The sequence below is a fragment of the Acartia tonsa genome, chromosome 13, assembly GCF_053477335.1.
Source record: "Acartia tonsa isolate MP-2025a chromosome 13, ASM5347733v1, whole genome shotgun sequence".
NCBI lineage: Eukaryota > Metazoa > Arthropoda > Copepoda > Calanoida > Acartiidae > Acartia > Acartia tonsa.
Window position 1 is genome coordinate 26,087,004 of NC_137272.1, and position 130,365 is coordinate 26,217,368.

Consider the following 130,365-nt stretch of genomic DNA (forward strand, 5'->3'; position numbering starts at 1 on the left):
TCATGGATTTAAAAACAAGAGTATTTGTTAAAATCAAGAATAGAAATGAATTAGAGAAAAAAAACACGAAACCTTTCTAAAATATTTTTATATTTTCGATATTTGAATTTTGTAGCATGACTGACATACCGACGTACAAAGTGAATTACATACTAGATGCTCATTAGAATAGGGAAACTTAACAAAACATCAGGCATCTATCGTGAAGAGCAGCTAAGAAAATCACATTTCCCATAGCGTTACGAACTTGTTGACTAAAGGACTGACATACATAGTGAATTATAGATTAGTGCAAAAAAATGATGTTGCAAAATAAAGCTGAAGTTAACTTTGTATTTGTTGTAATTTTGTGGCAAGAAGTTGACCAAAATTCAGGGATCTAAAGGGATAAGACAATGCCTGATAAATTTATGTTCATCCCCAATTATGATAAACAAAATTACCCCTTCTTTATATTAAAATTATTGGCTAAAACTATTAAACACTCGACTTAATGAACCAACCAGTCAAAATTGTTAAGCCAACGCATAAGAAAACTTTATCATAAAACTTTGGAGACTAGTGCATTTAACAACCCAATGTCCCCTCCCTCCCTGTCAAAATAAGATCTGTAAAGAAAAATAAACAAAATGTCAATATTTTCTCTTGTGTTTGTAAAAAAAGATTATTTTAACAAAACAAACAAAAAATTTAAGTTTAAATTAAGTATAAAGCTTCTACTAAAAGTACTTTAAACATTTTCCAGTTTGTCTTTAAAGCCAATTAATATCCGAAGAATTAGAACCACTTCTCATCGATACTGAAAAATAATATATATTACAGACAATTTTACACGATTACTAAAATACCAATCTTTACATTGATACCATGTTTGTCAGTCCATGCCTTTGGCCCCTCGAATCTAACAAAACTGGTTTTAATCTTTTAGTTTTATATTTTTAATATCTGCAGAAAGCTTATTTATAATACGATGCGATAAATAACGATTCAGTCAGTGGTTAGACCAATTGTTTTAAGGGGAGGGGGTGAGTGAAAAGGGGTGATCCCCCCCTCAAATATTAATGTTTAATATCTATTCCCCACTAAAAAATCTTGCACGTACTTGTTGTGCAGTATTTTCATACAGTAAAACTTGCAGTTTTGAATGAAATCTGCCAAAAACACAAAACATGCGAGCAAAATAAGTTGCACAATTTTCACTTATTTTTATAATGGGCAAATTTAATACAATCAGATCTTTAGAAAATTATATCTATTATGTCTGCATATTTGGTTAAATAAAAGTAACTTTTTGAGAGTTGGCTACTAGTTTTAACTTTTGCACCTGTTTTGACGTCATATTCTACTTCTCTTTTTGAGGGGTCTTCTTTCCCACTTATCCTCTCATCTTCCTCATTATATGACGTCACAGGAATAAAAAATGACACAAAAGTAAAAGTTATGTATTTTGGTCTTCGTCGATTTGTTTATAATCTAAACATCATTCTGCGCCCAAATAATTCTTTAGGGTCGTTCAAACTTCCATTTTTCATTTTGAGTCTATAAATTTTTAATATTCATTTTTAGATTTAATTAAATACTTTCATTTACGTGTCTTTGCCTCTATTTCGCACAAAAATAGACCATCAACTTGTATTGTAAGCTTTGTAATGTTTAAACATTTTATGAAATAATATTCATAATTATATAAATAACAAGGATGACAACATCCATACAAGCGAAGCTCTGAAACTGTATGAGAGAGGAACATTAATTCTTGTAAAAAGTCAGAACTGTACATACAAAATATAAATAAATATGTTTTGATAAAATCATACGTAAATTTGTTGCGAAACTTCTTAAATACAGAATTCTGTTTAAGGACATACTGACATTTTTAGGACTTAATTATAGAGATGCTTCGCTTATAATATTGTACCTTATTGTAATAGGAATCAGTACTCCAAAAATCAGATCAATCGGATGATTAATATCCCATAAAAAATTGTTGAAAAAAAAGTTAAAAATCAAAATGTTTAAAATGTACTTACGGACATTTTAGTAACGATTATAGAGTTGCTACTCTTTCTAAATCTTACCTAACTAACACAGGAATCATCATACAAAGTTTGAAATCGATAGGACAATTTTAACATGCCTAAATTAACCAAAAAAGCTATCCGTTACGGACGGACGTACGGAAGGACCGACCCTAATTATAGAAAAGCTTCGCTTTTAAAAGGTATCTTTAGCCTAAGATCTCACAAACCACTGAACCGATGTGTTTCTCCTTCACATTGAAGCTTCCTGTAGGTCGAGTAAAAGTTTCTAATAATTTTGGGGGAGAATACTGCTAAATGCTTTTAAAGTTCCAATGGCATTTTTGGATTTTGGATTTATCGACGTCGTCATAAAGTCGTGCAGAATTAAATTGCAACATAAAATTTAAAGGCATACCCAAAATAAAGCTTACGTGATCGCTATATTTGTTTTGAGATTCTAAATTATGTACTAATTATTATACTACTTCTATTTTGACTTTTTGTAAGCTTTATTAGTATTTACAATGTACATAGATGTCCTTGTTAAATTGACAATGTTTTGGCAACGAATATTTACTGAATATGCAATAAGATTATCTTTGATAATATGGTATTAGAGTATTGATTTCAAGCCTAATATATTGTAATCGTTATTATTAGCGCATCGTATTATAAACATCTTTCCATGGATATTAAAAGGCAAAGTTATAAGAATTATTGACGTTTATTTGATATTTGTAGAAAACTGGCTATAATACGATACAATTAATGATTTTTCAGTATGGCTTAGAACCGGTTCTAATCCAGTGGATATTGATCGGTTTCAAAGCTACACTGGAGATAACATTTTTGTCGCAGATCATATAATTTGCAACAGATAGTTAGCTTGCAAATTTCAAAAATCTGGGAAACAAAATATAATATAGTTGCCTGAGCCTGAAATGTATCGCGCTCGTTTTTATGGACATGAAGGTTATATACCCTGAAATAAAATCGTGGCATACTTAAGATATTAAAAAAGTATATAAGAGTATATAAGACTTTAAAACTCAAAGCTACCCTAAAATTTTTTTTATGATTTTGACGAATAAAATAGCCTACATAAGAGTATGTTTAGTAGTATACATATATGTGTTAATGAACTAGTCTATAGAGTTGTGTAAGCATACGTGGGCATAATTTATGTGTCATAAATTGCATTTAGAGCAATTTAAACAAGGAACTTTAAGTAATTATCCTTATATAAAAAGGTCTCTAGGGGCGTAGCTGATAATAATTATTAAATAGCTATGCTACAGTGTTCAATAAATTATTGTGAATGGTTTGGCCAATTTATATAAAAATAAACTTTTTCAGACGTAAAAATGGAAGAAAAAACACCAGAAGGCAAAGGTAAGAATTTTTTCAGTATGTCTTAGAAATGGTTTTAATCCATCGTATAATAATCGGTTTCGAAAAATCAAGTATAGCATCGTAGTACAGTACAGACAATATCCCACAATACCTTCCCTTTTCTTTAAAAACATCAATTAATATATCTTTCATTTTCTTTAATTAAAACCATATTGGCTATGACATTCTTTAAAAAAAGATGCCTTGTGAAGCATCTGATAATGCATATTAAAATGACATCATACTGGCCTATCATTGGTTAATTAAAATGTATATTGCCTACCATTGGTCTATTAAAATGTAATTTACCTATAATAGGTCATTTGTATTGTACGACGTCATTTTTTATAGGCCCTTTAAACTGCTTCTGCCTTGTGAGTAAATATTTTGACTGGCATGCATAAATTTGGAGCTTATATCTGAAAAGTTGAATTGTAATAGTTTACATGACGCTTCGCGCACACCACTGAATAAAATTGCAGAGGATGTCCTGCGCGCAGCAATAACCTAGTACTTTTCGCTAGAATTCAAACATGAGTTGAAATTTTGCAGAAAAAATGCTTCCAGGGTTTGGAACACTTTTCATACAATATTAACACATAAAAGTTTGTTTGCTTGGCTTATTAATTGCATCAATAATAATGGTTTATCCAAAGATTCTTTATTGAGAACTATAGGCTACGCACACTTTGAGAAAAAAAAACACCACAATACCAATAACTTATAAATAGGTCTTGCAACTTCTAGGGCACTCCCCTCTACCTAACCTATCCTAACATAAAAGAATCATATACTTTTTAATTATCAATGTAATTAAGATTAGGGATATTTTCTTTATTTTTTATATTTTAGTAAACAACTTTTCTATTTATGTGTGTCTACTGCAAAATCTCAAATATTTTTTTCCTTTATTTGGGAACGAAGCTGCTTTTCAGATTATTGTTGTCAGTATCAGATACTCTCTTGTCTAATGAACATTCATTTCACTGTCTTTATATCCGTACGTAATGCTCTAGGACATTTAATTTCAATTCTTTAGCGGATTTTTTAATCTCAAAATTACAAGTCTGAAATTTTGAATTAAGATTCCTATTACCAATGTGTATCTTCTCTAAAATTCATATGTTCATTTGTTTGGCTATTCTTTGTATTTGATTAAAATTTTGTATTTTTAATTTTGGAATTCTAAACTGTAGATTTACATTCAAAATAATCTATTTGGAAAATATATATACATTTTTAGAGATTTCATATTATATAAAATGAAAGTTGCATGAAGAAATCGTTTAATTTAATTAAAACATCGTATGATTGTTCAAGAATTAATAGAAAAATTACAATAGTAATTAAAAAAGAAATAGTTTTATTCGAATAAATGATACACCTTTCTAACTAAAAGCAAAAAAAATACAAAAAAAAATTGTAAAAAGAAAAAAAGTATTCTAAAAATGCTTGAGATAAAAAATGTTTGTATTGCAACATATAAATTTCCGGGAATCGAATAAAAACAAGGACGATAATATACATTTCTAGCTCAATATTTTAACAGGCATACTCAATAAATCAATGATGTAGAAATGTTCTATGTATTGCCAGACGAAAGTAGTTTTATGATACCTTACTTAATAACTTAACCTTGATATCATAGTACCTTATAAAAGCTCATCTGAATTAGAGGCGTGCAGAAGTGGGGCGTATCCAACCCCCCTGGCATAATTAAGAGGGTAGATACACCAATAGATGTCAACCCCCCTACTCCCACTTTGACAAGAGTCTAAACCCGAAGCACCAAATGGTGCATAATAAAAAATGACGTCATACCGTAAAAATTACCATAATAGGCCAGTATACATTGTTATTGACCAATTGTAAAATATATACTGGCCTATCATTTGGTCATATGGCGTCATTTTTTATTAGGCACTGCTTCTATGATTCCCCCTAAAAAAGCTAATGGGGCTGTCAGGGTAAAAAAAGTCACACACCTCATAAATTTAAGTTGGTGTTATAAAAAAAAATTGTGGCCAAGCCCTCTGCACGCCACTGACTGAAATTATTCAGACCCTTAAACTTTACCAAAATATCATTATCCATGGAAATATTAAAGAGGTCAGTTCAAAACATGTAAAGAGAAAAATAAGAAAATACAGAAAGAAAAAGAAGATAGTTATACATACATAGATTAAAATAAAAAGACAGCAAAATGAAATTTAAGGTAAAAAGAAAAGAAAAAAACAACATGGGGTTTATAACAAAAAGTTAGTAAACCATAGACAGACAGATAGACCAAACTAAATGTCTTAAAAAGTAGCTTCGCTAACAGAAAAAGTACTTAATTAATCAATTAGAATGATGTAACTATACTTTTCATTTTTTCCTTTGGATGTGCATTCATTTCCGCATATTTTCATATCGGCATACAAATAGTGTTTCATATTTCCCTAAAAAGCAGGGTGGCAAATCATGGATCTAAAGGGATAAGACAATGGCCGATAAATTAATGTCCATCCTCAATGATAATACAATGAATTACCAATTCTATACATTACAATTAGTTGTTGAAACGTTTGGACACACAACTAAATGAACAAGCCAAGTTCCCAAAGTTGTTAAGCCAACGAATAAAAAAAAACTTTATTAAAGACTTTAGGGACTATTGTAAGAAACAGCCCAATGTCTCCTACCTCTTGGTAGCAAATAAAGCAATTAAGTATTAATACTAGAGATTCAGAAGCTTGGCAATAAAACGGTTTCTTATTATTGATAGGAATAATAATTCTTGAATTGTTTTTAGCAGACTTCAACTTCATCACAAGCCTGGTAGCCCATTGTGTGACAGCTGCCGTGGCTGCTAACGCAGCTGATAAACCAGCTGCTGCAGCAGCATCTGATGAACCTACCGAGGAAAAAGTTGCTGAAAAGAAAGAGGAACCTAAGGTTGAAACCAAACAGGCAAAGTAGTTTAAATCTAGATGATAGGGTCACATTGTAAAGTGAAGCCTTTCTAATACTAGGGTCGGTTCTTACGTTGCAGCAACGTAAAGAACGTAAAGGCTAGCTCATAACGTTAATGTTAAAGTGTCAAACTTGGCATGATAATTATTGTAACAGTGAGGTACGATTAACATTTTAAAATCTATATAGTCCTATCGGTTTTAAACTTGGCATGCAGTCTGAATTCGGAGCTTTGCTTTACAGATATTGTCATTCTTGTTTTTACCCTGAACTACTTTGCAGGAGGCTAAACCTGCACCAGCCGAGCAGCCAAAAGTTGACGCAAATGAAGCCAAAAATGATCCAAATTTCATCACATCAATGGTAGCACATCGTGTAGTCTCCCATGATTCAGGAAAGAAAAAGTCTATTGTTTTGGGGAAGATTGAATTATTGTTCAAAGTTTTAGTAAAAAATAAATTTAATACAATAAGTAAAAAAGTACGTTCTTTTCCAAAGGAGAATAGTAGTAGATGTAAATTTTGGATTTTTAATTTTTACCCCCCCCCCTCAAATAAAAAAGCTTGGACATCCTTGCCTCTATGATAAAAAGATGACAACCCCCCCCCAAAAAAAAAAAATCACATACAAATTATGTTGTTTTGGCGCCTAAAAAAAAATAAAAAATAAAGTTAGACTAAACTAGAAAAATCTCCTATTGACTTTTTACTATTAAAGAATCTAAAGATACTTCCAAAACATCTCCCCCTGCCAAGAAAGAAGAAGTAAAGAAAGATGAGGGCGAGGCTAAAAAAGAGGAAGTTAAAAAGGTTGAAAAGAAGCAGGAAGAGCCTAAAGGTAATAAGGACAAGACGACAGAAAGACAGAAAAAATTAAAAAATTTAAGGTACATTACAGGTAAGTATTTTATACATGTATCTATAGGAATAAGACAATGGCCAATAAATTGTTGTACATTCCCAATGATTATACACAAAATTATTACAATTATTGGCTGAAAGTTGTTAAGCCAACGAATAAAAAAACGTTATTAGTAGTGTAATATTCAGCCCAATGTCCCATCCCTCCCTGGTTATAGAATAGGTTTTGGAATATGTAATAGCACTTATTGATTTGATTTTAGATTATAATCCTGACAAAAATATATGCAAGGAAAGAATATTTATAAAACTCTAGAAAAAAATGTATGAACTGTACTTTTCAAAATCAGGTCCTTAATTTGCCTGTCGTCCATATACTCTGCTAATTCTTAAACTATGATCCTATTAGTTGATGTAAAGCTTCTAAATGAAGCCTTATGATTTTTTAGCACTGTGTAATGGGAGTGGATACAAAACCGCGACAAACAAAACCGCGACAGTTACAAAACCGCCATATTACAAAACCGCGACAATAACAAAACCACGACAATAACAAAAATATAACTATGTAGGAATTTTTGTAGAAATACATGGCCGCAGCGCTCGGCCTCCTTGCCCATAACCTAACCTAACCTAAATATTGTAAAAAAAATATTAATATTTTGAAAAAAATCTACCAACCACTTTTTGTAAAATCCACGAAATTCTAAACTATAATTAAGTTAATGTACATTAAACATTCAAACATATAGGTTAGGTTAGGTTAGGTTATAGGCAAGGGGGTCGAGCGCCTGCGGCTAGGCAGGCCAGGGGGCCGAGCTCTGCGGCCATGACCTTCTTTTTTTATTATAGATTTTTAGTATTATAGATTTTTTTGTAATGTTGCGGTTTTGTTATTGTCGCGGTTTTGTAATGTGGCGGTTTTGTAACTGTCGCGGTTTTGTATCCACTCTGTGAAATGTGCAAATTTTTTTCAGTTGTGAAATCTGTTCCCTACGAGGAGAGCAATAAATTTGCCTTCATCCCATCCATGGTGTCTCACTTTGTTACTTCTTTTGCGCCAAAAGACACACCCCTACCCGCCGTGGGCCAAGCTGCCAAACAAGACAGCAAAAAATCTGTTGATTCTACAGGTAAATGACTTTAATTTAAAGGATTTATTTAAGATTAAGTCGGTGATGTTAATCAGTCTCATTTTAAAAGTGATTTAGTTTGTATATTTTGATTTTCTGAAAATATTTCACTGCTTAATAAGATACTTGTATAAATATCATCACTCGGCTGCTATTTGTTTCATGATCGGCTTATAAAATTTTCTTTTTGTAAAGATTTCTCTCGGCAATGTTATCTAACTAACAAACACTTTTTCTCGTATTCATTCGAATCCGGTGGATAGGAACCGGTTCTCATGAATACGAAAAAACTATGTCTAGCATCGTGTTATATCCAGTTTTCTACGAATATAGAAATGTACAATCATAAGATTAAAACTAGTTTTTTTAGCCGGTCCTTCGGCACCACGGGGCCGGGCTAAAAAAACTAGTTTTAATTTTATAATTGTACATTCTATATCCGCGGAAAGCCGTTTATAATACGATACGAGAAATAACTATTATTGGTTTATTTTTAATAAAAAATAACCTTTTAAAATTTTGTTTCTTAACTCTAATTAAATGTTATTTCTTTCTTGTTTTAAATATTATTAATGTATTAATACATGTAAATATTTAGACTCAGCTAAAGATACAAAGCAAACACAGGGTGAAGTCAAAGAAAACGAGGTAATGGTAAAGATAGTAATTTTTTCTATCTTTTCCTTTTATGTTTGTCTGTCCATTTGGCAGTTTTTCTGCCTTTTGATTTTAGATAATGATAAAGATAATAGTTTAGTTATTTTTATAAAATAATGTTTATAATTGTAACCAAAAATTGTATTTGATTCATCAGTATCTCTTTTGTTTGTCTGTCTGACTGCTTGACTGTTTGTTTGTCGTGTGTAAGTTGTTGTCATTCAATTTTTATTCTGGTTGACTGTCCATTTTTGTCCCATTCTGTCTGTTTTATTGTCTGTCTTTCTGTTTGTCATTCTCTTTGTCTGTCTGTCTGCGTGAAATTTAGATTTTCTTTTACATGTGCCGATGTCTGTCTGTTTTTCTATATGTTTATCTATCTATCTATCTCATTATATCCTATCTACTTATTTATCTATCTATCTCATTATATCCTATCTACTTATTTATATATCTATCTGTAAATATCCTATCTACTTATTAATCTATCTATCTATCTGTACATATCCTATCTACTTATTTATCTAACTATCTGTATATATCCTATTCTCAGGACAATGCAGACAAGAATGTGAGAAATGTGACATCTGGAGAAAAGCCCGCAAAAAAGGGTAAATCAAAACAAGCTAAAGAGGTAAATCACAAAATAACAAGGACAATTAGGTCCAAAAGTATTGAAACAAATCATATAATAGTAAGCATTACAAGGGAAAACATTGAAAGCAGATCGTTCGGAAGATGGGTTGGTAAGGTTGAGGGAATGGATATTCTCCTTTATGGATTTACCCCTCCCCCTCCCCCTTAAAGTGGTCTACACCCCACTCGATTTTGGTTTAAGGCGATGTCAAAAGTTTGGACACTCCGTGGCAAAACCCTGCTCACGCCACTCATTTAAAGAAAAGATTTATTTTTTTTTATAATAATCGTAATACTTTCATGGTGATTATTTATTTTCTAAGCTTTTTTGCTTGTGTTTAGTATCATTCATGTTTGTAGCGCAACTATTCTATTATCATTTAATTGTAGATTAGTGCTGAAACACTGGCTGCCCTGGAGAAGAGTTGGGATGTTTCTAAAGACTTAGATTTGGCAAAGGTAAGGTTTTTTTCCTTTTTTAATAATACAAAATTTTCAATAATAACTGAAAATGATATAAATATTGATAAATAGCCTTTTAGTAATGTTTTACTTTCCTTTATTAACATTGCTTAATTATGTAATAATTCAGTTTCATTCACAAAGTAATAATTGTTATTTGTATTTTATAGCACTCTTTACATAGCCCATGCAGTTATTAAAAAACACTAATATAAAACAGACCATTTTTAAAACTAAAACTAATATGCTTTCTAAATATACGCAAATTATTTACTATTACAATGAGATACAATTTGAAAAAAAAGAGTATTTTATAGGTTCATTATTTACTTTTACAAGTAACATTTTTAAATTCTTGACATTTTGCACTGTTTCTCATCAAACAGAAATAGTACAGAAAGTATATTTATATTTTTAGAAATCAGTTGTTTTTAGATTTTACCTCTATTACACACAAAAAAAGTGTATTTCTAAATATTTTTTTTCTTGCCTAGATACATACTTTTTTTAGGTGTTAAACAAGGCCAGATTACTTGGGGCAGCTAAACCAGCCCCCCTGCCCCAACAGAAACCCCCGCCAAAATTTGCCATCAGTGTGGATAAACTTGCCAGGTAATAGATCTATTACCATAGATGGGCTATCAAATACAAAATCCGTCAAACTTAAAAAGAAATTTCTAGCAGACAAAGACACCTGTTTTTATTTTGTTGCAATTATTTTGGTAAAATGATGATATCGGCATTATTCGTACTTTGCACCAAAAATAAACCTTTCATGGGTGGCTGAATGATGAATTGCTACGCGCAGGCTTAAATTTCTCGTAGTTTTTAAAGTTTACCTCCTAACCTTACACTGTACCACAATATACAATCATCTTATCTAAAATCAACAGATCTTGGCCTTAGGTTGACACCTTAGGTTGATTCTCAAAGACCCAATTGAGAGTCGGCACAAGGCAATTCCCAGGTTCTACGAAATACCAGAAAAAAAAATTGTTTTACCAGAAAAGTGGTAAAGCTGGTCAACCTGGTAAAATATACCAGTTTCGTGGTAAATTTTACCAGCAAAAATTTTAGCCAAAAAATTAGTCAAATTTTACCATTTTTTTTGTAAAATTTGACGAAACAAAAAACCCCGTTTTTTGTGTTTTAAATTAAAAACAGCTCTTCATAATCAGTTGTATTACTTTAAAATAATGACTTCTATACAATGAAGCCTAAATTTAAAATTTTTTTTTTTTTTTTAATTTTACCACTTTTGGAAGTTTTACCAAAAATGTGGTCAATTTTACAACTCTATTTTTCAGGTTAAGTCCGAATTTTCGGACTTAGACAAAAAAACGCAACTTGGTCAATTTTTACCAAAAAGTTGGTAAAATTTGACAAGGTATTTTTTTAGGCTAAGTCCAGATTTTTGGACTCTGACAAAAAAAATGAACTTGGTAAAATTTGACCAACTTTTTGGTAAAAATTGACAAGGTAAATTTTTAGGCTAAGTCCAGATTTTTGGACTTTGCCAAAAAAAAAAACTTGGTAAAATTTGACCAACTTTTTGGTAAAAATTGACAAGGTAAATTTTTAGGCTAAGTCCAGATTTTTGGACTTTGCCAAAAAAAAAAACTTGGTAAAATTTGACCAACTTTTTGGTAAAAATTGACAAGGTAAATTTTTAGGCTAAGTCCAGATTTTTGGACTTTGCCAAAAAAAAAAACTTGGTAAAATTTGACCAACTTTTTGGTAAAAATTGACAAGGTAAATTTTTAGGCTAAGTCCAGATTTTTGGACTTTGCCAAAAAAAAAAACTTGGTAAAATTTGACCAACTTTTTGGTAAAAATTGACAAGGTAAATTTTTAGGCTAAGTCCAGATTTTTGGACTTTGCCAAAAAAAAAAACTTGGTAAAATTTGACCAACTTTTTGGTAAAAATTGACAAGGTAAATTTTTAGGCTAAGTCCAGATTTTTGGACTTTGCCAAAAAAAAAAACTTGGTAAAATTTGACCAACTTTTTGGTAAAAATTGACAAGGTAAATTTTTAGGCTAAGTCCAGATTTTTCAGACCTAATACTTTCCAAACAAACATCCTTCTACTTAATGATAAAAATCGCAAATAAAATATAATGAGGAAATATTCAGACCTAATACTTTCCAAACAAACATCCTTTTACTCAGCACTATTTGCTTTCGTTATATGGAATATGAAATTAATAAAATATGATGATAATAATTTTAATTAGAATTTATTTCATATTATAACATAACAGGTCATTAAATATAGATATTATCCAGGTCAATACTGAAACTACAAAACTTACTAGTATCGTTTCTGTAAATAACATACCATACACCTGTCAAATGTGTAATAAAGTCAATATTTTTTAGAATTTTAGCTTGTGGAATGTTTGGAGCTCTCGAGTAGAACTTAATTAACTGACACAAATTTTCTCGGTTCTACATGTTGTCATAATAAACACTGATTGGGCGGATTGTAATCAATACGCTTTATTTCTTAATAAAGTCAATATTTTTTAGAATTTTAGCTTGTGGAATGTTTGGAGCTCTCGAGTAGAACTTAATTAACTGACACAAATTTTCTCGGTTCTACATTGTCGTCATAATAAACACTGATTGTAATCAATACGCTTTATTTAAGTTAATTTTAACTGACTAACAAAATATTCTCGGTTCAACATTGTCGTCATAATAAAACTTATTAGTATCGTTCTGTAAATTATTTGTTAATTTTAACTGACTAACAAATTTTCTCGGTTCAACATTGTCGTCATAATAAATAATGAAATTTTTTGTATAATCTGTGACTGTTACATGTTGAGATGGAACTCAAGTTGTTCTCCATGGAACTGCAAAGCTCCACACTTCAAAACTGGTTCAACTCCAAAATCCTGAAAAAGAATATTCATTTTTAAATTAAGCAAAGGATTAACAAATCAAAAAGGCCTTACAAAAAGGAAAGTTAACTGTTTTGGGAAAATTTCATGGAGAAAGTAGATACAGCTTGTGTACGTGCCTGCTTATTAGAGAAAGTTTAATTCAGTTATCAATACATAACCAGACTGAGAGAAACTAAGAATGTCTTATAACAGGAATTTGGAGTTATGGTATGAATTAAATAGTCGTATGTTAGTTTTAAGAGAGAGTCTAGAGATTAGAGCCAGAACTGACAATGTCGAGATCCAGAGGGAGGTTTGTAAGAGGTTATATCAGCATGGATGGATTACTACACATCTTAATCGCTGCCGTCCTTCCCCTCTGCTGCCCGCCGCTGCCCAGGCTGCCGAACTGGCAGCTGTTCTTCACGAAGTAAACATGCACGAGGATGAATGTAATGCTGTTTAGATTTTAATAATATCCTGAATGTACTGTTTCAATAATATAAAGTAGTAAAATCTAATTTTAAATAGCTACCTATCTAGTACGTTATTTTTATGTATTAACTTTTGTCTAACCAGTTTAATATCTATCTAATAAATTTAATAATAGCTTAATTGTTAATATAATTTAGTATACAGTTTCATGAAGGTAGTTCGATGTGTGTCTGTGTATATTAACTTCATATTTGTTACGCTTGTATACATGGAAAATACCTTTTGGGGGCGAGGTGTTGCCGTAGTTGCGTGTAGGATTATTCCAACTATCTTTTATTACAAATAATTAAACACTTACTTTTAACGGATGAATTTCTGATGGCAACAGCTTCATGTTGGTGCAAGAAATGTTCCACGATCGAATTGCGGTCAGCTTATAATCAGAGAATACACCCAGTTGTGTGCGAAGCTAAACCTGAAAAAGAATATTAATTGAAATATAATTTATACATATTTTCAATATTATTTTACATAAAACACATCTTATAATATCTTTCTATTAAGGGTATAAATTCGTTACGCTTAAAACAATCATAAACCTTAAAGGGCGAATATAGGTTGGATATAATATGAGCTTATTTCAAAGGTGCTATTATATAGATTATAATAAATAATTTAAAGATAATGACATATCTAATTGTATTAGTCTGTTTACAGCTTATAAAACCTGTCTAACTCAAGATAATATTATGTAATTAGTGTGGTTCCCTAAGAACTCAAACACTCTACCATCACACAAGGCTTCGTAGCAAGGTTGAATTAAAAAGCTTTCGTTAAAGGATAGTCTTAATAACATGGCCTAAAATATCCATGTTCTTATTAAAATTATTTTAACACTTACTTCTATGTAAACCATTCACTAATTGCAGCGCCCATATATTTTCTCACGAATCTGATTCCTGGCTAAGTCTGAAAAACAATATTAATTGAAATATAATTTGTTAATATTTCTATTATTATTTATATATATTAATAGTAGAATACTTTAAATATTAAGAATAGGATAAAAAGTCGTTCTTATATCATATATCAAAAAGGTTTAAAAAATTATAAAACAAACAGTTTATCGAAGCAGCTTAAAACCATGCGTAAGGTCCTATATTATATTGATTTTTTTATTACATTATTTAAACACTTACTTCTATGTGAGCCAATCTTTAATTGCAGCGCCCAAATAGTTATTTCTGATGAATCAGTGTTGCTGAACCTGAAAAACAATATTCAATTTAAATATAATTTATTAATATTTCTTTTACATTTATATATATTAAACCCCTTAAAGAATTATTTAATATTAAGAATAGGATAAAAAGTGTTTCTTAGATCAAATCAAAAAGGCTTAAAAAAGGCTTAAAACAATTATCCTATTATATAAATATATTAATATTGTTCTCTTTTACAACGAAGCTTTTTATTTATTTTAATCTATAGCTGAAACTCAAATTAAAAATAGGATGAGGCCTCGACTTTTCTCTTCCTACTTTAAGTGCCCCTAGAGGCTTCTAAGGGGCATAGCCGCTAGTAAAACTTAAACCGTTAATCGAAGGCAGCCTAAAACCGTACGCTCAAGGTCCTATATTATTAATGTTTTTATATTAAAATTATTTAAACACTTACTTTTACGCAAACCACTCTTTGATTGCAGGGTCCATATACTAACAGCCAAGACTGGTAGACACGTACTTTTTTAAACTTCTGAATATCAGCTCTCTAGAATTCTTAAATGACATTCATATAAATCTTGTGAGATGGACCATCTCCTGTCAATCATACTTGGATATAACACGTATTTTCTCTAAGAGACTTGAAATAACACTCATTGTTTTCAATAGTTTTCAATCGGTATAGCGGCATTCATGCACATGCTCTGTACAGGTATACAACTTTATATTGAAAAATATTTCTTTTATATCCATTGCAATATATTTTTTTATATTTTATCGATGATATTTCATTTAAGTCATTGCAAAAATATATTACATTCACATTAAAAAAAATTTACATTAATTTAAACTTTCGTAACCCTGTTTTCAGAAGATCAAATCAGCGTGCTCGACAAAGTTGCCAAACTTTAAAAAACACCTTATGTATATAATATCATTTTAATATTTTACCGGTTAATTAATTAAAACTGCATAACTTATATAATTCATGAAATGTTATTATTCGTTGCATTTTTACGATTAAAAATATAACCTGTCTTGCAAAGTGTTTTGCCACCTATTCAATCTGTATGTTGGCAACCGTAACTTTCCATCGGCGCAATATTCAACTGCACTATATGACTACGGTGCATTTTTGTATTTTAGTAATCATTTTTAGTGAAATTACAGTGAATTTTTAAGTTAATATGTAACATTCTGTTTTATAATTCAAATTTTATCATTAATTATTGAGAATTCTTTGTAAAATATTCTTCGTATTCGTTTTTTCTCCCATTTTTGGGACTCTTTTTAGCTTGCGTAATATACAGGACTTTTTTAAATGTAAAATTAATAAATATATTTCTTGCATCGTAGTATAAACGGATTTTCGCAAATATAGGAGTACAATTATAAGAATGAAACTACTTTTTTTGCCCAGAGGTGCCGGAGGCACTGGCTAATAATAACTGTTTTTAATCTTATGCTTTTAGATTTTTATATTCGTAGAAAACCATGGATATAATACGATATGCTAGTTACCTAGTTTTTTTGCATATGAATGAGAACACCTGTTCCTATCCACCGGATTCGAATGAATACGAGCTATTTTTATTTTGTAATTTTTTATTTCTTAAATATTCTACCTTTTCAGATAGTTCTGAATAACAGGCTATTCAAGTCAATCACCTGGGTACGCGTACATCATAATAACAGGTATGGGTGTATATTAGCTGTATAAGATTTATTTTTTTTCTCCTGCTACAAAATTTGTTTTAAATAAATAAGGGGGGGGGGAAGTTTTGACACATTTGCGTAAACAGGGAGTATAGGCTTTATCTTTGGACTGAGAGTATAGGTTATTAGGGATAAAATCATTCTTATATGATGAATTTTCCCAAGTTTTAAGATTTTTTGGATAGGCCTCCAGGTTCCGGAGCTCCAGGCCTTCCCCCCCCCCCCTTGTTTAAGGACAAATAAAATACCGGAAAGTTAAAAAACATTAATCACACCCCTCCCAAAAATAAACAAGACAAACAAAATAATCATTCCTCAAATTAGGATGAATCCATACGAATACCACGAGCTGCATGACAGATGGGACGCCCTCATGGTTAGGATGTTGAGACTCTTCTCCAAGCTAAATATTCGAGTTCAAGAAGAATCATGTGGCATTGATGACGCTGTTGAAATAGTAAAACTGTTATACCATCACGGTTGGGTAGAGACACACTTAAAGAAGAATGAACCTATGCCCGAGAATCTCTACGAGAACGAGAGACCCCGCCTGGATGATACCGAGAGATATGTCATTGACCATGAAGCCGACTGTGCACCTTTCCTCACCAACGTCAGCCCTTTTTTCTAAATAAAACCCATAGTAACACATCTCTTTTCTTAATTTAGATTAACCTGCCCGGCCCTGATAATATTCAAGACCATGAGTTCTTCACATTCTGACGAGCAGGAAAGAATAAGGAAAGGTAAAAACTACGAAATTATTGCAGGGGTGTATATTCTGCTCCGGGGGGGGGGGGGGGGGGAGGGGGAAAAAAGAAATAAGTGGATCAATGATGGAAGTTGCTTCAAATCACCTGCTCTTGTTCATGGCTAGTTGTCTTTTGTAGCAGGGGAAAAAATTGTTTTTAACCAAAAAATGTTTCAGAATTCTTTGAGTTTCTTCATTAAAAAACGCTTTAGTTTTCTCATTTTTAATTCAATGTTCTTTCCTTTCAGGGAAGAGAAAGGAGAAGCTAGGAGAAGCCGAGCTCGCCGCCGGCGATTTCATCCAGCCTCCGGATATCCATGCTGAAAGCGAATTTTAATTGTAATTTGTGGCGTTATCCTCTTAGAAAATTTTGTTTGTATTATTTAACTCCCCATCCCCCCCCCCCCCAAACTAAATTGCTGGGTTAGGTTAGGCTAGGTTAAGTTATACGGCTAGGTAGAGGCCAGGGGTCGTTTTTCTAGGGGGGGGGGGGTATTTCCTAAGAGGATAACATCAATTTGTTCTTTCAGAACATTTACGTTAACCTCTCTTTGATTGCAGCGCCCATATATTTTATAATTAAGTACCCATGGTGACAGTGATCGAGCCCCACTGGTCGTGCAGATATATAATTTCCTGCATATAAACATTAATAAACATTATTTACCCCTAAAGCCGACGATTACGTATGCACGTGTACAGTTTTTTAAGCTTCTGGCTATAGCTCTCTAGGAGATCTTAATTGATATGTTTTATTTTTTGTTTTTTTTTTATAATATTTTTGTTATGTTGTTTTCGTTGTTTTACATTATTTATTTTATAGCAAATTAACAAATTTTCTGGGTTCAACACTGTTGTTATAATAAAACTCCATGCAACTGCAGAATTCTGCAAAAGTCACGACCAGTGGGGCTCGATTATATATGCGTTCGTCGGCTTTTCAGGGAAGGCAGGAAATTTATATAGGTATTATCCAGGTCAGGACTGGAACAAACAAAATTTTATGTATATTGTATATAGTTATTTTTTTCAAAGTAAAAAAATGTCAGACCAACGCTGGATGACGTATGTATAATTGGATCACAATTTTGATAGGTAAGTTTAATTAATTTTATAGACAATCAAAGAATAAATAAGGGTATTTTCTTATGTTTGTAACTCTAACTCTTTATTTTGTGAGTTCCTTTGACATTTAATTTTGGTTTCAAAAAGTGTCACTCCCCCCCCCCCTTTTTTACTTTCTCCTTCTTTCGTTATATGTAAACAAGTAATAACCTTATTATTATAACCAGGGGTGTATATTCTGCACAAGATTTATTTTTTTTCCCCTGCTACAAAATTTTTTATTTTTTTTCCCCCCTAGATTTTTCTGAAAAAGTAGGGGGGGAAATAGAAAAATATTTAAAGAACTCTATATTTCATTTATTTTATCCCTCCTACCACACATTTTTTTAGTTTTTTTAACCAAGGAGGGGGGCAAAATGGAAAAAATGTTTTCAGTTTTCTTAATTTTTACATTTTTTTTCCCTCCAACCACTTATTTTTTATTTCCCCCCCCCCCTGAGCAGGGGATCCCATGCAGAATATACATCCCTGATTATAACATATACTTCTTATTTCAGGAGTTACCTATACACCCCTGTTAGACGTTATTGAAATGGGAGACAATTTGATTGGTACACTCTCTAAAGCTCTACTGAAGCGTATAAGAAGTGGAGATAAGAGGAAAAATGTACAGGTGACTTTTTACAACTAATTATTTCTACATATTTAAGATGACACCTTACTTTTCATTACTGTACTTAAAGTATAATCTATGCTCGACTTTAATTTCTATTTTTCACTTGCAGTCAGCGCACTATAAACATGCTTGCTCTTACACCAGTATAGTCATATGTACTGTAATCAATTGACACGTGTAGCTTGCCCAAATAACGATCCATAACAACTTCCCTATATTATTTTAAATAAGTAATTCACTAATTATGTAATCTTTTTCCAGTTGCAGCATAAACTGAGGACCATAAGAAAACTCTTCTGTAATGCAACGAGAGCCAGAAGTAAATACTGGCGCAAGAAACATCAACAAAGTGAAGACAGTCAGCCATTACTAGAAGAAGAACAGCAGGAGGATTTGATGGATGTGGAATATGAGAACGAAACTGCATCGTCAAAAGGTAACCTACAATATCTGTAATATAAAGTAGAACGATGTCGGTCTGTCTGTTTGTTGTTTGTTTGTCCAAATTCCCACAAACATTGTCTCCCAATTTTTGTTTTTTATTTTCCTTTCAATCTAAATTTCAAACAATTGGTTTGATCAAACGTTAGTTAAGTTTGTCTCAAGATATCCTTGTTCCAGGGGTGTATATTCTACATGGGATCCCTTAACCTAACCCACCTTCACCCACTCTCTACATTTATCTACTTTTTCTGGAATTTTTAATTTTTTAACTTTCTAATTTGACTAGTTTTTCCTTACAGCATTATCCTTATACTAAAGTAACAGGATGTCTGTGTGTCTGTTCAAAAGGATCTTGCTAACCGCTGAACCGATTGGGTTCTCCTTTACAGGGTACCTTCACATAGGTCCCGGGAAGGTTTATAACTATAAAACATCATGTTTAACATCGTATTTTTTTAGGTAAAGTTTGTACAGGCTGCAATACCAACTTCACAAAGGAAACCGAAAGTATATGTTATCAATGCTACGCAAACCAAGTTTTGGAGCGATTAAATAACAATCCTGAAGAAACGGACTACATTAATATTGTTGTAGACAATATTAACAACAATAATACCAACGATAAAAATGATGCAGACAATGACAGCATTCAAGATGCCGAGGACTGGGAACACGTCGAATTGTTTGATATACCTGTAGATGATTTTGACCCCGATGATGACGATGACCCTGATGACGAACCTGATGGCGATCATGACGGGGATCCCTTCAAACATCTTACAGAACTTGAGAAAGAAATTGTTAATGATTTCAGAAGCGTTTGTGTTCTAGACAACCCCATCTCTCACCACAAAGTTAGAATCATCCTGGCGATTCTGAAACGCTTGTGTATTTTCAAATTTCCGTCATATAATACATTATTCAAACCCAAATACAAAGTTGAAATCAAAGAAAACAAATATAATCCTACAAATGCTCCTGGTTCACTGATTGAGTGCAGGTATGTTTATATACGATTTAGAAAGCGTAGCATTTCTATAATCATTACCAGAATTTCCGTACGTCCATTTTAAACATGTCGATTTTTCTCCTTTTTTAACAACAAACTTTCAAGTGTTCTAATTATCAGTTTGATCATTCTTTGGTATATTGCTTCCTGCGACAACTTCAGAACAATATTATAAGCGAAGCCACTCTATAATTAATTCCTTAAAATTTAAGTATGTGCATAAACCTTATCCTTCTTCAAGCATTTTTTTTTAACAAATTTACTTACATACAATTTTGGTTCGACTTTAATATTTTTAAATTCAGTTCAGATACTTCACAATTGTTAATGTCCGTTTGTCGTACCGTTTCAGTGCTTTGGTTTTTATGGATGTTGTCATCCTTGTTCCATTACTTTTCATCGTAATATTATTTGGAGCCCGATGGTGCAAAATTTCTTTGAATTATGCAAGTTTTAGTTAAAAATATATTTCTTTTTCCAGATTCCCTACCTATGAGATCCTCCAAGACGCCATCACAGACTTTAAACGGTTGAATGGACAACAGGCCGTTGATGATCATATAACTTTTGACATCTCGGGCGACGGAGTGAAAGCAGCTCAGGGATCTCATATCTCCTATTATACTGTCTGGATTAGGTAAGTAATTAATATATTGTGGATTTGAAAGGGTTGGGTTGGGATAAAGTTCTTTTCATATACAGCATGACCCTTGAAAAGGTATTTTTTAGGATTGGCAGCCTATATTTCAAAGGATATCAAAATATTTGTTTTACATCAATTGACAGCCCAGATTTTTAAAGCAAAAGTTTAGGAAACCATTCAATAAACAAATAAGAAAGAAAACTAAGTTTACAATTGATACTTTTTTCTATTGCATTCATATATAAAAATCTGTCTTACTGTATACCAGGACTTAATTAATACCATAAGTAAACCTAGTTTTTACCACTTTTACGGTAAAATTTTACCAGCCTTTACGTTTTATAAATCAGTGACTACAATAAAATTTTAAGTCTAAGGTATTAAATGCTATTATTATTAATTCTTCTTTATTATTTCAGGTTATTCTTCAACAAAGATTTCAGTGTTATATTGCCAGTCAGCATATTTGAGAAGACGAGGAAGCGTCCCTACAGTTACAACTTTCTGGATAATGTTACCCGATTCATCAACAAACTAATTCAAGAAGGATTACCTGGACATACCTTTCAATGTAGAACCATCATCCACGATGCCGTTGCCAGAGCCGATGTATTCGGCCTTCTTGGCCATGGATCAAAAAATGGATGCCCACACTGTGACCTTCCAGGGATGGCTTTTTCACAGACTTATCTCCGTCAAAAGAACTTGGTATTGTTCGAATCAATGAATGTATTTTACCCCAGTGACAGTCAAAATATGGGAACGCCGAGGTCTGACGAGAAATTCCGCAAGTATGAGGAAAATAATCAGAACATGAAAACCAGTTTTTCTGAACTTGACCCGAGCTTGGATTTAATACAAGATTGCCCCAGTGATCCGATGCACGCGTTGCACCTGGGCTATGTAAAGAAAGTGATGACGTACCTGAAGAAAGGACGTAATAGTTATCCAGAATTGGAAGAAGAAGACTTAGTTCAAATGGAGAGAATTACAGGGATGTACTGCATTTGACTAAAGAAATAACACGTAAAATAGGTGTTTTCTTCGCGCATTTCTCGGCACTGCGATAAAATTCTGCAGTTTTGGATTTATGTCTATTACACATTATATGTACGCCTTGTTATGCCGCTTAAAAGAGTGTTAGTTTGAAAAGTTTAAAGAACTTAAATTTTGAAAATTTTCTCCTTATCACCCATATTTTACCATGAACTGCAGTAACTCCAATTATAGATGAAATCAACGATCAATTGAAACTTGTTGGCGATTTTGATCGCGTTCCCCGTACGTCCATCATGCGCCTGACAGAGAAGAAGCTAGCCCTCAATTTGAAAAGTTCTGAATTCAAAGTACTGGGCTTCTACCATATGATATTTTATGCAGAGGTAGGTTTTTACCATATTATAATCTTTTTAGAATTTAAAGCTTATTTCAGTTTCATTATATTGTATAGCAATAACATTTTTTTTAAATTTGCGCATGTGTGCTATATTATATATATATATATATTTCTATTGAGGAGGGTGGACTTCCAATAAGTATATAGGGCGAAGCCCCTAGAGGCTAGGGGCGAAACAGCTAGTTTTACCTTAAATTATTACAATGTTTTTTTTTTCCAGTTGGCAAATCTTAAAGATGAACAACGTCTGATATGCAAGTTTTTATTTCACATATTGCGCAGTCTCGAAGAGCATATAACAACTGAACGTGTGGCTGAGCTCAAGACCATGATAATGGTCCTGAACTCAAAATTGGCGGAGATGTACGGCGAATCGTGCTTGAGTTACAATACTCACATGCTTTACCATATGCCGGAACATGTCCGCCGATTTGGACCATCCATGGCGTTCAGTTGTTATAGTTTCGAAAGTGCCAATCATGTAATATCAACTTACATCCGCGGATATAATTTTGGCCTTAAAGAGGTTTCAAACAGGTAATACTATTTTTTTTTAGTTGAGTTCCTTTGACTTTTAGTTTTGGTTTCAAGAAGTGTCACTTCTCCCCCCCCCCCCACTCTTTACAAATTTTAATTTAATTTTTAAAAATGTAACATAACTTTCTTTCCGTGTATTGCTTCAAACACTTAAGCTATAACGATTTCACCAGCAACATACCTTTCCGTTTAACAGCCATTAATGACATAAATGACATATTTAGATTGTTGATGTATCACACAGTGAAACCGTACATAAATCCGAAGCATGCTGTCAGGGGAATTAGGACTGTCAACAAACGAAAGTTCGAGAGTAATCAATTCTATACAGACTGCCAAGACCTCTACTTTGTCCCAGACTGCCGTCGTGATAAAACAGTATGGTTGGTCCACAAAGTGAGGACATTTTTTCCGGCATACACCTTTCCTGAAGATTCCAGAATAATAGGTAGGGGTGTATATTTTGCACATGATTAATTGTTGTATAGAAATATTTCATGAACTATATATTTCATCTAATTCCTTTTTAACCTACCACAATTTATTTGTAATTCTCTTATCATGACAGGAGGAGAGTGTGGTAAAGGGGGGGTCTAGGAAATATGAATTAAGTTTTATGGTTTTGAACACTGAAAATATACACCCCTGGTATTAGGAGTAGGCAAGACTGACGATCCCGAAGACTATAGCCATCCTCCAACACAACTAGCCTCCAACCTACTGAAGTACAGAGTAGCATGTATCTCCGTACACCTGTTGCATCAAGATGTCTCCATCGTAATTCCTATCGGAATTTAATTTTGTACATTGAAAGCAGAGAAAGGGGGGGGGGGAAGTGACACTTTTTAAAACCAAAATTAAAAGTTCCATATTGTACCCCTATAAAACAACTGCCATGCAAAATGTCAGATCTGTAACTGTTTCTTTAGTTCAGTTCCTTTGACTTTTAGTTTTGGTTTCAAAAAGTGTCACTTCCCCCCCCCCCCCCCTTTTGTTATAATATGTATGTAAAATGTTGTAAAATTCAACTGAAGGCCCTTCCCTCTTTATTTGGAATTTATGTGAAATGTACTTTAAAATATTTTTTTCATTAAAATTATTTTTTATAGCTAATTTTAAAAAAGGCATTTCAACTTAATTTAGTAAAACCCTACCTTTTTGGCCATCGATGGGTATGAAGTTAAAGTGTTATAAGTCTAGTCTGTAATTTGAAAGAGTACATGTTTGCAATTTAATTTAATTTTACATAAAATTTTAATTTCTGTCTACACATTTCAGATTTAAAACTATGCAAATTGCCCATGCCAACGACCTGGATAGAAGAGCGTAATTTCGACTGGCAATTGACCAAGCTAGATCCCAAAATGACGAGGACTGGAAAGAGTGCTAGTTCTGGAAAGGTAAAAATTATATTTAAGGCCTAATTTACTATTGTACAAATTGCTGCTACCCTTCGCCCTTAAAACTTATAAATTCGCATGTTACCGGATCGAAAGGAAAACCTTATCGGTTCATGCTTAACAGACCACAAAAGATTATTGACCAAGTATAATTATTTATTAATTTTCCACAGTGTGTTTAACATTTGATATTAGTAATTAAAATTCTAGGGGCGTAGCCACTGCTATCTAATATCTTATTATGCATTGTAAATACAACAATTATTTCTTGTTTTAGAACAACAAGCCTACTGGAGGTGGCAAACCTAATGGAAGTGCCAGAGGTGGAAGTGCCAAAGCTGGAAGTGCCAAACCTGGAAGTGCCAAACCTGGAAGTGCCAAACCTGGAAGTACCAAATCTACTGGAGGTGGCAAAGGTACAACAGCAAAGGTAGGATTTTAAGTTTTATTGTTATCGGTTTTTGGTTTGTTGGTGTTTTGTTGTTATACTAAACTTACTAACATGATGTCTGTTTGTGGGTTTGTACCAACAAATCTCGTTAACCGTTGAACAAATTGGGTCCCTCTAACCATATAACTTAACCTAGCCTAACCTAACACAGTCATTTTGTCGGGAGAGGGGGGGGGGAGGGTAAAGTTTTAAAAAATAGAAGAAAAAAATTCCTAACAGGATAATGCCGGTGTTGTTTAAAACTATAATCCTCGGTAAGTAATGCTTTACAATAATTATCTATATTAATTTTAGAACACAACTAGAACCACAACATCTCCAATAAGGATTACCCCATCTCCACGGCCACGGCCCCACTCCGCGAGTCAACGGACCGAGAGAGCTGTAGTTCCTCCTGCAACATCATCACGACCCCAGTCATCACAACCCCAGGGATCATCTGCCCCTTCTGGTAGAACCGTAGAGATGGTAGAAAGCGAGGTATTATTTTTATTTCATTTTGTCATCCAGAGGATACAAATTACAATTATTTAGGATATATATCGACTTAGCCTGGAAAAAATAACTTGTAAGATTTGACTAAATTTTTGGTAAACATTGACCAATAAAAATTTACCTTGTAAATTTTTACAAAGAAGTTGGTCAAATTTTACCAAATTGATTTTTTTGTCAAAGTCCAAAAATCTGGACTTAGCCTAAAAATTTACCTTGTCAATTTTTACCAAAAAGTTGGTCAAATTTTACCAAGTTTTTTTGTTTGTCAAAGTCCAAAAATGCTGGAAGATGCTTAGGATCACTTGCTCTTGTTTGTGGATAGTCCTCTTTTCTACCACGTAGTTTTTAAAATACCAAGACTTGAAAATATGTGGTTTAATATGTTTAATTTTAAGGATTTGTTGACCGGGGCCGTTATGAACCAAATTCAGAACCAATTTCAGCAGCTACGTACTTACTTCGCCTCACACCTAAGAAATCAAATAGAGCCCATTAATGCGTCCATCAGAAACTTGGCAAACAAAACGTCGACAAACCATGAATTACTAAAGAATGACATCAAAGACCTGCAAGACAGTGTATCAAGAGATATGGCTGAAAATACTGTAACGCTGACAACAGAAATGAAGAAAACCGGAAAAATAGTGGAAACCTTGGTGACTGATCTAAGAAGACTGACCAATGTGGATGAGCAACTTGAGGAGGAGGCGAATAAAGGGCCTAGTGAGAATCAGGATGTTGTCGTGGACCGTATTTTCTCACCAGAATTTTACAAAGAAAGAATACAGAACCATGACCCCTTGAAAAAAGATGGTTATATGCGAAGAGAAGAAATTGTCTTTTTCATCCAAAATTTCGATGACCCACTGAAAGTGCATAAAGACTGGCAAACCTTACTGAAAGTATGCAGAGACACAATCACCTTTCTATATGTCATGTTCGAGCAGTTCACCTTTGACGCCCGCATCACCGCTGCCTTTTGGACTGCTCCGGAACTTATTGATGACGAAACTGGTAAGTAAATATTATTTTGTAAATTTGACATGATGAGAAAACGTGTAAAACAGGGAGAAGGGAGGTGGGGGCAAGGGAAATAAACCGAATAAAAGGGGCATTCCTATTCTTGCTAGCAGGTGACCATGTACAATAATCTTTTTATATATATATTTTATTTGTGAAAATAAATCTTGTGCAGAATATACACCCCTGGTACAATAATAAACATGTACCTATGCATAGTTAATTCAAAATTTCATTATTATTTCAGTGGAACGTTTCTTGGATCATTGTAAGTTAGTGCTTAACACCACGTACCTACATGAAGCTATCCCACCAAATTTGTGGAGAACAGGAACCTATGTGTCTTCAAGCGACATCTTTCGAGTGAGGAACCACGTACAAGCTTGTAGGTAATTCAATTATTTATCGCTTCTATTCCGCGTCTATTAAATGTGAAAGTGGTAGTTTCACAAAATGCATTTCAATGTTCTTTAGTTAAAAAAGTAGTTTCACGAAATGTTAACTGCATATTGTATTCTTGTTAAATTGTTGAACTACATTTCTATGGCATATGTTTCAAAGAATTTCAATTTTGTACCATGTATTTTTTTATGTGGCAAGACTTTTAGTTCATCTTTTCTTGATATATGTTATATATTGAGACTGTTTTGATATAAACCCTTTTTTTATCTAGGTTCAAGCGCAATTTCGAACACACTTTTACCAAGGACGGGAATGGTTGTTGTGAAAATATGAAGAGAGCCCAAGATTATATGATTGACAATAATGATCCTGTCATCTGGAGGTTATTTAGAGCGCTGGTAACGCGAAAACAAGAACGCGTATTGTCATCCCCCATCTACAATTTCGAAGAGGTTTTTGAACTCAAGCCAAGCAAGGAGACAAGCAAGAAGAAAGGCAAGAAAGGCAAGAAGGAAAAGCCACAGAAACGAACAGCCTTAGAGATGTGTGGATTGTATCTGGCCCCTGCAGAGATACAAAGAATTAAGCGGCGTATTAAACCGAAGACAATCACAACTTCAACACCAGGTGTTACAGCCGAAGACAAGAAATTTTACTACATGTTAGGTGGCTACTCAATGGGTTGCTTACCCCACGAAGTTCAAGGAAAGAACCAGATTTACTTGAAAAGAAACAATGACAGGTCGAGTACTTCATATCAGATCAAAAATTATGCTGACATTGAGAAAGCAAAGAACCCCAAGCAATTTTTCAAGACAGTCCATAGTAATTCGAAGGTTATAGCAAGAGCTGTAATGTATTATACGTACGCCACACAAAATTTGAAACCAGAAATGAGTGAAGAACAGACAAAGATTCACAATGCCAGTGAGAAAGCAGCAGTAATTTCCAGAAATAGAAAGTTGGGAAGAATGAACACCACTGCTGATGAATCCACTGCTGATGAATCCACTGCTGATGATTCCACTCCTGATGATTCCACTGCTGATGAATCCACTGATGGTGAAGACAATGATGGTGAAGGCAATCATGGTGGAGGCAATGCTGTTGAAGACAATGATGCTGAAGGCAATGCTGTTGAAGATAATGGTATGGAAAACATTGCTGATGAAGAAAGCAACAATGGTGATGGTGAGCTTGTAATTGATGAAAGAGGCAATGACGACGACGTTGAAATGAATTCAAATGATGATCAGATTGGGAATGAGTTTGGCATACCACCCGCGGAGAATCCAGCAGTAACTCCAGAACCAGTAAAGCAACCAGTAAAGCCACGTAGATTATATGATGATCCAATGGTCAACAGCCAGTCCAATAATAAATCCTTTGTAAATTTATTTGAAAACCTCACAAGCTCCAAAAGGAAGAAGCATGGAAAAGGAAAGTGCTCGAAAAAGTCGAAGAAGATAATTATTTGTGAAACAGACGATGAGGCCCAAAATCTGGAAAATCTTGATGATACCGTGCCAATGGAAGATGATGAACCACCACCAAACTTGCCACCACTGCAAAGACAGAAAGAATTTTCTGGACGAAATAATTCAATCACAGGTACATATTTGTTGAACATTAATTATTATTTATAAGTTTTATCTTTCCTCGTATTGTGTATATACTGCACAAGATTTTTTTTCCTCTGCTACTAATTTTTTTTAAATTTTTCTTCCCCCCCCCCCTAGTTTTTTTTCACCAAGTAGGGGGAAAATGGAAAAATATTTAAAGAACTCTATGATTTATTTATTCTATCCCTCCTACAACACATTTCCTTTTAAAATTTCTTTTTCACCAAGTAGGGGGGGGGGGGGGATGGAAAAAATGTTTTCAGTTTGCTTTTTGTTTGGAAACGTATAAAATTAATGTATAAATTAATTATTTACAGGCAACAGTAACGAGAGACAGGTGACTGGAAAGGCAACAAGTGTCGTGGAGGAAAGCAGCAATGATGAGAATGATGAGGATGCCGAAGGTATTGTTATTTATAGTTTGAAAAACGTAGGAACTCTATCACCTAAATTTAAGTTTATTAATATTTTAGTTGAGAAGTAGTCTTAGATAAAAACCCTGTGCATTAATTTTGTTTTAAGGGAAACTTCGTACAGGCCCTGACAGGGTTTTAGGCTAAAATTTGTATGGGCGCAGCCGCTATCTATAATACTAAGTAGCTTAATGTCTGTCCGGCCGTCAGAAGCTTAAGATCTCAGTAACCACTGAATCGATCGAGGTTACGGTAAAATTTTACCACCTTTTAAATCATATAGGCTGGTAAAATTTTACCATAAAAGTGGTAAAAACTAGGTTTTTTATGGTATTAATTGTGTCCTGGGGATCGGATTCTACTCTTCTGTGTATTGGTCCTGCGGTGATTTTAAGCTATTTTCTTGGAGGGGGGGGGGGGGGGGGGGTGGGTAACATTTATACTATTTGAAATAATGACTATAATAATTATTTAGATGATGTGCCGATCATTCCACAGAAGAACCGGGAGCGAAGGCAAACCGCATTGGAAGCCGAAGCAAAAACCAAGAGAAGTTTACAGCTGGACTCAAATGAACCATCATTCGAGGTGGATAACGAAGATGACAGAAATGAGAGTGACAAAATTTTGGAGGTTGAGGAGATTGAGGGCAAGAATGACGGCAACGCAAGTAAGGAAATTCGGATACATCCATGTGGAATAATATTACCCAAACTTGCCATTATAATTGAAAACCACCTAGGGCATCATGAGGTTGTTGCAGTAGGCTCAAATGTTTCTATACACAACCAAAGGGAAATTTTAGAACTCATCAACATTGTAGGTAAGTTACAGGTCTTAATGGAATAAATGGGGGGGGGGGGGGGCGAAAGTGACACTTTTTGAAACCAAAACTAAAACCAGCCGAATTTTTTTGGGGCTTTTATTGGCGGTTCTCGGCGGTGGCGACGCTGTTTCTTCACAGTTCCATATTGTACCCCTATAAAGCAACTGCCAATGCAAAATTCCCCCTTTTATCTTTGATTGGCATATAAATATAGGGTAAAAAATATTGCTTGTTTTCATTTGAATCTGATTAATAGTAACTAATGTTCATATATGTATGGAAATAATATTGAAGCTACAATTATGTACATTTGCTTTAACATTTTTTATTTCTTTGTAGGAGAAAAAGCATCGTGGCGGAAAGATGGAGAAGAAGGTGAATTAATTTCTGACATCAAAGAAGAAGCACCAGATCCAGAAAGTGATGATACAGATCAAGGTCATCAATCAGACCCAGACACTGGAACTGGCAGTAGTAGTAGTGAAGAAGAAGAAGTTGGACGCAGGCCAAAAGCAAAAGTGGCCCAAAAGCCAAAGCCTACCAAAGAAGTTCCTAAACGTCCCAGAAAACAAACAACATTTCCATCTGGGAATCAAATTGATGCGGTGTTGTACAGAAACCAGAGCAGAGCAAGCACGAGCAGAGCACAAAATTCAAGCCGGGATTATGCTGAAAGTTGCGCAGGCACATCAAATCCTGATGAAGACGTAAACCCAGAACCAGGTTGTAGTTATAGTCAACTCAGTCCAGAGCCAGGTTGTAGTTATAGTCAACTCAGTGAGCAACCTAACCAAATTAGGATGCAGCAAATGTTGAACAGAACAAATACACATTTGCCCGATTTCGGCCAGCGTGGTGAGGCTCGGACAAGAAGAGATGCCAACAAACGAGTAAAGGCCAACATGAAGCAGCAAAGATTGTGGGAACAGGGATATAGGCCTGAAGATGCTGAGTTAGAGAAGAAGGAAAGATCAAGCTCCAGACCACCACAGAGAGCAAGTTCTCAACAATGTGCTCAGAACATAAGCAATTACAGTTTGTTTGGCAGCTACATTGATTCGGGAAAGGGGTGTATATTCTGCACAAGAAATATTGTTTGTCCACGGCTAAAAATTTTTAGAATTTACAAATGTTTTCAGTTTTCTTAATTATTACCTTTTTTTCTTTCCTCCATCTATTTATATTTAATGAAATATACATCTCTGCGCAGAATTGGAAAAAATATTACACATCCGAACCATGTAGAATATACATCCCTGCGCACCGCAGAATGGAAACAAGTATTATACGTCGGAAGAAACATCTGAAAACGAAGTACAAGACGAAGAACAAGACGAAGACCTGATAGGTCCCAGTCAATCCCAATAATTCCATGACTTTACGTATATATATATTTATATGTAATTTTTTTTATATTTCATAAGTTTCATCTTAAACTTTTTTTTATAATATCTAGAAAGGAGTAGTTTCCCAAAATGCATTTGAAGTTAATTTAGTGAACCGTATATTTTAACCTGTTTAAATGTGTTTAAACTCTATTTATATGGCATAAATTTGAAGAAAGTTAAATTTTCTACCACGTACTTTTACCATCTTAACAAAGAAAAATATGCAATTCACAAAATTAAGTTCAAATGCATTTTGTGAAACTACCCCTTTCCACCAATTAAGTTTAATGAGCTTAAAGTTAAGAGCTTAAACTGAAAATTTTTTGTTGTATAATCTGTCGCATTTTTTGTAATTCAGTATATAGCAGTTGTAGTTTACCCCCTAAACTAAGGAAAAAAAACTATTCACAATTAGCTTTTGTTAATTTTATATATTTGTTTAATTTTGTATAAATATTATATATAACAGTTATCGTAGGGAATGTTTTAATTAATAGGGTGGTAGATTTCCATGGTAAAATCCGTAAGGTTTATGTGCTGTAATTAAAAAAGAGAACGTTTCAAATTTGTATTAACTTTTTGTAAATGAAATTTGTCTATATACTTGTTTACAATATAAGATATACCAATATGTGATCTTGCTGGACCCTATTATATTAAAATTCCCTACGTCAGTTTTTTGGACATTTATTCATGAAAATTTAATTACCAGTGATAATTTGTTTCTTTTCAAATTTAATATAGAATGTCCGACATGTCAGCCGCAGCAGCCGACTTAGAGAGAGACGAACAGCACGAAGAACAGAAGCCGGAAACCACAAGTGGGTGAGTAATATTTTAATATGTATAAAACGAAGTAGAATGATGTCTGTCTGTCTGTCTGTCCGTCCGTCCGTCCCTAGCTATATTTTGGTAACCATTCATCGAATCGGATTCGACAATTCATCACAACATATTACATAAATACATATTACATATTTTTTTGTAATTACTTCTTTGGGCAAAGGTCCGATTACCTGGGATATATAATATATATTTATATATTTCAGTGATAGCGAAAAAGAGAAGAACGAAATGAGTGTGTCTGAGCCTGAGCTGCCTGCTGAGCTGCCTGACCTGCCTGATAGCCCTCCTAAATCGTCTGATACAGAAGATTTGAACCTAACTTTGGATTGCACTACGTAAGTTTATTTATTTTTGTTACCATTCTATTTCTGTTCGGAAGGTGGTAGTAGCCGGATTGAAAAGAGTAGGATAAACATTATTGTTATGGCGAATAATTATAGTTTCATTCAGGGGTGTACATTACGCACAAGATTTATTTTGTTCCCGTGCTACAAAATTTTGTATTTTTTTCCCACCTATTTTTATCTCACCAAGTAGGGACGGAAATGGAGAAATATTTAAAGAACTAAAATTTTTTGGTTTAATACCTCCTACCACACATATTTTAGTTATTTTCCCCCCACCACCTGAACAGGGGATCCCATATAGGATATACACCCCTGATATTTCAAATTAGCAGCTACGCTAAACCCTCTAATATGAAGTATATCTCTTAAAGTTTCTTTTGCCACTCCCTTCCCTTGCCGGTACCTATGAGAAGAACCCGATCGGTTCAGTGGTTAGCGAGATCCTTCGGTACATAAACAAGGACATCCTGTTACTTTAGTATTATTTTTTTTTATTTTTCAGGGACGACAATGGATGGGATAAGTTCCCAAGCTTGACAATGCAGAAATTAAAACAAGACCTTGGGGCAGCAAAGCAAAAAATTGCTTCTTTGGAAGAGGAGATCGCTTGTTTGGAAACACAAACAAAGTAAGAAATTTTTTTCACTTCTTTTTTTCTATTTAATCCGGACGACTGTGTTGTAAATGATTTTTCGGTACAGACAAATTCACCTTTATATATTACAAAACTAGCAAGTATGCCTCTAGTTGTAAGGTGGGAGGGGTAAATGTGGACCAAAAAAAGTTTACTATTTAATTATAATATGATTGCTTAATTCAGGGAGCAATCCGAGAGATGTCCGGCACAAAAGGATGACCAGAAGGTCGGACAAGACTCTGTTATGGAAGGAGAAGCAAAGTAAGATATTTCTTTTAATATTCTTTTTTCATACTTTATCCGGGCGACAGTGTTGTAAATGATTTTTCGGTACAGACAAATTCACCTTTATATATTACAAAACTAGCAAGTATGCCTCTAGGGGTAAGGTGGGAGGGGTAAATGTGGACCAAAAGAAGTTTACTATTTAATTAAAATAATATGATTGCTTAATTCAGGGAGGAATCCGAGAGATGTCCGGCACAAAAGGATGACAACAAGGTCGGACAAGACTCTGTTATGGAAGGAGAAGCAAAGTAAGATATTTCATTTAATATTCTTTTTTCATACTTTATCCGGGCGACAGTGTTGTAAATGATTTTTCGGTACAGACAAATTCACCTTTATATATTACAAAACTAGCAAGTATGCCTCTAGGGGTAAGGTGGGAGGGGTAAATGTGGACCAAAAGAAGTTTACTATTTAATTAAAATAATGATTGCTTAATTCAGGGAAAAATCCGAGAGATGTCCGGCAAAAAAGGATGACCAGAAGGTCGGACAAGACTCTGTTATGGAAGGAGAAGCAAAGTAAGATATTTCTTTTAATATTCTTTTTTCATACTTTATCCGGGCGACAGTGTTGTAAATGATTTTTCTGTAAAGACAAATTCAACGTGTTCCTTTATTTATTAAAAGCAAGTACTAGCAAATACGCCTCTAGCTGGGTAAGGTGGAAGGGGTAAATGTGGAACCAAAAAGTTGACTACTTAATTTAAATAGATTATTATATATATATTGTTTAATTCAGGAACAAAACAGCTGGCTCTCCAGGAAAACCGGATGAGAACGAGGTTAAGGAAATCACTGTTATGGAAGGAGAAGCAAAGTAAGATATTTCTTTTAATATTCTTTTTTCATACTTTATCCGGGCGACAGTGTTGTAAATGATTTTTCTGTAAAGACAAATTCAACGTGTTCCTTTATTTATTAAAAGCGAGTACTAGCAAGTACGCCTCTAGCTGGGTAAGGTGGAAGGGGTAAATGTGGAACCAAAAAGTTGACTACTTAATTTAAATAGATTATTATATATATATTGTTTAATTCAGGAACAAAACAGCTGGCTCTCCAGGAAAACCGGATGAGAACGAGGTTAAGGAAATCACTGTTATGGAAGGAGAAGCAAAGTAAGATATTTCTTTTAATATTCTTTTTTCATACTTTATCCGGGCGACAGTGTTGTAAATGATTTTTCTGTAAAGACAAATTCAACGTGTTCCTTTATTTATTAAAAGCAAGTACTAGCAAGTACGCCTCTAGCTGGGTAAGGTGGAAGGGGTAAATGTGGAACCAAAAAGTTGACTACTTAATTTAAATAGATTATAATATATATATTGTTTAATTCAGGAACAAAACAGCTGGCTCTCCAGGAAAACCGGATGAGAACGAGGTTAAGGAAATCACTGTTATGGAAACACCAGCAAAGTAAGATTTTTTTAAAATTGTTTTTACTACTTTATCCTGGCGACTGTGTTGTAAATGATTTTTCTGTACGCTAAACCCTCTAATATGAAGTATATCCTTAAAGTTTCTTTTGCCACTCCCTTCCCTTGCCGGTACCTATGACAAGAACCCAATCGGTTCAGCGGTTAGCAAGATCCTTCGCTACATACAAACAAAAATCGTTTTACTTTGTAATATAGATTGTTTAATTTCAGGGATATGGAAAACAAACCGGATTTTGATATTATTTATGAGAACATAAAGAATCCAGGACCAAAAAGCCCAGGTATAGTACAATATTTATACTAGCGACTGTGCCCAAAGCATATAGTGAAACATTTCTGTACTAGGCACTAAGAAAATGCCGTAATACATTGTATTATTACACTAGGTTAGGTTAGGTTAGGTTAGGTTAGGCTAGGCTAGGCTAGGCTAGGCTAGGCTAGGTTAGGTAGGCTAGGTTAGGCTAAAACTAGAAATATTACTCTTTCTATTAATACATTAGGTTAGGTTAGGTTAGGTTAGGCTAGAAAAAAAAACTATTGTAAAATTGAACTATTTTTTTGTACAAAAAAATAATTTTAAAAAATATTTTAATTTCAGTGTATCGAGTGTCAGATGATGAGCAGGAGATGTTTGAACCACCCCCTCCTACAATCCCGCCAGCATCAAAACTGAGCAGGCGCAAAAGAACATCAACACCGGGGAAAATCAAGACCTGCGCCCATGGACGCAGTCCCCGAAGCGAGCTGCCAACGAACACAAGACTCATAGAATGCACTTGGATGTGTGCTGACTGCCGCGTGTTCTTTCACAAAAGGCAAAAGGAAAGGAAAGAAGGACAAAAGTAAGCTGATGTATAATAGTATCCTTCCTTCCAGTCAGATCATATATGCATACGCGTAAAAACTATTTGTGATAAAAAAGTGATATATATCAAGATATCTTGAGTCAAAAATATGTTTAACCACCTTTAATTTGTACGTACATTAATCTATATGACAGTTTTGACAGTTTTGTTCTGACGATGAGAATATTCATATAATATTATTTGAAACCGCTATTCCTATAGCAAATTTTTGAAAATTTAAATTAATGGAAAGTAACTTCGTAATATATTTATTTCTTGTGTATAAAAATGTTCTAGTATAAAGTACAATTAGAATCCAGATCTCAGCTTAAAACCTATGTACAATTTGTGTTAATTTCTCAGCTTAAACCGATTAAACATGCAGTTATAGTATCTTAATAAAACTATGTAATATTTGGTCATTTAAACCACGTCTAGAATTAGACTAATTTAGAAAATTTCTGTGAATATATACCTATATAGTAGCGCGCTATCGTACCTATGTAAATCATTATGTAAAAAAATATGTTTAAGTGTTGTTTCAATCAATAAAGATAAAAATGAAAACAATTTTTTTTTTATTTTTGCGATTTGTGTACAAGCGATGTTTTTCTATAATTAAGGTCAGTCGTTTTTTACCACTTTCTCGTGATTTTTACCACCCGTTTTTACCACAATTTTTGGTAAATTTTTACCATATTTACCCTATTTCTGGTAAAATTTTACCAATTTAGGGCAAAAATATTACCAGGTGTTGAACAGTTTTACCACTTTTTCGGTAAAATCTTACAGAAATTTGCGGTAAGATTTTACCAAAAAAGTGGTAAAAATTGGTCAAAATCTGGTATAAATTTGCGTCCTAAAATGGTAATATTTTACCGGAAATCTGGTAAAATTTTACCGATAATTGTGGTAAAAATCGCTGGTAAAAAGCGTGAGAAAATACCACAAAAAGTGTTTTTACCACGGTTACGGTAAAATTTTACCACCTTTTAAATCGTATAGGCTGGTAAAATTTTACCATAAAAGTGGTAAAAACTAGGTCAAAATCTGGTATTTCGTAGAACCTGGGAATTGTGATAGGGAAATGCAGTTATTAAACCCCTTCCCTCTCTAGTGTTTTATTCTAATCTAAAAACAACCAACAATATTAAACACTATCTATAATTTAGACTGGAGAACCCCGTGGGACGGATAGACGCCTGCAGGGCCACTTTGTTCAGAAATATTGCTGCCTTTCCATCCAAAGGTCGGTCATTTTTGTAGCAAAGCTGCTAAATAACCAGGTTATGTTCGACTGTCTGTATATCATTGTGAAGGTTTTTGTATGAAGCATAACTTCATAAGATTTCAATAACTAATAAACTCCTTTTTTTAGATAACTTCACATACTTCTGGATGTTTTATTTTATTTAAGACTTTAGATTGTTTTATGCTATTTTTAGCCCCCTTCTTGTCCCTTTGTCTCTTTTAATGTAGAGCTCCTATATGTTAGGGGAGAAGCTGTTAGTTTTTGATTTTGAATAATATTATTGATTGTGTAGAAATTGATATTTTTATAACCACAATCGGATCAACTGCAGTTCACGGTAAAATATACCTGGTAACGAATATTTCAAATAATCTATGAATTTTAAAGGCTGCGAGCTGCCAAACGGCTGAAAGTACAGATCATACCCGAACACCATTTCATGCGACATAAGAAGGCCCACAAATAATTTGGAATAGCCAAGATCCAATAATGCACAGGGAAGGCCTCACTGCAGAAAAAAACACGTAAAGTAGGTCTTCTTCGCGCATCTCTCTGCACTGCGAGATAATTATGTATTAATGATTTATGGCTATTCCATATCATTTGTAGGCCTTCTTATGCCGCTTAAAACAGTGTGCGGGCATGATCTGTACGTTCAGCCGTTTGGCAGCTAGCAGCCTTTAGAATTCATAGATTTTTGAAAATATTCGTTACCAGGAATATTTTACCGTGAACTGCAGTTGATCCCCACATTCTGATCTATTTTCCTGATATTCTAATTTTAACTGATTTTCTTTTTAGAATTATCGAGCAGTGAAAGACTGGACCTGGAGAAGTTAATCAAGAAAATTATGGGAGTTAGATTTATGCCAGAGGATATAACAGGTAGGCAATTCAACGCTGGCTAGCCTATGCAAATAAGGGGGATTTGGGATAGGTTAACAGCCAAATAAGTTTTAAAAATCAAAACCTATTGGCATTAAACAAAAATGTGATATTGCAATATACTATACTAGCGGCTTCGCTCCTAGCCTCTAGGGACTTTGCCACAAGAGGTGCTAAAAAAAAATTTGGCGAAATACGTAAAAGGATTAGGGAAATTCTTCTACAAAAAAAAATAATAAAAAGGACCAAGGAAATCCCCTACAAAAAAAATGGGGGGGGATTTTTTTTTGGGGGGGGGGGTGGGGTTGTCCCACCCTTCAAGAAAATAGCTTAAAACCACCACAGGACCAGTAGGTATATTCCCTGAAGAGTAGAATCCGATCGGTTCAGTGGTTACCGAGATCTTAAGGGACGGACGGACGGACAGACAGACATACGGACGGACGGAAAGACAGACAGACAGACATCGTTCTACTTTGTATTATAGACTACACCGTACTGTCATTTTTTATTCATAAAGATATTGTTTGCGCTTGTTTTTGATCCGCTTTTTGTTGCTTTAAAGTACTTATCCAGCACAGAACCCACTCATCCCCTGATTTTTTTAAAAAATTGAAATTAATTTGTTTTCCTATGCCTAATTCCTGCGGCGCTAACCCTGTGGGACTACCATGTACTCAATATTACCTAACTTAACATAACAAGTAAAAACCAAACACGTGAAAAACTACTTCACCCACCCCCATTTGCAATTTTTTTCATGGTAAGGTGCAGGTTATTTTTGTACTCGACTAGGCTCTGTGAGGGAAACCGCCCGCTTACAATAATATTGTTGTTCTTGTTTTCTACTCCCTCTGAATGAATAGACAATTCTCCCATAGAATGCAACAAAAATATTTATATTTCTTTCTATTTCAAACAAACAAAACAGAAAAGTTTAAGTTCATTGTAACAGTTTAGATTTTAAAAACAAATTCGAACAAAGTAGGTTATGAAAATAGATATATTATTAATTGGATGTTGCACTAGATTTTTATGTCTTATATGATACTCCCAACTGGCTAAATAACGATACCATCCATCCAATACTACCTGATGATCGAGTTAACCAATAAATAAGGTCCATATAAGCAACCTAAATAATTTTCCTCTGTCGATATATCCAATGTTATAAAGTAGATTCTTAACGGTCAGTTAAAATTAAGCTTCTATCATAAATATATTAAATAACTTTTCTGGCGACAGACGGATAGACTTTCAAATAATAGAGTTGCTTATAATTTTTGAAAAAAAATAAATGTTTATCATTTTGTTTTTTTCTTTATCTTTTGTTTTGATGTTAAAAAGATATGTCTATATGTGGCCATGCCCAACCTATTTCAAAATAAGGGCAATTTTATTATTTCAAATAGAACAGATAAGAAATTGGGTATACATACAGTCAGAAAAAAGGAAAATTATTTGAGATTCGACAGAATTTAGCAACTATCAACTACAGTTAAATTTATTGGTCATCTTTCCGCAGTAGTTTCATTCAAAGCGCTTTGTCAAGCAGAGAAACCCCCTTATTCAAAAAATTGAAATTAGGGGGTAGTTTTTCAGTTTTTACCTAGGTTAGATTATACTGGGCCAAGGACTTTTAATGGGGGGATGAGGTGTTTAATTCCCACAAACCAAAATAAAAGCTTGAACGTTCTTGAATGGGTCCCCAAGGATCTAAAGTTGTATAAAGCTAACAACCTGACTATCCATCTATATTATATACATATAAGGTGAATGTCTAGAGAGAACATTTTTCAAGTTTTTGACATTGTTATGTCCCAGCCTTAAGAGATACTTAACATTTTTCTAACAAACTTTTAAGAATCAGAGATTTGAGGTAGCATGAAATGGGATCAATTCCTATTTTTAAAAGATAGTATACTGGAATCTTAAAGGATAAGACAACAGACGATAAATTGATGTACAATACATACCTATTCTGTAATATAAAATTATTGTTTGAAAAGTTTGGATATTATTAGTACGGAATCAAACAATCAAAATTTTAAAAAAATACAATTTAGGAATAGTGTATATCCTGTTATTTCTAGAGAAGCTAACTATTTAAATACAATTAAATAGCATGTAAGCGTTAGATAATTAAGTCATTTAAGCTTACGGAAAATTAGCCATTTTATTTCTAATTCCCTTCTAAAAGTAGTTTATTATTGATAGTTATTATTTCTGTATTACTTTTGAACATAGTTGTCATTGTTAAAAGCAAAGTTTTTCTATGATCAGGGGTGGTACATCCGTCCGTCCGTAGCGGATAGCTCTTATCAAGATTTAATACATAATGTGATGATAAATGCAACAGTTAGGTACGATTTAGAAAGCGTAGCAAGTCAATTGATACCAGATAGTCTGTACGTCCATTTAAAACATTGCTTACTCACAACAATTATTTGTAAAATATATGTTATTATCCTATGTCGATTCATTGTACAACAAGGTAGAATGTTATGACCAAAGCATATCTGTAATCAGGTCCTAAAATTTAAGTTTGTCCTTAAACAGACAGAATCTTATATTTAAGCAATTTTGCCACAATTTTATTTACAATTTTGCTAGAATCATATATTTATATTTGCTTATTTGTTCGTTTGTCCTACAGTCTGATTTTTTCGCTTTTATGGATGTTTTATGCTTGTTTTTTTAGGTTACTACGAGAATATGTTCAAAAAGAACCCAAGAGAACAGATGAAGGTTTTTGATAAAGAAGTAATTTTCAATTCTGGTGATGTTCAGTAAGTAATCCTTAGGTTTGTTGCTCAGCTACTCTATAATAAGGTTCTGTTTGTCAATACTTTAAATAACGTCCAAAAAGAAACAGAAACAGTTCTTCTGTAATTTATGGCATTCAAAAAATTTCTGAAACCTGTTTCATTTTAGTCTCCTGGTGAAACTTTTGATTACAGTTTTTGGATCGAAGCTTTTATACAGCTTTGTCAGATCGGTTATCGGAATATAGCAGGCCTCAGGAACTTGGGCGACTTCGCCATCTTGTCCAAGGCAGGGACCAAACTTATGCTCCGCACTTGTCCACAGACCCATCTGCTTTGTTACCACTGTTCTTGGCTAGCAAACCTAAATAGTATATGTTAGCCTTCTCTTGTTGTGACATGGTGTCCCATGTCCGCCTATAATATATGTCAGATAGTCTCTGTTTAATATTGTAATATTTTCTTTAAAAGGCCTAACCAATTTAAGAAAATTGTGAAAATTTGTATTGTCAATTAATGTAATCTAATGTTTTAATAAAGTCAAGAATACACTTTATTTCAATTATTTTCAATAAATATTTGTAAAAATCAATATTTTTGGTTGTAACAAAACTACTCTAACATTACCATGTTTTTGTATGTATGTCTATCCGCAATTTACACTTGACGTAACTTTAACACTCTCTATCCTCAGGTACCGTGACCCGCCAGTAAGCGAATGGAAAGAAGGAAGTGGAATCTATTTTAATAATTATGAAAATCTCATTATTAAAACTAACACAGGAAAGAAATAATAGAAAAAATTAATAGTTATTTCTCGCATTATATTATAAATAGCTTTTCGCGGTTATAAAATTGTACAATTGTAAGATTGAATTGATGCCGAAGGCACTGGCTAAAAAACTGGTTTTAATCTTATGATTGTAAATTTCTTAATTCTTAGAAAACTGGATATAATACAATGCTAAACATAGTTTATTCGTATGGATGAGAACTGGTTCTAATCCACCATATATTATTAGGTTTCGAATGAATACGAGAATAGTTATTTCTCGTATCGTATTATAAACGGCTTTCCGCGGATATAGAATGTACAATTATAAGATTAAAACCCCGTTTTTTAGCCCCGTGGTGCCGAAGGCACCGGCTATAAAAACTAGTTTTAATCTTATGATTGTACATTTCTATATTCGTAGAAAACTGGATATAATACGATGCTAGACATAGTTTTTTCGTATTCATGAGAACCGGTTCCTATCCACCGGATTCAAATGAATACGAGAATAGTTATTTCTCGCATCGTATTATAAACGGCTTTCCGCGGATATAGAATGTACAATTATGAGATTAAAACTAGTTTTTTAGCCCCGAAGGCACCGGCTAAAAAAACTGGTTTTAATCTTATGATTGTACATTTTTATATTCGTAGAAAGCTGGATATAATACGATGCTAGACATAGTTTTTTCGTATGGATGAGAACCGGTTCCTATCCACCGGATTCGAACGAATACGAGAAAAGAAATTAAATAGGCAAAGAAATAAAAGAAAAATTAAAAGAAATTAAATAAGCAAGACAGTTTTTAGGCAGTAGGGAAAATAGGAACCATATAAGATAATTATAAAAACCCCTCTTTAAAAATGCCCCTGTTATTTCTTTCATTCTCCAATACAGGAAAAGATCAGTTGATAATAACCAGTGCTGAGAGTGGTCATGATATCAGGTGCGTAGCAACTCTTTATGGATCATGGAAATAAAACGGGTTTCGTCGTATTTTCACAATAGCTTTTCTCTTATTCCTAGCCCCTGCGGGGCAAGCATTAAAGTTTACCTAACCTAACCTATAAAAAGTTACTGTAAAAATACGACGAAACCCCCTACTTTGTTCTTTTTCATAATCCCTTTTTACAATTATTGCTTTTCGGTCCGTTATAATCTCTACAAAACCATTCTTTTTTGTTGCAATAGTATATTTTTTACTGGTAATCAAAACAAATGTCAAGAAAAAAATTTATTTTCTTAATCCCTCTAAGTGATATGATAATGAACGATTATTTGAACTTACATTTCAATGAATTAGTTCTAATTAAGCTTTTGGTTGTTGAAAAATATTTGTGGGAAGATAAGTATTTTCGAACATTTAGGTTAAAATGAGGGGTTTCAAAGTTTAAGGGGGGGAGTAAACATCCCTTTACTTCCCCCCCCCCCTCTCTTAAAGATTTTTTATCCACCAATCTTTATTTTTAATTAATCTTTACATTTTAGAAGTGTAGTAGTCCGACTAAAGAGAGCCATAGATTTGATAGAGGAAACAATTAGGTAAATATACATTATACAGATTGACCCACGAAAAAGTATTTTTTAGAATCTACAGCCCATATTTCTCAATGAATTATCAATGTCCTTGTTCTCTATAGATTTCCACATAAGTAGATATAAAAATATTTTTTTAAAATAAATTAACAGCTGAGATTTTTTGAGCTAAAGTTTTGAAAAAGTGGTTGAGGAAAATGATGTGTTTTCTTTACAATTTCAATACTTTTTATAAAACTTATAAACAGACGTTTCCAAGAAAGGACATTTTTCACTTGTTCTAAAAACATTTTTTGAATAGTGTATATTGCAAAAACACCATTACACAAAGAAATCCTATAAAACATACAAGTTTACATAAACAGAAATCATATTAAAATAAGTTAAAAAACAAAAAGTTTTAAGGTTTGTGGGTAAAAGGTTATTATAAAAATGCATTCCCATATAAACAACTCCTTAAATAGTGGATGTAAATATTCATTTATTTCCCGGAGGTAGTCATTTATTTCCCGGAGGTAGTCTCGTGAATAAATGATGATCTATCGGTCCATCATTTATTCCCTCGGGTAAGAAATATTCATTCCTAAACAAAAAACTGGACAGGAATACCCCATTCAATAAATTTTTAAAAAGTAATTTTTTATATGTAAAACTAACATTTTTAATATGATAAATAAGATGTATTTTGTAAACTTTCTCTTCTTTCTAATTTGTTTTTTAATTGGTTCAAAAAATGTATAATACTAATAAAAAGCTGAGAAACATTTAGCAATGTCCAGTTTCCCGAACCCTTTTTATAAACTTTGGCTGTAAAAATCTCTGCTGTTAATTGATGTAAAAATTTAAAAAATATCTTTATATCCTCTGATGTGGAAATGTATATAGAACAAGGACATATGCATCTTTTAATAAAACATTGAGAAATATGGGCTGCAGATGCTAAAAAATACTTTTTCGTGGGCCTATCTGTACATATTGTAGAGAAGCTACACTACAAGCCTGGTATTTTTTTGTGCTATTACCACAAGTCATCTGATTGAGAAATGTATCAAGATGGCTGAAGAAAAAAGGTTGATTTATGCTTTCCCACAAATTACCTTGTTGAGCACTCATAATCAGGGTTAGGGCTCCTCGCAAGAATTGAAATAGCTTAATATTTCCACAAGGCCGGTATCAAAATTCCCTGAGAAGCACAACCTTGTCGGTTCAGCAGTTCAGAGATCTAAAACTTCAGACTTTAAATTATAGATAAAGATTGCGTAATTTACGCCATCAAAATTGCTTAAAAATAATTGATTTATAATTGTAAAGAAGCTGTTTTAACTTTTTTGCTTTTTATTTAAGATAGCTAGTCGGTGCTTTTAGTGAGTAGTAGATGTAAAATTTTCCATAGAATTTATATATGCAATCGGTTTTTTTTTGGAGACATCTTATTTTTGAAGTAATTTAAGTTTTTTAAAAAAAATTAAGTCGGTTTTAAGGTACTAAAACGGAACAAAAAAGAGAAAAAATAGCCATAATGAACAAAAATAGTAAGATCTTTAATTTAACACCTTACTTTTTTAATTCTGTTGAGTAATTATTGAAAAAATCAATTTTTTTAACCTTGGTTAACGAAAACTTTGAACTGATTTATATCCTGAAATATACATAAAAATATGTATTTATATATACCTTTAGAATGGGAAAAATATTACAAATCCATTCTGGCTATTTTTTTCTCCTTTTTTGTTCTGTTTTAGTACCTTAAAACCGACTTAATTTTAAAAAAAACTTAAATTACTTCAAAAATAAGAGGTCTACAAAAAAAACGATTGCATATCTAAATTCTATGGAAAATTTTACATCTACTACTTGCTAAAAGCACCGACTAGCTATCTTAAATAAAAAGCAAAAAAGTTAAGACAGCTTCTTTCCTATCAAGTCACTTTAAATGGTACTTGATACGCTAGAACTCATTGAATTATTTTGTAGGGCCATCACTAGAAAAGGATTTCAGCACAAGGATGAGGCTTTTATCCATTCTAATAAACATCTATACTCTCATGGATTTGATCTCAGGTATTTTATCCATTTAAATAAACATCTATACTTTCATGGATTTAATCTCAGGTATTTTATCCAAAGAAATGAACATCTATTCTCTCATGGATTTGATCTCAGGTATTTTATCCATTTAAATAAACATCTATACTTTCATGGATTTAATCTCAGGTATTTTATCCAAAGAAATGAACATCTATTCTCTCATGGATTTGATCGAAGGTATTTTATCCATTTAAATAAACATCTATACCCTCATAGAAGATGTGACTTCAGGTATTTTATCCATTCTAATAAACATCTATACTATCATGGATTTGATCTCAGGTATTTTATCCATTCATATAAAAAAAAAAAACTATGCTCTATTGGATTAAATAATTCATTCCAATAAAAAGTTATCCTCTCATGGATTCGTTCCATTATTTTATATATTCAAATACAACAAACTTGTTATCTTTTCAATAGGCAAATAACCTAATTTTTTATCTATTTCATTCCATTATCTTATTCAGAACCCCATTTTGAAATATAAATTTACAAAACATGAGTCCTACAAACTGTGCTGAGTCTCTTCAAACTTAAGATTGTTTATATTTGTCTTACTTTAAATTTGGTTTTTTAATGCAAGACTTTTTAATCCAATTATTTTCAGTTTCATAGTATGTTACCCTGGGTTTAGCAAAGAGGAAGAAAAATATATAAAGAACTTTGGTATCAAGCATGGTCTGGCCGTCACTAAATATGGGTAAGATTGTATTTTGGAAAACCAATTATATAATTTAGGTTAGTACGAACTCCCATGATGTATTGTGAAAAATACCGGTTATTAATTTAGGAATGTTTTAGTCCTCATATCAATTTGAAACTTGGTATTTCTTGCCAGAATTTTTTTTACAGCTAACTTAAACATTTTGATTTTTATCTTTTTTATGATAGTACCAGAATACAATAACATTAATATCTTTTATTTAAAGTAAATTTACAATCAATTTACATAAAACTCTTTTAACAATCTTTTTTGTTCTTTGTCTTTTCTTGCAATTAAATCTTTACTTATTTTTACTTTTATGTTAGTATGTTTGATTTCATACACCTTTGTTTGGCATATTATTTCAACAAGCCTTGATTCTATTGGACATAAAACTCCTTCGATGTTTGTCTCTGTTTTTAGAAAGAGGTCAGGCCTTTACGAACTGACAGTCAGCCAGAAACCAGAGGATTCAATTGGAGCCATTATCTACAGAGCTGTCCAAGGAATGGTCGAATTTATTGTTTTTGCCCCACCACTTTGAAAACTTGACGTCCTTGTGTTGTTTTTGTTGATTCGTTTTGCCAGTCAAAATAACAGTTTCTTAATTCAAGGTATAATTGTTAATGTCAATTGCACGACTTATCATAAACTGGAACAACTTATTACACACGCCTGAGAGAGCAGCAGTAGAACTATTTCTAAATTCGCCTGACCACTTTGATATTTATTGAAAGTCCAAGTCCTTCGATTGAAACATTTTTTAGTCAGGAAGTCCTAAATTTCCACGGTAATGACAACTTTGCCTGTTTATGGGCCATAACATGGCTATATTCACTACTAGTGTAACATGCCAAACTTAGTAGCATCCCATTTTAACGTCTCTAGTAAGATACAAATCGAACAGTACCCCGATAGCAAACAGACGCTGTCATTTACGCTAATGCCGTGGGTAATTAAAAAAACATGACAAAATAACTAAAATTGGACCAAAACAATCGCAGGAGTAAATCAAATGGGCCAAGAGGAAGATTCCCTGTTAAAGAAGCATAAAATCAATCTTGATAATATTCATGAAAATTAATTTTTACTTGTATTTCTTTTATGTAATATAATATATATCAATCATAAAATCGGTCTTTTCAAACAAAAGGTTTCATATTTTTGAACTATGTAAGTGAAATGTATTGTAAATAAATCATGAAATACGACAATGTAGCCATGCTACTCAAAATAACATAATTATGGTCGAATGCGATTATTAAGTCTAAAATATAGTACATAAAACACTTTATTTTTTATTAATGTACTTTAACTGAAGTAAAGCATTTGATAATTTCACAAATGTTTTAAACTTGATACTTTTTGTTTATTAAATGATCTATACAAATTTTGATAGAAATAATCTACAACACTCTTTTCCTTCCAATGATCAACAGCTACCATAGAACAGAGGGAAATAATGAATCGTCCGAGATTTTGGGGATAGTGGTTAAAACTTCGATTAATGTTTAGAATCTTTAAGTCTTGTTTATCATTTTATGACATTATTTCTATTAAGTAAAATCCTCTAAATTAAGTCCTAAATGTAAAAAATAAATAAATGTGATTTTAAAAAGACAATTGTAATAATATTAAAAATATTTATTCTAAATAAAAAATAATAGTTTATCGACTTTTTTATACAACAGAGGTTTTCTATAAATGACAGTTGTAACTTGTAAGCCAGTACATTGGCTAGTTAACGTTTACAGGACCATAAAAGGAAATTGGTATGTGATGAATAGGATGATAGTATCAAAAGATCTAAAAATCAGCCTGGGGTATGGTCGGACCTCCACGTGGTCCAAGCCGGGAACATCCATCCGGATGGCTAACCGACCAGGAGGCCAGAGGAGACAAAACTGTAATGTACAGGGCAACCTGGAACCTGCAGCCGTCTTTTTTGGCAACGGAGGGGGAGATCAGTAGCCGAGTTCTCTCTCTCCTTAAAAACATGTAGGCCAGACACTGTTAGTGCAAACGCACGAGCAGTAGGCAGTGTACTATCGGTACAGAACGCCCTAGAAGAAGAAGAAATCAGCCTGTTCAAACTTTCCAGAAACGACTTCAGAGCTGCTATGGATTCTTATTTGTTCCTACCTGGAACCACAATCCTCATCCGAAGTTTTAACGAAAAAAAACTGGCCGTTACGTACAGATTGACGGACAAGAAGGCGATAATTACAAAAAATATCGTTTTGAAATGTACAACTAAGTTCACTGCATGTTACAGACAAACCAACAAAATAATGTTTTAAAGTATCTTTGCTATAGAATTAACAAAATTATGAGATATTTATTTTATTCAGTCTCAACAAAATCCTTCAAATATGACAACAAAAAGATTACATAGATTATATATTATAATGACAAGTTTTCATAAGGCCTTCTTTAACAGATCTTATTCAAACTTTATTTATTTCTACATAGACTCTAAGTAATACATATAGTTTGTATAATTGAAAATTGTAAATTTTACCTATTTAAAAAATCAGAATAGTTTCATAAAGTACATTTTTGAAGAAGAAAAAAAACACTTGTATATTTTAAAATAATTTTAAGATTTCTTTTTTAAACGGCTTTATGGTTTGTTATTCAAAATATACTTCATGTACCTAACTATTCCTTCAAAAGAAGAATAGATGCTATAAACTGTCCTTAAATTTGCTAAAAAAGGAATTTAACAAAACCTTTTGGCTGTTTCAAACAAAACTTAAGCATCAACAAAAAAGATTTTGATATAATATATAAGATTAAAGCAAGAACAATTTAATCCATAACAAGGATGATGAACTATTATTAATGTCCGGAGGTTTCTGATCCAACAGATTGCTCCAGGGTTGGAGCATACCTCCATCTCCACCAAGCAACCTTCATTCTGTCCCACACTGCATCAAATGAATCCAAGGCGGGCCTAAATATTAGAGGACTCGTCAAACTAAAATTTCTGTTGAACGAACAAATAAAATATGGACACTAAGCTACAGATATTATAAGGCACAATTCAAATAAATATCTATAAAATCGAATTTGTATAATCTTGAAAAGCATTTAATATTTAAATTCAAGAATTTGATGTAGATATTTGTTTAAATTGGACCCTATATTATCTCTAAGTTTGAAACTATATAGGAATTTTTGGTAATCAAGGATGTTTCTATAGTTTATGTGTGTGAAATATCACTTTCACTGTGTCCTATCGTCTATTATCTACAATGCAAAGTAGAACGATGTCTGTCTGTACCTTAAGATCTTGCAAATCGCAGTACCGATTTGGTTGTGCTTTTCAAGGTATATGCCTACTGGTCCTGTGGGCGTTTTAAGCAAGTTTCAAGGGTGGTGGAACAAAGCAAAGCTTCTAAAAATGTCTTACCTAACGTCAAGCTGAGCAAATCTGTGAGAATTTGTGTCCAAATCACCGTCATAGTAATCAATAATGTATCTAACCTAGAAAAATACAAAAATTGAAAAATTAAATCTAATGTCTCAGGTAAAAATAAAATGTTTCGCCAATTATTACTTTTATAAATCTTAATCTGATGGAAAAAGGTTTAATAACTAGAATAGATTAACAGACTGTCAGACAGCCAATGCAATTTTTTTTACAACATCGATTTAGATGTTTTTCGGATAAAGCAATCAATGATAAACCATTAAAATAAGTGGATAATGTAAAAACAATACGATTATTTAAAAGATCGAAAACAGTAAATTTATTTTGTTTAACAAAATAAATTGTGCTTAACCACACTTTCTTCAAAAAGATCTTTGTGTTACGGACAGCTGTATACTTGTGCCTAAAATATTTACAGTGGCAGCTATTTAATTATCAAATATTTATTTAGTTTACCTCTTTACCGCATCTATCAATAATCCAGTCGTGTCTGTCAAAGGGCATCTCGTATCCCATCCATCCGCGGACGCGTGCACGCGGCGAGAATTCCTTGGCCTTGCCGCCAAAACTTTTAAGCTTGGGCTGGCCGCACTCATTGGCGTGCAGCGCTTCCCATTTAAGCACCTCCTAAAATATATAGGTATTAACAAGATTAGTTTCTGTGAAAACTTACGCCTTTTGAACTGAAATACACTATCTATTCTCTCATATACCTTACCTACCTACATACAAAATAGTCATACAACTGTTAAAAATTTGTTACCAAATCCGATTCATTTCCACTGGCTTGAAACCGGTTCTAAGCCATAGAGAAAGATCATGTATCTTATCGAATTAAAAATTTTCCAACGAAATGTAAGTTTAAATATTAAGATTTTTCAACGAAATGTAAGTTAAATATAAAAATTAATCCTGGTTTTATTTGCCCGGGCCTTCGGCAACTAGGGGCTTTCCAAAAACATTTCTGGTTCAACCTAACTAAGCGCCTTATTGTTAGAATAATTAACTCAAAAATTTATGGGACCGTACTACACCCTTTGGGGTTCAACCTAACCCAATGGTTCTTTACTAAAATGCCAAGCAGACTAATAAATATTTTTGTCGTTGTGAATTTTATTAAGGTCTTTCTAATTTCAACTATACGAGACCCTAATGAGCCCTTTGAGGTTGAATCTATCCCCCAGCGGGATCTTTACTAACCTGCCAAGCGGATTCATTATTGGCATTGTGAATTTTAATAATGTGCATCATGTCTTCCTGGTGAATATCGTCTGGGCCCCATCTCCAACCTTAATAATATATATACTAATTGTAGAGTAGCTACTATCATTTTAAACAGTTGCAAAGTCAGGCGCGTGATACAATGTGATAATATCATACAAAAATAATTTGAAGTACACCAGAAGAGATTTAAGGTAGATAGAGTAACATATATAATTATTTAATAGGCACCTAAGTATTATTAATTCTAGATCAGCAAACTAAAAAGCAGTAGGTACTTATTACATTCTTCTTATTTGGACATATTATCTGAGATACTTAATACACCTAAAGCTTAATTTCTCTGTAACCGCCGCTGAACCGATTAAGTTCTCTTTCTTAGGTAATGTATCAACTGGTCCTGTTTGGTTAAAAACTTTTTTCTGTCGGGTTACCTCCCCCGCTCCCAAAAGTTCACCCCCAAATAAATATGTTACTAAAACTACAACAATCTATTACATATTTCCTACCTTTTCTGAGCATAGCATTCCAAAACATTTGCTGTGAAGGATAAACCCAATGATCATCTGTTCCGGCCTTGAGACAAAGCAAGATTAGTTTTCACTTTCAGTATTTGTGACTGGCAATATCCTAAAATTTCCTTTGTCTGTCCGTCCGTTCGTAACGTTATGATGAAATATGATTTTTGGTTAATATATCCCTTTTCAAACAGAACTTAATGAACTATTTACTTGGTCGTCAGTCCGTCGTTCTTGCTATAAAAGACAAAATATGTACATATTCTTAATGGTTTCAGGATTTTATTTTTAAATTTTACTTATTCTCTCTTTTTCTTTTAAATGACCACTGAATATCTGCTTTATAACTCACTTTGTCTGTTTGACCCTTTACAATTTTCTTATTTTCTACCATAAGCAATGAGCACAAAAAAGAATAGTCTATGTAGGTTGGTAAATGTATCATAACATAGAGATAATTTTTAACATGGCCTTGTGCACATTTTACTCTCTATTATACTCCCTTGAAGTGGATCATAAATCTTAGCTACTATTGGACGTTATTACCCTTGTTTTCTCATGTGGTGACTAACCTTAGGTATGCCAGATTTTTGTCTATCTGTGGAAAGAGGGAACGGTTGGTCCGGGGAAGGTCTTTGGTTAGGGGGAGGCATCATGTTTAGGGGGTCTACTTGGTCTGCATCCTCTTTCACCTCAACAAGCTCTAAAATGTTATCAGTAGCATAAGTAAAATACATCTTTAATGGAAAATTTCCATATAGTGTTTGCTTTAGGTATGTACCTAAGTTAAGTGTGTTTGATAGCTGTATCCAGTGTTCTGGAGCCGGAGCCGGGAGCAGCAACATTTTTGGTGGAGCCGGATCCGGAGCCGTATTTTTCGTTAAAAACGGCTCCGGCTCCGGACTAGCTAAAAATGATTTTTAAAAGTAATATTATAATTTGGCAACGGTCTATTTCCATATAATAAACTGAAAAACTATTGTTATTTAACAAATAGACACACATCCTTCTACTTTTATATAGCTTTAATCAAATAAAAGCAAAATATTTTATATTATTTATTTTATTTTATCAAATTCAATAATGAAAAAAAAATTGATATATTAATTTTAAGGTAGGAGCCGGAGCCGGAGCCGTATTTCCAAATACGGCTCCGCGGAGCCGGAGCCGCATCAAAATTATACGGCTCCGGCACCCTGGCTGTATCATTACAGTTTTTAATCCAGTAATGTATATTCGCTCAGATCTCGTAATCGAATGAACTGATTGTTCCACAGTTTTCAGGGAAGTTTTATTGTGTCGTGGGCACATCAATCTCAACTAGAAATATAATATAATCGCCAGAAAAAAACGTAAGCACCTATCCAAATCATTTACAACCTTTGTTCCCTTGAAAATTGTACATTCACAAGTGCTGAAAAACAACAAACCTTGTTTTTGATCTGCGTTGCTGGGACATTCGGACACCCATTCTGCTTGTGGCGCAGCCTCGGGGATAACCTTCATTTTAGTTTTATTATTATTGTTGCTTAGTTTTATTAGATCTTGTATAGGTATAAATTTGACCAAGGATAAGTAACCTTCTCAGTACATGGATTCAGATTTTTTAAAAATAAGCTCAATTTCCAGTTGTCTAATGAGCAAACTCCCTGGTTTATCTTTATCCTAGATGTTTTAAGTGTTCTCTAGTTTAGAGCCTTGATGTGACATGTTGAGCCTATCATAAAAGAAACCATTAAGGGATCTGCTTTTTTAAAGGTGAATATTAAGACAAGCTATGTAGTGTGACTTCCATAGGTAACAGCAAAACAATAATATAAAGAACAAACTTAATAATGTTATAGTTCTAACAAGCTCTAAAATAGCATACATTAAAATCAAGTATAAAACTATTCCTGAGGCTGGGGATGGGCTTCCTCTGCCCTCACTTGTAGGAAACTGAATAAATATCTCATTTTTTGTCTGAAAATGCAAAAAATATGAATAGGTGGACCAATCATAATCATAGAGACGGGATAAGTTATACCATATTTTTTTCGTATCTAATACATTGGAAAAAAAGTTTTTGGGAAGACTCTTTGGCAGGGGTGTATATTCTACATGGGATCCCCTGCTCAGGGGGGGGGGGGGGGGGAATAAAAAATAAGTGGTTGGAGGGGAAAAAAATGTAAAAATTAAGAAAACTGAAAACATTTTTTCCATTTACCCCACCTCCTTGGTGAAAAAAACTTTTAAAAATGTGTGGTAAGAGGGATAAAATAAATAAAATATAGAGTTCTTTAAATATTTTTCCATTTTCCCCCTACTTTGTGAGAAAAAACTAGTTAGGGAAAAAAAAAAAAATTGTAGCAGGGAAAAAAAAATAAATCTTGTGCTCTTTGGACACGCAACTACATTATAGGTAATAAAACGAGAAAAAAAACGATAACTGGCATAATTTAGATAAGAATTATATACCTATTGATATTAATTTTCATTAGGCGTTTTTGAATTCTTACATAATTCTAAATGTAATTGCAGAAGATAATTGAACTGCGAGATCGTGTCAATAAACTTTTAACAAAGGCTTACCTAGTTTCTAGGAAATTGGAAACTTATAGGCGTTTTCCTTCAAAGTGCCTTATAGGGCACCTTACCTCCCCCTATATTTTGAAACAAAATAGAAAATAAGGGAGGTGGTTTCAATGTTTGTTTGTTTATTACTTAATCAGGTTAGATTATATTATACAGCGAACTGGGAAGCCCCGCAGGGTTAGGCAAATGAAAAAACTTCCCCTTTCATCTTAATTCAAAATTATTGATGGATGGAGGTTTTAAGTGCTCATTTGGCACTTTGAGGAAAAGCACCAACTTAAATACTTAGTTCAAATCACAGCCACTTTAACAAAACCAGTGCAATGCCATACAGCATATTTTTGTTGAGCCAATGCACAAAACATTACATTATGTCTTAATCATAATCACTTACACACAAAATTTCCAAATATTCAAGCAATAGGAGATTTGACATGTAGAATATTTGTGTTTTTATTGAACCAAGACTCACAGTGGTCATTGTTTAAATTAACTGGTAGAAAGATGTCCAGATAAAAGTTGCCAGTTTTGGTTTCCAGCAGGATTCGGTCCTCACCTGAAAATATCATTTTGTTAGTTAAGATATCTGGAATTTTAATAGGGTCTGTTTATAGTAAGCCGGGTCCTTAAGGGATAGACCAATGGACATTGCATTAATATAGGTAGGTCTCCAATTATGATAAACAAAACTATCACGTATTTGGTTGAAAACTTTTGACTCTGCTAGTTTTAACTAACCAATCAAGATTTAATATAAGTAGGTACAAAAGACACAAAATTAAAATTTTTCACTTACCTACATTAAGCGTAATTTGATTCAGACTGAAAACCCCAGGTAAATACACTTGAGCACTTAATTCTGTGGGGTTTACTTTTCTATTCTTTTCCAATTTGAACAACGGTTGTCTTCGCTGCTGATTTTCTGTTTTGTTCTGGTTATTGTTTTGTTGAACTGGTTTTATTCCAAGACTTGCGCGTTTCTGAATATTGTGAGGTGGCACTTTGTCGCCTAGAAAAAAATAATTGTATACTAAAATTTTAACTGGGGGTATTTGAATGGTGCTAGTTTCAAACTCACTTTATTAGTTGGCTTAAAAACTTTAGGAACTTTTATGGAATGTTATTAGTTGGTTCAAACCAACAAATATGATAGGGGAAATAAATTTAAATATTCCCTTTCACTATTTATAAATGTAATCGTACAGACTTTTTATCTAATAAAATTTTAAATTGAGGCTTTTTATTTTTTCTCGGTGTTACAAAACCCAATGTTAAGCATTACTCACATCAAAACCGAAGGATCGATCATAGAGTAGCTTCGATACTAAAAAAATTGTACCTAAATATTTCTTGTTCTTTAAGACAGTCCAGGAATCTCTATCAAGGCGGGCTTCTGTACTATGTTTATCTCCAAGTCCTTAGGTTGAGATTGATTATTTAATAAATTCGTTCTAATTGTAAGCAGTAAGAGGAAAAATATTTCACTTAGTAATTCAAAGGGACAATTACTTGAAAATAAAATCATAAATATATCTTTATGTAAATCTGAAATAAAAATGTATTATTTTAAAATTATTTTCATCATTTCATCTCTAGATGGTGTCTTAATTTGAGGCAACTAGGTATGGTTTATTTATATAGATATCTTTTAATAATGGTAGGTATACTACAGGACACTTAGAAACGTCATTGATAGCCGACAATTCAATTGCAGCTTACTATAATAAGAAATATCTTTATCTGTAAAGAACCCGAAATTATTTGTTAATGATATTTATCATATTTTAATCCAATCTTTCCTTCCATAGCAACAGTTATGACAAATGCTGTAAAAACTTCACTAGGCTCCATTGTGGATGAGAACCAGTCGGAGTTGACGGCCACGTCAGCCGCGAAACATTCGGCACCCGATTTGTCTTTCTCTTTTCTGACATCATCATTTTTATAAAAACATTATTTTTCCTTTAAGATTATTTTTTTAAGAGATAAAAAAATCCTTTTATTAAATTAACAAGATATCTGTGTGTATCTGTCCGACTGTACGAAAAGATCTTGCTAACCACTGGACCTATATAGTTCTCCTTTTGCAGTATAGCCTCTCATAGGTTCTGGGAAGGTTTAATACTCCTAGGGAAAAAAAGCTATAGAAAAATACCCTCACTCCCTTTACCAAAGAACGTTCTGAGCTCGAAAACCTAAGAAATAGTTCAAACTTTTTGACGCAATCAACAGTACATATTGTAAAAATGATTCCTTGGTGCGCCAATAGACATAGGAACCCTCCAAAGATTTTCATAATCCTCTTCGGCTATCATTCTTTCCAATTCTTCCTCTAAAATAGTATATCACGTCAATCAATAAAGAATTAGCCTAAGGAAACAGTTCTTTTATCACATGTGAGAGGAAAAAAATATGAAAATCCAATATCCATAGGTTGCGTATTAACTAACAATATTTTATTTAAGAACATTTAACTATTGCTAATAAATAGCAAGAATACACTCTGATCATAGAAAAGAAAATTTTATTTTTCCAGTTCTTAGATTTCCACGCTTTGAGCTCTAAATTTCACTCATCATTTTTTTAACACAAGACAAATTAAAAATTTACGTATCTATTGGGTAAAACTTTACCTTTCATTGGAGTGGGAGCTGGAATTTCATCAACACGACAAAGATTAAGGAAAAATTTGACACCTAACATCAAGAACTACGTAAGCAAATTTTTTAAGTTTATCATAAGTTAAGTTTTTTGAAGGTAATTAGTCTAAATGGTAGGGTAAAGCGGGGCGAACTCGGTCTTTTTTCCGGTTTTTTGAACCTGCAAATCGTAAAAATTATTTTTTTTAAATGGGACAAGACCAGTAGAAAGATCTCGAAAAAGTCGATCAGGTCCTAAAAGGACGTAAACCTAGGACATTGGGAAGTTTGTCAAAATTGATCTCTAAAACGGCACCGACTTCGCCCCGCCTTGAGGCGAAGTCGGTAGGGCATTTTCAAGCTTCGAAAAATCGATTACGTATTGATTTTATTACAGCATGCCCAACAGGTAAAAGTTGCTAAATGTAATAAAGAGTATGCACAAAAATTTTTATTAAGTTAGGTCAATTTTTTCTACCAAAAAAATAATTTTTCCGAAGTACGCGAAATTTGACTTTTTTTTTCGAAAATTTTTTTGATAAAAAACATAAAAATACTACTAGAAAAAATAACTTTTTATGACTTTAAAGGCCTGATCCTTAAAATTCAGGCAATTTTGAATAGATTTGGCCAAAAATAAATTAGTTCTATTAGCAAAATTTCCTAAAAAAATAAAGTTGAAAAAAAGAGAAAAGTTTGGCAAAATCTGTGGTCGATTTTCCAGCTTCAAAAAACCTATGACATATTGATTTAATTACAGCATGCCCTAAAGGTTAAAGTTGTTAAATGTAATAAAGAGCATTCACAAAAAAAATTATGAAGATCGGACAATTTTTTCAACAAAAAAAAATAAATTTTTTCTAAGTACGAGAAATTTGACTTTTTTTCTCGAAAATTTCACTTTTTTATATAAAATTGAAAAAGTTAGTATAAAAAGTGAAAAAACCGAATTCGCCCCGATTCACTTTTAGTCGATTTAAGAAAAAGCTATACAAGCTTTTTTAAAGTTTTAAACGGAAATGGATAGCCTATTAGATTCTTAATAAGTCCCCTGAAGACGTCTAAGCTCTAGCTCTTACCAGTTTTTGTCCAACTTACCGTTTTTCCGACCGAAGCAAAAAAATCGAAAAAAATTTTTTTTGTCGTCCGACTTTAAGACCCAATAAGTACCCTAAAAATTCATCTCACAAAAATTTTATATTATACTTTTTTGTAGGCAATTTAATAAGGAACAAATTTGATTTTATGTTTTGTTCTGTCAGTCGATTAGAACATGGAGAAAAATGTCATTTAATGAAGGTGGTCAAAAAATACCGACTTCACCTCAAAACCGAGATCGCCCCGCTTTACCCTAGGTATAGAAGATCTAATACATTTCCGGCAATTCATGTAGCATAGCTACTCTAAATAAATAAGAGGCTTATTTGAACATTTAAAGTTTTATACATTTCAGTCTAGTAAGAAAATGAAAAAAAACAGGTTTACTTGTTCTTTCCTTTATCATTTTTAGTTTTGACACACAGACCAGGTTTTGGGTAAACTGTTACACTTGAGTATTCTTCTTCAGGTAGCAATGTCTCTATTTTATTATCCTAAATAATAAATTTGAAAGTATTTTTCAGGGCAAATATGTCCCGACACCTATCTCCACATAATATTCTTTTACGTTCTAAAACGTTTTCAAACGGTTCTAGCCGGTAGCTTTTAAAAAATAGTTTTTGGTATCATTTCACATGATTTAAAGCAAAAATATGTTTCAAAAAGCTGATTCCTACGTAATTTATGACAGATTTGCCCTAAAAATAGCCAAAAAACGGATAAAGGGCTAAGCTGTTTGCCGTTACTTTTTCAACTTCTTGTTCAATTTAGGGAAAATAGACATACCAAGGATTACTAATGCCAAGTTTCGTAACAAAATTCGGATTCTAAGTGCCATTTTATCATTGATTACGAGATGGTTGCATTAGAACACCCCCCCCCCCCCCCCCCATCTTTATATAACAGTGAGATATTTTTGTCTGAGGGTTAAAATTCTCAATTACTACTGAACTGATTGGGTTTTCTATAGTAGGTAATCTTTACATGGGTCTTGTGATGGTTATGCCAGATGCTAATAACATAGTCGCTAGTAGAATTACAGGGCTGTGCAAAACCCGGTTTTTTTAAAAAAAGCCCCGGGGTCGTGGAAAATAACGGTTTTAGGGGTTTCGGGGTTTTCGTGGGTTTTTATAGATTTTTACTGTAAAAGCTTGAATAAAATTATGATATGTAATTATGTCTATAATACAAAGTAGCTTAATGTCTGTCCCTTAAGATCTTGGTAACCACTGAACCGATTCAATTCTACTTTTCAGGGAATATATATATTGGTCCTGTGGTGGTTTTATGCTATTTATTTGATGGGTGGGACACCCCCAACCTCCCCCCTCACCCCCCCCCCCCAAAAAAAAATCCCTCAATTTTTTTTGTTTGTAGGTGTACAAATTTTTTTTTTTTAATTACCTATTGGAGCACCTAAAGGCTAGGGGTGAAGCCGCTAGTAATATAATAGACGATTCTTTCTATGGCGCAGCGAGTTTCATAGTATTTTCACAGTAGCTTTTCTCTTATTTCTACCCCGGCGGAGCAATCATTACCACTTAACTAACCTAACCTAAAACTGTACGTGCTTTCTTGATGTAATGTCAGTGTAAGTAATGAGTCTATTCCTTTGTCAAATTCATGCAAGGGGTCAATGAAAACATATTTTTTTTCTATAAATACTGAAAAATAAACTTATTTTTTAACCAATTTTTGCTTTTTTATATAAAAAACCCAAACACCCAAAACCCCTTGGGTTTTTTTATGTGGGTTAAAGGGCAAAAAAACCGGGTGGGTTTCGGGGTGGGTTTTTTGTCTGCCAACCCTGGTAGAATAATACTGTAGCGATCGAGAGAAAGAATACTAATATTTTTTTTATTATTCGGCACAGGTAGTTAACAATAACATGGATCCCAGGGGGGTGAGAATTAGAGATAAATGAGTGAAAAGATATAAGGACATTCTTAAAAATATTTTGTTTAGAAGGTATTGACAATTCCAGTTAAATATTTCCCACTAGACAACGGCTAAACTAATAGTCTCCCCCCTCTTCCATTGTAGATTATAGGCAAACAAAATTGTTTACGGATAGCTTAAAAATGGGGAAATAATTCTATTAAAATATATATGATAATTAAGTAAGACAAGACCTGTTTCACTTGATTAAAGAATAATTTGTCAATCTCATCTTCAGTCGTGCTTTGAACAAATGACAGCTGTGAATCAAGTAAACTGGAATCAACGTCCAGCTTTGCTGGCTGGTAATTGCTGGACATTTTATATCTGAAAATGTATGTGAATTACATTATGACTACAAATACCAATATATATCTATAGACCTTAACTAAAAGATTACAAACTTCTTATGCGAAAAGTAAAATTTCAGATAATATTAAGGTTTCATAAAATAAGACGATATATTTATATAACAAAACTAAACTCTTCGGTAGATTAAAATTATTGGTTGAAAAATGTGGGCACTACAGATTAATTTTGGGCATTAAACAATTAATTAGAATTCATTACAAATACCATTAGTTTATAAGCCAACGAATAAGATAACTATGGATACCAGTACGTGTACCATATAGACCTGAATTGCTTTAATAGAATGTAATGTAACCTAACTATTGCTGCATTGCACAAGAAATAAAAATACAACATTCCATTTGCAGAACGAAAATACTTATAAATTTTTTTAAAACAGAGTTACCATACTAGCACAAATAAAAAAATAATTGTAATCGTATTATATTCCAAATTAATGTTTTGGCGTTTTCATCACATAAAACATAACAAAAAATATAATTTAAAATTATCATCAAAAGTAAGAATAAAAGTTACGGCACTTCTGTTTACTAACGCGCAAAAATGACGAAAATGCCGCGACTTGTTAAATAAGTATCCATTAGGTAAAAAAGGTTTTAGGCTACTTTTTAATAATTTTTGTAATAAAATTTAATCATATTGATAGTTTATGATCACTAAAATAAAATTATGACTACAAGCTGCTTAAAAATCCTTTTTTAGGTTCTAAAAATAAACAAATCTTAATGTCGTCGTTTGATGCTGTAAAAAGTTGACGCGGCATTTGTTCGCGATAATTCTTAATTGGACAAAAACTATCTTTATATTTTTTCCCACTTTCAAAATGCTAAATAATTGAAATATTAATAAGTATCACTGCAAGGTAGTCTCATAAGGTTATTCAACTTCTTAACTTTGAAATTATAAAAAATATCATACTAACACATTTTATATCATAAAAAATTCAAGAAATTTATGTTCTAAAATTACTAAAAGTTGCGCTATCCAAAAGAAATTGTGCTGAAGTTCGCCAGTTTCCGTAAACATATTTTTTTAAAATTTTTATTACCATTTCAATTTTACTGTAGACATTTTTATTACTAAAGCTTCAAAAATTTAAAAAAAAAGGCACCATCCCAGTTGAGGAGTGAGATTCTACCCCATACGAAAAAATAAACCCCCCCCCCCCCGCCATCTGTCAAAATAAACCCCCCCCCCCCGGCATCATTTGATTTTGTACCCCATCTTAAATTTTGGTCCCTGTAATTTTCAATGTTTAAAACAAAGCTTGGTGGTAATAAACTATGAGTTATAGGGGTAAAATATTACATATGGGGTAAGTATATAAAATATGGGGAACAAAAATCACACATGGAGGTCCAAAAATTAATATGGGGTCATTTTTTCATGATGGGGTAGCTTCAAGTGCTTATATCTTGAGAACCGTAAGAGATAGAGGCCTAGTTGCTTGACTGTGGTAACTCAGATTTACATAAGAAAGCCATTTATGCACATGGGGTGTCAAAATTTGAGATGGGGTATTTTTTTCATGATGGGGTGTCAAAATTTGATATGGGGTATTTTTTTCATGATGGGGTAGGTTTGAGTGCTTATATCTGGTGAACCGTAAGAGATAGAGGCCTAGTTGCTTGACTGTGGTAACTCATATTTAAATAAGGAAGCCATTTATGCACATGGGGGACCAAAATATGATATGGGGTATTTTTTTCATGATGGGGGTAGTTTCAAGTGCCCATATCTTGAGAACGGTAAGAGATAGAGGCCTAGTTGCTTGACTGTGGTAACTCAGATTTACACAAGGAAGCCATTTATGCACATGGGGGACCAAAACATGATATGGGGTATTTTTTTCATGATGGGGGTAGTTTCAAGTGCTTATATCTTGAGAACCGTAAGAGATAGAGGCCTAGTTGCTTGACTGTGGTAACTCAGATTTACATAAGGAAGCCATTTGTGCACATGGGGGACCAAAACATGATATGGGGTATTTTTTTCATGATGGGGGTAGTTTCAAGTGCTTATATCTGGAGAACCGTAAGAGATAGAGGCCTAGTTGCTTGACTGTGGTAACTCAGATTTACATAAAAAAGCCATTTATGCACATGGGGGACCATAATATGGGGTATTTTTTTCATGATGGGGGTAGTTTCAAGTGCTTATATCTGGAGAACTGTAAGAGATAGAGGCCTAGTTGCTTGACTGTGGTAACTCAGATTTACATAAGGAAGCCATTTATTCACATGGGGGACCAAAATATGATATGGGGTATTTTTTTCATGATGGGGGTAGTTTCAAGTGCTTATATCTTGAGAACCGTAAGAGATAGAGGCCTAGTTGCTTGACTGTGGTAACTCAGATTTACATAAGGAAGCCATTTATGCACATGGGTGACCAAAATTTGATATGGGGTATTTTTTTCATGATGGGGGTACTTACAAGTGCTTATATCTGGAGAAATTTTGGTCCCTGTAATTTTCAATGTTTAAAACAAAGCTTGGTGGTAATAAACTATGAGTTATAGGGGTAAAATATTACATATGGGGTAAGTATATAAAATATGGGGAACAAAAATCACACATGGAGGTCCAAAAATTAATATGTGCTTATATCTGGTGAACCGTAAGAGATAGAGGCCTAGTTGCTTGACTGTGGTAACTCAGATTTACATAAGGAAGCCATTTATGTACATGGGGGACCAAAATTTGATATGGGGCATTTTTTCATGATGGGGTAGCTTCAAGTGCTTATATCTTGAGAACCGTAAGAGATAGAGGCCTAGTTGCTTGACTGTGGTAACTCAGATTAAAGTAAGGAAGCCATTTATGCACATGGGGGTACATAAATTAATATGGGGGTCATTTTTCTATGATGGTGGGTAAAAATTGAATATAGGGGCCAATTTTTTATGATGGGGTTGGGGGTTGAAATTAGGTTAGGTTAGGTGAAGTTAGGGTAGGTTAGGTTAGGTTAGGTTAAAATGGGTTAGGTTAGGTTAATATGGGTTAGGTTAGGTTAAGATGGGTTAGGTTAGGTTAAAATGGGTTAGGTTAGGTTAAGTTTGTTAGGTTAGGTTAAGATGGGTTAGGTTAGATTAAAATGGGTTAGATTAGGTTTAGTTGGTTCATGTTAGTTTAAAATTGGTTAAGTTAGGTTAGTTTAAGATTGAGTAGCCCTGCAGAGTTAGGGTCTCCTGCACAGGTTAGGTAATATTGAGGAGCCCTGCAAGGTTAGGGCCCCCGGGGGGGCCTAACCTTGCAGGGCTCCTCAATATTACCTAACCTAACTTAACCTAATTCCCTCTCCACCATAACAAATGGCCCCTATATTCAATTTTTACCCACCATCATGAAAAAAAACAACCCTATCAAATTTTGGTACCCTATGTTCATGAAGGGATTAGGAAATATTGAGTAGCCTTGCAGAGTTAGGGTCTCCTGCACAGGTTAGGTAATATTGAGGAGCCCTGCAAGGTTAGGGCCCCCGGGGGGCCCTAACCTTGCAGGGCTCCTCAATATTACCTAACCTAACTTAACCTAATTCCCTCTCCACCATAACAAATGGCCCCTATTTTCAATTTTTACCCACCATCATGAAAAAAGAAACCCCCAACAAATTTTAGTACCCTATGTTCATTAATGGCTTCCTTATGTAAATCTGAGTTACCACAGTCAAGCAACTAGGCCTCTATCTCTTACCGTTCTCCAGATATAAGCACTTGAAACTACACCCATCATGAAAAAATACCCCATATCAAATTTTGGTCCCCCATGTACATAAATGGCTTCCTTATGTAAATCTGAGTTACCACAGTCAAGCAACTAGGCCTCTATCTCTTACGGTTCTCCAGATATAAGCACTTGAAATTACCCCCATCATGAAAAAAATACCCCATATGATATTTTGGTCCCCCATGTTCATAAATGGCTTCCTTATGTAAATCTGAGTTACCACAGTCAAGCAACTAGGCCTCTATCTCTTACGGTTCTCAAGATATAAGCACTTGAAACTACCCCCATCATGAAAAAAATACCCCATATCATATTTTGGTCCCCCATGTGCACAAATGGTTTCCTTATGTAAATCTGAGTTACCACAGTCAAGCAACTAGGCCTCTATCTCTTACGGTTCTCCAGATATAAGCACTTGAAACTACCCCCATCATGAAAAAAATACCCCATATCATATTTTGGTCCCCCATGTGCATAAATGGCTTCCTTATGTAAATCTGAGTTACCACAGTCAAGCAACTAGGCCTCTATCTCTTACGGTTCTCCAGATATAAGCACTTGAAACTACCCCCATCATGAAAAAAATACCCCATATCATGTTTTGGTCCCCCATGTGCATAAATGGCTTCCTTATGTAAATCTGAGTTACCACAGTCAAGCAACTAGGCCTCTATCTCTTACGGTTCTCCAGATATAAGCACTTGAAACTACCCCCATCATGAAAAAATGACCCCATATTAATTTTTTGATCACCATGTGTGAGTTTTAACCCCTTGCTTCAATTTTAATATCATAGCATTGGTTGCTACCCCATCTGTATTTTTCAACCAATCATCATGTTTGTTGACATCCAGAAAAATGTATATTATGTAGTTCAATAATCTGCCACTAGATGTTCCTATTTCAAACAAGCTATTGTTTTTTTTCTTCAATGGAGCCAAATTTTTATCTTAAAATATTAGGTAAAGTAAAGTATTAGAATATGTTGGTGATTTAGTATAAAAAAAGTCTTAAAAGAGAAATAAAAAAAATAAATAGAGGCATTTTCAAATTTTATTCAAAATATAGGAAAATATAGAAGAGTGAAAGGCATAGCTTCACTACAGTGGAGTATGGTAGCTTATGCTACCCTAATATAAATTCTTTCGCGCGAGGCTCACCTCGCAAACCCCTCCAGACTCTCCCCTCCCCCCTACCCAGATTTTATTTCCCCTTCTGCCAATCATTCCCCCATCTGTCAAATCAGACCCCACCTTACAATCCTGGCCCCATGTTCCTATTTAGACCCCATCCTTCATTTTTGTCCCCTGTTCAATAATTTATCCCTTCTCTGACATTATTTTGTTTCTCTTGGAGAGGTACAAAATATGAAGATGGGGATAAATTAACATGATGGGGACAAAATTATAAGATGGGGTAAAAATTTCATGATGCCGGGGGGGGGGGGGTTTAATTTGATAGATGGCGGGGGGGGGGGGGGGGGTTATTTTTTCAGATGGGGTAGAATCTCACTCCTCAACTGGGAACTTGCCAAAAAAAAATGATTAATAAAAGTTTATTTTGTTCATTGTAAAAAAAATACGAGCTTTGTTTGTTTTGGCCGGCGAATAAGGTTTACGTGTAAGTAAAATATGTACACTCTTCCACATATATGTATATTTATATAAAATTGACAGTAAAGTAAAAATTATGTCTGCTTCAGTGTGAAAAAGGGAGGATTAAACGTCCTCCGTGATAAACAAACAATTTGTGATTGAAAAAAAGGCACCGTGTCCCAAAAAAAGTGAAAGGTTTTCATTTACGACGGGGATTTTCCTTAAAGTGCCTAGCGAGCACTGAGTCTTCCAAACCTCACTTATTTTTGCATTAAATTTAAAGATTTTGTGCCGCGCAGTGGGCTGGGAATTTTTATCGTTGTGCTCTGTGAGGGGCTACCCTGTACCCAATATGCATAACAATCCGAATTTAGTAACCTAAGTTCGGTAAAAATCAATTCCAACACAATACCAAAGACTATACCCGGCCCTCTAACCTTTATTTTTTATTTTAAATTAAGGGGACAGTTTAGGTTCTGTGTTCGACTGGTCAATTTGATGGAAACCGCGAGCTAGGTTTACTTATCAAACGCAATACTAAAAAGTTCTCATCATATATATTAAATATGCACATGGAAAAATACCGGTTGTTTTTATTAATTCTTCATGAATTATTCATAAAAAGATTTGTTATTATTTCCATGCATTTCATTAATATTGTAGATAATATGAATTTATATAGGTTCAGATTAGCACATGTTTCATTTATTAAATGCATTATGTAAATTTTATTTTGATGTATATATTAAATATATCTTTTTATATCTACGTACATATTTCATAAATTTCAATGTTTTTTTTATAGATATTTGCTCTTTCTTCTTAATATTTAAAGCGGGGGAATAAAACTATTCAGAATAATTGATTAGATTGAAAAGTTATAATTAAGTATCGAAGCACATCTTTAATTCATGTTGATGTCCGTATGTGTACGTAAATCTGTAATGTTGTATTAAATCGGCTGCTATATAAGTGCTAGACCTATGATTTTTTTCCAAAGTGCATCCAGTTTTACAACTTACCTAGTCAAAAACGGTGTGGTGTAAGGTGTTTTAAATGTTTATTATTTTCAAATTTCTTTCATATGATAAAATTATATTTCAGATATGAGTAACGTGTAATGACAAATGGCCGGAAAAGGACAAAAGGGCCCGTTGGGCCATTTATTAACCTTCCTCACCCCAAACAGGGGCAGTATACGGTAAGCACTAACAGGGCAGGCATATTTGTAGTGGCAAGATGTCAAGGAATACCTGACACCTTTTGGGTTGTAAAGAGAATTAGTTTAGAATTTCCAATCTTTTTCATTACCTACGTTAGACTTTATAAAGAGTTTTATACTTAGTTGGTTACCCTAATTTTCTTATCACTAAATCGTCATTTGTATGTGCGTCTGTCGTATAAAATTTTGCGTAATTTTTCATCGGATTCCTATTTTCTTATGAAAGCTAAACATGTTTGACTTTAAACACAAGTGAGTTCAGTCGATAACCTGCCTAACAAATTCATGATAAGTTTTGTTATTCAGCCTTTCAGTACATACTACTCTATAAGTCAGTATATCTGTCAGTGTACAACGCTATGGGTGAAAGCGATTTATTTGCTGCTATTAAAAGACTGCTTATTTTAATGTATAAAAATACCTCTTTCAAAAAGCATCCATTGTTAAACTTACTTTGTCTGACGGTCATTCCATAAAAGACATATCTATCTATATATAAATAGATTTTTTATGTTTTTTTATTTCTTTTACAGATCCCGTGAAAAGCAGATGATCCTTTTGATATTGGGATGTCTCAGTTTTGTGTGGTTCGGCGCTGTTTGGTTTCTTCCAGAAAAATCGCATTCAGGAAAGACAAACTTTGGATCAAACCAATCAGAGAGTGCCAAGCACAACAAGTAAAGCAAAGCATGCCAACATTTTGTCAAGTAAAGCAGAGTATGCAAATTTTTTACCAAGTAAAGCAGAGTATAGAAAATTTTTCATCGTATGCCAATATTTTATCTAACAAAGCTTTGAAAAAACCATTCCAATATTTTATCAAAGAATGTAAAGTGTGTTAATATTCTTCCAAGTTAACCAGTGTATGCCAATATTCCTCCAAGTAAAGCAGAGTATGCCAAAACATGGGTAATGCTAATGGAACACTCTGCTTAGTTTGATCCCAAACTCAATCATGCATTTTTCTCCATAAGAACTTTTTTAGTACCTAGCGGAGAGTTGAAGGAAAAGTATTTGATGTTTTGAAGATAAAATATTTAAGGTTTTGTTAAGCTGATATTGTGGAATTAGATTTTATAATGCAATGACCTTTTTGTTAAATGTCAACATGTTAAATTTTGATTATTCATTAGGTAGGTATAAACCAAAACTTGTCTTAAATCCCAGGCGGTAAGGTAAAAATAGTGGATGATATGCGCAAACAAGTTCAAAAGGCGGCTGAGGAAATTGTTCTACCGCCGCCGCCCGAGCCAGAGGCAATCGCCGCAGCCGGCGGCAAAATTAATCCAAATATTAAGCACGGTGTCATAGATAAACCAGATCCGCACAGGAATTTATTGAACTCGGTGATTTGGGATAAAATTAAGGATGACAACATCCATCCTTATGTAAAAGTAACAGGATGTCTATTAGTTTGTCTGTTTTTACCAAATAATCTTGCTAACCGCTAAACCGATATTGTACTTCTTTACACAAAAGCTTCTCATAAATCCTGGGAAGGTTTGTAACTATTTTGGGGAAGGATTGTATTTTTTTTCTTTTTAAAAATGAAAAATTTGGGGGGGAGGGCGTAAAATACTCATTCCCACCTCAAGTGCCCCTGTCAGTTCTCTAGGAGCGTAAGTGTTAAAGTATTAGGCGACAAGTGTTTAAGCACACAAGTAAAACATATAAGTTATTTGTTACCTAACGGACACAACCTAATTGTAGAAGAGTTATGGAAGCAGAATGTTGCCGAATGACAAAATACAATTTTTTGTTTGTAAAAATACTTGATGTGTCATGGTAATCAACAAGAAACAAGAAAACATCTCTACAGATAAATATTTTATACTGCGAGGTTACTCTGTTTAACAAGTGTATGTATTCGTTTATTAATACATATATTCCAAATAACATTTGATATAAAACTTCTTTGAAAATTGTGGAACATACAGACAGACAGTCTAGAGAAATTTTGTATACTTAAGTAAATTAAAAAGTAGCGAAGTAACTATAATCAAAATGAAGTCGTAAAATGAACTAAAAGCAGTAGAATATAATTCTGTATTAAGAAATATTAGCCATGGCATTTATTCCAGTGCCCTAGCTTTTTAACCTGACATAAAGTAAAAAAAAAATTAAATACCCCCCCCCCCCCCTCTCTTATTATATTTCATAACTGGGTAGGGGGTATTTCTGTGTTCCACTCGGTACTTTGAGGAAAGGCACTCCATTGGACCTATAGGTATTTTTTTGTTCTAATATACCACTGAAATAAAAAAATAAAAGTGCACTTTTATTTTTTTCCTTTTATTTTTGTGTTGGTAAATTGATTAATGTTGACAGTTGACACTATAAGTCAATCTTTACATTTGGACATTTTATATTTAGGCTTTTATATTCAAACGCAAAGTTTTTCTACATTTAAGATCTTTCCGTGTGTATGTCTGTCCATCCGTGTCAGACTATTTTTCCTACCTTTTAAATAGATATAAAATAGCCTAAAACCTTCCCAAGACATATTTCTATAAGGGAATAGCACAAATACATTCCTAGACCTATGTGAAGATTCAATAAAATGCAGAAATTTGAACTCCATTGGTTTAGTGTGTGGGGGATCAAGTCTAGCAGAGTGTGCAAAACAAAACAAGTAAAGCAAAGTATGCCAATATTTTGTCAAGTAAAGCAGAGAATGCAAATATTTTACAAAGTAAAGCATAGTATGCCAATATTTTATGAAGTAAAGCAGAGAATGCCAATATTTCAATATTTTATCAAACAATGCAGCCTGTATGACTAAATGAATAAAAAAGAAGATAAATTTAACATTTTAAGACACAACTTTATACATAAATATTCCAAGTAAAGCAGAGTAAGCCAATATTCCAAGTAAAGCAGAGTGTGCCAATATTCCAAGAAAAGCAGAATATGCCAATATTCCTAGTAAAGCAGAGTATGCCAAACCAGAAAATTGACTTACTCTGCTTCACTTGGTCTGTAGTTGTTACTAACTAGCCATTGGTTATGCTTAATAAAGGTTAGAAAATAGGTAGGTATAGGGCCATTCAGGTATTGGGCACCTGCAAAGGCTTGGAAGGGAGGGTTTGTTTTTTTGAACTGATTAAATGTTTAAATAACCTAAAGGCCATTACTTAATCACGAGTATCAATAAAAAAAAATGCACAGAGTGGCGGAGTTAGAAAATTTTCAAGCTCAAATTGAGTTAGACGAAGAAATAGAAAAAATTAGGTAAGATTTTGTTTTATTATACCTACATAGCATAGCTGCTCTAAAGCACTCTTTATTAAGTTTGTTGATAATACGATACGATACAACATTCAAATATACAACTCACTTTCCCACAAAGTTAAGTTCATAGCAATCACTTATCCCAATATTACATAACCAACAGATCTATACCTAGTATAGATGTATATACAGATAACTACTTCCCTCCCTTTTCCAATGACCTTTTTCGTCTTCTAGCAAATTGTTCCTGCTACTTGGCTGTGTTGATATTCCCGACACCATTGGTGATTTTCAAAGACCCAATTTAGAGTCTGCACAAGGTCATTGGGATGGTTAGATACAGTTATTTAACCTCTTCTTCTCAAGTGTCTTACTCCAATACAAAACCTATAGGTACCAGCTAAAGGTTATGAAATGTACTTTATTGGAAATCAGTGGTACTTGAGGAAAGGGGGGGGGGGTAAGTTCATTCTTTACTTTAATTTTAGTTATTAGGAGATATATTTTACTAATAGCGCTTTATGTTTGGATGGTGCGTACCCTACCCAAAAATAGTTATATATACCTTCTCTGGACCTTTAAGAAGCTTCACTGTAAAGGAGATCCATATTGGTCCAACTTGCGAGATCTGAAGCTACAGACAGGAAGACATCCTTTTACCGCTGTATGAGGATTGGTAACAATCCTAAAATCCATTGCATATCTTTCTCTTATTCAGGGTGACCACTATGTACGTTATGTTCAATATGTTCATATTGAACACCACTTTTAGGTTTTTTGGTACGTTTTTGTTCGTTATTGATTTTTGTGTACAATATGAACATTTCAGCATACGTTATTGTACGTTTTTCTGTAATGTATGATTAGTATTAGTAATCATTAATGTATTTGTATTTCATAAAAACTACAAAAAAAATTTCTTCGCGCTTCGCGCGCCATTTTACCAATTTATCCTGGGATTTATGACGTCATAGTGAAGCTTCCATAAAATAAAAAAAAATTAACTCAATCAAGCATTTTAGTAAATATAAAAAAATTCCTCTAAACCAATTACAAACCTTATCAGGACATATTCGAAGTTAAACTGAGTATGATATTTGTTCATAATTTTTTGTAGATAATTTTTAGTTGATATTTATGTTTTCTTGTACTTATAGGAATGAGATACTTCTTTCTATAGTACAAAGTAGAATGATGTCTGTCTATCTATCCCTCTTTCTCAAGCTTAAGATCTCGGTAACCGCTGAACCAATTGGGTTCTACTCTTCAGGTAATATACCTACTGGTCCTGTTGTGGTTTTAGGCAAAGAATCCCTCCCTCCAAAAAGTTTTTCTTTTTGTAAAATATACCTAACAATTGAGGTGGGGAAACTCCCTTAAAAAAAACTTTATAATACCTCTTTTGGCGATGCCCCTAGAGGCTAGGGGCGAAGATGCTAGAATATTTAATCGTACTTAAATGAATGAATATAAACCTCATTATTAGTTGGTAGTATTTACATAATAAATTGGGGAAATTTATTTAGGGGAGGTAATTAAGGGGGGGTAGTTAACACCCAAAATAGATTTCAGGGGGTCGGATTAATTTCCGGCGCGCTTCGCGCGCCATTTAAAGATTTAATGTAATTTACATAAACTTTCAATTATCTCTTCCCATATTTTTACATGATATAAATTATGTAAATGATAAATTTAAACAACTGTGATTTTTTTTCAGATCAAAATGTAGAATATGATGTTGATATTTTATACTTAAAGGTCTTTTTCCTTAATTTGAATCCAAAAGTTGATATAATATATACTACTTTCTATAAATACTAGAGGAAAGACATCGTTCTACTTTATATTATAGATATACTAGCGGCTTTGCCCCTAGCCTCTAAGGGCTTTGCCTCAATAGGTTTAATAAAGAGGTGTTACTAAAATTTATAAAGAAAAAGTAAAAAAAAAATTGGGGGGGGAGGAAATTATATTTTTTTTAGAGGGGGGGAAGGCGGGGTAGTCAAACTTTCCTTTTTTGGTTTCAGTTTAAAAAAAAAAATATTTTTAGGGAGGTTATTTTTATTTTTTTTGAGGGGGGTTGGGGGTGTCCCACCCCCTAAGAAAATAGCTTAAAACCATCCCAGGACCAGTAGGTATATTCCCTGAAGAGTAGAGCCCAATCGGTTCAGTGGTTACTGAGATCTTAAGCTTCAGACAGACAGACATCGTACCACTTTGTATTATAGATGTATATGTGTTTTATGGTACGTTATTGTACGTTATTCTTTCAAAAAATGTACGTTATTGTGTTCATTGTAATTTTTTTGTAGTACGTTATTTTCAATATTAATATAAAAAAGGCGGTGGTCGCCCTGCTTATTAGTCCTAATTTTAATAGGCGGAAAAATTGCCCTAACACTCCCACTGCATTTATCAAATAAAGTAAAAACTCAACAGCAATGAAAACTGCATAAATAGGAGAATCGTTTTATTACTTAAACATACAATTTCCATTAAAAGTTATTAATGTAAACACTTGTCATTATTTCATTTTGTCTCAATACATGTAATTCTAAATGAATAATGTAAATTAAGTGTTTAATACATTTCCTATTTTTTATTAGGTAGGTAGGTATATATTAAGTTTTGGTTAAGTCTTTTTATTTTTATTTGAATTGTTAAGCTTGAAAGTTGTATCTGCACGTATGAAAGTTTAACTTAATTGAAGATGGAATAATTTATTAGATGCATCATAACGTAGTATATCATGGTTGAGAATTTTCAAGTAGTTTCTCTTAATTTAAAGTTTTGCTCATGAATGTGTCTTTTAATAGGTAGGTAGAGTTGATTTAAATTGAAATTAAGCTTAGTAAATGTAAATAATGTAAATACAAGTATATGATAAAAATACAAGAAGTAAACAAAAAACATTTTTGATGAAATATAAAAATTCATAATAAGCAAATGTAGTAAATGTATAATGAAAAGACCAGAGACTTTTTTAATACCTGTAATTGGCCCTATAAGTGCATATAAGAGAATTATTTTTTCTTGTTATGTTTCAAAGTAGAGCAGAACACCTGCCATAATTAAGCTGGGATTATAAGCATTGTTTATTGTTTATTGTTATTTTACTCTTAAGAACCCAAGTAGGGTCATAATAAGAGGTCTGAATATCTAGGCCAAAGTCTGAATATGACTATCAAGTCTTTTCTTGAATTAAATAGTAAATTATGGTCTAAATATAATACTTTTATCTTTTGTTCAATTAACATATCTTAGAGCCTATTTCTTATTCCTTAACACAAGAACACTTGTCATTAAAACAAAAAATAACCTTCACCTACCTAATCAATTTATATTTCAGGAAAAATCAAGAAACGCAAGTGTTGGCCAAACCAAATATGTATCCAAATAAGGAAATTACTTAAGTTTTCATTAAAACAAGCATAAGCATTAAAATAAGATTTTGTCACTTTCTAAATATTCCACCTTTTTTCACATCTCTCAATTTTCTTATTTTTTATCAGAAGGCTCAGGTCAACAAAACTGGTATTAACTTCAAGATTTTATTTTATTATTCGTAGAAAATTTTAAGTATAATATGATACGATACATGATTTTTTAGTATGGCTCAGAACCAGTTCTAATCCAGCGGAAAAAAATCAATTTTTAAGCCATGCTGGAAAAAAAGGTCATGCAATCAAAGGGCTGGAATATTCAGCAACTGTTTTGATACAAACTCAAGTAATTTTGTAATTGTGGGCGCAGGACAAAGTTGTGAGTACAAGTTCTCAGAAGAGTTTAGATTTAAACAATAATGGGATTGCTATACCAGAACAGAAGTTAGGGGGTAAGTAACATTCTATTAGAACAAAAAGGTTAAAAGTTAGAATTAGGGTTGGGTAAGATATATATTTGGACGGATACCGGATATCCGGCTGATTTCTAATACCGAATATCCAACACAACAATAAGTTAGAATTCAATTTCATGAATATACTGAAAATGTATTTTAGGTGTTTGTTTAAGGTACCTTATTATATTATTCTTTTATAGATTTTCAGAAGTATGATAATTAAAAATTAAAGTTGGCGTCTAATGAGCAATGAAATTCTCTGTTATGAAAGAGTTAAAACTTCCAGGGAGGGAGGGGACATTGGACTGTAAATTATACTGGTTTTATATCCAAGTTATCTTTTATTAGATAACTTTTTCCAAGCGAGTTGTGTCTAAACTAATCAATCAATAATTTGAATTTTGGTACATTCCTTTTGGTACATTATCCTTATTTAAAAGTAACACGATGTAACAGTAACACAACTCTGAAAAAAGTTATATTTATTAACATATGTAATTTTGTAATATACAAAAAACAAGTTATATTTTAAAAATGTGAATTACGTTAATGACTGACAACTTTTAATAGAGCAAAATAATCCTTGTAATTATTAAGCAAAAAAAATGTATAAAAAAAATCAGAACAATTGTGCTAGATTTGACATTAATACAATATATAATTGAGAAAATAGGATAATTCAATTTATAGAAAGAAATTGACACTTTCGATTTCTTCTATATTAAAAAAGATTTTTATATACTAGCGGTAGTGGCCTAGCATCTAGGGGACAAGAACATAGCTTAAAACCATCATAAGCCTTAATTTTAAAAATATAATATAGCCTAAAACTATCCCATTGCCTATTTAAAGCTTCCCTAACCAAATATCTGACAATCAAAAATCCTCACTACTTACTTTACTATTGTTTTACTACCATCGATTACGGCCCCCCAAAGGCCTCGAGGGGCACTTGGAAGTGCATAGGGGGTGATCAATTTATTTAAATTTTCAATTTATGTTTTTCATTTTTCGGGCGATTAAACCATCAAGTAATAATGAAAATACAAAATCTTATTATAATAGTCCACTTCCTTGATTATTGGTTAAACTTAATATTTTCTTCTCGTCAGATAAACAATTACACAAAGGGTTTGGAGGCTTCAATTAAAAAAGTGGAAAAACCAATGCCCTAACTAAATTCTGGGTGTCTTCTCGATGTAAAAAAAAACCTTGAATCATCTTGTAGGAGTTGGATAAAGTAATAATCAAACAAAAACAAACCCTAATAAAAGTTTGTGGTTCAGATAAACTTTACATTGCATTATAGGATTTTTTTGTGTTCAGTCTGTTTATAACCAAGGATGACAACATTCATTTTATGTGTTATTTCAAACATCAACTTGTCGGATGGTTCTATCATGTCAAAATGAGGGTGATTTATCTTGGGAGGGTGGAGGTATAATGTTGAAACCCAACCCTGGACCCATAAGAAGCTCAAAGATGGGTCAGCGGTTAAAGAGATCTTTCGCTGATAGACAGACATCCTGTGACTTTTACACCTATAAGAAAAATAGTTTCTAATTGTCAAAGAATATATAATTTATAATAGATCATAACAGACAGACACATTTTATAATAAATAATTTAGGATGGTTTGATTCTATGTATGAACTTTATTATTGGTTAACTGGCTCCGCTAGAAAGTTCAGGATAATTCATCTTGTTGGGGATAATATAGGTTAGAAAGAGTGCTTTGGGGATTTTTTGTCCGTCAATCTTGTAGAATTTAGAGCTAATGTAAGGGAATTTTTATGCTAAACCAAGCTTGCTATTTGTTTTTGTTTTAAAGACAGCTTTCTTCAATTAACATTCTATGTCTAATTCACTATAGGCCTCTAGGGGCATTAGAGGTGTGTAGGAAAGTCGTCTCCACCCCATTTTTATTTTTTTTTACATCTTGGAGTAGCTCATATTTTTAAAGGAGCGATTTCTCTTGAGAGGGTGATGGTACCCTCCCCCAGGACCTATGAGATGCTACAATGTAAAGGAGAACCATATCGGTTCAACGGTTAGCAAGGTCCTTCGGTACACACGGACAAACAGACGGACACACATACACAGAGACATTCAGTTACAGTTTTATTAGGATAAATATCTTAACCCAAACCATATCTATTTGTTCAATTTTTAAAATACTTGCGGCTACGCTCCTAGAGGCCTCTAGGAGCACTTGAGGTGATGGGGACTTGAATTCGACACCCCCAAAATTTTTATTTTAGTTTCATAAAGTTAAAAAAAAAATCGTGGGCGAATCTGTTTTAGAGGTGATGGGTGGTGGTACCCTTCAATAAAATAGCTATAAACCTTCTCAGGACCTAAAAGAAGCCACACTGTAAAGGAGAACCATATCGGTTCAACGGTTAGTAAGGTCCTTCAGTACACACGGACAAACAGACAGACATACAGTTACGTTTTTGATTTATAAGGATAAAAATAGCTTAACCCAAACCATTTCTATTTGTTCAATTTTAAAGAAATTTGTTAATACACTGTTATAAAATTTAAGTAGATATTTTCTTATTCTTAAAACAATTTTTTAAACAATAAATTAATTTTATATAGAATAAAGGTATAAAAATTGCAGATTTTAGTATATTTTTCCATCAACAATACATTAATATGAAATGTTATAATAAATAAAATAAAATATTCTATTAAATATTTATATACAAATGAAATGTATATATAGTAATTTTTTTCTATTTTTAACTTATTCGGTTTTGTCTGACTTTAATAGGAAATCTATCAAATTAATTCAGACAATTTTAAGTAATTAAACCACAAAAACTGATATTAATTTGATAATAAAAAAATAACTTTAATGAGAAGGGTGGGGGTGGGGGGGTGGTAAAGCAACCATCTCGTAATTAATGCGCAAATGGCACCTAGAATCTGAATTTCGTTATGAAACTTGGCATGAATGAATGATGCTTTGTAGGTCTATTTTCCCTAAATTAAACAAAAATACGTATTTTTGCTTTATTTCATGTTAAATGATACCAATTACCATTATTTCATGCGGCTGGTAGAGGCCAAGACTATGATGGCATAACGAAATTCGGATTCCAAGTGCCATTTGTGCATTGATTACGAGATGATTTAATTACCCCCCTCCCCCCCCTTATTTAGTTATAATTTTGAATAATTGGTGTTTCTTATATTTTTACCGATTTCAAGGAATTAAATAATAAACATTAAAATTAATTTAGGTTTTTTCCATTTAAGTACTCTTTCAGAAGTCTAATGATAATATTATAGTTTTGTTAATTGAAAAATTTAATCCTCCAAAAATATATTTTGATTAAAATTAATAAATAATGACAAGTCTACAATTTATACATTTAATTACATATTTTATTATTAAATGATTGATTAATAAGTACGATTTATACTTAATAAATCTTTTTAAAGCAATGAAGGAAAAGGTTTTTATATTAAACAAGAAATAGTAAAACATGATGAACATTTGAAATAAAAATATATCAAATGAGAAAATAATATTATTGAACCATTGAAAGCTTTATTAAAAAGATTATCCACAAGTTCTGCCATTTGTAAGATATATTCTAAGCTACTGATAGTTTGTGAACAATTCGGTTCAGCGGTTAGTGAGATCTTACTACACACACAGACAAACAAACTTCCTGGTTTTTTTATATAAAAGATACATGATAATATTTTTATATCCATAAAAAGTTTCCATTCTTTTTTTTATTTAAAAAACTTTTCCTTTCTATATTTATAAAAGCGACTCTTAATGATTTAGTTTTGTCTTTAAGTAAAGTTTGTATTAAATGTACATTAAATTGTTTGGTATTTTTTGTACAGGATATAATGATACACACATACAATATAGAAAACCTAAAAGTGACTGAATTTTGACCATAGACTATAGACCATAGATAAAGCACAAATAATAGTCCACAGAAAATAATTTAACAAGGATAACAACATCCATAAAAGCGAAGCACTGAAACGGTAGGACAAACAGACATTAACACTTGTATAGTGTCAGAACTGAATAATCAGATTATAAAAGTATAAGATTCGAAGAAAAATTGTAACTAAATTTTTTGAAAAACTGCTTGATACAGGATAATGTTTATGGACATACTTACATTTTTAGGACTTGATTATAGAGTTGCTTCGCTTATAATATTGTACTTTGTTGTCCCAGGAATCAATATACCAAAAATCAGATCAAAAGTATAATTAGATGACATAAAAATTTGTTGTTAAAAACTAGAAAAATCAACATGTTTAAAATGGACGTACGGACATTCTGGTAATGATTATAGAGTTGCTACACTTTCTAAATCGCACCTAACTACTACAGGAATCACCACGCAAATTTTGAAACCGATATGACAATACTAACATGTCTAAATTAACGAAAAAAGCTATATGTCTCGGACGGACCGACCCTAATTATAGAAAAGCTTCGCTTTTAAAAATATAAGGAGTTTATCATTTTCAGGGAGAAATGGGACCTTGGACTGTAAATTAAATTGTAACCTAATTTTTTAAATTAAATTTTAAATGGTTGGTGTCAACTAGTAGTGTCCAAACTTATCAACTGCTGATTTTCAACTATAGACGGGGTAATTTTGATCATTATTTGGGATTTTAATCGATTTTTGGTGTCATATAGTCTTATCCTACAAAGTTGAGGATTTAACCAGGAAAATAATCAATTAAGCAAAAAGCCACGAGGACAATTATGAAACAAAATAAAACATAGGTATCTGAAACATGGTTTTTTCTTTATAAAAATAGAATTTTCTAATAAATTATTTATAGCATTCGTGACGCTTGTTCAATAATATATCTAAAATAAAGGGAAACATAAATAACCACGGCAATTGAATAAAAATTCTTTGCTTTAAAAGTTTTATGCCAAGTTTTTCTAGGAATGGGAAATGTATTAAATCAATCTATCCCCTAATTCTTATGTCTAAAATCTCCCTTTGGTATCTAGATCATGGTTAGAATAAATATCTGTTTTTATTTAAAGACAATCCTTTAATTTTCCACTGAAAAATTAATAAAATTAAAAGTTCTTATATTCCATATAATTTTATGTACACAACAGTATAATAGAAAATAAATGACCTTCTGCTTTAACTGTTTTTGTTTGTAGTTATTCTCTGGCTAATTTTGTTTGTTAAAAACTCTTACCTTAATTGTTAAACATATTTGTCCTTAAAAAAGTAATGGAATGTCTGTCTGTCTGTCTGTCTGTCTCACTGTCTGTCTGACTGTCTTGACAGATATGATTCTCCTTACAGATCGGGGGGGGGGGGGGGGGGGGCTCAAAAAGCCCCCCTTCTAGTTTTTTCAATCTCATTTTTTTGTAGGTAAGATGGAGAGCTGTAACTTCATGACTTTTTAAGTTTAGTAATTATACGTCGGCAAGAGTTGATTTTATTAGGATATCTGGTCTGTGTCGGTCGTGGTGTCCGGTCAAAGTCGGTTGGGTAGAAAAAAAAATTAGAAAAAATTCTAAATAAATCTTAATTTCTACATTATGACTTTTGTGTATAAGGTAGAAACCTAAAAATTTGTTGGTGAATACTTAGATATCAATGACCATCTGAGAAAAGTGGTGTTATGACCGTTTGACCGCTCCCTGACCGAATCATGAATATCGTGGCTTCTATTATTACAGCTAGAGACCTAAACTTTTTTTTGGTAAAACCTTGAGCAATAATTAACAGATAAAAATATTAATTTGCGCCGCCAACCGCTGTTTTACCGCCGTAACCGCCGAAAATGGCGGTTTCCGTTATTTGCCGTTTTTCGGCGATGATCAGAAAAAGTATTTTTTTTTGTTATGAAAAATAAAAGTTCGTCCTAAAATTTGGTCATCCTAGCTGCAAAATTGGCCGCTCTACAGCTGTTTTAAAATTTAGCGGCTGGCCGCTAAAAAGCGGCTAAGGAGCGGTCTGACTGCTATGACTAGAAAAAGTAATTTTCTCTAAAAATACACATGAACCACCAGAAAAAAATTTTACGTCTTTATCTGTCCCAGGAGCCGAGATAGAGGGGGGGCTCTTTGAGCCCCCCCCCCCCCCCCCCGATCTATTAAGGTGGGAATTGGGGCCCGATCTGTAAGGGTTAATATTATTTATCCTTAAATTTTAATTTCTACCGTCTTGATCTCTACCATAAGACTTTTGGATGTTAATGCTCTTGTTCTATCAAACCAACTTAGTACGTGCAATTAATGAGATTTATTTGAACTATAATTGACTTGTTCATATTTAAGAATGAAACCTTTCTAGTAATATAACTAGGTATTTTTTTCACTAATATTTAAAAGGTAAAGATGAATGATTCTATTTTTTAGATTCTGCGATAAATAATCCTTTTTTCACGTTAACCCTTTACTTCAACTTATAAACATTTCTGAAAAAAAAGTGGAAAACTGGAATAATAATGAGTTACCTATACATATTTTTGTTTTAAAAAAAAACCTTATACCTTTTTTATATCCTCTTGTTATACTTTACTTTTTTATTTATATGCTTTTAAAGTAGGTACATAATATTTCATCATAATATGATTAAAAGTAATTTTATTTTTCTTACTTGTGTCCTTCCTTATATTAGTGTACATAAAATTGCAGTGCGATCTATGACAAAGACAGATAATGACAAAAGCTCCACTAAAATACGTATTACTAGTGGCTCTGCCTTTTCCCCACATCCCTCTCCTTTTAATTTTTTGTTTAAAAGAAGAAAGAATAAAAATTTTGAAGGCTAAGTAGTTTCTTTGGTCACTTCTCTTCCCTTCAAAAAAGCTAAAACCTGCCCCCCCCCCCCCCCCCCAACAACAACAAAAAAACCGGCCCAGCAGTTGCCAAGTTATTTTTGTACAGACAGACCAAGAGACACCCATCCAACTATTTTATTTGATTTCAAGTCAATTAAAATCTGTATATAAATATTCCTGTTTCTGCTTGTAACTAACAAGAAAAAGATCATATGTTATCAATAACTAGATCATCAATGTAAACATTCATTCTTAATCTTACACATTTTTATTGTTTTTAGTTTTCAAAAGATCTTTTAAAATAAGTTTCTTACAGCTTAACAAATCGGTTTTCAAAAATTCTCTTGAATTAGCATTTAGATTGAAAGTAAATTTGGATATATTAGGAAAGGGGAAACCTGTCTTGAGTTTCTAAATTTCTAAATGGTTATGGTTAATGTTATAAATAATAAATATAGGTTTTGATCCTTCTTTTTTAAAAATTGAACAAATATTATTTTGCAATAAAAAAATCTATGAAACTAAATGTGAAAAATCGGTGAAAATGTTGATATTTCTTGATTTTATTTTGGTGTTTTTGATATGCAAAACTTGCCAACGACCTTATGGTAAGAAAAACTAAGAATTTATTGTCACTAATGAACTCTAGTATTTAAACTAGTGTTTGTTGGTTATAAAACCTTTAAACCAACACAAATATTATATGATTAAAAACATGATTATACTTATATATGTGTGTTTATGGTATTTATGTTGGAATTATTAATATTGTACATTCATATGCATTCCTTATTAATGAATAAAAAGGATGCATATTAGAAATAAAAAATAATAGTAGCGAAGCTATTCTATAATTCACTTTGTGTATCTGTTCTTCCGTCTGTCAGTCAGTCCGTAAGGCTATGGGTGAAATGTGATTTTTTCGGCTCCTTTTCAAGATAGAAGGCGGAAATTTTCAGATATTTGATAGGTTCTAAGTCCCTAATTTAGATGGTTAATACGGCAATCGAGAGCTTTTTAAATACCCGACAACAAAAATTTAAGTATATACCCCAAAAAATGCTTCTAAGTGGGCGAAAATTGTCACTTTCTCTGTCTTTCGGTCTGCAATGCTTCAAAAGATCATTATGTATATTTTTTTTTAAAAAGTTCTCGTGATTTACTTTACCAAGTTTAATGTTTATTTTTTATGACACTGCTCTATAGTTATTTTTTTCCGGATGTCCATCAATAATTTTTGAGCTTCGCTAATTATAGTTGTCATCCTTGTTATAATTTGCACAGATCTACTCTTCAATTTTTTCTTTCTAACCATTTGTCACTAATTATTGAACAGCTTATGTATGACAAAATATTTAACTTTTAAATATATATTAGGTACCTAAAACAAAAACTTCTTTAAAAGTAGGTAAAAATCGGTTGGTCATTACTCTGGATGAGAATTACACTGGTACCCAAAGTTTTAAAACCACCTTATCTTATTCGTTAGCCTAAAAAATTTGGGATCTACTGCAGTTCACGGTAAAATATTGCTGGTAACGAATATTGCCAAAAATCTATGAATTTTAAAGGCTGCTAGCTGGCAAACGGCTTAACGTACAGATCATGCCCGCACACTGTTTTAAGCGGCATAAGAAGGCCTACAAATAATCTGGAATAGCCATAAATCAATAATGCATAATTTTCTCGCAGTGTAGAGAAATGCGCGAAAAAGGCCTATTTTACGCGTTTTTTCCTTAGTGAAGCTTTCCCTGTACATCATTGGATCTTGCCTATTCCAGATTATTTGTAGGGCTTCTTATACCGTTTAAAATGGTGTGTGGGTATGATCTGTACGTTCAGCCGTTTGGCAGCTAGTAGCCTTTAAAATTCATAGATTTTTGGCAATATTCGTTACCAGCAATATTTTACCGCGAACTGCAGTAGATCCAAATTTTGGTACTTAAATTCTGATTGTTTCACAACTTTTAAACTTTAGTGTCTAAAAGTTTTAACTAAAAATTCTAATTTTGAGAAGGGGTAATTTTGATTATCATATAATTATTGTTCATTGTCTTATCCCTTTAGAACCCTGGATTTTATCTGTTAATTGTTTTAGAAGCACCAGTGATACAGGGTGGCCAAGACAAAGATGCTGTGGCCGCTGAAAGGAGAGATTTTGTTAAAGGGGTAAGTTATTAATGGCAAACATTTGCCAATCATAGAGGCGCCATATATGTTTTATTTGCGGTTTCTCTTAAAGTTCATAGTCGAGCACAGATCCAAAAACCCACCTTGCCTTATTTTAAAATAAGTTGATTATATAGAATGGGGGGGGGGGGGTCCAAGATACAGGGTGGCCACAATGTACGGATGTACGGAAATGTACGGAAATGTACGGATTTTTAAAAAAGTGCTAAAAAAATGTACGGATTGTACGGATTTTTCATTTTGGTGTACGGAATTTCCGAGCATGGTGTTATAATTAGTGTATTATCTTTAAAAATTAAGTAAAATGTATCATTTTTTGGGATCATGGAAAGAAAACGAAGTTTCCGGTTTCGTCGTTTTTTCACAGTAGCCTTTCTCCTATTTCTAGCCCCTTTGGGGGGCTCTAGCCCTGCGGGGCATATTTTCTAACCCTGCGGGGCAATCATTGACATTTAATTAACCTAACCTAAAATAACCCTTCAAAAGCTGCTGTGAAAAAATACGATGAAACCGGCAACTTCGTTTTCTTTCCATGATCCATTTTTTGTTCTGTATCATTATAATATTTGTAAGTTACATTTAGATTTCACGGGAACCAGTTTGGACAAGAATGGTGTACCAGAAGTTGAATTATTCAAACTATTCAAGATTTGTCTTCAAAGTTTCTATTCAAGGGGGGGGGGGGAAGTTCTGACACTTTTGCGTAAACAGTGATTATAGGCTTTGTCTTTGGAGTGAGAGGATAGGTTATTTGACAAAAAAGTTTCCTTTTGGGATGTAGTTTTCCTATTTTTAAAAAAAATTTGGATTCGGCCTCCAGGTTCCGGTACTCCAGGCCTCCAGGTGGATTCTGGACAAGTAAAAAAAAAATTTCAAGTAAGAACAAAACTTATTTAACAAAAGTAGCTTCTTTATAGATGGTATTAACTAATTTGAAGAAAATTTTGAAATCGGGCTCCAGGTTCAGGTACTGCAGGCCTCCAGGTGGATCCTGGACAGGTAAAAATTGATTTTTTTTACTTTAAAGGTTAGAACAAAACTTATTTAACAAAAGTGGCTTCTTTATGGATGGTAGGAACTAATTTGAAGAAAATTTTAAAATCGGGCTTCCAGGTCAAGGTACTGCAGGCCTCCAGATGGATCCTGGACAGGTAAAAACTGAAATTTTTTCTATTAAAGTTAGAATAAAACTTATTTAACAAAAGTTGATACTTTATGGATGGTATTAACTAATTTAAAGAAAATTTTGAAATTGGGCTCCAGGTTCAGGTACTGCAGGCATCTAGGTAGATCCTGGACGGGTAAAAATTGAAAATTTTTACTTTAAAAGTTAGAACAAAACTTATTAAACAAAAGTAGCTTCTTTATAGATGGTATTATCTAATTTAAAGAAAATTTTGAAATCGGGCTCCAGGATCAGGTTCTGCAGGCCTCCAGGTAAATCCAGGACAGGTAAAAATTGAATTTTTTACTTTAAAAGTTAGAACAAAACTTATTTAACAAAAGTGGTTTCTTTATAGATGGTATTAACTAATTTGAAGAAAATTTTAAAATCGGGCCCCAGGTAAGGTACTGGTAGGATCAAGGTGGATCCTGAACAGGTAAAAACGGAAATTATTTACTATTTAAGTTAGGAAAAAATTTATTTAACAAAAGTTGTTACTTTTTAGCTAGTATTACCTAATTTGAAGAAAAAGACGAAATCAAGTTTTGTTCTAACTTTATTAGGAAAAATTTTCAGTTTTTATCTGTCCAGGATCCACCTGGAGGCCTGCAGTACCTGAACCTGAAGCCCGATTTTAAAATTTTTGTCAAATTAGTTCCTACCATCCATAAAGTATCAACTTTTGTTAAATAAGTTTTGTTCTAACTTTAAAACTAAAAAAATTCAATTTTTACCTGTCCAGGATCTACCTGGAGGCCTGTAGTACCTAAACCGGGAGCCCAATTTCAAAATTTGCTTTAAATTAGTTAATACCATCCATAAAGTATCAACTTTTGTTAAATAAGTTTTGTTCTAACTTTTAAAGTAAAAAAATTCAATTTTTACCTGTCCAGGATCCACCTGGAGGCCTGCAGTACCTGAACCTGGAGCCCAATTTCAAAATTTTCTTTAAATTAGTTAATACCATCTATGAAGTATCAACTTTTGGTTAATAAGTTTTGTTCTAACTCTAATAGAAAAAATTTTCAGTTTTTACCTGTCTGGGATCCACCTGGAGACCTGCAGTACCTGGACCTGGAGCCCTATTTCAAAATTTTCTTTAAATTTGTTCCTACCATCCATAAAGAAACAACTTTTGTTAAATAAGTTTTGTTCTGGAGGCCTGCAGTACCTGAACCTGGAGCCCGATTTCAAAATTTTCTTCAAATTAGTTAATACTATCTATAAAGATCTACCTGGATGCCTGCAGTACCTGAACCTGGAGCCCAATTTCAAAATTTTCTTTAGATTAGTTAATACCATCCATAAAGTATCAACTTTTGTTAAATAAGTTTTGTTCTAACTTTAATAGAAAAATTGATCTTGATCAGTACCTAGTATGAAACCAATTTTACTAAATAATATATTTACTACATAGTAGAAAAATGTACGGAAATGTACGGAAAAATGTACGGATTTTTTTTTTAGCATGCACGGAAATGTACGGATTTTTTTTAAAAACCTTGTGGCCACCCTGAAGATAACCTAACCCAACCTAAAATAATAAACAAACGAAAAAACTACCCTTATCCTAATTTTCAATTATGTTTTCAAAAAGGGGGAGAAAAGTGCCGAAATAATTCTTTTTTTTTAGATGATGTTACATGCTTGGGACAGTTATGTCAAGTACGCCTGGGGCAAGAATGAGCTACGACCCGTTTCCATGCGAGGACATTCTGCCTCCATATTTGGAAGTGCCTCAATGGGCGCAACTATTGTTGGTATGTGGTATTTGTTTGTTTTTAATTATAAAGAATTATGTTTTTATTAGTTAATAGGTACCTAATATTTTTTAAACCAACTAATTTTATAAATTTCTGAATGTTTTTTACCTATCCTTCTATTGGTTAGAAGATTTTTTGTTTTGAATTTTGAATCTCAAACTGTGTTTTCTAGATGCTATGGACACATTGTACATAATGGGACTGGACAATGAGTTTGAACGAGGTCGTGAGTGGATCAACAGCCAATTGGATATGAATAAAATGGTAAGAAATGCAGAATTTTATTCATCAGAAGTGTGTGTGTAGGGGGGGGGGGGGGGTGAGGTTAATGAATGAAAAGAAGTTGTAAGTATTGGCGTAAAATCTTTTTCTCGTATTCATTCGAATTCGGTGGATAGGAACCGGTTCTCATCCATACGAAAAAACTATGTCTAGCATCGTATTATATCCAGTTTTCTACGAATATAGAAATGTACAATCACAAGATTAAAACTAGTTTTTTTAGCCGGTGCCTTCGGCACCACGGGGCTAAAAAAACTAGTTTTAATCTTATAATTGTACATTCTATATCCGCGGAAAGCCGTTTATAATACGATACGAGAAATAACTATTAAAGATTATCTTTTCTTGAGTTTAAGAATCTATTTTTGGTACCTAGCCTCTAAACATATAAGAAAATCCGTGTATGGATAGCGGCTACGCCCCTTGAGTCTTATAGGGTGGGGGGGAGGCAAACCTCCCCCACTTTCAATTATAGTGTTAAATAATTAAAATAGTTATAAACCTTCCCGAGACCTATAAGAAGCTAAACTGTAAAGGAGTACCATATCGGTTCAGACAGACATAGATCCGTTTCTTTTAGTTCAGGATAATTGCCTTTCCTTCTCTGAAAATGTTGAAAATATTGAAAATGCACTCTAATATTTGTAGACTGGTGATGTGAGTGTTTTTGAGACAAACATTCGTTATGTTGGAGGTCTGTTGACCCTCTACTCTTTCACCGGTGACCCGATGTTCAAGGAGAAATCTGTTCATATTGTGGATAAGCTTCTTCCAGCTTTTAATACGCCCACAGGTTTGTTTAGAATCTAATAGGTTTTAATAGTATGTTTTTATGTCTGACTGTGTCACCTAAAAAATCATTACCTAATGATTTACAGTCTACTGTATTTTTTTAACCATAGGTATTGTTCCCATATTTACTACTAGCGGCTACGCCCCCTGCCTCTAGAAGCACTTGAAGCAGGAGGGGGGGGGGGGGTAATTTTGAAAAATGAAAGTAAAAAAATCATGATGGAGAAACTTTGAAAAAAATTTTATAAAACCTATCATTACCGCCATTTATATTGAAATTAAACTTTTAACAAATTTTGCAAATTCAGGAATTCCTTATGCCTTGGTGAACATGCAGACTGGAAGCTCCAAGAACTTTGGTTGGGCCAGCGGTGGCTCAAGTATTCTTTCAGGTATAGTCAAGTTTTACTTCAGGGTTATGTTGATTGGATTTCCATTGTGAACACTCATTATTGTAAATTGAATGTAAAATGAATTTACCTCATTTAAATTGCTTAATATTAAAAGGGAAAGGTGAAATTGTCACTTTTTACAACTTTACAACTTTGCATTATAAGTAAAAGTTCCAATTAGAAGTTGGAATTGATTAAAACATGTTCAACCATAAATAAACAAACAGTTACAGATAAAAGATATTTATTACACTTAGAAAATTCTAATTGACAGGAAAATAAACTTATTGAGATGTTTAGTTATTACATGAAATAATTAAAGTAACTCGTTCAAATATATAATATCCGCTTAACAACTAAAAGTAATACAACTCATACATTGATAATGTTTGACAAGATAAAGAGACCAGTAGGTTGCGGGTACATTCCGTAAAGGTGTGAGTTTTAAGGCTTAAAAACAGTAGTAGAACGATAATATTCTCTAAATATGTGTATTCTTTATTGAATTAAGTTAATGATACCTGAAAATTGTTTTTAGAAACCTGAAATTTTCACTGAACGCTTTGCTAATTTCAAGCTGCCAAAAATTAATTTTTTACAAATAATACAAAGAATTACCATGGACAATCAAATAATGTTTTTAGAAATTAATATCTTTGATATAATTAGCAATATTTGTAATTTTTGAAACTCTTTTTAATAATTTTTTTTTATAATTGTCAATTTTGTTCTTATTGTCAGTTTGACATTAGCAAAGCATTAAATGAATCTTCTAGTTTAAAAAATAAAAAATTGTCTTAAGTTGTTCTTTTCAATTAGGAATATAGTGAATATTATCGTTCTATTACTGTTTTTCAGCCTTAAAACTCGCACCTTTATGGAATTAACTCGCAACCTACTGAGATAGAAATTAGAAATTGAATAATAGCCAATTTACACTACATGTCATACAGCACTGTAGTAAGATATGTTAAGCTTATTGAGAGGGGAATTTTGAAAATCATTTGGTAATCTTTGGGTGGGAGTACTTTTCCCCTTCCCATGTCATTTAAAAAAAAAAGTTTGTTAAATTAGGAACATTGAAAGTATTTTTACACCATAGTTGCCAATTTAAAACCAATATTGGTATTACAATTAGTGAAATTGCATGAGAACAATCAAGTATGTGATAGTAGTTGCAAACATTGTGGTGAGCGTTCCTCTTTCCAGGCTGAAGAACTTGTTGCATGTGAAAGGACAACATTTCTCCAACTCATCCGCTGCTATTTGCATCTGGTTCATCTCTCTTATGCTGCCTAAAAAAGTTACAGATTCTGTAATACAAAAAATATAATTATGTGGGTTTAGATGAAGCTTATTGGAAATTATTGGTTCTGCTTTCAATGAAGTATCCCTTCAGGATATGCTAATGTTTTTAGTGATATTCTTTGAGTGTGGGACACCCAACTCATGGAAAAATTGATGAGCCTTTAATAAAAGGTTATATTCAGCTATTATTAAAAACAACATATGCACTATTTGTTTCAAATGAGTAATAATTGTGGCTAGTTGTAATAGATTCCTCTCACTAAAGTCAGAATTAACCTTCACAGTTTTCTACTTATCTTCTATTGTTCTTTTAGATATACTAACCCTGGCCTTAAGGGAGCCGAATTAGGGCATAAACATTGATCATAAAATAACATCAACTATAGCCAACTGTTTTAACTCATAAAGTTTTTTGTTCAACTTCATTTCATTGGAATCAGTCACAATCAATGTTTCAATAAAGTTGAAATACTTATGAGTGAGTTACATACTTTTATCTATCGCAACTTTGATGTAAGTATTACTAAACTTATTGCTAAATTGAACTCAATATTTAAGATAAAAGTTTAGTTACCTGCATTTACAGATTCTTTTCTAATATCTGCAGCAAGAGAACGAATGAGGTCATAGCAATGCTCCAATTTGTTGATAAAAACTATATCAAAGATTACCAGTGCCAAGATAAAGCTTGTCATAAATATATTTTTCAAGTCTGTTATAAGAAGGAAAATAACAGTGACTGCATTTATTTGAGATGATGAAATTAGAAACCAGCCCATTGATATGATACCTGATTTACATCACAGATGACTATCTGACAAAACTTAGTTTTGATTGAATAATCTAACAATGATGGTAACATTAATTAGCTTTAAAACTCATAGATTATAAAGAAATTACTAATATAACAATGCAATTACCAGATAGTCAAGGATTGTTTTTACTAGCTGTTCATTAGTTGGCAAATTCAAGGCAAAATTCACCAATATTTTCTTGATAAAAGCTGATAAAATGGACTTAGCAATTGCTTTCAGTGCTTAACAGATCACTGGAATAAGACACAGACATATGGATAAATAAGCGAGAGAGTATCTTTGCTACTAATAGTAGGTGCATTTGTCCACAGAGGACTTGGAATTTAAGGTGAAACTGAACCATCAAGGAGTTTAAATTGTGTACTGATTTGTATGTGAAATTAGAAAGTCATCCCTAATTCCAATGAGTTTATCTCTCCAATAAGCATTGAAATATTCTCTATATTATTTAAAGTGGATATATTTTGAACTTTCAGCAGTTGCTCTAGTAACACAGAAAGCAATATAGGAAATCCAATAATTGCTGTCAATATTATAAACGCCAAGATTGAGGATCCAATTACAAGAAACATTTCCTCAGACATGAGTCTTTCTATGGCAAGAAATTGACACTTCAGTAGTGTGTGTGAAATCATGCATAAACATGCCATAGTAGCAGTTTCAGCTACCAAAAACATGCTAATTTTTCCATTTGCAGTTGGTTTCAGAGCAGGTCCAACCATCTTTGCTGACCAAATGATATAAGGATAGCCTACAAAGAATATGACGCCCGTGGCACCAAAAAATAATCTGTTAATCTCATAAACAGTAAAAATCATATTTTCTAGTCTGGGATAGATCTTGAGAATGAACAAGACTGATAAACCAAAATCTGCAACAGCAAATGGCAAAAATCTCCAATTAACCCTAACTTCCCCATCAACATCAAATTTGATAGGAAGAAATCCTGTTGCTATTAAAAAGTTGAACAGTGTTTGGACTTTCATAGTACAATCTTTCTCTTCGAATACCTCAGTTTTACTGGCATTTAGATATGAAATTATTGCATATTAGAAAATAAGCGTAATTTTCATAAATTCTTTCATAGTTTTATACCCTTTCCTGCAGAAGAAGAAAATTCGCGTAAAAATAATATAATAAATCTAACATCATTTGCTAACAAGGATTCACTAGCTATGATTTTTCAGGAGCCATTGACTGGTATGAGAAACTTTTGTTAAGCCATGAGGACCAGCTCAAGCTCCACTTTTAAACACGTTATGACTAGATATATTATTTAACCCTCTTACACAACCAAAGATATTGAGTCAAATCCAAAACTCATACTCCTAACTTGACTAAATATGGCATACGCTTTAGAAAAATGAGGTATGAATTAGTCCACCTAATGGTTTTTAAACTAACATAATTCTCAAAATTATATGCTATTAAATTGACAAAATTACATGCTATTAAATGATTATTCTTTGTAAAAACATAATATTTACTTTAAATTATATTTCAAGGATATAAAATTGATGTTGTCACATGTTTGAACATTTTGTGGAAATTAAGCAAAATTGGCTATCATTTACTTCATTATTACTATCTGTAATTGCATGTAAAATTACAGTTATTTCTTTAAAGTGTTCATATAATTAAGAAATGGTGGCCAAATAAAATGAATATAACTATCTGTTGCACTGATTTTTTTTTCATGTTAAAATCTGATCAAAAAACCTTATTAAAGGAACCCTGCAAGAAATACACTGCTTTAACTGCTGAAAGACTGCCACGAGTAGACCCAATACCCAAAATTTGAAGCGTCCAGCTTTAATAACAAAAAAAGATGCAGGCATTTCAATATGTTCTTTTTATTACAATGAAAATTTTGAAAGATATTTATTGCTTAAGATAGAAATTTCAATATTAAATTACGTCGTCTAGAAGCAAAATTAAAAGCTTATTTTTGTCAGAAACTTAGGCTGCCAGTAACTGATAACATTTTTACAATAAAAACACCCTTTTTTATTGTAAAATGTTATCAGTTACTGGCATTCTAAGTTTCTGCCAAAAATAAGCTTATAATTTTCATTCTAGGCGACGTATTTTAATGCTGAAATTTTTATTATTAGCAATGAAAAACTTTCAAAATTTTCATTGTACTAAAAATATTATTTTGAAATCTCTGTAACTTTTTTGTTATTGAAGCTGGAGGCTTCAAATTTTGGGTATTGGGTTTACTCATGGCAGTCTTCCAGTAGTTAAATCGGTATATTTCTTGCAGGAGACTTTCCTAATTTTTTTGTAAAAAATTTAAATTTTGGAGTAGGATGGGTAGTCTAATGAGGTCTTTACGAGTAGTCATAGGGCTTTTTCTATATTTATTTAGGTAACACTAGCTTTACATTAAACCCTAATTTAACAAAATCATAATTAACTGTAATTTTTTTAGAATTTGGAACCCTTCACATGGAATTTACCTATTTATCCGACATCACTGGCAATCCAATTTATAAACAGAAAGTGGACAAAATTAGAGACTTCATATCCAAACTAGAAAGGTAAGATATCTTATTTATTGGTATCAGACTAACGGCCCTGACATGAATATTTAGCGCCTTCACTTTGGGTTAGTGAGTTGAAGGGTTCGCATCTCGGTTCAAAAACTGCTTCATAAGAAGAGGCGTTTGAAATAGTTTCTAATGCACTACTGCTATATCGGATGATATTTGGAGTAAGAGAAAAAATCAGGTGCTACTCGATTAACACCCAGAGTTATGAGCCAGACTAAGGTCGTGCAATCAATACAAAGGAATGGTTGTCTGTTGTAAGTTGACTTCATTCACTTATTTGCAAGATTTGGTTGAGAGATATATCAAAATTATATCTGATTGTTTTAAAACTTTTGAATTTGTCAAAGAATATATGTAAACTAACCATTTTTTATGTATCTAGACCAGCCAGACTGTACCCCAACTACCTACACCCCAAGACTGGTAAATGGGGCCAGCAGCACACCTCAGTGGGAGCCCTGGGTGACTCATTCTATGAATACTTGCTCAAGGTTAACTTTAATTTTACCAGGGATATTTTGGGATAAGACAATAAACGATAATATTGATGTACATCCCAAATTTTCCAATATACAGATTAATATTAATAGTATTGATGCAAAGGTTGGACACTACTAGTTCTGAGCCAACGAATAAGATAATTTGGTTATTAAACTTTGATTGCCAGTGTAATTTAGAGTACAATTTCCACTCCCTCCCTACCTGTAGTTTTAACCATATATTCGGTGGCGTATACAGCATTTTAAATGAAGCTTGTCCTTCGGCTCATAGATAGACATAGTTCTTGTAATTTTACCTCACGCCTGTTGAAATAAGGCGTACCTATTGTTTATTTTATTTCCACCAAATCAATGTTTTCCTATTATTTGTTTGTATATGTTTATTGTTTAATGTTTATAGTCTTTAAGGCTATTAATTCGGAGGACTGTGTGTTAGTTTGTACACTTATGTAATTAATATTTTATACCTATAATAGTCCTTAAACATTTCTAGGAATGGTTGAGATCTGGGAAGAGTGATAATCAAGCCAAAGAACTGTTTGACGAAGCTGCTAAAGACATTGAGGACAAACTTGTTAAAGTTTCCCCCCATGGACTTACTTATATTGCCGAGATGAAGTATAATAGATTGGAACATAAGGTATGATCTTATTGGTTTACAGGGGTGTATATTCTGCACAAGATTTATTTTTTTCCCCTGCTACAAATTTTTTTTATTTTTTCTCCCCCCTAGTTTTTTCTCACCAAGTAATGGAAAAATATCTATGAACTCTATATTTTATTTATTTTATCCCTCCTACCACACATTTTTTTAGTTTTTTTTTACCAAGGAGGGGGGGTAAAAGGAAAAAATGTTTTCAGTTTTCTTAATTTTTACATTTTTTTCCCCTCCAACCACTTATTTTTTATTCCCCCCCCCCCCTGAGCAGGGGATCCCATGTAGAATATACACCCCTGTTGGTTTATCTAACACTTATTTTTCTGTGGAGGGTGTTGGTAGCCTCCCCCAAAATAGTTTAAAACCTTCTCAGAACCTATTAGAGGGTACGTTACACTGTAAAGGAGAATCATATTGGTTTTGCGGTTAGCGAGATTCTATGGTACAAATAACTTTTAAGAACCACTTAGATATCAGGAGACATAAAAATTCTGATTTTGATACATTTTGCTAATAAAATCAAACATGTTTAGATGGACCATCTTGCCTGTTTTGCTGGCGGTATGTATGGTTTGGCTGCTCATGAAGAAAAGGACGGCAACAGTGACAGATGGATGAAAATTGCTGAGGAAATTTTACTTTTCTTTTTTTTTAGATAAATTAATATTTTCACAAATTTTTGTGGAAAATCCACCTGACTCGTAAATTTGGGGGTTCCAAGGACCAAAATATATTTGGGATACTTTTTAAAGACATTTGTACATTGCTCAATATAAGAGTAAGACAATATAGATCAAATCAAATCAAATCAAAATATTTATTTCAGTCAACATATTAAAACACAATTATATGATACGAATATTTACATAGGTATATTGTTTATATAGTTTTATTTTATTTATTTTAATACACAAGAAATATCAAATATGTTGCCTAGTGGCAGGACCTAACGCAAAACACAATGTGTAAATTTTTTAGTATAAAGTGGATTATTAAACAATAACACTGTGATCATGCGGTAAAAAGAGATCAAGCCCTATTAAGAATATAATACAATAAAATAAAAATGAGATGAAAGTTAGATATCATAAGGAAAAAAAATTTGTATTTCTTTTAAAAAAATAAAAAAGTAAATGGAGCATGTAGTTCAAAAAAAAGAAAGAAAGAAAGAAAAAGAAAGGAAATGTACGGCGTTGTAGTATGTTTAAAACCTGGCAATTTTTGCATTCTATTATTTTTTGATCACAGAATAATAAAATTATAGAATAATGGCAGCATTCCAACCAACAATAGTTTAAATTGCATTTAAATGGCAAATATGGCAAAGAAGTCTGTAGCAGTTTGTTTCAATATTTTCAACCATTGTTTTTTTCAAGTGTTGTTTAAATAAATTAAAATTTGGCTTATTTTTTAGATCTTTCAAAATTTCAGCATAATTATTCCATGTTTTTGGTAGAGAAATAAAAGGCAATCTAGAAATTAGGGCAAGTCTGGAAAATGGTATAGCAAAGTCAGCTTGAGTTCTTAAAGCATAAGGAACATTTCTGTCTCGATTCAAAGTCCAATAATTATCTATCCTGAATGATTTAGGCTGCAAATCTTTTAAATAAAGATACATAAAGTTTAATTTAAAATAGTCTATTAGGGCAGGAAATGGCAATATACCCCATCTTTTAAACAGCGATCCTGTATGTGAATTATATTTAGATGATAAATTGATACACCACAGCCAAATTATGATAAACTTAATTACCCGGCGTTATCCTCTTAGAATTTTTTTTTCTCAATTTTTTTCAATTTTGTACCCCCCTCCCCCCACCCGACTACCGACGAACAACTATTTTAGGTTAGGTTAGGTTTTAGGCTAGGGAGCCGAGCGCTGCGGCTAGGCAGGCAAGGGGGCCGAGCGCTGCGGCTAGGCAGGCTAGGGAGCCGAGCGCTGCGGCCAGAGTTCATAGTTCGCTGTCGGGGGGGGGGGTTACTCAAATTTTCAATATTGAAAAAAATATTTCTAAGAGGATAATACCAAACGCGTTTTAATGCTTTTTATGGCACTAAAATATTTTAGTCCAATTTCGTCTTGGGATCAAAAAGTAAAATAATTTGATATCCAGGGAATCACAAAAACTTGCCATGAGAGCTACGACCGTTCCGACACCAAGTTGGGTCCGGAGGCTTTCAGGTTTACAGAATCTTCAGAGGCTAAAGCTTTAAAACAAAATGAAAAGTAAGTTTTCATATTTTTTCTAATATGGCATGGAAACTGGTTTTAAGCTATACTCGGGGCTAACAAAACTGGTATTAATCATATAATTTTTCACTCTACTAGAAAAGAAAGCTGCCTATAGTACGATGTGATCAAAACTATTAACCTTTTTTGTACTTGTGAAAATTAGGATCCAACAGTACCTTTGTTTTAATCAGGGATTATAAGGGATAAGACAATGGACGATGAAATGATCTCCCCAATAATGATAACCAAAATAAATAAGAGAGGTTTGTAACGTGGTAATAAAACTTTGTACAGTACAGTGTCCTCTCCCTCCATGATTAAAATGTATTGCTGAAGGTAGGTGCCAATATATTTTATGAAAAAAAATCATTTGAATTATCTTGATATATTTTTTAGATACTACATCTTACGTCCTGAGACCTTTGAATCTTATTTCATAATGTGGAGACTTACAAAGGACCAGAAGTACAGAGACTGGGGCTGGGAAGCAGTTCAGGCGCTAGGTAAGCCTCAATAAGTGTCCGCTAGATGTCAGGCTCCTATCTAGACCACTTGCGGCGTCGTTAAAGAGATGTTATAAATGTTGCATACTGTCAATTATTCAGTCATATGACATTAATGTCTATGGTTTTTTGGACTGACTGTAAAATCTGTATTATTTTCATGCACATTTAAGTCCTTTAGACAAAGGTCGTGCAATCAAAGGGTTGGTTTTCTGACCGTTGACGGGTACCTAACCTAACACATTAGACGTTTAAGATTATCTAGTAAGAAATTCTAGTAAGAAAGTAAGTTAAATGGGATATTTCCTGCAAATTTCAATGATTTTAATTGTGATTGTTTTGATTGATTTCCTTATTTTAGAAAACAGTTGCAAAGTGGATGGTGGTTATACTGGTGTCAGAGATGTCTATCAGGTTAGACAGATGGATAGACAGGTGATGGGTAGATAGACTAATACCTAGTCAAGTAGAGTTACGAAATGGTTAGGTTCCTAACCTAGGTCACAGACGAAATGGATAGATTTGTTATAATAATAACTACCTTTAGTCGCAATTGTACTTTGACTGCTTACTTGTACACAACATGCTAATAATATTATAGAAAATACATAAGAAAAAACAAATTACAAATGATATTTTGTTATTAACAATTAAGATAAATTAAAATGTCATTTTTTGAATTTTCTATTGACTTTATCATTTTCAGCCATCATAGTTATGTAGAATAAATTTTGTGAATATGATAATCCTGAAACACTAATTATTTTTTAATGTTATTAAAAGTTTTTTTGCCTTTTCCAAGGTAGGTAATATTAAAAGTGGCAAAGAAACTAATGTTTATGCATATATATAATTAAATATATACACTTCTGGTGTTGATAAAGATTTGAAGCTACTAGTCGAATTGAATATTTATATACCTACAGTAACCCGTCCCGGATTTGAAAAATTTTGTTAAAATTTTTGCCCCCAGCCAAAATATGGTTAATTTATGCATAAAAATGACCCATGCAAAATATTTTTTCTGCAATGCAAAAATTGCGACGGTACAAGCACTGCAAAGTTTTTAAAATCTGCAAAAAACCCTGTTTTTATGGCTTTTTTGAGGCTTTTGTACCATCCAAATTTTAAAGATTTTTACAAAATTTCAATTCAAGTGTGTTGATATATGCCTGAAATTTACCAAAAAAAATGGGGGCAGTCTCAATTATAACATATGAAGGTGTAGCAAGTAATCTTCCAAATACAAAATTGTCAAATTGCATACATATATAATAGGGTTGGGCTGGATACTTTTTTGGACGGATATTGGATATCTGGCTGATTTATAATGCCGGATATCCGGCATCTGGCCAGATATCTAGCAAATATCCGGTAATTTGGCCGGATATCTGGTTATTTTGCCGGATATCCGGTAATTTGCCGGATACCAAATATCTTGCATTATAAATCATCCAGATATGCGGTATCCTGCCAAAAAAGTATCCGGCCTACCTCTATTATATCAGTATGAAATTAGTTTGATACACAAAACTATCCCTTCTGTAGATTAAACTTAGCGGTTGAAACGTTTATACACTTAACTTAATAAACCAACCAATCAAAATTCAATAAAATTCTCAAAAGTTGTTAACCTAATGAATTAGAAAAACAATTATAAAACTTTGGGGACAAGTGAAATAAACAGTCCAATTTCCCCTCCCTCTCTGAATTATATCATAGTGTACCAAAAGTCTAATAATAACTAGGGAGGCAGAGCACAATTGGCTATTAATTACACTAGTCCCCGAATTTGAAAAACTTTTTCATTAATTTGCTCAAAAACTTCTTAAATTGTTTGAAATTTTAATTGGTTTAATAAGACGTTCCAACCACCTATTGTAATCAACAGAAAGGGTAAGTTTGTGTATAATCATGGGGTATACACATCCATTTATCAGCCATTGTCTTCTCTATCTAGATCCCTGTACCCAAAGTCTAATAATAACTGGAACAAATTCATTTTTATTACATAACAAGAAATAACATGTTACTCAAGGATGTTACTCAGGGATAAGACTATGGCTAATGAATTGATGTACATCCCCATTAATAATACACAAAATTAACCCTTCTGTAGATTAAAATTAGTGGTAGAAACGATTGAACATTCAAATTAATAAACCAATCCATCAAAATTTATTGAAAATCCCCAAAGTTATTAAGTCAACGAATAAGAAAAGGTTATTTTCAAACTTTTGGGACTAGTGTAATGAACGGCCTATTTTGTTCCATCTATTTCTGATACTTGTTAAAAGCAAATGTTTTCTATAATATAAGTCTGATTGAACTCCGTAAAGGTTAGCTCTTTTATTTAATCTAAGCAAGTTGAAATTTTTTGATTGAAAACTTTGGTTAATGATTCCTGTAACAATAAGGGTTTAGAAAGTGTAGCAACTCTGCAATCAGTACTTCTGCTTTATAGCATTAGTTTTAATATATAGAAGACGTAAGTTTAATGCAAATTATTGCCAGTTTCCCAAGTGCCAAGTCGAGCACATACCCCCCCCCCCCCATCTCCCGACCTTGAAAAAAGGAAGGGATACTTTCTAGTTTGTTTCTTAATTATATAAGGTCATGTTAGGATAGTTTATATTGGGTACCAGGGACCCTTGCAAGTTAATATAAGGAGGGAGGGGTTGTCAGTGATCAAAAGACACTTTGAGGGAAAGCACCGAACATCTTTTTCCATTAAGTCAATACAAAATTAACAGAGATAAACAATGAATAATGACACATAAAAAGATAATGTTAAAAATTATCTAATTTTCACAAGAAGAGCTTCTCCATAGTACTTTCTAGCGGTAACGCTCCTAAAGGACTCTTGGGCACCTGAGAGATCGAAGGGTCAATCCTTTAATTTTATTTAAGTGTTAATAACTGAAACATTCCCTGGATCTATCAGAAACTTTACTGTAAAGAAGAAACAATTGCATACATATATAATAGGGTTGGGCCGATTCTTTTTTGGCTGGATACCGGATATCCCATTGATTTCTAACGACAGATAATCGTTATATGGCAAATTACCGGATATCTGGCCGAATAAAAGAACATCGGCTGAATAACCGGATATCTGGTCGAATAACCGGATATCCGGCCAAATAACCGGATATCCAGTCCAATAACTGGATATCCGGCCAAATAACATATATTTGCCGGATATCCGGCATTATAAATTAGCCAGATATCCAATATCCGTCCAAAAAGTATCTGGCCCAATCCTATTATATATGTATGCAATTTGTCAATTTTGTATTTGGAAGATTATATGCTACACCTTCATATGTTATAATTGAGACTGCCCCCATTTTTTTTGGTAAATTTCAGGTATATATCAACACACTTGAATTGAAATTTTGTAAAAATCTTTAAAATTGGGATGGTACAAAAGCCCCAAAAAAGCCATAAAAACAGGGTTTTTTGCAGATTTTAAAAACTTTGCAGTGCTTGTACCGTCGCAATTTTTGCATTACAGAAAAAATATTTTGCATGGGTCATTTTTATGCATAAATCAATCATATTTTGGCTGGGGGCAAAAATTTTAACAAAATTTTTCAAATCCGGGACGGGGTAACCTACAGTATTACACAACTTCCTTTTTAATTATAGAGTTTATTAAGATTACTTTATTGTCCAAATAAATATGAGATTGATAAAGTTCTTGTTCAGGTTGGAGGTATGAAGGATGATGTACAACAATCATTCTTCCTGGCAGAGACTCTTAAATATCTGTACCTCCTCTTTTCTGATGATAGTCTTATCAGCTTGGATCAGTGGGTATTCAATACTGAGGTAAACAAATTTTAATATTCATTTATAGACTTTTAGTAGATTGAATATTCAACTGATTAATTGTTTGTTTAAATGATTGATTGATTGATTAGTTGATTGAATGATTGATTGATTATCTAGTTGATTGAACGACTGATTGAATAATTGATTGATTGATTGATTGATTGAATGTTCGAATCATTAATTTAATCATTGATTCGATCATTATTTGAATCATTGATTGAATAATTGAATTAATGATTGAATAATTGAATCAATGATTGACAGATATATTGATTGATTGATTTAATTATTGATTAAATTGTTTATTGATTATTTAAATGGTGTATTGAAAGATAGATTGATTGAAAAATGGATAATACCAGAAACAATATTTTTTTTCAGGCCCACCCGCTGCCTATACGTGGAGTTAATAATTTCTATAGACCGAATATTGAAAAAACTTCGGAGAAATTGAACTGAAGTTACTAAGGCCAACTTCATTTGAAATACAAACAGGTAATAAATTAAGTTTTTAGCATAAGCTTTTTTTGGCATGCGTAATTTTTTGCCTTAGACATTTAAGATAAATCATTATTACAAAACTCACTTAGGCGCAAGGACATTCAATCATTTCTAGGGAACGAGGAGAGGGGTAAAAAAATAATGAGGGGGGCGGTGGTAATTTAAGTTTGAGAGATTAAATTTTGTTAAAAACCCCAAATATTTTTTTATCATTGGGGAGGGGGGGGGGTTAATTATCAACCACTCCTAGATAGTTATATTCGTACAAATATAATAAAGGGGGGAGGCGGATGTGCCACTTTTTGAAACAAAAGTAAAACGTGCATGATCTCAGCCCATAAAAGAGTTACAGCTCTAAAATTCGTCACAGCAGTTGCTTTTGTGGAAGACAATATGGAACTGTGAAGAAACGTTTCCCGCCGAATTTATTGCCCTTTTTCGCCAAATTAGACAGTTCTCAATCATCTAAGATAAACTTTTTTCTCATAAAAATTTCCCTTATATTTTCACTTGACACTTTTAATATTTATATTTTAATATTTAAAACATGTCAATATTAAAAAAAAGTGTCAAGTGAAAATATAAGCGAAATTTTTATGAAAAAAAAAGTTTATCTCAGATGATTGAAAATTGTCTATTATGGCGAGAAAAAGCAAAAAAAACAAATACGGCGGGAGCGGCGGTTCCGCCGCCGATACTTCACAGTTCCATATTGTTCTCCACAAAAGCAATTGCTGTGCCGAATTTTAGAGCTGTAACTCTTTTATGGGCTGAGATCATGCACGTTTTACTTAAGGTTTCAAAAAGTGGCACATCCGCCTCCCCCCTTTAAAAATCTTTATTTTAACAATATAAACTAAACCCCCCACACCTTATTAGATCCTTTGTTATACGTTGTCTTTAGAAATCTGTATTTTAAAGGTACAAGAACGAGATGAATAGCATAGCTCACATTAATCTAAAAACTTTCAAACAAAGAAAATTGCAGTGATAAAGAAATAAAATTTCTGTCTTCTATAACTATTTAGAAATACATTTGTTAAGAAAACTTACAGAATTAATAATAAAATATTATGTTAGTGTTTTTTATTGTAATCTACATATAAAGTAGGGATAGAACTGATTATGAATGTGGTTTCATAAATCTTCGAGAAATGAGAAAAAAATCGATGAATTTGAAAAAAGAGTAGATTACCTAATAATTTAACCCTCATACATAATCTATTCTATCTTTACTCAAGTCCATAAAATTACAAATGATATGTGTTGTTTTTTGCGTCGTTTTATCCAATGGCTTGGTAGCTACCGTCCAGCCGCTTAAAAATGGTTGAGGCGTTTTATCATCCAATTGTATAAATACTTTTTCACTGCGGCTTACTGGCGGCTACCGATTCCTTAGGTAATTTGTTTATTGTTGCTTTAATTTACATTTTTATGGATTTAAAGATAGATCAATAAAAAGGACAGAAATTCTGTAAAAATAATTGAACAATATGATTTTTTTCACATAATTTCTAGCCTTTTTCTAGATATTAGTGAAAAATCTAAATGCATTTTTATAGGATGGTAGGTATTTAAATATAATTTTTATGATTAATCTTTAAAGTTGAAACAAAATTATACTATTTTTTAACAAAATAACTACAATAACTACTGGGCAAGCTTCTGAATTAGCAATTATTTGACACAAATGAATATGTAGGTGCAATTTACGCACCTTTCTATTTCTCAAATTAATTAAAATGAGCAATAACAAGTCACAATATAGATTTTCGTTTTTGTATCAACTTTTTATGATTAATTTTAAAGGTAATTATTTTTATGAATTTGAGGCTATACCAAAGTTTTATTTGGTTATCTCGAAATTTAATTAGATTATTTTTTTTCTAATCGTGAAGGTGTTAATGTCTTTTTTCAACCCAACTCAAGGAAACTCTAAAAAATAATTTACAGCACTGGTATTAATAAAATTCATTTTTTGTAAATTGTGGTGGTTTTCAAAGTTTTAAATTGTACTACATAAATAAAATGCCAACTTGCTGTAATTTTTTTTGTAGAATGAGTTCCTTTGTGTTAAAAAAGTGTCACATCTGCCCATTCTCTTTTTAGGCTTTTGTATGCTTCAATATTAAAATCTATAATTTATCATTTTTGGAGCAACGTATACTTTTCTCTCTATCCAACACTAGTCCCAGCAATGTGCTGAATTTTAATTTCCAAATGTGTACGCAGTTTCCGCGGTGGTTCCTCATCCTATCTTAATATTTACTACTAGCTAAAAAAAGCTTTAAACTTCAAAAAAAAAATTTGAAAATTAAAGTTTTAAATGTATGAATCCAGGAATAAGGTATAACCAACAAGTGAAATAAATATAAAATAATGTTTGGGGGGCAAATGTAGAGGTCGTCAGATTTACGATATTATGCCCCCCAACGACAGCTGTAAAACACGTATAGGTTTCGTGATTTTTTCCCGAATTAATTTCGTTATTGGCATAAGCTGGTATGAATCGCTTATACGTTCAAAATTTTTAAAGTTTGGAAGTTTGAAGCTTTTTTAGCTTATAGTAAATATTGAGATAGGATGAGGAAACATTTGCATTTGAAGAAAATTCTTTTTTTGAAAGAATCATCTTATTATTTTCTTTATAAGATCTATATTCCTTTTATCCCTGGTTTAGGAATTCAATGTCGTGCAGTAAGGTGGTGTCATTAGCAACGTTCCTCTTAAAATTGTTATTGTAAGACCTGCCTTCAACTTTTTTCACCCTCTAATGGTATCACACACCTCTGGTGCATCACTGTGCTGCAAGTCATTGTTTAGGATTTTCTCAAAATTTTATGACAAATTGAATATTATGTTGAATAAGTAAAAAAATAAAACAATTTTCAACAGGGCTGAAAACCAATTGAACGGAAATTACATAAATAAGTAAAAATAGCTATTTTTATATTCTTTTTAACAAACTTTATTTCATTCTTTATCTAACATTTCGTTTACCCCTGTTTACTTATTATTTTAGAATTTTTTATTTAGTTTTTGTCATTATTGCACAATTTATTATAGTGATAATTATTGTATTATCAAAGGAAAACTTTTTAGGTATAGGATCAGTAAAAACGATTTGCGCTTCTACTGAATCTATACACAAGACGTTTTTCTAACTAGTCGGCATAAAAGCATTTTTAGACATCTTTCAATTTTTCAAAAAGCCCTATGATTAACTTTTAAGGAAAAATTTATAATGGTGTCTTGCTTTTTTAGTGAAATTATTTTCGTAACATTTTACAACATTGATCGACAAATGAAAATGTAATATTTTATTTTTCATTACGATTTTAATTTTCATCTTCTTCTTTTGTTTTGTTTTTCGTTTGTTTATGTTTGTTACGCCCCTGTTTTATTTTAGTTATTTTTTACGTTAAAACTAATTTTATACTTTTTGTAGATTTTTTAATTTTTTGTTTTCGTGAATTTTGGTTTTATCATTTAATGTGAAGAAAAATATTTTTTTTCAAATAAATTTCTCGTGTGTTTTTCTGTTTAGGTAATAAAATAAATGGGATATGGTGAAAAAAAGCACAAATTTTGTTTTAAGTATTTTCTAAAAATGCTCTTATGGCATAATTCATTATTATAATTTATAGGTATCATTGTAAAATAAATTTTAAATGTATTATTTTGATTTTAATTACTAGATATTTCTTAATATTGTCATTGTAAAAAGAATTTTAAAACCAGGTTGTTTAAAAATTGATGATATCAAATAAAAGTTATTTATTGACTATTATTTTATCTACTTACTAGCGGCTACGCCCCTAGAGGCCTCTAATGGCATTTAATTGTTTGGTATTTTTGTTCAAGTCTCTTCGATACCTAGCTATGTTGCCTTCAAGTCACTACGATACCCTGCAATGTTGCGTAGAAGTCTCTACATATAATAAAAATTTCGATTTATTGTGATTTCTCTTGGGAGGGTGGTAGTACATAGTAAATAGTTAGAAACCTTCCCGGGACCTATGAGAAGCTACCCCGTTAAGGAGAACCCGATCGGGTCAGCGGTTAGCGAGATCCTTCGGTACAAACACATAGACGTACAGACAGACATCCTGTTACTTTAGTATGAAGATAGATTTTACGAATATATAAGATTTTCTCTTTCGTAGATCACAATTGTTGGTTGGGAAGTTTGAACACAACGCGATTGCAACTAACCATTCAAAATGCAGAAGTCCATTCGTCATTTTAGCAAACGAATAACAACGTTTTATAAAAATTTCGGTATCCATGTAATTTGGTGGGGGGAGGGCATTTTTTTTCTAGCAAAGAGCAATTTCTCTTGGGAGGGTAGTGGTAATGCTTCTTAGAACCAATTGCAAGCTTCACTCTCAAGAAGAATCATGTCGGTTTAGCTGTTAGCGAGATCTTTCTGGACGCAAAGACAGACTGACATCCTGTTACTTCTAAATATGGATAAACTGTAGGTTTTAAGCAAAACAAAAATTTATTCTGTATTTAATTTTATGTCAGATAATTTGTACAAAAATATTCATTTAAAGTTATTCATATTTATTCAGTATTATATGTAAATTTTATGTATTTTTACTGAAAAATCTATCAAATAATTCACATATTAGTGTAGGTTATTAGCTCTTATGAACTAAATTAACCAGCAAGGATTACAAAATATATGAAAGCGAAGCGCAACAATGTCATACCGTCAGAAAATAATTATTAACCAATATAGAGTATTTAATATTTAGTATTTTCTAGAAATCTGGACAATAAAACAAGAGGATATTAAAAATTGATGTCAATAATGCCAACAAAAATTGTTATGTTTAAAATGTACATACTTTTCTCTTAATTGCATTTTTACAATTTCCAAATTTTGCCCAACTGTTCCAGGAATCATCATGTAAAGTAAGAAGAAAGAATATAGAAAGGGATTGTCAAATTTATTTTATATATTGAATTAACCTTAAATATTTTATTTTTGTTTATTTAGCTTAGGAGATATTTTAATTACATTCTGTACAAGATTATATAGATTTAGAGCTACCACAGTTTAATTCAGGGAGTAAGGGAGGGGACAATGGATCAAATATTCAATTTTTAGGAGTCTCAGACTTTGGGTACTGGCTTAAAGGGAATGTACAAGAATTTAGAAGTTTCTGACTGACATTGGGTACTAGCGCAACAAATGCCGCAACTCATGTGTTAGTTTTGAATATTGCAGACAAGTATCAATAAACTTAATTTGTTATGATGTGGCTGGTTTTAACAATTTTTTTCTCTCCAGAAAATATAATTTCATAGATAAAAACTTTATTGTGATATTTGCTTAATAAGCATTCAAAGAACCCAATTAAATTTTGGGTTATGGGGCTATGGGTTGAATGGGTTCCAGGGAGATTTTTATAGTTATTAATTACAAAATGATTATGTCAGTCTGTTGTGCTTGTAATCTAATTTTCAAATGAATGCTTTTTTTCTTGGAACTCTCTTCTTATTTTATAGTTTTCTGTATTGTATTAACTCTCCCTTTATAATTTCCTCCATATTTTCTGGATTAATCTGGATTTCAAGGTCTTTCAGCAAATACTCTTAAATTGAATTAATTGCCCATTGTCCCCTCCCTTACTCCCTGAGTTTAATTGTAAAATTTTGAGTGAAACGAACTTGTTTTTAAAACTTTTATAGTCTTAACGGACATTATATATTCACACATCGTTTTTATTAATCTAAAATAGCGAAGACCCAATTTTGAACTGTAATGCTTGGCTGGAGTAAGTGTGGTATCCGCCTAGGGTAAATGGCAGACACCAGAGTTCGAATAAAGACTACGGCAGTGTGAACAGACGTGGACACCTTACTATAGAGAAGCTATGCTTCTCTAGCATTCACTAGACAAGAATCAACATCTATTTCAGTTGTCACTTTATTGAAGGGTTGAAGGATACTGAAGCTATATACAACAAACAATAACTACATGGATAGGAATAAATGATCATAACATAAAAGCATTATAATACATATACAATAGTCAGTTTGGGCAATCATGATTCCCCATCCCTGGAAAGGGTGGGGGGGATTAAGAATACAGTTAACCATAATATAAATACATATGGATTAGGAATAAAGATAGTTAAGGATAAATCATACAGTAAAACATAGATAATTGCAATGGTTAGGTAGATGGCTATCCCTGTCTGGGGCAGGCAGGATAGCCCATGGAGCAGCACAATAGGTAGATAAGCATAGAGGGGTTGAGTGGTAGGTCTGGGTACTAAAGAGGGAAGGTTTGATGATTACTTGTGACAGCAACAGTCTGTGTGGGGGTGACTCTATCAGGTGAGGGCAGGTTTAGATCCTTTATCCTCAGGGTTGAGGTGGTGCTGATAACTTGGTGGTGGAAGGGGAAGGTTCCGGTGCTTAAGATGGGAGAGGGAGGGGTAACACCCCCTCCCTCCATTTGCAGGACAACTGAGAGATGAAACCAGTACCGTTATCTGACATATTTTCAGGTGGCCTTATAATTGTAGAATAACAGGATTTAGCTAGGTGCGTAGCATCACTATAATGTCCTGGTTTCTGCATGGTCCAGAGCTGCCGTATACCACAACTCTCCCCTCGGAAGGCTGGAGGGGTTGTCTGCACCGCCAGACTTCCGACAGTGGTTGCGGCCTTCAGTTTGTTGTCCTTGTGGAATGGGTCCGCCAGGATACCAGTTGCTGGACGGTGGTGGACTCCAGCCCTCCCCAGGTCTAACGGAATCGGCTATATCTGCTGGAGTAGCTGGTCCTGTTGGATATTCTGGCCGTTGGATGTGTACCTCTGAGGCCACCCTGTCAACCTCCAGGGGTGGCACAGCACATGAGGGGGCTTGGACCAACAGCCGCCTGGTATACACCTCTTCAGGTTTCTCCACTGGGCTGGTGGTCTCCATCGTGTTGGTCACCTTGCTGCTGGCAGGCTGGCTACTGGATGCAGGCGCAGTTTCTTCGCCCTCGGGGCTGGTCAGGTTCATTCGGCTTCCAGGGTCTCTGTCAACGCGGGCAGGTGGTGGTTGCCATACTGTAGGAGCGTTGCCTCCTTCAGGCTCATTCTGGACATTGGCAGGGTGGTGCATGGCAGTCCGACCTGTGGGGTAGGGAAGGGTAACAGTCCCTCCTTTATGCCGGCGGCTGTCTTGGATCTGCAAGGGTGGCTCCGCTCTAGTTGGCTGGGAGACAGGCCCATCCACGAACACTGCTGCTGGTGGACTGGAGGCACCAGGCTCCGGATTTCCTCCCCTAGCCTGAAGGGGTCCAGGCACATTGTCTCCATCTGGGGTAGCCATAATTGTTGGAGATCCTCTACTTCTATGGTTAGGCTCGGCACTTGGCGCACCTAGTGGTGTTACTCCCCAGGCAGCGGTCAAAGCTTCTTCAGTTTGGCTGGTAATGGGTGATACCCTGGCTCCTGGGGCAGATGCAGGGGGCGCAGGCAAGTTTGGCCCAGCCCAAACTTCCTGGTACACCAGTGCAATACAATTACCCTGGCTTGGTTGAGGGAGGTAGACAGCTGGATGCAGTTGAGGGTGTGGGACGGCTGGACTCTCCCTGCTGGCTGGGGGCTCTGGCTGGCTGGGGGTGACGGGTGTCACCCCTTCCTCTGGGGCTGCGGGCTCCTTCCGGGGTCCAGGTATCTCGGTGGCGGCGACGGTTGTCGCCCCAGGCACCAGTGTGGGGGCGCTGGATAGCACCCCCCAGTCTTCACAGGGGTCCAGGTCTCTCGGTGGCGGCGACGGTTGTCGCCCCAGGCACCAGCGTGGGGCGCTGGATAGCACCCCCCAGTCTTCACAGGTGGCGGCGACGGTTGTCGCCCCAGACATCATCTTGGTGGTGCAGGGAAGCACCTCTCGTTCCTTCCAGGTGGCGACGCCGGTTGGCGTCCCATACATCGACTCAGACTCGCTGGCTAGCGCCTCTTGCCTCTCCCACTCGGCGGCCGCCAGGGCCTCCTCGTCCACCGTCCCGGTGGCGCTGGGTAGCGCCCCTCGGCTCTTGCTGGGGGTGACAGGGGTTACGGACACCGATCCCCTGTGGTTGCGGCTGCGGTCCAGGCCAACCCGGTTGGGTTCAGCCGCTCCTCCCAGCACGTTGATCCTGGCCACCATGGTCCCAATCTGAGACACAGACTCCTGGGTAGCCGCGGCCCCAGCGGCGGCAGCTAGTTGGGGTGACGGCTGGGCATCTCCCTCCAGGTGGACCTGGGTGGCAGACTGGTTGCATGCAGGTTGTTGGGCGGCCTGGTGTTTCTTCATTGCCCGGTCCCAACCGGTTCTACACTTGGCGGCTGTGTGGCCGTTGAAGCGGCAGCGCCCCTTCGTCCAGCTGAGTCCCATCAGGCCGGCTTCCCCAGGGTGTATCAACCTGCCAGGCCTCTCCTCCTCCAGTTGGGGCACCAGCTGACAAACAGGGTCTCCCCTACTAGGGGTCAGGCGGTGCCGGGCTGCTTGTGGTGGCTCCTTGGTTACATTCAGCCTCCTCCCCATACACACAGGTTCCTTCCATCCAACAGCGGCTCTCCTCCCCTGGGTGGCGAGGCCAGCCTCGGCCTTAGCTTCTGCAGGTGCTTCTCCACAGGAGGGATCCTGCCTCTGGGTATGCCAGGTGGTTGGTAGCAAAGGCCGTTGATGGTGCCAGTCGGAAAGGGGGCTATGATCTCTGGGGGGTACCTGTGGCCAGTGTGTGGACAGGTACCCACAGGTGGACCAGCAAGGCCCCGAAGATGCCATACTGATGGTAGCCTGAACTGTATTCCGGACTGTCAGCAGACTGTTGGTAGCCACCTGAGTTGGGCCAGAGTTGCCAGCTGGTATTGCGTCCCTGCCAGGCTCCGTCAGTTGCTGGTGGGGAGCCCCTGCGGTGGTTCTGGTTTTGGCAAGGGGTGGCCTTCTTATTGACTTCCCTGGTTGGAGCTCTGCATCCTGGTGGGCCTCCATCTTCAGCAGCATGGGGGAACGTGGCTGGGACATGTGCAGTGGTTCAACAGAGTAGCGGCATCTGGTCTTGGAGTGTGGGGGAACAGCCTCACTGCTGCTGGTCAACCCTGCTCCCTCCGTGCTGGGTAAAGTCTTCCACTGCAGCAGGTCACCAGTCCCCATCCGTAGGCCGGTCCCCAGTCGTTCCATGCCTGGGGGCTTCCAGGGAGGCTTGGGTGGCGGCTCCCCCACCCCCAGGTACGCGTCGGGCATCTGGGTGAAGAGCCTATTCCCCTGGGACAGCTCCCCATCCTCCAGCTTGGTGAGGCCAGCGCCAGGGAGGACCTTTCCACCCCAGAAACAGGTGGTACTGGCCCTAGGGCTGGGCCCCGTTGGAGTCTCAGTTCTGGTGGTAGTGTCCATCTTGGGGCTGGCCACTAAGTCTCTGAAGCTTGTCACCTTCTCATTAGGCTCAGTTGCATCGTTCAACACCCCCAGGAGGACACCTACAGGTTCAGCAATCCCCAGTCCAGTATTGCTATTTCTCGTGCGTGGAGCACCAACTGAACAGGAGCTGTGCAGCGGACATTCAGTCACCCTTCCAGACAAGGGCATCTCAGGGACCAGGGGTCTGTGACCTGGCATGTGTTTGATGTTCACTGTACTCAACACAGTAGGCCAAAGTAATAACAGAAGTAGTATCTTGTAGATATAGAAGCAGAGTAGAGTAGCCGCGCCGCAAGGAGGTTCGAGCCGGCTCACCCCTAGTGTAAATACTATAGCTGTGTAATTAGGGTGGTAGTCCACGTAGCCGTAGGCTCGGTCCTCCTGGCTCAAGAGTTTCTGTGGCTGGCGCGCCCCCATGATAAGTAGCAGGGTGTTGGTCTGTTGGTGCCAGCGTCTTGTTTAACTGTTGAGCCTGGGTTGTTCTCCTTTCCAGTATAACTCTTGATTTCTGTGGTAACCAGCGGATCTTAGCTATATTCGCCCTTTAAAGGTAACAGGGAATATGTTAGGCATCCACAGATGTCTCTAGGAGCGTATCCACTAGTAGATATATGGATAGGTAGGCTATCTATATATATACATGGCTACACGCCCATATATATATATATATACGTGTATAGGAATATCCCCAGAGCTAGCTAGCTTTTCCTCCTTGCTCCAAAAAAAATCACGCTTCCTCTGTATATAGTTCACAACTATGAGGGTCGATGGTCCAGGTACACACCACCACTGCCCAGTGTGGGGCAGCAAGTCAGGCTATGTCCACAGGGTGGGCGTACTTTCGTTCAGTTACCATATCAGTTTCCAGTGTTGTTTGGTGAGGTTAGTATTCACTTGATTGTACCCATGATACAAAAAAACAACATTATTTATCACTTGGGTATTTATATATACATATATTTGTTTCACTAACCACTCAGCTTTGAAGTAGGGTTGGCAGAGCTGGGAGATGTTGAGGGTCTGAGCGGGTTCAAGGAACTGGTTTAGTTTTCCTTATCACACTGTAGACAGGGAGGGAGGAGCTTGCAAGTTTTTCTCCTAAAAAAATATCTCTGATGTATGCTATAGAATGGCCCCTCTCCTGTGTGGGTGTGTGTGTGTGTGAAATCTCCTGTCCTTGCAACGCGCGTCCGCACCGTCAAATCCGCGCACACGGGGAAAACGCGCTCTCACCCCTCAACTCGCTCTCTCATTGGTCAGCTTCGTCCGTTGGATTTATGATATTTTCCGCACTCTGTTGCGCTACCCGTGAATGGCGCTCTGTGTGTCCGATCGCTAGCCCCACACTACAGACGGACTTAGTCTAGTGTGGGTAGGAAGGGGGAAGTGCGTAAGGGGACGGGGGTAACTCCGTCCGTTCCCCCTGTGAGGGAGGGGGGTAACTGTGGGCTGGTGTAATATTGCCTTTTCTTCTTAATCCTAGGTTTATCTATTATATCACCCTGATTGTATTTGCCTTCAATGGAGAGGGGCTTCTCCCCTTCCCTTGGAATAAGGGGTGTAATGTTATTGTGCTGTGGGCTTGAGATGTTTTGATTGTATATCAGGGTCTTTATTATATTACATCTAGATTCTATTTTTGTCCTTATCACAAGTGCATAACAGATTTGTTTACCAACTCTGTTCTATTTTTAGCTGTTATCACAATAATCCAAGCCTGGTCTATTCTTAGATTTATCACAACACAACAATTTGTTTGCCAAGCTTTGCTCATAAATCTATTGTTTGGCCATCACATCAGGGTGGTAATCCCTGCAATGTAACATAATATCTGTTTTTCTAGATGGGTGGCTGCGTTGTAGCTTCTCAGGATACTTGGAGTTGACGTAGTTTTTCTCTGTTCTGGTGAACTACACTCGTATGTTGGCTCGCAGCTTGCAGCTATGTGGCGTGTTTCAGCCTATCGGCGGCAGGGAATGTCCCGTCCTGCTAGCGCCGCTTGCAGCTATGTGGCTTGTTTCAGCCTATTGGCGGCAGGGAATGTCCCGTCCTGCTAGCGCCACTGGTTCGGATCCTGCTATCTCTTGCAGTAAAATTGGCCTATTTCCAGCCGTTTACACTTATTTGGCTTGTTTCAGCCGGTCCGCAGGCCTGTTTCAGCCCTTTTGGCGCTCAATTCTCCGTTAGATATCAGCGCTGCTCGCGGTTATTCATCAAATTTCGCTGTCTCGCTTCCACAACTGCCGGATGCAGAGTTAAACTTTGCTGTCCAGGGTGGGTAATTCAGGTTGCTTGCGTCAGTTTTGCCAGATTCACTGCTGGGAGTACCTTAGCCTCAGATACGCGTCTGCTCTACACTTGTGGTTCGCCGTAATCTCACACAGCTGTCACCAAAGTTGTGGTATCCGCCTAGGGTAAATGGCAGACACCAGAGTTCGAATAAAGACTACGGCAGTGTGAACAGACGTGGACACCTTACTATAGAGAAGCTATGCTTCTCTAGCATTCACTAGACAAGAATCAACATCTATTTCAGTTGTCACTTTATTGAAGGGTTGAAGGATACTGAAGCTATATACAACAAACAATAACTACATGGATAGGAATAAATGATCATAACATAAAAGCATTATAATACATATACAATAGTCAGTTTGGGCAATCATGATTCCCCATCCCTGGAAAGGGTGGGGGGGATTAAGAATACAGTTAACCATAATATAAATACATATGGATTAGGAATAAAGATAGTTAAGGATAAATCATACAGTAAAACATAGATAATTGCAATGGTTAGGTAGATGGCTATCCCTGTCTGGGGCAGGCAGGATAGCCCATGGAGCAGCACAATAGGTAGATAAGCATAGAGGGGTTGAGTGGTAGGTCTGGGTACTAAAGAGGGAAGGTTTGATGATTACTTGTGACAGCAACAGTCTGTGTGGGGGTGACTCTATCAGGTGAGGGCAGGTTTAGATCCTTTATCCTCAGGGTTGAGGTGGTGCTGATAACTTGGTGGTGGAAGGGGAAGGTTCCGGTGCTTAAGATGGGAGAGGGAGGGGTAACACCCCCTCCCTCCATTTGCAGGACAACTGAGAGATGAAACCAGTACCGTTATCTGACATATTTTCAGGTGGCCTTATAATTGTAGAATAACAGGATTTAGCTAGGTGCGTAGCATCACTATAATGTCCTGGTTTCTGCATGGTCCAGAGCTGCCGTATACCACATAAGTACGCGTAAATTTTTATTTTTTATATTTTTAATATTAGTTATTTGTCGCATCGTATTGTAGTCATCTTAACGTAAATAGTAGATGAATTCCAGTTTTGTTAGTCCTGAAGGCTCAGATTTACAAAACTAGTTTTAAGATTTTGACTTAAGTTTATTATTCATAAAAAAATTGACTGTAATACGATATGATACATGATTTTTCCGTATGGCTTAGAAATGGTTCTTATCCAGAAGATATTAATCAGTTTTGAAGCCACACTGAAATGTTCCATTCTATCAACATTTAAAACTTAATTGCAGTAGATACTTTTAATTTAATCACTTTGAGTTTGTAACTGTTTAGATAAGTTTCTCCACATTGCCCATCATGTCCTGCAGCTTCATCTGAAAAAACAACAAGGATGACAACATCTATAAATAGCGAAGCAGTGATTTGCCTTATAGTGCCTTCCTATGCCTAGCCCTGCAGAACCTATTCCTGTGGTGCCCTATCCCTGCGTGGCTACCTATTACCCAATATAACCTAACCTAAACTAGTAAGACATACTAAGTAATACAATCATATAAACGAAAAATCTCTATAATAAAGTCCTAAATATGTAAGTATAGTTCTTTAACAGTATCATGTATTTAATTTTGCAACAATTTTACTTACAATTTAGTTTAGTCTTTAGCATTAATATACTGCTTATTCAGTTCTGACACTTTATACTTCAGTTTATACTTCCATTTTAGAGCTTCGCTTTTATGGATGTTGTCATCCTTGTTTTCCAATTGTGAATACCTGATTTTCTCTTGTAGGAAGATTATTCACTGACTGCTATACATTCAGAAATCTGTTACATCTAAATATTTTTAATAAATAAGGATGACAATATCCATAAGTTGCAAAGCAGCACAAAATAATTCGTAATGACTTACTGATAAAGTGAGACAAGGAGCAGATATTCAGTGTTGATTGTATCAAGTAATTAATGTACTGGATGTCTTTAGGACAGAGAATATTTCAAATTATTGAAAATGTTTGCTTCTTAAATGTTTATACCATGTGTTTTGGGAATGATTTTTGTTTGTTTTCAGAAAAGATGAAAAGTTTCTGATATTTAAATGGAACTTTGGTGTAAGGTTTTTTGTGTGTGCAACGCGGCATCCGTTTCCCTTTTCTCTGAGAGGAGGGAGTGGGGGGACGGAAGCTTCCAGAACTTTCCACGCTCCGCGCACGTTCGGAGACATGTGGTAGTGTATTTGGGTCTTTTTAACTGGATGGATGGAATATTCATCCTGCTAAAATATATTAATTCTGATAAGAAAGAGGTCTTGTGTTGTGTGAAAGGGCATGATATGAATTCTCTGAACAGATGTCAAACTGTATTCTATGACCTTCAATAAAGCAATTTACTGCTGAAAGAGATATTCATCCTTTTACTTGGCCAAGCTCCATTATAATCTAAACTGATGTATGTGTTCTAGTCTAAAAACCGGTCTTAGGCCGTGACAGCATGTATAATATTGTATAGGTACCAAACACACTTTTTTTGTTCGTATAAATAATTAGAGGTTTCTCTCCAAAGTGGACCACAAACGAATATCTTTATTGATGGATTTTTTTATTTTGTTAGGTTGGGCTATGTAAAGTTTAATATGGCCCCACTAATATGGGCCTAAAAATAAGTTCTATTAAGATTAATAATGGGAAATTTCTGTAATCGGTTCATAAGAACTTTAAAAAAAAAATTGGATTTGTACGATTGACAAATGTTTTGCAGAAGTCTAACTGATTACTATAGCTTGCGCGATACAATACCCCTCGGACAGAGGTGTCCAAGCTTTTTTTTTTGGGGGGGGAAGGGTAAAAAATTTTTAAGGGGGGGGGGGTAATTTGCTTTTTTTTTTTGGGGGGGGGGGGGGGTATAATGTAAAAGGTTCATTTCCCTAAATCTTTGAGGCGGCTGTCGAGCCCTGGGAAAACTCCCTGAAATCTCACCTAATTCTCTGAAGAATGGGTTGGGATGAACTTATACCAGACAGCAACGAATTTCTTGATTCTTTAATACAGCTATTTTAACAAAGAAATTTATGGACATATAATATACCTAGAATGATATAAAACAAGGATGATAACATTTATAAATGCGAAGCATAGCAAATTAAAAAGTCAGTCAAATAAACATTATGAACAAGAGTAACTACGCATTTAATATTAAATATTATTTATAAAGGGGGAGGTAAAGGTGTGAGTTTTGAGGCTTATAAACATTAGTAAAATGATAAAATTTATGTTAACTTTTAAAAAACAAGGATGACAACATTCATAAAAGCGACACTCTGAAACGGAAGGACAAACGGACATTAACACTTGTATAGTGTCAGAACTGAATAATCAGTATATACAAATATAAGAGTCGAAGCAAAATTGTAAGTAAATTTGTTGAAAAACTGCTTGATACAGGATAATATTTTTGGACATACTTGCATTTTTAGGACTTGATTATAGAGTTGCTTTGCTTATAATATTGTACTTTGTTGTCCCAGAAATCAATATACTAAAAATCAGATCAAACGGATGAAAATTTGTTGTTGAAAAAGTAGAAAAATCAACATGTTTAAAACGGACGTACGGGCATTCTGGTAATGATTATAGAGTTGCTACGCTTTCTAAATCGTACCTACCTACTACAGGAATCACCATGCAAAGTTTGAAATCGATTGGACAATTCTATCATGCCTAAATTAACGGAAAAAAGCTTTCTATCCCAGACAGACGTACGTACGGACCTACCCTAATTATAGAAAAGCTTAGCTTTTAAAATTTTTGTCTATAGTTCTTTTCAAAAGGAAATGCACATATTTATCGAATATTATCCTTCTACTACTGTTTTTAAGCCTACAAACTCGCACCTTTACGGAATTTTAACACAACCTCCCTCCCACTTTGTGTTAGAGTTGCTACTTTTTCAAAATTTTTCTCAAACTCTTACAGGTAACATCAGATGCTGTGAGAATTGGTGCAAAAAATATGACGTTACAAAAAAAATTAGCCAATGAGAGGCCGTTATTGACCAATGGCGGCCACTACCATTGCCGCCATTGGTCAATAACGGCCTCTCATTGGCTAATTTTTTTTGTTACGTCATATTTTTTGCACCAATTCTTACAGCATCGTAACATCATGGCAAGTTTGAAATCGATTGGACAATACTAAAATGATTAAATTTACGTTAAGGGCTATCCTTTACAGACGTACCTTAAATGTAGAATGCCTTGGCTTTTAAAAATGCAAAGCTGTTAGTTATATCATTATATGCATCAGTAACTTATGTAAAATCCAGAAAATTGACCGTTGAAATGTTTTAAAAATCCGCCAAATGTATTTGAATAATTGTTAAAGATTCCTTGTGCATGAATGTGTCTAGTTGCAGGGACAATTAACGCAGTTGGAAATTCTTTTGCAGAACCATTAGATGGTCTTTCTTTAAAGTTTATTACATTGGTATCAGATTTACGATTATTCATTGTTAAAAATATGATTTTTAGAGGAAAAGGTTTTGATTTTATTAGAGATTAATCCTTTCAAAACCATGAAATTCACTTTTTAAATTTTTTATGGTTGTTTCTAACATTTACAATCCGATTACAATTATATAACCCTTAACCCTTAAGTTAGTTCAAACTAGTATATTCAAAACTTTTCAACAAACAATTTTAATTTACAACAGAGTTAATTTGTTTATTATCATTGGGATAGCAATTTATTGTCCATTGCCTTATCAATAGGTCACAGTTGGCGAAAATAAACTATAGAAAAAACTTTCCCAAAAACCTGATTTTATATTTTATGACTTTGGTACCTCAAAATTGTTGGGGGATTTTCATAAAATATTAGGTTTAAGATTATTTTTTATCACATTGTCCTATTCCTGATTAATCAATATAAGTTGAATTACTTATACAGAAGAAGCGCTGGAATTGTCATATGTGACGACATAAAAATACGTCTAAAAAGGAGGGATAAGAGGAGAATTGGGAAAGGACAGCCCAAAAAAAAGATGGATTTAGACTTATTTAAATGACGTCATTCATGACACTTTCCAGTGCTTCTTACTTAAGCATGAATACAATTTAATTTTGCTGATACCAACTCCCTTTTCCCTGATTTTCCATGTGGCACCAAATCAGCTGACAAGTCAGCTGGCAACAGCATTATAGACTCGACAGTGAGGGTTGACTGCATGGGGGTGAGGGCTGCGTGATAGTTGTTATGGTGGTGGGGGTGATGTAAGTTAGGCACTGACGGACAATACTTGGACACGGGAGAATTCAACTCGGTTTCCATCTCTAGATAATAAAAATTATTTTAGTGGCTTAGCCCTTAGCCTTTAGAAAGGAGTACTACACTCAATTATTCATTTTTTTTAAAATAAGATATAATAGGGTGAGATAAAGTTTTTACATGTTAGAGGATAAGACTGGAAACTGGTTTTAATCTTATAATTTTTTAACTTAATATCCGCAGAAAGTTGTCTATTATAAGATGCGATAAATAACTATTTTTGAATATTTGAGCCAATCTTTCATAATAGTTACCTGATGAATGTCTAATATCTGTTGAGCTATGTGCCATATGATTGTTATGTGCCATCATGTGCTAATCTTTCATTATAGTTACCTAATGAGTGTCTAATATCTGTGGTGCTATGTGCCATATGATTTTTATGTGCCATCATGTGCCAATATTTCATAATAGTTACCTAATGAGTGTCTTATATCTTTAGCGCTATGTGCCATATGATTTTTATGTGCCATCATGTGCCAATATTTCATAATAGTTACCTAATGAGTGTCTTATATCTTTAGCGCTATGTGCCATATGATTATTATGTGCCAATCTTTGATAATAGTTACCTTATAAGTATCTAATATCTGTGGTGCTATGTGCCATATGATTGTTATGTGCTATCATGTGCTAATCTTTCATAACAGTTACCTAATGAGTGTCTAATATCTGTGGTGCTATGTGCCATATGATTGTTCTGTGCCATCATGTGCCAATCCTTCCCGCCACTTCTCCTCAATGTACTGTTTTCTACAACATTTTTCTACATCATTTCTTGGTCTGTGTAAAAAATCACCTCAAAACAAAAAAAAACCTAACCTAAAATTTTTTTTTCGAAACTGATAAATGTGTTTAATACAAACTGTGTTCAAGCATTTGTGAGACAGATTAACAGGTATTTGTAAAAATACTTTTCATAGCAAGTGTCAAAGTTTGTTTTTCCGATTCACTTTTGTGAATGAAGACATCCTTGTTTTAAAACCATATTGATTGTTTAATCTTTTATTAAAAACAAATTTTGTATAAATTCCTGTATTATTCTGAGCAGCACAAGATTGAGACATTGTGCTTGGTGTAGAGAGAGGTCGTACTGTACACTGCTGTTATGTCAAAGATTAGCAATATTTTTATATTTAATTCTTAAATAATAGTACCAGGAGGTCTGTTTGTGTGTAGAGAAAGATCTCACTAACTAGTTAACCAATACAGTTCTCCTTGACAATGAAGCTTCATGATTGTCCAGGAAAGTTTTTTTTACCAGGGATCTCAAGGGATAAGACAATGAATTGATGTACAATGATGGTAAATAAAATTAATTCAGTTGTAGATTTCATGAAAAGTTTAAACACTACTAGCTTGAGTCAAATTATCAAGATTTTTTGAAAGTACTCAAAGCTATTGAATATGAGAATTTGGGCACCAGAGTAATTTACAACCCAATTTCCTCTCCCTCTCTGTAACTATAACTTTCTTTTTATTGGCAACATTATTTAAGCTTTTTAAATATCTCAATTCAGCAAATGATTAAGATAAAATATCTTATTACTCACTATGCAAAAAATTAAACCAAAATAAATTACAATATATTGTTCTTTTTACCTATAATTTTTTTTCTCCTTTAAAAAAAACATATTTTCCAAGTTAAGATAAATTAACTATTATGCCTGAAAAGAATATTTTTAGTAGAATATGTCCATTTATCAGAAATTTCAATAACATGGAAAAAGCATACCCATACATAAGGCTCGGCAACTGCACTAGCACTATGCCACGCAGCTTTTATAAAGCATAACATCTTTAATGCAGTTACAGCTTTTAACTTTTGAATCTTTTATGATCTCTTAAATTACAGACACTTTCTTGAAAATTATGTATTTGAAACCAATCAGTATCCGCTGGATCATAGCCGGTTCTAAACCATACTGAAAAATTATGAATTGTATGTTATGGGGACAAAGTGTCTCAAAAATCATTCACGTGACGTCATAAAAATGAGGGATTATCCATCTCTTTTTTTCTTGGTTTTCTTTCCCCCACTTCTCCTCTAACCTCCCTCATTCTTATGACGTCACGTGGCTAATTTTTGAGTCACTTTGTCCCCCTACATAGTATCGAATTATAGACAGACAATATTCCACGAATGAAAAAATAAAAATCATAATCATTTGTTGGAACTGGCTATCGGCCCCTTCAAGGCCAACAAAACTGCAATTCATCCAATATTTTTTTTTATTTTACAAGCCGCGGAAAGCTGTCTATAATACGATGTGATAAATAACTATGTATGGTCAAAACATTAATCTTTTTCAAAATTTTAATATTTATATCATAAATTTTCTTTATCTAAAATCCAAAATAAAATAAAAACTTTTTGCAGATGTTTTAATTTTTTCTCATTATCCCTGAAAGTATTTAATTTTTTACATTGGACAAAATCATATAAAGCTAGCCTAGAAGTTAGGTTTGACTAATTTTTACATTCTCCTTTATAGCCCCGTAAGGCTATGGAAATCCTTACTCCTATGCTAGCCAGGGTAATTTTTAAGGGTTTTGCATTTTGTCTTTAGTTATTTTAAATTTTTTTCCCAGTTACATAGTATTGATAGGGGTAGTGTTTTTATTCGAATAGAATAGAATTAAATCTAACCTTACCTAGACAATTTACTTTCAATTTATTTCAAAATAAGGGTGAGGGGGGGGGGTGGAACCTGTGCCTAACAAGACACATTGAGGGAAATCGACAACTTTTTGGGGAGGGGGGGGGGGGGGAAGGTAAGTCAGTGTGTTTATTCCACAATACCACCCACAGTATCCCAATTCAATGCTTCTTAACTGCAATTTTTGAAATTTATTAACAACTTATATACATTATACATGTTAATTTTCTCAGAAATTGAGATAAAGATAATTTGATGTCTACATTAGGTACAAATGTTGTACTGTTATCACTGTGGGCTACAATTGAATCAAGACAAAAGTAAGTGCCGAGCCCTGGGACCTATGTAGGGTGAAAATAGACATAAATCCTAGATGATTCCAGGTGGTTACAAAATATTTCAGCGGGGTCTTTTGTTTTTTTTTCAATTTTAAGTTCTGAAAAAAAATTTAAAAAAATATGAAAATCTTTAATAAAAAACAAACAAAAAATAATTTTCAATATTTTTTTTCACAAAAAGATACAAACAACTTATATAAATACTATAAGCTTTAAAAAAATCACAATTTTCAAATTTAGACTTTCAATATAAAGATTTGTAGAAAAAACCTAACAACAAATTCTAACATATTTCTGATCAACATAGCAATAAAACGTCTTTTGCAAAATCTTTATCATCAAAAATAAATAGCACTTACTAAAGACTTTTTTTCATTTAAACTTATACTTTTCACATTAATTAACTTTAAAGATTGAATTTTTTAAAAAGAAAGGTTGCGTGATTTTTTTATTCATAATTAATTGCCTAATTTTGAGATTCAGATAAAAAAACTTTACTACTTTATATTAATTGATAATCTACTAGCAGCGGCTACGACTCTAGAGGCATATAGGGGCCCTTAGGTTGGGGTGGAAGACGAACCCCCCCTCACAATTACAGTTTTTTTAATGAAAAAGATAAAAACATTTATTTTTGAGAGTTAATTCTCTTGGGATAGTGATGGTACCCTTCCCCAAAATAGTAATAAACCTTACCAGGACATATAAGAAGCTACCATGTAAAGGAGAACCATATTGGTTCAGTGGTTAGTGAGATCCCTTGGTGCACAAAGACTCACATAGAACCTGTTACTTTATTATAAAGATACATATATACACAGAAACTCTACAATCAGAGTATGTCTGTTTGTTTATCCGTCTGTATAAAAATATTACAGAATATATTTATTTGGTACTAGCAGCTACGCCCCTAGAGGCCTTGAGGGGCACTTGAGAGGGGAAGAAGTGGTTGAATTCTACAACTAGATTTTTATTTTAGACTTAAAAAGAAAAAGTTATTTTTTTGTGTGTGAAATGGGGTCCTTTTTTAGGGGGTGATTTCTCCTAGGATGGTGGAGGTACCCTCCCAAAAAAAGTTATAAAACTTCCAAGAACCAATGAGAAGCTACATAGAAAAAAAAGAACCATTGATCATTGTTAATTACTATTCAGGGATCTAAAGGGATAAGACAATGACCGCTAAATTGATTTACATTCCCAAATATGATACATGGATAACCCTTCTGTAAGTTTCAGTTAATGGTTGAAACGTTGGGCACTTAATTTAATAATCCAACCAAACAAAAATCGCAACAAGTCCCCTAAGTAGTTAAGGCAACGAATAACAAATTGCTATATTAAACTATGGGGACTACTGTAATAAACAGTCCATTGTCCCATCTCGCTCTGATTAATATATCTTTGCATCTGTATATTACACTTGCTATTTTCTTTATTTGTATTCTTTTAAACCTAAGAGCTTCACTAATTATGGATGTTGTCTTTTTCCCTTGTTAACCCTTAACGGTCGGGGGGGGAGGCGTTGAACGCCCCCCCTTCCGGTTTTTTCTATCTCATTTTCTGTGTGTGAAAGATAAAGAGCCCAAACTGCTTGACTTTTTAAGTATGGGTATGACACATAACTGAGAGTTGGAATTTTTTGAATATCTCCATCCTGGCGGGCACAGGATGCCAGCAAACCTGGCAGGGTCATCCAGGTAAAGAGCAAAAATATTTTTTTGACTAAAACAAAGCATTTTATCATACCAAAATACTAAAAAATCCTCTAGTAGTACATCATTATATGAAATACAGGTGTTCAAGTAACTTTCAGGTTCCAGGTATGATCCTGCAGGTCCTGATCCTCCAGGTCTCCAGAAATCTTTAAAAGGCTCATGTGGCCGCAATTTTTGACTTAGAGACTTCAAATTTTAAACTTAAGCTTTTCTTACATGTCTACATAACGTATTAAAATTTCATGAAGATCCGCCGCCGTTTTCCCGCCGACCGCCGACTGCGGCGGCTGGCAGCTGCCAAGTACAGCTGCGGCCGCTGAAATTTATATTTTGATATTTCTAATGTAAAATTTACACAAAAATAAACATTTTCTGCAAAAAAAATTTCTTCTAGCTTTAAAAATAAAAAATTACAGCCGTTTGAAATTTTTAAGTAAAAAAGGACCTAAAAACAAAGGTTGTTAAATAAAAGGGTGAAGGAAGCGAAAATTGACTTAGACTTATAAAAGGTCGGAAATTCATTATCAAACAGGGGACTTGCATAAAAAAAATTAGCCCTCTAGCTCTAATAGGAACTGAGATAATAAGGGGGGGCGTTGAACGCCCCCCCCCCCCCCCGACTGATTAATGTGCGGCAAGGGGCCCGACTGTAAAGGGTTAAATCCAATTACCTAATTCTGGATATTTTTTGAGGTTGATAATTACAATTATATTTTATTAAATGGAAAAAGAACAATTTAATCAAAATTCAAGATGAAAATTATTTTCTCACTAGCGGTTTTGCCCCTAGAGGCATCTAGGGGCCCTTGATAAGTGGGGGGAAGTTGACCCCTCCCCTACTTTTAGTTATAGTATGTAAAAGAAAAAGTTTTTTTTTAAATGTTGGGTAGGAACTCATTTTTTTCTAAACTCAAAACTTCTCAGGACCATGAAAAGCTGGAACCAAAAGGAGAACTACATCAGTTAAGCGGTTACAAAGAATCTTCGGTACCGACAGACACCCTCACACACAAACAGACAGACACAGAAACTGTTACTTTTATATAAGGATTAATAGACATTGAACTACTCCTTAATATGTTGATCCTATATCAGTCTAAAAGATTGGTCAATAAAGAAGAACCAAATTGGTCCAGCGGTTAGCAAGAACTTTAGGCACAGACAGAAAAAACACACAGACATCCTATCTTTTTTATACAGGGATATAACTTTTAAACGATAGGAAATTTTTTTTTTTTCCAGATGATATTTCTCTCCCTGCATTAAAGCACTATTTATGATACAAAATAGATTGATTTCTGTTTGTCCAACTTTCTGATGCTTAAGAACTAATATGGTTCTTTTTTTACTTTACTATGTAGCTTCTCATTGGTCCTTGGAAGGTTCATAACTTTTTTTGAGAAAGAGAAGAGAAATCGCCCCTTAAAAAAGGACCACAACACACAAACAAGGGATCTCACTAACCACTGAACCAATATGGTTCTCCTTTACATGGTAGCTTCTTATATGTCCTGGTAAGGTTTATTACTATTTTGGGGAAGGGTACCATCACTATCCCAAGAGAATTAACTCTCAAAAATAAATGTTTTTAACTTTTTCATTAAAAAAAAACTGTAATTGTAAGGGAGTTCGACTTCCCCCCCAACCCAAGGGCCTCATATGCCTCTAGAGGCATAGCCGCTGCTAGTAGATTATCAATTAATATAAAGTAGTAAAGTTTTTTATCTGAATCTCAAAATTAGGCAATTAATTATGAATAAAAAAATCACGCAACCTTTCTTTTTTAAAAATTCAATCTTTAAAGTTAATTAATGTGAAAAGTATATGTTTAAATGAAAAAAAGTCTTTAGTAAGTGCTATTTATTTTTGATGATAAAGATTTTGCAAAAGAAGTTTTATTGCTATGTTGATCAGAAATATGTTAGAATTTGTTGTTAGGTTTTTTCTACAAATCTTTATATTGAAAGTCTAAATTTGAAAATTGTGATTTTTTTAAAGCTTATAGTATTTATATAAGTTGTTTGTATCTTTAAATAAAAAAAAATATTAAAAATTATTTTTTGTTTGTTTTTTATTAAAGATTTTCAAATTTTTAGAATTTTTTTTTCAGAACTTAGAATTGAAAAAAAACCAAAAGACCCCGCTAAAATATTTTGTCTCCACCTGGAATCATCAAGGATTTATGTCTATTTTCACCCTACATAGGTCCCAGGGCTCGGCACTTACTTTTGTCTTGATTCAATTGTAGCCCACAGTGATTATATTAAACATTTGGATCAAGTCTAAATTCCTATGCATGATTTTTCCATTCACTTTTTAAACGGCCTTTCTGTTTTAATTACGCGCTTTCTCGTGCGCTATGCAAGATGCATTATTGGGGTATAGTCCCTTTCGTGGCAACGCTCCTTAAAACTGCTGATATGTCAGCTGCGCGACATTAATATAAATATTTGATCCAACAGGCGCAACTTATTACCACATTAAGAACACGGGTGGTGCAATTAGAATGTCGGCAATAATTAGAGGTACTTAACTTTGGGCTGCCTTTAGATTTTGTCTGATAATAGTTATTTATCATATTTTTGTAATATTGTGAATGCTAGAAAGGATATTAAAATTATTTCAACAATTTTGGTCATGTGATCAAAATTTGAATTTTCCTTCTACTATTGCCCCCTCTGGGGGCAAAGTAGGTGGAAATTTAAATTTTTGTCACTTGACCTTAATATTGGTGAAATAATTTTGAATGACCTTTCTTGTATAAGCAATATTAATAAAATATGATACTTGGTTTTGTCTCATTCTCTATCTTTTTCTTAAATTCAAAAAAGTCTATCAAAAAATTTACATCATCTAAGGGTGAACAATAAATATCTCTGTCTATTTTTCTCTATATTTCTTCCCCTCCCCCCTCCCTCACTTTTCTGTCTATTTCCTTCTCTCTCTCCTCCTCTTTTGTACGTTCATTTATACAATAGAGATAACCTAGAGACAGCACAAGGGAATTTTGTTTACATTATGTATCAGCTATAAATTGTTAAATATCTTAGGTTAAAGCTTTCCTTGGGTGAAATATTTGAAGAAAATATTTCTTCCATCATATAATGTGAAGCGTATGACACAACATATAATAAGTTAGTTATAAATAATTTAATTTCTTATAATAAAGTTATCTTTCTAAAAATTATATCATTGCAAAATTTAGTTGCAAATAATGTTGCCTATATGGCTGTATTTCATATACAACAAAAAGTGAACAAAGGTTTCTTTTAAAAAAAAAAATGGGGTCAGATTGACCATCTATGTCTAATGTTTATACCCACATCAAATATTAAATTATAACAATGTACAGTAGAGTGGATCAATTTTGGACATTAAATTTGTAATCAACATCTACAGTTTAAACATCATATAAGAAACCTAAATATAAAAAATTGATTTTGTCCTTGAGGGGAAATGGGGGGAAGGTGTTTCCATGCATTAAAAATTTTAGAAGTTTATTCTGGAGGTGCAACTTTTTTTCTTTCAAAGTATTGCTTCATGCATCTTTTTGAATTTGTCTTGTTGATTAATATAAGAATATCAAATTGGTTTTAAAAAATATTCATCCAAGCATGAAAAATCTTAAATTAAATGTAAAATCTCTTGGTTTTTAAATTTATTTATGGATTTTTCTTGCTAGGATCAATAGTTTAAAAAACAGATTTTTTATTCTTATTCTACTCTTCAAGACAAAATTGGGAAGGTGCATAAAGCTATACTTTGAAAGAAAAATAATTGCCCCCCCGCCCAAAAAAAAAAAAAAAATTCTCCCCACAAGTGTCTTTCTAAAAGTTTACGTGCATCAGCGAGCCTCCCCATTATTTAAAATATTTTCTTTTCATTTTTTGGTCTCTTATATGATGTTCAGACAGAAAGTGTGTGTAGCACATTTAAAATTAGAAAATCATTGAAAATCAAGCCACTCTAATGTACAGCATTTATTTCTTCAATTCCACAGTACAAAATTATTCCTGTATTTAAATTAAACATATCATATAGGAAAAAATATTCTTGTATTTAAAATTAAAAATCATGTTGGAATTTTTTTTACAATTTTTAAATTTTTTAATAATGTACAGCAAATTATTTCCTTTCATCTCATGTTTTGAAATTTATAAGATAGTTAGAATAAATTACAGAAATAATGAAAGATTTAAAGAAGAGAGCGTCAGGGGGGGGGGTCGAGGGGGGTTTCCCCCCTCAGGAGAGGGGGGGTTGAGGGGGGTCCCCCCCCCTCAGAAAAAGCTTGGGCTTAAATCTTCAACAAATAAAGAAAACAAAATTATTTTAAAAATTTCTTTTTTATGTTAAATATTATTATTTTTGTGACACTTGATTTTGAATGACAAAAAATGTTGAAATAAATATTACCCACTGTATGAAATGTTAAATTAGAAATCAATAATGATGTTGGAAAATTTATTCTCATTTTATACTCTGAAAAAAGGAATTGACAAAAAATAATAATTTTTATTCCAAACTTTTAAAACAGCATGCCTATTTCTTATTGGTTGACACTCGAATTAAAATAAAATAATGAATATTATTTCAAGACCAGAAATAAATTTGAAATAAATAATTTTCTTTCCCCTATATTTTTTATTCCAAAATGCCAAGAATTAATTTTAAAATAAAATAATTTTCTTTCCAATATTTTTATTCCTTTTTCTTATTGGACGTCATTTTGTGTCCAATGAGTAACTAGTGTTTAAATATTTTAAAGCTTATTACAGCATTTATTTTGAATATGATAATAGCAACATTCTCACATTAAATGTGATAAAAACACTTTTATCCTATTTCCGACTCTATCCAAAGATTTAGAACATGAAAATTGTAATTTTACGACATATTCTTTTTGCTTTATAGCCTTAGTAAAAACATAAATATTATTAACATGTAAAATACAATAGAGCAAGGGGCCCTTGTATTATAAATGTACTAGTACCCAAAGTTTTACAAACTTACTCTCTCATTCTTTAGTATAAAGACTTTGTGAACTTTTACTAAATCTTTATCTAAACAAACAAACAGTTTCTAAATTTATTGGGCAGACGGAATTTTCGAATTTTAGAGCAGCTTTGTCCATTAACAATTTATAATAAAACTCATTAAAAAAATAACCAGCTGCTTTTCAACTAGAATAATTACTTGCAAAGGTTATACATTATTGGGGTATAGTCCTTTCCACGACATCCCTCCATAAGGAGCGATTCTTCGTATTTTTCACAGTATCTTTTCTCCTATTTCTAGCCCCTGCGGGGCCAATTACCTAACCCTTTGGGGCAATCACCTAACACAATATAACCTTACCTAACCTAAAATAACCTATAAAAAGTCATTTTAAAAATACGAAGAATCGCTCCCTATGAAGGGATGTCGTGGAAAGGACTATACCCCATTATTGTTTTATAATATTGCTTTCCTTGAAAGATGAAAAACGTTTTGGTCTTGATGATGTTCCGTTAACCTGTCTTGCAGATCGCCTGAAAAAAAATCTTATAATTAATTGGATGTTTGTCTGTAAAGATGTCCAGAGGAAAGGAGGGTGTTAGAAAAATCATAAACTCCTAACCTCTAAAACCTTTGAAAACTGAAAATACCTATTTTACACTCCCAGGCTCCCCAGCTCAAAAGATAAAAGTAACGACATAAGACATATATCTAAACATTGTCAGATAATTCCTGTACCAATAAAGTATACTATTAAAAGCGCTGTAACCATGATATCTCATTTCCATGTAGGATATTTTTATTCGCTTGTCTGTCAGTCAGAATTGTAGAGGTTTTTATTTACTTTTCATGGATGTTGTCATTCTTGTTTTTGTGTCAATGATAAAAAAAACAAATTTGTTTACAATATGTAAAGAAACAGCTCATACCAATAACGAAATCAATTCGGAAGAAAATCTCGAAACCTATACGTGTTTTTCAGCTGTCGTTGGGGGGCAATACATCGTAAAATTGGCGACCTCTCCATTTGCCCCCCAAATATTATTTTAGATTTATTTTGCTTGTTGGTTATACCATATTCCTGGTAAAGAAAGTTTAGAGGTTTAGCCCCTTAATGGATAAATAGAAACACAGTGTAGGAACAATCCGACCATATCTTAGGTTAGAAAGTGTACATATCTTGATACGATATTGCAGTAATTTTTTTATTTTTTCTTAAAATTTAGTCGCTTGTTAATGTTATTATAGGATTGAATTATAAATGACCAGATATAAAAACGGACGGACGGATTATTGTGTATAACTTACTATTTAGGGGATTATATCTAATATTTTTACCTTCTTGGTTCCAGAATTTTTCTATGCCACGGCATCAGATGTAATCGTCCCTGTTTTCAAGCTTGTATTCATTTTAATATTAGGTTTGTATTCTTTTGTTTAGACGCGGCTACGTCACTGTGTGGAGAATAGAGCTCTGAAAATAGTTGTAAACCCCCACCCTGGACCTATAAAGAGGTGACACTATATAACTTTTACTAGCGGATACGCCCCCTAGAGGCCTCTAGGGGCACTAAAGGAGGGGGAATATGAATCCTAAAACTCATTTTTTAAAATTTAGTTTACATAAAAAAGTTATAAAAAAAAATATTTTACTTTTTTTTGGTGGGGGGCTGAATTTTTTTCTGGGGCGATTACTCTTAGGAGGATGGTTGTAATCCTCCCCCAAAATAGTTATAAACCTTCCCGGGACCTATGAGAAGCTACCTAGTTAAGGAGAACCTGATCAGTTCAGCGGTTAGCGAGATCCTTCTGTACAGACAAAAAAGCTTATTACTTTATATATTAGGAGGATACGGATTGTTTTGATTGTGAAAACGATGAAAAAATGATATCGAATTTTAGAAATTAATTTTTTTTAAAAATTCTAATAATTTTCTAAAAAAAGTATAAAAGCTTCCTTGAATTTGATTTCACAGAATGCAGACAAAGCCTAAAAATACATATTTTGATAGATAACAATTTTAGAATAATCTCTCTGATTTTCGACGTTAATGTCATTCAAGGATAAGACAATGGCCGATAAATTGATGTACATTCCCAATGTTAACAAACAAAAATAAACCCTTTTTTTAGATATCAATTAGAGGTTGAAACTTTAGACACTTAACTTAATAAATCAACCAATCAAAATTCAATAAAAGTTTCCAAAGTTATAAAGCCAACGACTAAAAACGCTATTATAAAACATTGGGGACTAGTGTAATAAATTGCCTATTCTCTTCAATATCAATCTCCACTACTACACCTTACCTTAAATTCACCTTACCACTTTGTTTTACTGCTTTCCTTATATGAACCGATATAATTCTCCTTTTTATTGAAGCTTCTTATAGGTACAGGGAAGGTTTATAACTATATTTATGCGATGCTAATGCACAAAAACGTCCTTTTCTTATTACTTCCATCAAAACATACATATTATATTCATAAATAGAAAAAAATATTTCATTAAGGACATTTGTTGTGAGGAATTAAGTTAATTAATATCCTTCAATACAAAAAATTATGAAAAATGTTAACTATTTTGAAAGGAGAAATCGTAGTAATTTTGATATATAAGATACACGTTATGCTAAAAATTCTGCAATTTCTTAATTAAAATTATCGTATAAAGTTTTCGTTTTTTTCTCTTAAAACATTAAATGCGACACTGAAATCAAAAAGACATAAAACTCCTACCAATAGAAATAGTATACTAGATGGCCAACCTATCCTCAAAAGAAAATCTTCACACGTAACATTTTCGTCACACATTGCTGAAAAGAAAATCAATTTATCAATTATAATAAATAGGATTCTAAGCATTGAGCATCTACTCTATTACTCACTCTGTACTTCATCAGTTATAGAGAAACTTCCTCTGAAACAATAAATGAAATAAAAAGTTTTTTTCATAACTTCTTTTATTTTGTTGCATTTTTAATATCATTTTATTATTGTTTCTAACTTTGATTTTTTGTAAAACATTTGTTTTTATGATTTTCTTTAAACATAAAGAGTTAATGGTCCGTTAAAGTCATTGTTGAATATCAAGAACAATTGTATTTGTAGATGGGCAGCAAAATATCAAAAAAGGGATTTTAAAGGAGGGAGATATAAAGAGATAAGACAATGGCCGATAAATTGATGCACCTCCCCAATGATGAAAAAATTACATCACACATGACACAAAATTTACTTCCTTCGTAATTTTCTTGTTTAAACGTTTAAATACTCAACGAAATGAACCAACCAATCAAAATTCAAATAAAGTCCCAAAGATTATTATGCCAACGAATAAGAAAACGTTATGATAAGACTTTGAGGACTAGTGTAATAAACAGCACATCCCCCTATCCTCCCTCATGATCCGAAGTAATAGAGGTATATGAAAATGCATGATTCAATGACGGTTTGCTATGAGCAAGATAGACAGACCAACACATAAGACTTATAAATAAGTTTGACTACAAAAATAAAGATAAAAAGAAACGACCCCTGAAAAGAATTGTTAAATTCTTTGTTAAAAGTTGGCTATTCAAAGTCCATTGAGCGTAAGTAAGGAATTTTATAACTTTTGTTTATACAAAATAGATTTCTTCAGAATCTAAACGTTTTCTTTTAGGCAAATATTATTTTGTTTGGGATGTAGGTCTGTAACAGAAATTTTATAAACATGATCACTCATTTGTTGTCATAAAACTTTGGGTACTTCTTATATTAATTATATAATAATTAATTATATTCTTATTAGTTTAATCTAGCAGTGACAAATAACATGTAAAATAAGCTATTTAGAACAACAAGGTATCTAAATGGATAAGACAGTAGATAATTAATTGATATTTATTATACACCCCATTAATACTAAAAAATAATAAAAGTACCCAAAGTTTTTATTACAATGATTGAGAGAACATCCTCCCACTCAAACTTTGAACACTTTTATTTTAATCACCTCTAGATTAAAAGAATACCTAAGATTACCCCCCTCATTTCTTTGAAACTGCTCATTTTAACCCCCTCAAAAAAAAGCTTGGACGTTCTTGGTCTGTTAGTAGGTAGTGAATTTTCTTACCTGCATAATGTGGGCAAGGGAGAGGACACTGAAAGTATGTGAGAGCTAGGAATACTGCATTAGAGATACCAAAACTATATTTACAAAATTTATTAATAGCAATCAAATAATTATAGTTAAAGCCTATCTTTCAGTAGTGACAATAATACTAATTTTCTCGTATTCATTCGAAACCAATTCTAATCCGGTGGATTAGAACCGGTTCTCATCCATACGAAAAAACTATGTCTAGCATCGTATTATATCCAGTTTACTACGAATATAAAAATGTACGATCATAAGATTAAAACCAGTTTTTTAAGCTGGTGCCTACGGCATCTCGGGGCTAAAAAAATGGTTTTAATCTTATAATTGTACATTTTTATTTTCGTGGAAAGCCGTTTATAATACGATGCGAGAAATAACTATTCTCCCATTTTTCACCCAAATAATTTTGATCTACCAAATGAGGAATTTAGAGGATGTTTGGAAAATTTCCCAAATTTTCTTGTGTACGTATTACCCTCATCCTATCT

The 130,365-nt window shown here is 33.5% G+C and overlaps 5 protein-coding genes and 5 long non-coding RNA genes across 13 annotated transcripts; 4 read left to right on the forward strand and 6 right to left on the reverse strand.

The window, feature by feature from the left end:
• Nucleotides 1-3,380: 3,380 nt before the first annotated feature.
• On the forward strand, nt 3,381-46,459 carry LOC145335125 (uncharacterized). 2 transcript variants are annotated; one of them, XM_080180854.1, is made up of 19 exons: nt 3,381-3,413; nt 6,208-6,365; nt 6,651-6,760; nt 7,084-7,205; nt 8,206-8,361; nt 8,960-9,009; nt 9,572-9,652; nt 10,045-10,113; nt 10,628-10,728; nt 36,491-36,567; nt 37,372-37,455; nt 40,157-40,244; nt 40,915-40,999; nt 41,890-41,942; nt 42,485-42,538; nt 44,507-44,593; nt 45,231-45,323; nt 45,750-45,830; nt 46,329-46,459. In XM_080180854.1, the coding sequence occupies exons 1-19, from the start codon at nt 3,386-3,388 to the stop codon at nt 46,408-46,410; spliced, it is 1,659 nt and encodes a 552-aa protein (XP_080036980.1). In that variant the 5' UTR covers nt 3,381-3,385; the 3' UTR covers nt 46,411-46,459. The 2 variants fall into 2 exon arrangements, with proteins under 2 accessions (XP_080036980.1, XP_080036981.1); XM_080180855.1 differs by having other exon boundaries at nt 6,211-6,365.
• Nucleotides 12,767-13,889, reverse strand: LOC145304142 (uncharacterized). Its single transcript, XR_013873998.1, has 2 exons — nt 13,799-13,889; nt 12,767-13,017 (listed from the first exon to the last, which is right to left on the reverse strand). It is a non-coding gene; the product is annotated as an uncharacterized LOC145304142 (long non-coding RNA).
• LOC145304062 (uncharacterized) lies at nt 33,704-36,341 on the forward strand. The gene is made up of 3 exons (XM_080145820.1): nt 33,704-34,450; nt 34,684-34,754; nt 35,072-36,341. Exons 1-3 carry the CDS (start codon nt 34,434-34,436, stop codon nt 35,317-35,319), a joined length of 336 nt encoding a protein of 111 aa, XP_080001946.1. The 5' UTR covers nt 33,704-34,433; the 3' UTR covers nt 35,320-36,341.
• Nucleotides 46,460-47,653: 1,194 nt separating the features above from the next.
• Cchl (Cytochrome c heme lyase) lies at nt 47,654-52,496 on the reverse strand. The gene is made up of 8 exons (XM_080146091.1): nt 52,396-52,496; nt 51,932-52,000; nt 51,074-51,204; nt 50,493-50,559; nt 49,963-50,051; nt 49,219-49,389; nt 48,742-48,815; nt 47,654-48,282 (listed from the first exon to the last, which is right to left on the reverse strand). The coding sequence occupies exons 1-8, from the start codon at nt 52,454-52,456 to the stop codon at nt 48,168-48,170; spliced, it is 777 nt and encodes a 258-aa protein (XP_080002217.1). The 5' UTR covers nt 52,457-52,496; the 3' UTR covers nt 47,654-48,167.
• A 393-nt stretch (nt 52,497-52,889) lies between these two features.
• LOC145304243 (PIH1 domain-containing protein 1-like) lies at nt 52,890-59,081 on the reverse strand. 2 transcript variants are annotated; one of them, XR_013874034.1, is made up of 9 exons: nt 58,945-59,081; nt 57,209-57,306; nt 55,709-55,770; nt 55,329-55,407; nt 54,873-55,002; nt 54,415-54,490; nt 53,872-54,084; nt 53,353-53,631; nt 52,894-53,094 (listed from the first exon to the last, which is right to left on the reverse strand). XR_013874034.1 is itself a non-coding variant. In XM_080146092.1 (8 exons), exons 1-8 carry the CDS (start codon nt 59,068-59,070, stop codon nt 53,489-53,491), a joined length of 927 nt encoding a protein of 308 aa, XP_080002218.1. In that variant the 5' UTR covers nt 59,071-59,081; the 3' UTR covers nt 52,890-53,488. The 2 variants fall into 2 exon arrangements, 1 of the variants encoding a protein (XP_080002218.1); XM_080146092.1 differs by having other exon boundaries at nt 52,890-53,631.
• A 6,459-nt stretch (nt 59,082-65,540) lies between these two features.
• LOC145335117 (uncharacterized) lies at nt 65,541-66,285 on the forward strand. The gene is made up of 2 exons (XR_013885157.1): nt 65,541-65,646; nt 66,201-66,285. It is a non-coding gene; the product is annotated as an uncharacterized LOC145335117 (long non-coding RNA).
• A 552-nt stretch (nt 66,286-66,837) lies between these two features.
• Nucleotides 66,838-100,097, forward strand: LOC145335025 (mannosyl-oligosaccharide 1,2-alpha-mannosidase IA-like). 2 transcript variants are annotated; one of them, XM_080180700.1, is made up of 19 exons: nt 66,838-66,991; nt 68,830-68,898; nt 72,248-72,297; nt 72,650-72,733; nt 81,654-81,724; nt 84,544-84,670; nt 84,846-84,937; nt 85,604-85,748; nt 86,056-86,139; nt 90,697-90,805; nt 91,200-91,308; nt 91,811-91,957; nt 92,509-92,602; nt 94,088-94,202; nt 94,605-94,711; nt 95,073-95,146; nt 98,423-98,545; nt 98,930-99,043; nt 99,971-100,097. In XM_080180700.1, the coding sequence occupies exons 1-18, from the start codon at nt 66,861-66,863 to the stop codon at nt 99,005-99,007; spliced, it is 1,809 nt and encodes a 602-aa protein (XP_080036826.1). In that variant the 5' UTR covers nt 66,838-66,860; the 3' UTR covers nt 99,008-99,043; nt 99,971-100,097. The 2 variants fall into 2 exon arrangements, with proteins under 2 accessions (XP_080036826.1, XP_080036827.1); XM_080180701.1 differs by having other exon boundaries at nt 95,073-95,125.
• Nucleotides 100,098-111,696: 11,599 nt separating this feature from the next.
• Nucleotides 111,697-113,788, reverse strand: LOC145304555 (uncharacterized). Its single transcript, XR_013874117.1, has 3 exons — nt 113,680-113,788; nt 112,480-112,540; nt 111,697-112,079 (listed from the first exon to the last, which is right to left on the reverse strand). It is a non-coding gene; the product is annotated as an uncharacterized LOC145304555 (long non-coding RNA).
• A 2,009-nt stretch (nt 113,789-115,797) lies between these two features.
• Nucleotides 115,798-116,785, reverse strand: LOC145335225 (uncharacterized). The gene is made up of 2 exons (XR_013885182.1): nt 116,680-116,785; nt 115,798-116,030 (listed from the first exon to the last, which is right to left on the reverse strand). It is a non-coding gene; the product is annotated as an uncharacterized LOC145335225 (long non-coding RNA).
• A 10,904-nt stretch (nt 116,786-127,689) lies between these two features.
• Nucleotides 127,690-129,926, reverse strand: LOC145304183 (uncharacterized). Its single transcript, XR_013874018.1, has 3 exons — nt 129,851-129,926; nt 128,473-128,549; nt 127,690-127,723 (listed from the first exon to the last, which is right to left on the reverse strand). It is a non-coding gene; the product is annotated as an uncharacterized LOC145304183 (long non-coding RNA).
• Between the last annotated feature and the right edge of the window lie 439 nt (nt 129,927-130,365).

Bases quoted from the DNA above. Each gene is read 5' to 3' on its own strand.
- LOC145304062 (XM_080145820.1), top strand. The intron at 34,755-35,071 runs GTATAGTACAAT...TTTTAATTTCAG, and splicing joins TCCAGGACCAAAAAGCCCAG to TGTATCGAGTGTCAGATGAT.
- LOC145335125 (XM_080180854.1), top strand. From the start codon at position 3,386: ATGGAAGAAAAAACACCAGAAGGCAAAG. The intron at 3,414-6,207 runs GTAAGAATTTTT...AATTGTTTTTAG, and splicing joins AAAAACACCAGAAGGCAAAG to CAGACTTCAACTTCATCACA. The intron at 42,539-44,506 runs GTAAATATACAT...ATTATTTTGTAG, and splicing joins TTGATAGAGGAAACAATTAG to GGCCATCACTAGAAAAGGAT.
- Cchl (XM_080146091.1), bottom strand. From the start codon at position 52,456: ATGAGATATTTATTCAGTTTCCTACAAGTGAGGGCAGAGGAAGCCCAT. The intron at 50,560-51,073 runs GTTAGTCACCAC...CTTTGTCTCAAG, and splicing joins AAAAATCTGGCATACCTAAG to GCCGGAACAGATGATCATTG. The intron at 48,816-49,218 runs GTAAACTAAATA...GTATTTTTCTAG, and splicing joins TTGATAGATGCGGTAAAGAG to GTTAGATACATTATTGATTA.
- LOC145304243 (XM_080146092.1), bottom strand. From the start codon at position 59,070: ATGTCCAGCAATTACCAGCCAGCAAAGCTGGACGTTGATTCCAGTTTA. The intron at 55,003-55,328 runs GAATCATTTTTA...TGATGATGTCAG, and splicing joins ATGTCTATTGGCGCACCAAG to AAAAGAGAAAGACAAATCGG. The intron at 53,632-53,871 runs GTAAGTGAAAAA...TGATATTTTCAG, and splicing joins TCAAATTACGCTTAATGTAG to GTGAGGACCGAATCCTGCTG.
- LOC145335025 (XM_080180700.1), top strand. From the start codon at position 66,861: ATGCGCAAACAAGTTCAAAAGGCGGCTGAGGAAATTGTTCTACCGCCG. The intron at 68,899-72,247 runs GTAAGATTTTGT...TTTATATTTCAG, and splicing joins GAAGAAATAGAAAAAATTAG to GAAAAATCAAGAAACGCAAG. The intron at 94,203-94,604 runs GTAAGTTTTCAT...TATATTTTTTAG, and splicing joins GCTTTAAAACAAAATGAAAA to ATACTACATCTTACGTCCTG.